The following is a 143,266-nucleotide window of genomic DNA, read 5'->3' on the forward strand; positions in this document are numbered from 1 at the left end:
CACTCACTCACTTACTCCACTCACTCACTCACTCCACTCACTCACTCCACTCACTTACTCCACTCACTCACTCACTCCACTCACTTACTCCACTCACTTACTCCACTCACTCACTCCACTCACTCACTCCACTCACTCACTCCACTCACTCCACTCACTCACTCACCTCACTTACTCCACTCACTTAATCCACTCACTCACTCCACTCACTTCACTCACTCACTCCACTCACTCACTTCACTCACTCACTCCACTTCACTCACTCCACTCACTCCACCCACTCACTCACTCCACTCACTTACTCCACTCACTTACTCCACTCACTTACTCCACTCACTTACTCCACTCACTCACTCCACTCACTCCACTCACTCCACCCACTCACTCACTCCACCCACTCACCCACTCACTCCACTCACTCCACCCACTCACTCACTCACTCCACTCACTCACTCCACTCACTTACTCCACTCACTCACTCCACCCACTCACTCACTCCACTCACTCACGCCATCTGTTAAGGCTTCAGGGGGGATCTGTGTTTGTGTGTGTGCAGCGTGGATCAGCATCGACAACGAAGAGCACGTCTCGACGTCCAAGAAGAAGAACCCCTCACCAGCCATGCCAGGGGACCCCACAGACCCCGCCGGGTGAGGGTTGCCTACACGCTCACCACGGCACGCTCACCACATCACTCTTGCTGCCACGCTCACCACATCACCCTCACCACGGCGCTCACCACCAGGCTCACCACATCACTCTTCCTGCCACGCTCACCACGGCACGCTCACCACAGCATGCTGACCACATCACCCTCACCACCGCGCTCACCACCGCGCTCACCATCGCGCTCACCACCACCACCTCACTACCACCTCACCACCACGCTACGAACCCGACAGAGACCCAAGTTCGATTCCCGCTCACTGCCACCAACGCCAGTGACGATGAATAACAATCTTGTACAGGTGATTACACACACACACACCTCGGCAGGTGATTACACGCACACCTGTACACTGAGATCCACCACTACGGAAAATGGGAACCTGATGCACTGTGCAGTCAGCATCGCGGGGAGACAAAGGCGGCCGGGCGTGGTGCTGGCCCCTGACCTCCTGATGGGCCGTGCCGGCCTTCAACGGCGCTCCTCGCTAACGACACTTTCCCCGACAACCTGTGAGGGCTATAGGGGGAAGCTTTGTCTTTGTTTGCACCAGCCCTTCTTGGGAACGGCCACCAGCGCCGGTGACGGTTAGCTGAACCGGTCCTTGGGCCTGCCCTAGGTCGACTCGGCCTCAAATGAGTACCCGGTGTCCGGCGTGTAATAAACTTCGCCAGTGGGGGAGACAAAGGCGGCCGGGCGTGGTTGCTTGCCCCAACAGTCTGTGGAGGCTACACGGGGGACCTTTGTCTTGCACCAGGCCCGCCGGGCGCAAGCCGGGGGTCCCTGCGGGTTTGGGGGGTCCCTCGTCCTACGTCTTCATGCCTGGGAAGCCGCCGGCCCCCCAGCAGGAGGGGGGTGGGGGGCCCCCGTCCCGGGAAGGGGGCGGCAGGAAGGCGGAGCCAGGCGAGGGCCCCGGGGAGAAGGCGGCGGGGGTGGGGGCGGGGGGGGCGGGGGTGGGGGCGGCACCGCCACCACCGCTGGTGTCTCGGTCCCCTCGGGGGTCCCCGCTGGCGAGGACCCCCACGGACGAAACGCGACTCTACGACGAGCCGGCGCAGAACCGGTAGGTGCAGCACTCGCACACATACACACAACAACAACAACCGCCATTCGCCACTAAGTGGCGGTGACGTCACCACGACGCTTGTGCCAGGCTATGTGCACCCTGAGGCCACGTGAAGTGTCGAACGCCCGCTGGCAGGAGGTCACGGGGCAGACCCAGGTGCCACGGGTCGACTGACTGAGATGACTGGCTGATGCACCACCTGTGCCCCCTACTGTGCCAACCTGCTGTGCTTTAGCCACCCGGCGCTCCGCTCGTTGTTCTGAGCGTCGCTCCTCCGCCCTCCGTTGTTGTTGGAGGGCGACTGCCTCCAACTGCCCAGTAGCATCCTTCACGAGCCTCCTCCACAGAGGCCGATCTTGACACCGCTGGTACCAGTCATCGGCAAGTCCACTCAGCTCCACGTCCTCCTGTACCACATCACTCCATCTCTTCTCTAGCCCGTGCCGCACCCGCTTAGCCCCCTCAATCCGGCCAAACAAAAGCTGTTTCGGCATGCGGTGGCTGGGCATGCGGGCTACATGACCCAGCCATCGCAGCCTTGCCTGCCGGAGGAGCTCACCGATGGGACCCTGCCCAGATGTGAGCTCCTCACACAATCCAGTCTGGTTAAACCCAGGATGGATCGTAGGCAGGCCAGCCTAAATGTTTCTAACCGGCGAAGATGTTCCATTAGGGGGGTCCACATTTCGCAAGCGTAGAGAAGGGAGGGAATGACCGTGGCCGAGAAGACCTGAAGCTTAGTGCGGAGCGACAGACCAGGTAGCTTCCACACAGCGTTACGCAACCGATGAAAAGATATTGCCGCTCGACTGATTCGGAGTGAGACCTCTGCTGTTAAACTGGAGCCAGTCATAAGCACACTGCCCAGGTATAGGAAACTCTCCACTCTCTCCACAACTGCCCCATCACCGATTGGGAGTTGTGGGGGTGGAGTGTCCGATGGTACAAAATACCCAGGCAGGTGCTTAGTTTTAGTGGGGCTGATGGTAAGGCCCCACCTCTTAGTGGCACCCTCCAGTCTCAGCAGCAGCGTCTCCAACTCCTCCTCTGACTGAGCAGCTATTACCAAATCATCAGCATACATAACGTGGTTGAGCAATAGGGAGCCATCCCTTGACCGCACCCGGGCATCGATTAGCCTCCCATTATATCTGTACCATATGGAGATTCCCCCGGTACAGCTATTGAAGGCTTCACGAACTACGTGGTCAAAATAGATGTTAAATAATGTGGGAGCCAGAGGACATCCCTGTCGCACCCCAAGGTGTACAGGGAATGGCTCTGACTCCCGGCCACGTAGTTTTACCCGGGCCCGCTCACCATCATGAAGGTCCTTAATGATCGTGAGCAGAGGGTCAGGTACTCCAAAAGCACGAAGAACGACCCAGAGCCCAGGCCTACTGATGGTATCATATGCCTTGACCAGGTCAATAAAGCAGAGATGTAGGTCTTGTTGGAATTCCCTACACCTCTGCTGTAGCAGACGGACAGAAAATATGGCATCTGTGCAGGACCGCCCTTTCCTGAAACCGCATTGGGGCTCCGCAAGCCTCTCCTCAGCGTGCCTGGCAAGGCGATGCTGAATAATCCTTGCCAGGACCTTTCCCGGCACACTGAGGAGTGAGATGCCCCTGTAGTTGTTACAGTCTGTGCGGTCCCCCTTCTTAAAAAGGGGGACCACCAGGGCATCCTTCCAATCCTGCGGAACCCGTCCAGTGGTCCAGACTGTTGTTATGATGTCATATAGGGCAGTCTGTGCACAAACGCCACCCTCCCTCAGCATTTCGCTTGGGAGATCATCTCTGCCCGCTGCCTATCCTGGTCTCAGACTCCGGATCGCCTTCAATACTTCCTCAGCAGATGGCACCTCAGCCAGCCACTCACAGGGGGTGACTTCATCCAATATTTGAGGCACCGCAGCCTCAGCAGGGTCATCCTCACTTTGTGCCACGATGTTTTCCTGGCTGAGGGATTTTCCCTCCCCCAGGACCTCACAGAAATGCTCAGCAAATATGCGAACCTGTTCCTGGGGGTCGGAAATTGGATCACCGTTTTTTCCCCTAATGATGGTAATAGGTGTGGCGCTGCAGGTTACTTTTTTGATGGAGTTAAATAGAGATTTGTGATCACGGGCCACTGAGGCAGACTCCATCTCCTCAGCAACCCGCGACCACCACCCATCCTTGCAGCGCCTCACGGCTCTCCGAACCTCCGAGCGAAGGCTGCGGTAAGCCTCCTCATTCTCTGACGTGGGATTCTGTAGCCGATGACAGTGGGCCTGTCGCTTTTTCTCAACCATCCTGAACAACTCCTCTGTCATCCAGGGTGTCTGGGGAGGTCTGGACCGCGTACCCAAAGCAGCCATTGCAGCTGCATGAGTCACAGTCCTAAACCTCGCCCATTTACCCTCGACATCAGGAGGAGTCGGGGACGATGTCAATCCCAGCCGCAAGCGATGATGAAATTCTCGCTTGCAACTTTCATCAGATAACTGAGACCAGGCCACTTTAGGTTGGAAAGGGGTCCTGGGTGTACATCCACCACCGGAGTGGAAGAATGGCAGGCGCATCTTACAGATGACTAGTCGATGGTCAGAGGGCAGATCAGCTCCACGGTAGGTCCTGGTGTCAAGGACATGGGCTCGCATTCGCTGGTCCGTCACTATGTAGTCCAGCAGATGTTCTTGCTTGGACCCGGCATGCATCCATGATGTTGTGTGGATGTGCCGATGCCGGAACAGCGTGTTGGTAATTACAAGCCCATGGGCTGCACAAAAATCTAGCAGCCTCCTACCGTTGTTATTGAGCTGATCTGGCCCATGCCCTCCAATCACTCCAGACCAGGTGCCAGTATCATGACCAACTCGGGCATTGAAGTCACCCAACATGATGACTCTATCTCGAGGGGCCACTTTAGCCAGCACCTGTGACAGGAGGTCATAGAAGGCATCTGACTCATCGGCTTTGCCTGCATCCCTCCACGGATGTTCATCTTCGGTGGGGGCATAAGTAACCACGACCACCATTCCTCGCCTCCGGTTGATGGGAAGGCGAGCCCAAAGTAGCCTGGGGCTTACAGCTTCCCACACCTCACCGCCACGCTCCCACGCCCCCTTCATTCTTTTGTTCAAAAGAAGACCCACACCCTGTTGTTTGGCAGTCTGCTGCCCCGAGTAGAGGACTGTCCACCCCTCATGGTGGCAGGAGCCAGAGCCGGTCCACCGGACCTCCTGAATGCCGCATAGATCCAGGCGGTACCGGTCCAGCTCCCGACAGAGGAGTGGCAGCCTCTCCTCTGCAATGAGCGTTCGAACATTCCACGTGGCCACCCGTAGTGGCTTTTCGTTGTTTCTGGAGTAGCCCCGAGGGTAGGTATTCAATCTCCTGGCTCCGCCAATTGGGGTTTGGCCAGGAGACGTCATAGACGCCTGGCCCCCCGGGGCCTCCGGCACAAGCTTAGTTGTTACATATTTCAGTTTAATTCGTGGTTTCGTGGTAATTAATTGAAGGTGGAGGGGTTACCAGCCCCTCGCACCCGTCCAGAGCCCCTGTTTAGCCCCTGTGGTGGACACATATGCCATGAGGGGAGGAGCCAATCAAAATTGGATCTCCCCCCACAGCGCTGTCCACGACAGAGTTGCCCGTCCGGCACCGCGAGGAGGTAGGGGGTTGTTTTGTACACACACAAGTGTGTGTGTGTGTACACGTGTGTGTGCGTGTACACACGTGTGTGTGTACACACGTGTGTGTGTGTACACGTGTGTGTGTGCGTGTACACGTGTGTGTGTACACGTGTGTGTGCGTGCGTGTGTCCACACCGCACCACCACGACTCGCTCACCGCCCCCACCATCCCCCACCCCCCCAGGTCGAAGGCGGAGGCCGAGTCGGCCCCGGCAAAGATCAGCATCGACAACCCCAACTACTTTATCCTCTTCCCCGGCTCGCCGGTGCCAAGCATCCCCACCGGCGCCCCGCCGGCGCCGCCGGCGCCGCCCGCCGCGGGCGACGTCGCCTACCAGGCCCCGGCCCCCGCCCCCGCGAGGGCCGACGCCTCGGCGGACGGCGCCGGCTCGGCCCGGCTGCCCACGCCGGCCCCGCGGACGCGGGGGGGCCCCCGGCACGGCGCCGGGGCCGCGGCGCCGGTCGCCGGGGAGAACGGCGGCGACGGCGAGGAGGAGAACGGCGACGGCTGCCCCTCGCCGAACCGGCCGCCGCCGGACTACCCCCCGCCCCCGCTACCGGGCGGCGAGGCCCGGGGAGCGGCCGCCCCCCTGCGTGGAGGCCCCGGCGGCGCCGCGCCGGCCGCGGCGCACGACCACGACCTCGGCTGGGACGCGGAGGCGACGGCGGAGGGCCTCTGCTACGAGATGGAGTCAATACGGGAGGACGAGGAGGAGGACGAAGACGAGGAGGAGGACGAAGAGGACGAGGAGGAGGGGGGGCGGCGGCGGCGGCAGAGGGGGGGGGGCGGCTGGCAGGGCGGCGGTCGCGCCGTGGACACGCGCAGCGTGCTGGGGCTCGTTGCCGACCAGCTGATGTTCGTTAGCCGGGCCCGCCCGGAGCGGCCCGGCGGTCCCCCGGGCCTCCCGGGCCCCCGGCCTCCGGCGGAGACGCGTCCCGCCGACGACCGCTCGTGGTTCGCCCTGCAGATGGCCAAGTCGCTGTACGAGGGCGACGCGGCGGGGACGGCCCCCCGCGGGCCCGCCGGGGAGGCCGCCCCGGCCCCCGACGGGGAGGAGGGCCGCCGGCGCACGGCCAGGGGGGGCCCCCGGGCCGTGGGCCACTGGCTCGGGGCGTTGGGGCTGGAGGCGTACGAGGCGGCGCTCGTGAGGAACGGCTGGGACGACGTCGACTACCTGGGGTGCGTGCGGGGACGCCGGCGGGGGACGCACCCTCGCACAAGCGCACACACACACTTGCGCACAGCGACACGCAGACACACACAACAACAACAACAACAACCGCCATTCGCCACTAAGTGGCGGTGACGTCACCACGACGCTTGTGCCAGGACATGTGCACCTTGAGGCCACGTGGAGTGTCGAACGCCCGCTGGCAGGAGGTCACGGGGCAGACCCAGCAGGTGCCACGGGTCGACTGAGATGACTGGCTGATGCACCACCTGTTGCCCCCTACTGTGCCAACCTGCTGTGCTTTAGCAACCCGGCGCTCCGCTCGTTGTTGTGAGCGTCGCTCCTCCGCCCTCCGTTGTTGTTGGAGGGCAACTGCCTCCAACTGCCCAGTAGCGTCCTTCACGAGCCTCCTCCACAGAGGCCGATCTTGACACCGCTGGTACCAGTCATCGGGAAGTCCACTCAGCTCCACGTCCTCCTGTACCATATCACTCCATCTCTTCTCTAGCCCGTGCCGCGCCCGCTTAGCCCCCTCGATCCGGCCAAACAAAAGCTGTTTAGGCATGCGGTGGCTGGGCATGCGGGCTACATGACCCAGCCAACGCAGCCTCGCCTGCCGGAGGAGCTCACCGATGGGACCCTGCCCAGATCTTTCAAGGATGTGAGCTCCTCACACAATCCAGCCTGGTTAAACCCAGGATGGATCGTAGGCAGGCTAGCCTAAATGTTTCTAACCGGCGAAGATGTTCCATTAGGGGGGGGTCTACGTTTCGCAAGCGTAGAGAAGGGAGGGAATGACCGTGGCCGAGAAGACCTGAAGCTTAGTGCGGAGCGACAGATCAGGTAGCTTCCACACAGCGTTACGCAACCGATGAAAAGATATTGCCGCTCGACTCATTCGGAGCGAGACCTTTGCTGTTAAACTGGAGCCAGTCATAAGCACACTGCCCAGGTATGGGAAACTCTCCACTCTCTCCACAATTGCGCCATCATCGATTGGGAGTTGTGGGGGTGGAGTGTCCGATGGAACAAAATACCCAGGCAGGTGCTTAGTTTTGGTGGGGCTGATGGTAAGGCCCCACCTCTTAGTGGCACGCTCCAGTATCAGCAGCAGCGTCTCCAACTCCTGCTCTGAATGAGCAGCTATTACCAAATCATCAGCATACATAACGTGGTTGAGCAATACACGCACAGCGACACGCACAGCGACACGCACAGCGACACACACAGCGTCACACACAGCGACACGCACAGCGACACGCACAGCGACACACACAGCGACACCCACAGCGACACGCACAGCGACACCCAGGCGTGCCGTCAGCTCCCGCCGCCGTGTCACCTGCAGGGATCTCACCGTGGACGACCTGGAGGAGGTGGGGGTCGCCGACCCCGAGCACCAGCGCCTCATCCTTCTCAACCTCCCGGCGCCGGCGAGCGACACGTGACTCTGCCACGCCGCCGCCGCCGCCGCCGCGGCGCTCGACAGCCGCGGCGCCCCCCACCCGCCCCCCCCCATGCGTTGAACCGGCACCGCCATGCTGCTCCTGCTGCTGCTGCTGCTGCACGGCTGCTTGGGTTCTATTTCCCGGCGAGGAGCGGTGCGGGTTCCTTCAAATCTCCCTCCCTGCCCGCCCGCCCGCCCGGCCCGCACCTCTATCCGCCGCACGAGCAGCAGCAGCAGCAGCAGCAGGAGCAGGATCAGGAGCAGCAGCAGGAGCAGCAGGAGCAGCAGGAGCAGCAGCAGCAGCAGGAGAAGCAGCAGCAGGAGCAGCAGCAGCAGCAGGAGCAGCAGCAGCAGGAGCAGCAGCAGGAGCAGCAGCAGCAGCAGGAGCAGCAGCAGCAGCAGCAGGAGCAGCAGGAGCAGCAGCAGCAGGAGAAGCAGCAGCAGCAGCAGCAGGAGAAGCAGCAGCAGCAGGAGAAGCAGCAACAGCAGCAGGAGCAGCAGCAGGAGCAACAGCAGCAGGAGCAGCAGCAGCAGGAGCAACAGCAGCAGGAGCAGCAGGAGCAGCAGCAGCAGCCCGGCAAAGCATGGTGCCCACGGGTTCTCTCCCGAGGCGTCTCCCGGCAGCTGGTGCAGGCCACTTCCGCCAGCGGTGGCAATTTGCAGGGCTGTGCCTTCACGGTTTTTTATTATTTTTATTTTCTCCCAACCCCCCCCCTCCACTACACGATGTTGACCTGCACTTATGGCTCTGGATAATCAACGTGGAGTGCCCACCACCACCACCACCACGGAGGGGAAGGAGGAGAGCCCCCCCCGACGCGGAGATCAAAACGCTAACGCCGCGAAGGCCGCCGGCTGAATGGCGTTTTAACTTTTGTTGACAGCGGTTACAGCAAACAGCGTTTGGAGATTCCCCTCTCTCGCGGGGGCGGGGAAGTGACGTCGCACGTGCGCAAAGCACTGTGGGTATTTGCCATGGTTTCGTCGGTTGCTGAGGCGCCAGCCCCCCCCCCCCCCCCCCCGAGGGCCAAAGACTTTGAACGGCCAGCGACAAACGGCACCCGTTTTGAAGTTGAGGGAGGCGTTTGAAGCGCGTCTCTGCTGCTGCTGCTGCTGCTGCGAGGAGAGTCGCCCGACCTTGAAGAAGGGACGGTGACCGGGAGTAAATACTCATGGGGCTGTCATTCTCATGGCGCGGGAGGGGGGAGGGGGGAGAGCGCCACTCCTCGCTCTGTGTGTCTGCCGGAGCCCTCTCGGCGTGGACACGGCGGCGGCGGCGGCGGCATCCACATTGGGCACCCGGCGTCTCAACATGGTTGCCAAACGCAGGAAGAAGGATACGAGACCCACGGAGATACGTAGAGACCCACAGAGATGCACACAGAGACACACAGAGACCCATAGACATGCACACAGAGACCCATAGACATGCACACAGAGACCCACAGAGACACACAGAGACCCACAGAGACGCACACAGAGATGCACACAGAGACCCACAGAGATGCACACAGAGACCCACAGAGACCCATAGACATGCACACAGAGACCCATAGACATGCACACAGAGACCCACAGAGACACACAGAGACCCACAGAGACGCACACAGAGATGCACACAGAGACCCACAGAGACCCATAGACATGCACACAGAGACCCACAGAGATGCACAGAGATGCACACAGAGACCCACAGACATGCACACAGAGACCCATAGAGATGCACACAGAGACCCACAGAGATGCATTCATGACAGCCACAGTTCTGCGTCTGTGGCCATGCATCACGCACTGCGGAGTGCACAGTAAACCCATAGATACAGAGACCCATAGAGACCCATAGAGACCCATATATAGATACATAGAGACCCATATATAGATACACAGAGACGCATAGACCCATATATAGAGACACAGAGACCCATAGAGACACCCCACAAAGACCGTCTGGCATGGCGTGGGCTTGTTGCGGCCTTATGCTCCACAGGAAGCGCACAGTAAACACAGAGATACATAGAGATGCATAGAGATACACAGATACAGAGATACACAGAGATGCAGAGATGCATTAGTGACCCCACTGTGGTCCGCGCTCCTTCAACGGCCGAGGCGCAGGAGGAGAGAGAGTGACACTCCACGCTCCCTCTCGGCTGGAGCTCCCTCTCGGCTGGAGCCCTCTCTCGGCTGGAGCTCTCTCTCGGCTGGAGCTCTCTCTCGGCTGGAGCTCTCTCTCGGCTGGGGCTCTCTCTCGGCTGCGGCTCTCTCTCGGCTGGAGCTCTCTCTCGGCTGGAGCTCTCTCTCGGCTGGAGCTCTCTCTAGGCTGGAGCTCTCTCTCGGCTGGGGCTCTCTCGGCTGGGGCTCTCTCTCGGCTGGAGCTCTCTCTCGGCTGGAGCTTTCTCTCGGCTGGGGCTCTCTCTCGGCTGGGGCTCTCTCTCGGCTGGAGCTCTCTCTCGGCTGGAGCTCTCTCTCGGCTGGAGCTCTCTCTCGGCGTGGACACGGCAGCGGCGCTGCTAAAACGCAACGACGACAGGAGGACTACGGCTCTCACTACGTACGGGAAGACGCTGCTGCGTTTCACGTGGAGCGTAAGTCTGGGGGGGGGGCGCGTGATCTTGCCAAAGCGAGTGATTTTGGGGAGCTATGTTACGCAATCAGAATCTTCATTTAGGCTGCAGGAGGAATCCAATGAGCGATGTGAAGCTCCTTTTTCACAGATGGACCGAGAGACGCCACAAACGCTACCCCTTGGGGTTCACGATTCCCCCTGGGAGCAACGTCAGTATTAACCCGGGGCGGGCGGCGGCGGCACGGCTGCCTCCGGCTCTTCGGCGTGGAATGCCGAAACAAATTCTGGCCGCAGTACCAGCGCCAGAGTGGGGGGCCACCACTATCCAGGCTCAAGGAGAGCCGCGGACCTGGGAGCACAGCAGCCAAATGGCGCCCATCCCGAGCACTATCCAGGCTCAACGCTGCTTAGCTTGCGAGGCGCCCGTTGTTGGAGCCCCGTGCCTCTCGCTTGCTCGCCTGCCCGCGGTTGACCGGGCCTCACCCCTTCAGACTCGCACACACATTCGCACGCCCATGCGTCCACTCGCGCCACTGTGATGCTCGGAGGAGCCGCAGCCCCTTGGCACACACAGCTGCTCTGTAATGCCTCGCCACCGGGCACCCCTATGACGCTGCCTCCCCCCCCCCTAATTTCCAGCGGTGCCACTCGCCGGTTGCGGCACCGCAGATGCTGAACACTGGCACGGAGGGGCGTGGTGCCAGGGCGTGTGAGGACGGTGTTGCCTGACCAGTGTTATACTCGTGATGAAGACTGTGACGTGCTAATGAAGATGGTTTGTGGGCGGGGATGACCGCTCGCTCGCGCAATGCCTCGTGACCACCGACTCACCCGCCAGCTCGCTTGCCCACTCATTCGCTGTCACCTGCCCTCGCGTACAATGCCTCGCCCACAATGCCTCGCCCACAAGCTCATGGATTCACCAACCCGCTCGACACTCGCTGGCACCGGCGAGGCCACGTGCCTTCACCAGCACCGCCGCCGTTGGCCCGTGGGAGAGCGCTGTGGGGTATTGTATGCCAGCGGTTCGTGCCGTCGGCGCGTCACGTTTGTGCAGCTGCCACTCTGCGTGTGCGAGCGACCCGCCTGTTACACACAAGCACCCTGTTCTCATTCGCGTTCCGTTTTGTTTGTAAATACGCGCGGCCTTAACTTTCACAGCTGCCTGTCGCGTGGACGGTGTGGACTCGTGCGCTGTACGTTCGTGCGATGTACCGCACCTGTCTCAGCCGCCCTGGAGCGACCTTCCTCCCACCGGGGGCCATGCGAACGCCACCGTGCCATCCTTGCACTAACACCACCCAACCTCCACTGAATCAATAAAGTACGGAACGGAACGCCTCCACTTGCTCCCAGAGCTTTCCTTTATTGGCACAAAGTTGGGCGCTTACAAAAAAAACAACTCGCAGGTCGTCGTTTACTGATCCACAGGCACAGCACCGATCCACAGGCACAGCACCGATCCACAGCCACAGCACCGACCCCCCAGCCCTGCGCTCACAAGGAGTGGGCGGTCAGCACAGCCCCACTTACCAACCCCCCCCGGCGGCCACCGTGAAAGTTCAATCCAATGCCCAGGCCGAGCAACTGTGGCCGATGCTGTCGAGCGACTGCGGCGGGCTCCTCGGGTTCTGATGGTGCGGGCCGAGCAGGGCCGGGCAGGGCCGGGCCGGGCAGGGCAGGGCCGGGCAGGGCCGGGCAGGGCCGGGCAGGGCCGGGCAGGGCCGGGCAGGGCCGGGCAGGGCCACCCCCCCCACACCGCCACCTCACATGGGGAATCCGGCGGGTCCCAGCGCCGCCTCGCAGTGCCCGGCGAGCTCCTGCAGCTTGATGCGCACGTGCTCCACGCGGTGCAGCGCCGTCAGCGCGTCCTTGCGGGCGCCGTAGCTGGAGCCCTCGTGCGGCTGCCCCGTCGCCACCTGCGGGCGCGCAAGGCCAACGGGTGCCGACGCCGTAGACTTTGACGCGCGCCGGGGCAGGCGACGTCAGCGGACTGGGCCCGCTGCGTCTCTTGGCGGAGGTGCGACCGGAAGTACCGGTCCCTCCGCCGCCTGCGTCTCTCTCCCCCCCCCCCCCCCCCCCCAAGTACCGCCGATGTTTACGCGCCGCGCCGGGCACTGATTAAAGGCCGAGTCGACCTAAACGGAGGCCCTGGACCGGTTCAAGTTATTCGTCGCCGACGTTGGGGCCGTGAACGGGAATGGAACCGCTGGGCTCGTCACGCGGTCCGCTGACGGACACGCAGCACGCTTCCCCCACGCTTCCCCCACGCTTCCCCCACGCTTCCCCCACGCTTCCCCCACGCTTCCCCCACGCTTCCCCCACGCTTCCCCCACGCTTCCCCCACCCCCCCCCCGGCTACCCGCGGTGCCCCCCCCCCACCTGTGCCAGGTAGCGGATGTGTCCCGTGAGCTCGCCCTCCACGCGCTGCAGACTCTGCTGGAACTGCGCGGTCAGCTTCTCCAGCTGCCGCTCGTTGGGTTTGTCCTTCGCGAGCTCCTGCAAGGCGCAGCCTGCACACAACCGTGGGGCGATGAGTCTCCGGCAACCCCGGGCAACTCGCCACAAGCAACATAGGAGCAACCCAAGGAAAATCCACACGACCACCGGGCAGAGAGAGAGAGAGAGACGCAGACTCCAAATATACAGCAGCAGGCGTCAGGGGTCAGCATCGAACCCATGACCTCCGGTGTACCAGGCGAGGTAGGTAACAGCTCACCACCGGCTTTAGTGAGCTCCTGTATGGCGCAACGTGCACACACACACACAGTGTTACAGTCACCACAGACAACTCACCACAACCTACACCCTCACACACACGAAGTGTTACAGTCACCACAGACAACTCACCACAACCTACACCCTCACACACACGCAGTGTTACAGTCACCACAGACAACTCACCACAACCTACACCCTCACACTCACGCAGTGTTACAGTCACCACAGACAACTCACCACAACCTACACCCTCACACACACACTCAGTGTTACAGTCACCACAGACAACTCACTACTCACTACAACCTACACACTCACACTCACTCAGTGTTACAGTCACCACAGACAACTCACTACTCACTACAACCTACACACTCACACACACACAGTGTTACAGTCACCACAGACAACTCACCACAACCTACACCCTCACACACGCAGTGTTACAGTCACCACAGACAACTCACCACAACCTACAACCTCACACAGTGTTAGTCACCACAGACAACTCACCACAACCTACACACTCACACACGCAGTGTTACAGTCACCACAGACAACTCACCACAACCTACACCCTCACACAGTGTTAGTCACCACAGACAACTCACCACAACCTACACCCTCACACACACGCAGTGTTACAGTCACCACAGACAACTCACCACAACCTACACACCCTCACACTCACAGTGTTACAGTCACCACAGACAACTCACTACAACCTACACCCTCACACACGCAGTGTTACAGTCACCACAGACAACTCACCACAACCTACACCCTCACACACACGCAGTGTTACAGTCACCAGACAACTCACCACAACCTACACCCTCACACGCAGTGTTACAGTCACCACAGACAACTCGCCACAACGTACACCCTCACTCACACGCAGTGTTACAGTCACCACAGACAACTCACCACAACCTACACCCTCACACACACACTGTTACAGTCACCACAGACAACTCACCACAACCTACACACACACACGCAGTGTTACAGTCACCACAGACAACTCACCACAACCTACACACCCTCACACACACAGTGTTACAGTCACCACAGACAACTCACCACAACCTACACACACACACGCAGTGTTACAGTCACCACAGACAACTCGCCACAACCTACACCCTCACACACACACGCAGTGTTACAGTCACCACAGACAACTCACTACAACCTACACCCTCACTCACACGCAGTGTTACAGTCACCAGACAACTCACCACAACCTACACCCTCACACACACAGTGTTACAGTCACCACAGACAACTCACCACAACCTACACACACACACGCAGTGTTACAGTCACCACAGACAACTCACCACAACCTACACACCCTCACACACACAGTGTTACAGTCACCACAGACAACTCACCACAACCTACACACACACACGCAGTGTTACAGTCACCACAGACAACTCGCCACAACCTACACCCTCACACACACACGCAGTGTTACAGTCACCACAGACAACTCACTACAACCTACACCCTCACTCACACGCAGTGTTACAGTCACCAGACAACTCACCACAACCTACACCCTCACACACACGACACAACACGACAACACAACACGGCACGACACCACGCGACACAACACAACACACCACGACACACAATAAGACACCACACGACACGACACCACACAACACGACACAACAAGACACACCACGACACAACACGACAACACGACACACACCACGACACACAACACGACACGGCACGACACCACACCACACAACACACCACGACACACAACACAACACGTGCGCCGCGCGAAACAACTTGAGGAGAAAGCGGGCGAGAGACGGTGGGGGTGGTGGTGGTGGCGAGAGACGGGGGTGGTGGTGGTGGGGGAGACAAAGGCGGCGGGGGGTACCTGCGTGCTGCAGCACGTTGGCGATCTCGCGCTCCACCTCCTCAAGGCTGCGGAGTCGCTCGTTCGCGCCTCCCAGAGTCGCCATCACCGCCGCCTCCTCCTCGCCGGGGACGCTTGCGGTGACGTCATCCCCCACCACGGCGGTGACGTCATCCCCCACCACGGCGGTGACGTCATCTTCCGCCTCGATGAAAAAAGCGGCGGACGCCATCCGCGAGATACAGCCGTGGTGACGTCGTGTCGGGTTTATATACAGCAATGACGTCTCACGCAGGCGTGGTGACGTCGGCAAGATATATACAACAATGACGTCATCGTGTCAGCCGTGGTGAGGTCGGGCCGGATATATACAGCAATGACGTTACCCTCACACACAGGGCCGTGGTGACGTCAAAAACAATTAATACAATAGTGACGTCATCGTGCACAGCAAGTTTCATTTAGATTTGAAGCTTTCGTGACTGCAAGAATTCATACTCTTTGGTTTTATTCGGTAAAGTCACGTAGGTAAAAAAAATTAAATAAAAGGAACAGAACTGTCGGGACGACAGCACTTCAATATTTTATTTTAATTTGTTTTTTTACCTACGTGACTTTACCGAATAAAACCAAAGAGTAAGTTTAATTTATTTTCAAGTTTTTGTTTGAGCCATGCGGCTCTTAAGTCGGGTGCAAACCGCAACAGGCAAAATGTGAACAGAGAAACGTCGCGGATAAAACCCAGCAAGACGACAAATCTCACAACAACAAAAAAACTCATTGAATTGTTGGACGGGCAAGGATGGATCATGACATTCGTACATTACTGTGAACGATTCAATGTTGACCGTGGGCCAAGTTAATTTACTTAACGTGAAAACTGACGATGTTAATTTGACCCTCAAACCTCCAGCTGCCACTTGCCTCTCAGCGCGTGAATTGCACGACAGGCCACCAAACTTGCACACATCAGCTTCCGATTGACATATCGCGCATTCCACCGACGAGCAACTGGAAAAAAAAAGTTGAGTTCGCTGTCATTCAGGACTCCGTCGTTGTTCTGGTTCCGATTATTCTGGCAATTCGTGTCGGGGCCTTGACGCAGGCTGGCTTGCAGTAGGGTGGAGCGGTGGGATGGCTTAGCACTGCACGCAGGTCTCAATCTACGTGTACTGGTTCATGATAGGCAGGATGGCCTCCGTGGTGCTGTGGTCCACCACGTCAGACTTGTTACCAACCAGTAATAAAAATTACAGCGCTAAAAATTACAGCACTAAAAATCACAGTAATAAAAATTACAGCACTAAAATTTACAGTACTAAAAATTACAGTACTAAAAATTACAGTAATACAAATTACAGAACTGAAAATGACAGTAATTTTGCTGGAATTTTGCTGGAGCAGCCACCTCATGACGGAGGCTTGTGATGCCTTCGAAACGTCGTGATGTAATTGAGTTGTTAAATGGTTTCTTATTTATTTAATTTATTTATTTACATACGTGACTTTACCGAAAGAACCAAACAGTATAAACAAAGACTCACACAACAACAACACAAATATAAAGCACGAAACGTACGTTAAATTTTGATTTAAAGCTTTCGTGACTGCAGTAATTCATATTCTTAGCTCGTTCGGTAAAGTCACGTTGAAGGGAAACAATAAAATAATAAAATATATATAAAACAATAAACATTCTCACGACGTTTCGACCATAACACGTTTGTGTCATGGTCAACGTGACTTTACCGAAAGAGCTAAATAGAAACGTACGTTGTCCGTGACCAGGTAAAGTCCACTTCCTCCACGTGCTGAGTTTTCCAGAATCGACCCGGCCACACGATGACAGCCCGGCAAAGTCGCTCGACGTCGTCGTCATCGTCAATGTGTACATGTTTATAGCAGCATACAAAGAATCTCGAGACTCTAAACGCGCGGTGATGTTGTTGATTCCCTAACGGAGGACCCGGAGAAGAAAAATCCAAGCGAGCACGGGGAGAGAGAGACGCAGACTCCGAATCTACAGCAGCAGCAGGCATCATCAGGGTTGGGATGGAACCCACGACCTCCTGTACACCAGGCGAGGTAGTTAACATCTCCTAGCCACCGTGATGGAGATGATGATGAGAGAGAGAGAGAGAGACGCAGACTCCGAATCTACAGCAGCAGCAGGCATCATCAGGGTTGGGATGGAACCCACGACCTCCTGTACACCAGGCGAGGTAGTTAACATCTCCTAGCCACCGTGATGATGATGATGAGAGAGAGACGCAGACTCCGAATCTACAGCAGCAGCAGCAGGCATCGTCAGGGTTGGGATGGAACCCACGACCTCCTGCATACCAGGCGAGGTAGTTAACATCTCCCAGCCACCGTGATGCCCAATTGTTCACATGACAAGCCTGACTCATTAGCTGTGCGGAGGTGGAGGTGGAGGGTCACGACACAGTTTCTCTAAATGCAGCAGCAGATCATCGATTATCCAGCGGTCCCGGGCCGATCCGACTGTAACCAGTCCGGCGATCGGTAGCACCATGCGCGTGACAAAAAAAAATCAGAGGTAGCTTCGCTGGATGTCGGTGTCAAATATATTACACTGCATTATACACTAAATGCAAACAGCTTAAGCAATGAAAGTACTGGACGTGGCATGCATTGTTTCACGACTGATAACGACAGGAGTGGAGAACAGAAAATAAACACGGGTGCGATCCGCGCTAGGTGGCGTGAATATGCATGGTGCTTCAAAAAAATGTGAACACTTCGGAGAATTTGCAACAATAACCACGAGAAATGTTCCTCCTCCGGCCTCTGGAGACCACCTGGAGAAGATTCCAGGCGTGTGCTGACAATGACGGCGAACAAGTGGAGATTCTTTGACTTTCTGAAGCTATTAATATTACATTGATGATCATGCTACAATGTATTATTAAACGATAAAATTCTCACGACGTTTCGACTGCAACACAAGCAGTCGAAACGTCGTGAGAATTTTATTGTTTTATATATGTTTTATTATTTTATTGTTTCCCTTCAACGTGACTTTACCGAAACAACTAAGAATATGAATCACTGCAGTCGCGAAAGCTTTAAATCAAAATTCAAGATGAAAACCTTTCGTTCATATCCGCATCTCCAGTTTTTTTCAACCTTCCTACTCGCAGCTCTGCTCACTTCCAAAGCCCCGGCATATTCTGTCGCAATGTCCCAGCTTGTGGAGCACTCCACTCTCCATGCCCAACACCCCCACCAACTCTTCAGATCTCCTACCTGGCTCCTTCACCCCCCCCGCCCCCCCGTGGAAAACGTTTTGTTGGTTTGGCCATGTTTGTTTTGTTGTAGTACGGAGTTAGACTGATGGCCTTAGTCTAAGTTGTCTTGTGGTTGTTGTTGTTGTTTGACTTGAATCCCACTGGGATGTTTTGCACACAGCGTTGGTGGTGTACGGTGCTTTATTTTTTCAGGAATATTTTGCTGTGTTTTTTGTCTTGGATTTTCTGTTTGCACAGTCACACAAAGTCACTTTAAGATGTTTTCCTTGTTCGTGTTTTAGTTTTTTTGTTTGTTGTGGTTGCACCCGATTCAAGAGCCGAATGGCTCACAGGGCTATACCAAAATAAATCAAACTGAAACTGAAAACTGAAAATCAACTGTCTCTTAACTATATAGCCCCTATATAATACTGGTAGGAACGAAGTTGTAAACTGAGTGTACCAGCCTGCAATAGATTAATGTGTCCGTCCGTCCGTCCCCTTTCAATACTTTAACGAAGTTAAATCTCGTGCTGTTGGGTGTAAAATCAGCAATAGACAGCGCAGAGACTTGATATGTCTTATAAAATTGCGCAAAATTCCAATGTTCCTACCAGCCCACCCTGCAGGGACCTGTTTGATTCTTTCAGTAAAGTCACGTTGAAGGGAAACAATAAAATAATACAAATATTAAACAATACAATTCTCACGACGTTTCGACTGCAACACAAGCAGTCATCACCGAAAGAACCAAGAATATGTGTTCATCTTGATTTTGAAGCTTTCGTGACTGCAAGGAATCCACACACTTTGGTTATTTCGGTAAAGTGACGTAGGTAGAAAAATAAAATTAAATCACGACGTTTCAGGCGCAACACAAGCGTCCGTCATCAGGTGGGAATAGCTTGGGTTGCGCCCGAAACGTCGTGATTCATCTTATATTATACCTACGTGACTTTACCGAAAGAACGAAAGAGTACAGTTAGGGTTTTACCTGGTTAATAACATCCTTCCAATGATTGCTCAATTTGTATCCATCTTCTCGGGTTGAAGTTACGGCTGTGTTTATGTATCTGGATGGCTTCATGAACAAACCTTTGACAGTAGCCCGGCGGTTTGCAGAGCACCTTGGTCTCGGAATAAAAAAAACAATATCGTGAGAGCCCACAGCGGTTATAGCAGTGGTCAGCCACGGCGGAGGAATTAGTTCTGCCGTGTTTCAGATCTGACTTGTGCTCGCCAACACGGTCCGAGTCACGCATCGTCACAATTGTTCGACCCCACCCCCTCCCCCCCTAGGTGCGTGACGTCATTTATGGACGGCCCCTTAACCCCCGATCGTGCTTGTTAATAAAGAAATGCCTCCAACTCTTAGTGTCTCCGACTTAGTCACTATGCCAGTAACGAATTGGCACGTTCTGTTCACGTGACAAACCTTACTAATTGGCTGTGTCGGGTGGTGGCGGGTTTAACGACACATATATATTTACACGCTCTAACCCGACAAACCTTATTGATTGAAGGCAGTTACTTTTTTTACAGCGGGATATGTATTTTTTCTGTCTGTTGACAATTTTATAGAGAAAACATTTTAAAACACGAAAACAACAACAACAAACTTCAAAACGTGTCATGCAAGAATGTGCAAAAAAATATTATTTTAAATATTAACGTGACTACCCGGAGTGTTTGAACATCTGTAGGTGGTGGTGATGACATTGGAGCCTCCATCTAGCAGTGGATAGACCCTAGCTCGTGGTGGTGGTGGTGGTGATGTTGGGGCCTCCATCCAGCGGTGTATATAGACCCTGGCTCGTGGTGGTGGTGATAATGTGGAGGCCTCCATCCAGCGGTGGATAGACCCTGGCTCGTGGTGGTGATGTGGAGGCCTCCATCCAGCGGTGGATAGACCCTGGCTCGTGGTGGTGGTGATAATGTGGAGGCCTCCATCCAGCGGTGGATAGACCCTGGCTCGTGGTGGTGATGTGGAGGCCTCCATCCAGCGGTGGATAGACCCTGGCTCGTGGTGGTGATAATGTGGAGGCCTCCATCCAGCGGTGGATAGACCCTGGCTCGTGGTGGTGGTGGTGGTGATGTTGGGGCTTCCATCCAGCGGTGGATAGACCCTGGCTCGTGGTGGTGATGCGGAGGCCTCCATCCAGCGGTGGATAGACCCTGGCTCGTGATGGTGATGCTGGGATCGCGTGTCCCAAGCCTCCTCTCCATGGAGACTCCACAGCAGGGACCGAGACTCCCACCACTGGGGGCTCCGAGACTCTCAACCTCCTCCTCATCCTCCTCATCCTCCTCACTCATTCCACTGTCCCATCCCTCCTCCGCTTTCCACTCGCCTCTCTCCCTCCATCTCTCCCTGTCTCTCTCCCCTACTCTCCCTGTCTCTCTCCCCTACTCTCCCTGTCTCTCTCCCTTACTCTCCCCCACACTCCCTGTCTCTCTCCCTTACTCTCCCCTACTCTCCCTGTCTCTCTCCCTTACTCACCCCTACTCTCCCTGTCTATCTCCCCTACTCACCCCTACTCTCCCTGTCTCTCTCCCCTACTCTCCCCTACTCTCCCTGTCTCTCTCCCCTACTCTCCCTGTCTCTCACCCCTACTCTCCCTGTATCTCACCCCTACTCTCCCTGTCTCTCTCCCCTACTCTCCCTGTATCTCACCCCTACTCTCCCTGTCTCTCTCCCTTACTCACCCCTACTCTCCCTGTCTATCTCCCCTACTCACCCCTACTCTCCCTGTCTCTCTCCCCTACTCTCCCCTACTCTCCCTGTCTCTCTCCCCTACTCTCCCTGTCTCTCACCCCTACTCTCCCTGTATCTCACCCCTACTCTCCCTGTCTCTCTCCCCTACTCTCCCTGTATCTCACCCCTACTCTCCCTGTCTCTCTCCCCTACTCTCCCCAACTCTCCCTGTCCCTCTCCCCTACTCTCCCTGTCTCCCTCCCCTACTCTCCCCAACTCTCCCTGTATCTCTCCCCTACTCTCCCTGTATCTCACCCCTACTCACCCTGTCTCTCTCCCCTACTCTCCCTGTCTCCCTCCCCTACTCTCCCCAACTCTCCCTGTATCTCACCCCTACTCTCCCTGACTCTCTCCCCTACTCTCCCTGACTCTCTCCCCTACTCTCCCTGTATCTCTCCCCTACTCTCCCTGTATCTCTCCCCAACTCTCCCTGTATCTCACCCCTACTCTGCCTGTCTCGCTCCCCTACTCTCCCTGTCTCTCACCCCTACTCTCCCTGATTCTCATCCCTACTCTCCCTGTATCTCTCCCCAACTCTCCCTGTATCTCACCCCTACTCTGTCTGTCTCTCTCCCCTACTCTCCCCTACTCTCCTTGTCTCTCTCCCCTACTTCCCCTGTCTCTTACCCCTACTCTCCCTGTATCTCACCCCTACTCTCCCTGTCTCTCACCCCTACTCTCCCCTACTCTGCCTGTCCCTCTCCCCTACTCTCCCTGACTCTCACCCCTACTCACCCCTACTCTCCCTGTATCTCACCCCTACTCACCCCTACTCTCCCTGTATCTCACCCCTACTCTCCCCTACTCTCCCTGTATCTCACCCCTACTCTCCCTGTCTCTCTCCCCTACTCTCCTCAACTCTCCCTGTATCTCACCCCTACTCTCCCTGTCTCTCTCCCCTACTCTCCCTGTCTCTCACCCCTACTCTCCTTGACTCTCTCCTCTACTCTCCCTGTCTCTCACCCCTACTCTCCCTGTATCTAATCCCTACTCTCCCCAACTCTCCCCTACTCTCCCACAGGCGTGGCTCTGCGATCTCTCTCTCTCTCACTCTCTCGCTACAATCCCTCTCTCTCTCTGCCGTCCCATCTCTCCACCGAGACTCCTCCAACTCTCTCGGCATCATCCACTCGCTTGCACTCTCTCCACATTCTCTCTCTCTGTCTCAATCTAAGCTGTCTCGCTCTCTACTCTCCGCGTCCTCTCCGCCGCTGCCTCGACTCCAACCGGTCACGTCGCTTGCTTCTGCTGCTCCTGCTGCTGCTGTACCTTACCCGTGGTGAGTTCCACGGAATCTCAGACGGGAGTATCTCTCTTGATCTCTCTCTTGATATCTTGATATCTCTCTTGATCTCTCTCTCTCTTGATCTCTCTCTTGATCTCTCTCTTGATCTCTCGATCTCTCTCTTGATCTCTCTGTTGATCTATCTCTTGATCTCGCTCTTGATCTCTCGATCTCTCTGTCTCGATCGCTCTGTCTCGATCTCTCTCTTGATCTCTCTCTTGATCTCGATCTCTCTGTCTCAATCTCTCTCTTGATCTCTCGATCTCTCTCTTGATGTCTCTCTTGATCTCTCTCTTGATCTCTCGATATATCTCTTGATCTCTCTCTTGATCTCTTGATCTCTCTCTTGATCTCTTGATCTCTCTCTTGATCTCTCTGTCTCGATCTCTCTCTTGATCTCTCGATCTCTCTCTTGATTTCTCTCTTGATCTCTGGATCTATCTCTTGATTTCTCTCTTGATCTCTTGATCTCTCTCTTGATCTCTCTGTCTCGATCTCTCTGTCTCGATTTCTCTCTTGATCTCTCTCTTGATCTCTCGATCTCTCTCTCTGTCTCGATCTCTCTCTTGAGCTCTCTCTTGATCTCTCTGTCTCGATCTCTCTCTTGATCTCTCTCTTGATCTCTCTCTCTTGATCTCTCGATCTCTCTCTTAATCTCTCTTTTGATCTCTCTGTCTCGATCTCTCTCTTGTTCTCTCGATCTCTCTCTTGATCTCTCTCTTGATCTCTCGATCTCTCTCTTGATCTCTCTCTTGATCTCTCTCTTGATCTCTCTCGCGATCTCTCTCTTGATCTCTCTGTCTCGTTCTCTCTGTCTCGATCGCTCTGTCTCGATCTCTCTCTCTTGATCTCTCGATCTCTCTCTTGATCTCTCTCTTGATTTCTATGTCTCGATCTCTCTCTCGATCTCTCGATCGCTCTCTTGATCTCTCTCTTGATCTCTCAAATCTCTCTCGATCTCTCTCTCTCGTTTGATGTTAACCATCGCTGCGTGCGATGCATTTATCCCTCGTTACTGGTAGAATTCACGTGACTGACGCTCAAGTCTAAACTATTTGTTTGATATGACCAGGTAAGGTCCACTGAGCTGTGGATCTCTTTTTCAGAAGCGACCTGGCCACCACAAGATGATAGCTCATCGAAGTGGCTCAGCATCACCGTCATCATCACGTGGAAATGTATAGCAGCCACGGTGATGTTGATTCTAAGTGTGGAGGGGGGAAACCGGAGGGCCTAGAGAATAATCCACGCGACCACGGGGAGAGACACGCATACTCCAAATATACAGGAGCAGGCGACAGGGTCGGGATTGAACCCACGACCTCCTGCATACCAGGCGAGGTAGTAAACATCTCCTAGCCACCGTGATATTGATGATGAGAGAGACACGCAAACTCCAAATATACAGCAGCAGGCGTCAGGGTCGGGATTGAACCCACGACCTCTGCATACTAAGCGAGGTAGTCAACATCTCCTAGCCACCGTGATAATGATGAGAGACACACAGACTCCAAATATACAGGAGCAGGCGTCAGGGTCGGGATTGAACCCACGACCTCCTGCACACCAGGCGAGGTAGTCAACATCTCCTAGCCACCGTGATGATGAGAGAGAGAGAAACGCAAACTCCAAATATACAGCAGCAGGCGTCAGGGTCGGGATTGAACCCATGACCTCCTGCATACCAGGCAAGGTAGTCAACATCTCCTAGCCACCGTGATGATGAGAGAGACACGCAGACTCCAAATATAGAGGAGCAGGCGTCAGGGTTGGGATTGGACCCACGACCTCTGCATACCAGGCGAGGTAATTAACATCTCTTAGCCACCGTGATGATGAGAGAGACTCGCAAACTCCAAATACACAGCAGGTTTCAGGGTTGGGATTGAACCCACGACATCTGCATTCCAGGCGAGGTAATTAACATCTCTTAGCCACCGTGGTACAGCCTAGGAGGAGGGGAGCGGTGGTGCAGTGGTTAGCGCGCTGTGCTACAAACCCTACCACCCGAGTTCAATTCCCGCTCACGGCCAACATCGGTAACGATTATCTGAACCGGTCCTGGGCCTCCCCTTAACCATACATCGGTACCTGGTGCGTTGTGTAAGCGTCAACATTGGGGAGACAAAGGCGGCCAGGCGTGGTGCTAGCCACCCACCCACTCGCGTGCGGTCCTAGGCTTCACATGTGCTACTCGCTAACGGCATTTGCCCCAACAGTCTGTTAAGGCTATACGGACGATCTTGGTCTTTGTAATCTCCTGCTCCCACGCTTTCCGTGCCACAGGGCGGTGCACTGCTCACTGTGAGATGTCCTAATGGAGGTGCTGCCACCTCTCCGTCTGTGTTCGTTTGACTCTGCGTGTCTGAATTCTGTTTAACACGTAGTAGGGGGCTTTCGCGACCAATATCATCAATAAGACAGTTTTTTTTTGGGTTAGATCGAGTAAATATATAAATGTGTTGTTAAACCCGCCACCACCCGACACAGCCAACTAGTGAGGGTTGTCACGTGAACAGAACGTGGCCAATTCGTCACTAGTGCAGCACAGCGGTGTGTTGGAGAGCCAAGCCACAACATTTACAATCTGAGTACGACGTTTCGCCAGTAGTTACAACCAGCTTCATCAGGCGACAGCCAGATTTGTGGAGAAATCCTCCTGTTTAGTTCTTTAAATAGAGGCGTAGATGTGATGACGTCACTTCTGAGCCCTTCACGTGCGAATGGCGGGGGGGAGGGATTAAAGAATGCAAATGAATGACAATGGGTCACCATTACTGGTTGGGTTATTCATCTGTCAATCAACGTACATTATGCATGCACATTGTTCCTGTACCTCCTGTCGTTTGTGTGCACGACAATAGCAGTACTTCTGATTGTCTGCTCACAGTAATCCCCATCGACGTGCGGTGTCGAAGGTCTCTTCCTCCTCAGCGAGGCTTGTGCGTGTGCGTGTGTGTGCGGGTGCCGTGCGGCGTCACATACTCAGCCGGAGACGAGTTAGTCGCAGGGGGCGCCGTTCTTCCTTCATTACGTTCTACGCCACCAACTCGGGCCCCCTCTCCCTCTCTCTCTGTCACGACCACGCTGCCGCACGACCCGGCCCAGACGCGACCCTGTCCGCGTTGCGCCGACGGCGTCGAACCGGGACAGCCAACCGCTGTCCGGCCCCGCGATGATCTGGCGAAGGCGGCGGCGATGAGGGCGGCGATGACAGCGACGACGACACGAGATCACTCCCAGAACCGGCAGCCCGGAGCTCTCGCTCTCCGCTGCTTTTGTTCCCCTCGGCGCGGCTTGGCTCCGCCCTAGCCGCGCCTCCTCCCTTCTCGAACCCTCCAGAGGGTTCCAGGGGCTTGCCCACGAGGTCTACCGTGACCCTTGCCCCAGTTCCTCCGCCCTGCCGGCACACACACACCGCGTGTATGCTCAGCGGCGTGTGCGCCAAGTGCCCACCTGCAGTTGCAGCTGCTGTACAGCAGTCGGCGCTGTGTCACTACAGACGTATGGTGACCTGTATAGACATACAATATTACTTTAATCTTGATTTGGTATGGTGACCTGTATAGACATACAGTATTACTTTAATCTTGATTTGGTATGGTGACCTGTATAGACATACAGTATTACTTTAATCTTGATTTGGTATGGTGACCTGTATAGACATACAGTATTACTTTAATCTTGATTTGGTATGGTGACCTGTATAGACATACAGTATTACTTTAATCTTGATTTGGTATGGTGACCTGTATAGACATACAGTATTACTTTAATCTTGATTTGGTATGGTGACCTGTATAGACATACAGTATTACTTTAATCTTGATTTGGTATGGTGACCTGTATAGACATACAGTATTACTTTAATCTTGATTTGGTATGGTGACCTGTATAGACATACAGTATTACTTTAATCTTGATTTGGTATGGTGACCTGTATAGACATACAGTATTACTTTAATCTTGATTTGAAGCTTTCGTGACTGCAGGAATTCATACTCTTTGGTTCTTTCGGTAAAGTCACGTCGTAGGTAGGAAAATAAATAATAGATCACGACATTTCGACCGCAACAACAAGCAATCGTCTTCAGGTGAGAGAGAGAGAGAAGCCGTTGTGACTAGGCATTACATAGATCGGAGAGGGGAGAGGGGAGGCCGTAACGGGCGAGAGGCTGGGGGTGAAATTCAAAGAGGGCTTTAGGTGAGAGAGAGAAAAAAGGAAGCACTAAGCCTGTAGTTACCCGGTCGGCTACAATTATTTTTACTTCTCTCAATTTCGATAGATTTTCGAATTAGTCTTGGCCAGTAGTAGCTAGTTTTGCACAGAACTTTCAACATTATCTAAATCAACTGAGTGTCCTTGTTGGCACGCGTGTTCTGAAACTGCCGACAGTTGTATTTGGGAATATATTTAATATTTCTTTAGTGTTTTTTGGCCCGTGCTGATCATTCGTCCTGTCTGACCAACATAGCATTTTCCACAAGGGCAATTAATCCAATGCACACCTTCTGTTTGATAGCTTCGCTAATACACCTTTTGTACCAGATATTAGTTTCTGTATTTTATGTACCGAGTCAAATCTGACTCAGATGTTTTGTTTTTCCAAAAATCTGCCTAGTTTATCAGTTACTCGAGCAATGTACGGTGTTTTAATCGTTTTAATTACTTGGTCAGCTTCAACGCCCGTGCTATTTGCTTTGGTTTTGGCATTCAGTGTCCTGTTGATTTGTGCATCCATTGTAATCGTTCACTTCTCAGACTATCACCATCTGACACTTTCTTAGCCCAATGTATGAGCGTCTTGATGAGAGAGGACTTCTGTGCAGGGTGATGGTGTGACTCTGCATTCAGATAGGCTTCAGTGTACGTATTCTTTTGATAAACGCTGTCTGTGTCATTTTAACTTTTTGGCCGCACCCGAGCAGAATATTCAGAAATGGGAGAGTTCTGTCAACTTCTACTTCCATGGCGAACTTGATGGATGGGTTTTGCGAGTTGAGATGATTTAGATGATCGTTAAGTGCATATTTGCCGTGTGGCCAGACCACCCATGTGTCATCCACATGTCTAAACCAAGCAAAGGGTTTTAGTGTGCTTGAAGCTAATGGTTTTGCTTCAAAATCTTCTACGTACAAATTCTCAATCACAGGAGACAAAGGAGAGCACATTGCTGCTCCTTTCTTTTGTTTACAGACAACTACTGGTTACGAATTGGCATGCTCTGTTTTACGTGACAAACCTCACTCATTGGCTGTTGGGTGGTGGTGGGTTTAATGACACATTGATATTTACGCGATCTAACCCAACAAACTTCTGTTATGGATGTCTGAATTCTGTTTGCACGTTCATCAAAATGTCACTATAGACTGATATTGCCCATATTCTCGCATTACCCATAGACTAACATTGCCCATAGACTAACATTACCCATAGACTTACATTACCCATAGACTAACATTACCCATAGACAACATTACCCATAGACTAACATTACCCATAGACTTACATTACCCATAGACTAACATTACCCATAGACAACATTACCCATAGACTACATTACCCATAGACTTACATTACCCATAGACTAACATTACCCATAGACTTACATTATCCATAGACAACATTACCCATACACTAACATTACCCATAGACAACATTACCCATAGACTAGCATTACCCATAGACTTACATTACCCATAGACTTACATTACCCATACACTAACATTACCCATAGACAACATTACCCATACACTAACATTACCCATAGACAACATTACCCATAGACTAGCATTACCCATAGACTTACATTACCCATAGACTAACATTACCCATAGACAACATTACCCATAGACTAACATTACCCATAGACAACATTACCCATAGACTAACACTGCCCATAGACTAACATTACCCATAGACTAACATTACCCATAGACTTACATTGTCCATATGCTTATATTGCCCATAGACTAACTTTGCCCATAGACTAACATTACCCATAGACTAACATTGCCCGTGAACGTGCATGGCACATAGACTTACATTGTCCATAGACTTACATTGTCCATAGACTAACATTGCCCATAGACTAACATTGTCCATAGACTCACTTTGCCCATAGACTAAGATTGCCCGTGGACGTACATCGGATATAGGCTATTATTACCCATATAACTTACATTGCACCTAGACTTGCATTGCCCATAGACTAACATTACCCGTAGAACTGACATTGACCATAGACTAACGTTACCCATAGACTAACGTTACCCATAGACTGACATTGACCATAGACTAACATTGACCATCGACTAACATTGCACCTAGAACTGACATTGACCATAGACTAGCATTGCACCTAGAACTGACATTGATCATAGACTAACATTGACCATGGACTAACATTGACCATAGACTAACATTGACCATAGACTAACATTGCACCTCGAACTGACATTGACCATAGACTAACATTGACCATAGACTAACATTGACCATAGACTAACATTGACCATAGACTTGCATTGACCATAGACTAACATTGACCATAGACTTACATTGACCATAGACTAACATTGCACCTAGAACTGACATTGACCATAGACTAACAGTGCACCTCGAACTGACATTGACCATAGACTAACATTGATCATAGACTAACATTGCACCTAGAACTAACATTGACCATAGACTAACATTGCACCTCGAACTGACATTGACCATAGACTTACATTGACCATAGACTAACATTGCCCAGTCCCTCTCCTGACTGGGACCAAACGCGCCACGGTGGCTATGAGATGTTAACTACCTCGCGTGGTGTACAGGAGATGGTGGGTTCAATCTCAACCCTGACGATGCCTGCTGCTGCTGCTGTATATTTGGAGTGTTGTGTTGTCTCTCCTCTCTCTCCCCGAGGTCGCGTGGATTTTTCTCCGGATCCTCCGGTTTTTAAATAGAAATACACGTGCGTTTAGAGTATATGGCGGCTGACATAAATGTCCACGTGATGATGATGATAAGCCACTTCTCATTGAGCTACCATTTGTGGCCAGGCCGCTTCTGAAAAAGAGCTGTATAGCTCAATGGGCCTTACCCGGTAAAACATAAACATAGTTAATTAGTTCTAGTATAGTTAGTCAACCCCAACCTGGTCAACGTGAAACTCACGTTGGACAACACGCAGAGATAGAGAGAGAGCGATTCTCTCACCCGTCATCCTCCAGCTTTAGCGCGGGTCGGCTACGTACGGTGCGAAAGAAGTCCTATATAAAAACGTCCATACGACAATACCTCCTTATTATGAAATATAATAATAATGAACCCTTCATTGGCAGAAGCTACGCTGCGGTGTTGTTGAGATGCTGCTGATGATGATGATGCTGCTGCCGAGTTAACAGTGACGGTGCACAAACTAAGCAATGTTTTATTTGACCAGCTAAGGCCCAGTGAGCTATGCAGCGATTTTCCAGACGCGGCCTGGCTGCCACCTTCTATAGCCCAAAGAGCTGTATGGCTCAGTGGGCCTTACCCGGTAAAACATGAACATAGTTAATTAGTTCTAGTATAGTTAGTCAACCCCAACCTGGTCAACGTGAAACTCACGTTGTGCAACACGCAGAGATAGAGAGAGAGAGTGCTCCGTTTACCAAGGCCGCACCTCCCAGAGAAAGAGACCAACGGGGAGATTATTATTCACGTAAGTTTGGATTTGAGGTCGCGTTAATGGAAATTGTGTCGTAACACCCCACATCCACCCGACACAGCCAATTCGTGAGGCTTGTCACGTGAACAATTGGGCGCCACGGTGGCTGGGAGATGTTAACTACCTCGCCTGGTATACAGGAGGTCGTGGGTTCGATCCCGACCCTGACGCCTGCTGCTGCTGTGTATTTGGAGTCTGCGTGTCTCTCTCTCATCATCATCACAGTGGCTAGGAGATGTTAACTACCTCGCCTGGAGTACAGGAAGTCGTGGGTTCGATCCCGACCCTGACGCCTGCTGCTGTATATTTGGAGTCTGCGTGTCTCTCATCATCATCACAGTGGCTAGGAGATGTTAACTACCTTGCCTGGTATACAGGAGGTCGTGGGTTCGATCCCGACCCTGACGCCTGCTGCTGCTGTGTATTTGGAGTCTGCGTGTATCTCATCATCATCATCATCACAGTGGCTAGGAGATGTTAACTACCTCGCCTGGTGTACAGGAGGTCGTGGGTTAGATCCCAACCCTAACGCCTGCTGCTGTATTTTTGGAGTCTGCGTGTCTCTCTCTCAACATCATCACAGTGGCTAGGAGATGTTAACTACCTCGCCTGGTATACAGGAGGTCGTGGGTTCGATCCCGACCCTGACGATGCCTGCTGCTGTATATTTGGAGTCTGCGTGTCTCTCATCATCATCACGGTGGCTAGGATATGTTGACAACCTCGCCTGGTGTACAGGAAGTCGTGGGTTAGATCCCAACCCTGACGATGCCTGCTGCTGTATATTTGGAGTTTGCGTGTCTCTCTCTCATCATCATCACAGTTGCTGGGAGATGTTAACTGCCTCGCCTGGTATACAGGAAGTCGTGGGTTCGATCCCAACCCTGACGATGCCTGCTGCTGCTGTATATTTGAACTTTGCATGCTCTCCCCGTTGTCGTGTGGATTTTTCTCCGAGTCCCTCCAGTTTTTCCACTCCACATTTAGAATCACCATCACCGCACGTTCACAGTAATTTGACTGCTGCTATAATATTTCCACACGACGACGATGATGATGAGCCGCCAACCGCGTAGAGCTATCATAAGGCTCAGTGGGGCCTTAGCTGGTAAACATAAAACAGAGTTTTTCGTTGTTTTGTTTTCATTGTAAATGTGGATGCGGAACCAGTGGGCAACCCCTTACCGATTGTCTGTGTCGGGTGGAGGTGGGGAGCTTACGACACAGTGTTACATTCACGCGATTCTCTCACCCGACATCCTCCGGCTTAGCACGGGTCGGCTACGTACGGTGCGAAAGAAGTTCAATATAAAAACGTCCATACGACAATACCTTCTTATTATGAAATATAATAATAATGAACCCTTCATTGGCAGAAGCTACGCTGCGGTGTTGTTGAGATGCTGCTGATGATGATGCTGATGATGCTGCTGCTGCCGAGTTAACAGTGACGGTGCACAAACTGAGCAATGTTTTATTTGACCAGCTAAGGCCCAGTGAGCTATGCAGCGATTTTCCAGACGCGGCCTGTCTGCCACCTTCTATAGCCCAATGAAGCGACTCATCACCATGACGTGTCCATTTATAGCAGCCAAATACTCTTAGCACGCATGATGGTGATTCTCAACGTGGAGCGGGAAACCGGAGGACAAGGAACAAAAAGAGAGACGCAGACTCTAAATATACAGCAGGGGTCAGGGTCGGGATCGAACCCACGACCTCCTGCACACTGGGCGAGGTAGTCAACATCTCATAGCCACCGTGATGATGATGCTGATGAGAGAGAGACGCAGACTCCAAATATACAGCAGCAGGGGTCAGGGTCGGGATCGAACCCACGACCTCCTGCACACCAAGCGAGGTAGTCAACATCTCCTAGCCACCGCGGTGTCCACGCACAGCCAACAACAACAACGAACCAACGCGTCCCGCGTCAACAGCGACACCACCACTCTGTGCCAGAGAGGCTAAGAGCGTAGCCAGCATCGTACCCTAAGCGTCTGGCAGCTCCAGCCAGACCGACGTGCCGTGAAGGAGGGTAATTGCTCGCAACGTCAGCCCGTCGTATATATTTATTTATTTTGTTTAAGGCCACAGCGTGGGTTCTGACGAGTGTAGGAGCGAGAGCGGCTTCAGGGTGAGAGGTTTCGTGAATAAAGGCATTGGCAGAGGTGCCCCACCCCCCTATATAGCCTTCAACAGCTGTTGGGGCAAGTGCAGTGAGCGAGTCACACCTATGGAGGCCGGCACTGTGGCACGCGAGCGGCGATGGGTGGCCAACAACGACGCCCGGCCGCCTTTGTCTCCCTCGTGGCGATGTTCACACATTGCGCCGGGGCAACTCATTTGAGGCTGAGTCGACCTAGGAGCAGCAGACCCGGGACCGGTTCAGAGATGTTCGTCACCGGTGTTTGGTGGCGGTGGTGGTGGCCGTGAGCTGAGATCGAACTCAAAGCCGCGTGGCCTCTGGGGGGTCCCCCCCCCCCCCCAGAGGCCACGCGTCGTGACCCCCACCCCCACCACCCCCCGCGGGCCTCCCAAGTGGAGACGGAGCCACAACACCGCGCGTGGTGTCCATGGCACCACGAGCCACGCGGGACACCAGACGAAGCCAATTCACAACACTGCAGAACCCCACCCCCCTCAACCCCTCCTCCACCACCCCCCTCCACCCCTCCTCCACCATCCCCCTCAACGCCTTCCCCTCCTCCACCCGCCCCCTGCACCCCCCTTCTCTTCCCCCCTCCTCCTCCCCCCCTCCTCCATCACCCCCCTCCACCCCTCCCCCTCCACCCCACCCCCTCCTCCACAACCCCCTCCGCCCCTCCCCCTCCCCCACCACCCCCCTCCACCCCACCCCCTCCTCCACCACCCCCTGCACCCCCCCCTCCGCCACCACCCCCCCCCCCTCCACGAGGGACCGATGTCTTTGTGTTCCGGCCTTAATAGGAGCTCGCTAACAGCACTTTACCCAACAGCCTGTTAAGGCTACACAGTGTTATTGTGTGCGTGGCTCAGTCCTTGTCAAACGAAAACCAAACGTCCAACCAACTTTTGGGTGGTATCTCCCTGACCCCCCCTCTCTCTCTCTCACTCTGTGGCTTCCCACGCGTGGCCCGGCATCTCGCCACGGTCCTGGCAAAGCCCCGGTTAGATCCCCCCCCCCCCACCACCACCACGGCTAACATCGGTGTCTGTACCGGGCGACTGCGCAGGGTTTGCCGACGAGCCATCCGAGAGCCAGAAACCACGATGGCCTCGCGGAGACCTCACGACCACCACAACAATCACCACGACCACCACGACCAGCACCAGCACCACCACCACCAACCGGTGGCCAAGCACATCGTGGTATTCCGCAACGGCGACTCGCACTACCCCGGCCGTCGGTTCATCGTGAATGCCAAGAAGACGGGCAGTTACGACAACTTCCTGGGGGAGCTCACGGACGGCCTGCAGGCACGCAATCTCGCTCTCTCTCTCGTCTCTCGTCTCTCTCTCGTCTCTCTCTCTCTGTGCCCCCTTGAGGCACGCAAGCTCGCTCTCTCGCGCACACCGTCTCCCCGCGCAGTCGCACCACACACAAATTGCAGACACCACGCCGAGGTTCTTCCCACACACACAGAAATCACACCGCACCGATACTCTGTACTAAAGTTTATTAACGGCACAAATACACACTACCTGGAGGGGGAATATTTTGCGAGAAGAACGCAGTCACTTAAACGTCCTACCACGAACCTCGTAGCTGTACTCACGGCATCGCACGGACGCTGTGAGAGGCGGAGGGAGAAGGACAAGTGAAAACCTCACCTATCTCTGCCTCGAAGCAGCACTCGATGGCATCAAACGGATGCTACGAGCGGCTCGAGGAGGCAGGATGGCAGGAAGTGGGTCTTGACGGCCCGGAGGTTGAAGACAACTGACCAAAATCGTCCCGGGCTACTCTTTTTAAATCCTTACTTCAAAGGCCCGGGGTGCCATTGTACCGCGCGGCCAATCATGCGCTTACCCGCACCGCCGTTCCTCTCCCTGTGACTGGCAGGCGGCGGCGGCCACCCATTGGCCCTTTGTCTTGCGCCCTTCTTGCTCAGGGTTCCGTCCTCCACTCTCCCCCGCGAGTTGTACCTCATTGCGGTTGGACCAGGGAACCTTTTCGTTCTGCGCCCATACAATTTTAAACCAATTATAGGGGCACCGCAATGTAACCTGCCCTGCGAGGGTCGGCCAATCTCCTGGCACCGGGAAACCATGGGACTTCCCTCTAGGGGCCCTTCAGATTAAAACCCGATGTGCCAGGCAATCCCCCGCCAGGACACTACGTGGCTGCGCTGCGTGCAGGTGTGTGTTTAGTGTGGGGGCCGGGAGGGAATCGCGGTGCTTGCGGAGTTGCTCCGTGGTCGTGCCACCACATAGCCCCCCGGGGTGCCCGTCCCAGTCCCGGGCTGACCGGAGCACCTCGCCTGGGTCGCTCCAACCAAGTAGCGCCGGGGAGTCCGTGGGACTCGCCCAGCCCTTGTGGCTGGTTTCGTGGGCGGTGGCTCGGCTGTCCCAGGCTTCTGCCGCGGTCTCCGCCTCCATTCCAGAAGCTCCTCCCGTTAAACCCCTCCAGCCAGCGTCCGCTGGCTGGAGGGGTTTAAGTGCCGCTGCGCCCGTTGCCTACTTGCCGGGCCAGGGTCCGCTGGGAACTGGGGCCCAGCGGGGCCCATGTACGGCATGAAGCAAGCGGGTATGGGGGGCATGGGGGGTGCGGGGATTCCAGGGTTTCGGGGCACCCGAAGGGTGGGTGCCTCCCCCGCCGGGGCCGCCCTCCATGGTTTTGGTCGGCGGACGTTGACCACCGTCTCTCGGCCCCTCTCCCCGCCCTGGATCAGCACCGTCCAGGGGGAGACCTGCCGCACCTCGGTCCAGGATCCATGCCGGTAGGTGGTCAGCTACCCCAGCTGTCCGGCCCCTACGCGCGGGGGTGCAGCCACACCTTAGAGCCCGCCAAGTAGAAGGGGGGCTCCGCACGGGGGCGGGCGCACGGCTCTTGCCGCTGATGGGCGGCCTCCTCCTGTTGGTAGGCCCGGCCACGGGCCCCCCGCAGGGTCCCCATCAGGTACTCCACGGGCTGGCTCCCTTCCTCCGGTTGTGGTGGGGGGGACGCCAAACAATAGATCTGGCGGTAGGCGAGACTCCCGACGGGGTCTGCCCAGTGGAGGTGTACACCGTGGCGGGGTAGGCAAAGAGAGCGTAGGGGAGGCGTTCATCCCAATTCTGCTGATTAGCGACCGCCATTTGGTTGAGCTTCCCTGCTAAGGTCTGGTTCATGCGCTCCACCATACCATTTGCCTGGGGGTGGTATGGCGTGGTTCGGTCCTTCTGGATTCCGAATTCCCGGCACAGCGCCTGAAATAGCTCTGCCTCAAATTCACTTCCCTGGTCAGTAATGACCCGTTGGGAGATCCTATGTTTAAGCACGTGATGCTCCACAAATGCCCAACTTATCGGGGATGGCCACTGGTACTGGATAGCGCGTGAAATACTCTACCGCTACGAGAATGTACCGGTTGCCTCAGTGAGATGGCGGGAATGGCCCCTGTAGGTCGACCTCAACTAACGGGTTCGCCCGGCTGATGCGGAACGGCCTCGATTTCCGCCCATGGCCAACACCAAATACCGGTGGCGACTTTCTGAACCGGTCCAGGGCCTCCTCCCCCCCCCCCCCCCCCCCACTAGGTCGACTCAGCCTGAAAAAATAGAGTAGCTGGTGCGGTGTCTAAACATCGCCGCTTGGGAGACAAAGGCGGCCGCGCGTGGTGTTGGTCACCCACCCCCTCCTGTGACGTGCCGGCCGTGATAGGTGCAAGGCTACACGTAGGAGCTGTGTGTGTGTGATGCTACACGTGGGAGCCGTGTGTGTGAGGCTACACGTGGGAGCTGTGTGTGTGTGAGGCTACACGTGGGAGCTGTGTGTGAGGCTACACATGGGAGCTGTGTGTGTGTGAGGCTACACGTGGGAGCTGTGTGTGAGGCTACACGTGGGAGCTGTGTGTGTGTGAGGCTACGCGTGGGAGCTGTGTGTGAGACTACACGTGGGAGCTGTGTGTGAGGCTACACGAGGGAGCTGTGTGTGTGAGGCTACACGAGGGAGCTGCGTGTGTGTGAGGCTACACGTGGGAGCTGTGTGTGTGTGAGGCTACACGTGGGAGCTGTGTGTGTGTTTTAGGCTACACGTGGGAGCTGTGTGTGTGAGGCTACACGTGGGAGCTGTGTGTGTGTGAGGCTACACCTGGGAGCTGTGTGTGTGTGAGGCTACACGTGGGAGCTGTGTGTGTGTGAGGCTACACGTGGGAGCTGTGTGTGTGTGAGGCTACACGTGGGAGCTGTGTGTGTGAGGCTACACGTGGGAGCTGTGTGTGTGTGAGGCTACACCTGGGAGCTGTGTGTGTGTGAGGCTACACGTGGGAGCTGTGTGTGTGTGTGAGGCTACACGTGGGAGCTGTGTGTGTGTGTGAGGCTACACGAGGGATCTGTGTGTGTGTGAGGCTACACGAAGGAGGTGTGTGTGTGTGTGAGGCTACACGTGGGACCTCTGTGTGTGTGCGTGAGACTACACGTGGGAGCTGTGTGTGTGTGAGACTACACGAGGGAGCTGTGTGTGTGAGGCTACACGTGGGAGCTGTGTGTGTGTGTGTGAGGCTACACGTGGGAGCTGTGTGTGTGTGAGACTACACGAGGGAGCTGTGTGTGTCGGTGAGGCTACACGTGGGAGCTGTGTGTGAGGCTACACGTGGGAGCTGTGTGTGTGTGTGAGGCTACACCTGGGAGCTGTGTGGGTGTGTGAGGCTACACGTGGGAGCTGTGTGTGTGTGAGGCTACACGAGGGAGCTGTGTGGGTGTGTGAGGCTACAGGTGGGAGCTGTGTGTGTGTGTGAGGCTACACGAGGGGGCTGTGTGTGTGTGAGGCTACACCTGGGAGCTGTGTCTGTGTGAGGCTACACGTGGGAGCTGTGTGTGTGAGGCTACACGAGGGAGCTGTGTTTGTGAGGCTACACGTGGGAGCTGTGTGTGTGTGAGGCTACACGTGGGAGCTGTGTGTGTGTGTGAGGCTACACGTGGGAGCTGTGTGTGTGTGTGAGGCTACACGTGGGAGGTGTGTGTTAGTGAGGCTACACGTGCGAGCTGTGTGTGTGTGAAGCTACACGTGGGAGCTGTGTGTGTGTGTGAGGCTACACGTGGGAGCTGTGTGTGTGAGGCTACACGTGGGAGCTGTGTGTGTGTGTGTGAGGCTACACGTGGGAGCTGTGTGTGTGTGTGTGAGGCTACAAGTGGGAGCTGTGTGTGTGTGAGGCTACAAGTGGGAGCTGTGTGTGTGTGAGGCTACACGTGCGAGCTGTGTGTGTGTGTGAGGCTACACGTGGGAGCTGTGTGTGTGTGTGAGGCTACACGTGGGAGCTGTGTGTGTGTGAGGCTACACGTGGGAGCTGTGTGTGTGTGTGAGGCTACACGTGGGAGCTGTGTGTGTGAGGCTACAAGTGGGAGCTGTGTGTGTGTGAGGCTACACGTGGGAGCTGTGTGTGTGTGTGAGGCTACACGTGGGAGCTGTGTGTGTGTGTGAGGCTACACGTGGGAGCTGTGTGTGTGTGTGTAGGCGCGGTTCGGCGCCGTCCGGAACGTGTTCACGCCGGGCCACGGGAGCCGCGTGGAGCATCTCGATGAGCTGCAAACCGGTGGCGTCTACGTGGCGGCAGGCAGAGAGCGCTTCAAGAAGATCGAGTGAGACCCCATCCCTTCCTGTCTCACCTACCTACCCCTCTCACCTACCTACCCCTCTCACCTACCCCCCTCTCTCACCTACCTACCCCTCTCACCTACCCCCCTCTCTCACCTATCTACCCCTCTCTCACCTACCTACCCCTCTCACCTACCCCCCTCTCTCACCTACCTACCCCTCTCACCTACCTACCCCTCTCACCTACCTACACCTCTCACCTACCTACCCCTCTCACCTACCCCCTCTCTCACCTACCTACCCCTCTCACCTACCTACACCTCTCACCTACCCCCCTCTCACCTACCTACCCCTCTCACCTACCTACTCCTCTCACCTACCCCCCTCTCACCTACCTACCCCTCTCACCTACCTACCCCTCTCACCTACCCCCCTCTCTCACCTACCTACCGCTCTCACCTACCCCTCTCACCTACCTACCCCTCTCACCTACCCCCCTCTCTCACCTACCTACCGCTCTCACCTACCCCTCTCACCTCTCCCCCTCTCTCACCTACCTCTCTCACCTACCTACCCCTCTCATCTACCCCCTCTCTCACCTACCTACCCCTCTCACCTACCCCCTCTCTCACCTACCTACCCCTCTCACCTACCTCTCTCACCTACCTACCCCTCTCACCTACCCCCCTCTCTCACCTACCTACCGCTCTCACCTACCCCTCTCACCTACCCCTCTCACCTACCTACCCCTCTCACCTACCCCCCGCTCTCACCTACTTACCCCTCTCACCTACCTACACCTCTCACCTACCCCTCTCACCTACCTACCCCTCTCACCTACCCCCCTCTCTCACCTACCTACCCCTCTCACCTACCCCCCTCTCTCACCTACCTACCCCTCTCACCTACCTACACCTCTCACCTACCCCTCTCACCTACCTACCCCTCTCACCTACCCCCTCTCTCACCTACCTACCCCCCTCACCTACCTACCCCTCTCACCTACCCCCCTCTCTGACCTACTTACCGCTCTCACCTACCCCTCTCACCTATCCCCCTCTCTCACCTACCTACCCCTCTCACCTACCTTTCTCACCTACCTACCCCTCTCATCTACCCCCCTCTCTCACCTACCTACCCCTCTCACCTACCTACCCCTCTCACCTACCCCCTCTCTCACCTACCTACCCCTTTCATTCTTCGTGAAGCGCCTTCGCCGAGGCACGATGTAAATTCCTTGAAGGTGAAGTTGAGGTCGACCAGCGGTCTTCACTCAGGGGGGTGTCAGTGCCACCGCTGCACATTTGTCACCATCGTGGGGGTTGGTGACAGCAGCACGATGATGATGATGATGACGATGATGATGACGATGATGACGATCATGATGACGATGATGACGACGATGATGACGACGATTATGACGACGATGATGATGACGATGATGATGATGTTGATGGGGAGTGTTGTCACCATTTGTGTATTGTAGGGGGGGTGGGGGGGGGCGCGTTAATGGCCACCAGGGGCCCGCCAATGGCCCACGGAGCCTTGATGACAAATGAAGGTTGGGAGCTGTAACGCCGGGCAGACCTGGTGACGAGGTGGTGGTGACGAGGTGGTGGTGACGGTGGTGGTGGTGGTGACGAGGTGGTGGTGACGAGGCGGTGGTGGCGAGGTGGTGGTGACGAGGTGGTGGTGGCGGTGGTGACGAGGCGGTGGTGGCGAGGTGGTGGTGACGAGGTGGTGGTGGCGGTGGTGACGAGGTGGTGGTGACGAGGTGGTGGCGGTGGTGGTGACGAGGTGGTGGTGACGAGGTGGTGGTGACGAGGCGGTGGTGATGAGGTGGTGGTGACGAGGTGGTGGCGGTGACGAGGCAGTGGTGACGAGGTTGTACGAGTGGTCGGTTGAGGGATGCGCGGAGGGGGCACGTGCCCTGACATCCCACCCACCCGTGGCACCCCCCACCCGTGCCATCCCCCCCGCCGCCCCGTGTGTGTGGTGAAGTTACGCGCAGATCGACGCCAAAGGCTCGAAGCCGAGAGGCAAGAACGGCTGCCTCGAGACCCTGCGGGCGAACGCGGTGAGTGAGAAACACCACCCGAGTAGCCCCAGCAGGCTGCTGGGCAGCTGGGGCACGTGCTGTTAGCGAGTGGCAGCGCCTGTGAAGGCCGGCACGGGTGACCAACTCCCAGCTGTGTGTGGTGAGCGTCGTGGTGAGCGTAGTGGTGAGCGTAGTGGTGAGCGTCGTGGTGAGTGTTGTGGTGAGCTGGTGATGGACGGGGTGGTGTGGTGAGTGTCGTGGTGAGTGTCGTGGTGAGTACCGTGGTGAGTGTCGTGGTGTCGTGGTGAGTGTCGTGGTGAGCTGGTGATGGACGGGATGGTGTGGTGGTGTATCCCCGCTGTGCGTGGTGAGTACCGTGGTGAGTGCCGTGGTGAGTGTCGTGGTGAGTGTCGTGGTGAGCTGGTGATGGTGTGGTGGCGTCTCCCCGCTGTGCGTGGTGAGTGTCGTGGTGAGTGTCGTGGTGAGTGTCGTGATGAGTACCGTGGTGAGTGTCGTGGTGAGTGTCGTGATGAGTACCGTGGTGAGTACCGTGGTGAGTGTCATGGTGAGTACCGTGGTGAGTGTCGTGGTGAGTGTCGTGGTGAGCTGGTGATGGTGTGGTGGTGTCTCCCCGCTGTGCGTGGTGAGTGTCGTGGTGAGTGTCGTGGTGAGTGTCGTGGTGAGTGTCGTGATGAGTACCGTGGTGAGTGTCGTGGTGAGTGTCGTGGTGAGTACCGTGGTGAGTGTCGTGGTGAGTGTCGTGGTGAGTGTCGTGGTGAGTACCGTGGTGAGTACCGTGGTGAGTGTCGTGGTGAGTGTCGTGGTGAGTGTCGTGTTGAGCTGGTGATGGTGTCGTGGTGTCTCCCCGCTGTGCGTGGTGACGCAGCTGCGGGGTTCCGAGGAGCGGCGGGTGACCGTCTCTCTGTCCCGCATCCGGCACCTGGTCCCAGAGCCTCTCATCATCTAGTAAGTGGCGGCCGTCGATTCGGCTGGGGGCCACCACGAGGAGGAGCGTGACAGAGACTCCTCCACAGCTGATCTGTGACGATTATCTGAACCGGTCCCGGGCCTCCCCTAGGTCGACTCAGCCTCAAATGAGTACCTTGTGTGGTGTGTCAACATCGCCACTAGGGAGACGAAGGCGGCCGGGCGTGGTGCTGGCCACCCACCCCATCGTGTGTCCTGCCGGCCTTCATAGGTGCTCGCTAACAGCACTTGCCCCTACAGTCTGTTACAGGCTATACAGGGGATCTTTGTCTTTGTTAAGGTGTCTGTGTGTGTGATGTGTCTGTGTGTGATGGTGTGTGTGTATGATAGTATCTGTGTGCGTGATGATGTATGTCTGTGTGTGATGATGTCTGTGTTGGTCAAAGCAAGAACATCTGCTAGACTACATAGTGACGGAACAGCGGATGCGGGCCCATGTCCTTGACACCAGGACCTACCGTGGAGCTGATCTACCCACTGACCATCGACTTGTCATCTGTAAGATGCGCCTGCCATTCTTCCACTCCGGTGGTGGGTGTACACCCAGGACCCCATTCAAACTCTTAGTGGCATGGTATCAGCTAGCTGATGAAAGTTGCAAGCGGGAATTTCATCATCGCTTGCGGCTGGGGTTGGAAACGTCCCCCACTCCGCCTGATGTCGAGGGGAAATGGGCGAGGTTTAGGACTGTGGCTCATGCAGCTGCAATGGCTGCTTTGGGTACACGGTCCAGACCTCCCCAGAGACCCTGGCTGAGAAAAAGCGACAGGCCCACTCTCATCGGCTACAGCATTCCACGTCGGAGAATGAGGAGGCTTACCGCACCCTTCGCTTGGGGGTTCGGAGAGCCGTGAGGCGCTGCAAGGATGGGTGGTGGTCGCGGGTTTCTGAGGTGATGGAGTTTGCCTCAATGGCCCGCTATCACAAATGGCTCCTTAATTCCATCAAAAAGTAACCTGCAGCGCCACACCTATTACCATTTTTAGGGGAAAGAACGATGATCCAATCTTCGACCCCCAGGAACAGGTTTGCAGATTTGTTGAGCATTTCTGTGAGGTCCTGGGGGAGGGAAAATCCCTCAGCCAGGAAAACATCATGGCACAAAGTGAGGATGACCCTGCTGAGGTTGCGGTGCCTCAAATATTGGAAGAAGTCACCCCCTGCGAGTGGCTGGCCGAGGTGCCATCTGTTGAGGATGTACTGAAGGTGATCCAGAGTCTGAGACCAGGAAAGGCACTGGGCGGAGATGATATCCCAAGCGAAATGCTGAGGGAGGGTCGCGTTTGTGCACAGACTGCCCTCTATGACATCATAACAGTCTGGACCACTGGACGGGTTCTGCAGGATTGGAAGGATGCCCTGGTGGTCCCCCTTTTAAGAAGGGAGACCGTACAGACTGTAACAACTACAGGGGCATCTCACTCCTCAGTGTGCCGGGAAAGGTCCTGGCAAGGATTATTCAACATCGCCTTGCCAGGCACGCTGAGGAGAGGCTTGCGGAGCCCCAATGCGGTTTCAGGAAAGGGCGGTTCTGCACAGATGCCATATTTTCTGTCCGTCTGCTACAGCAGAGGTGTAGGGAATTCCATCAAGACCTACATCTCTGCTTTATTGACCTAGGCTCTGGTTGTTCTTCGTGCTTTTGGAGTCCCTGACCCTCTGCTCACGATCAATAAGGACCTTCATGATGGTGAGCAGGCCCGGGTAAAATTACATGGCCGGGAGTCAGAGCCATCCCCTGTACACCTTGGGGTGCGACAGGGATGTCCTCTGGCTCCCACATTATTCGACATCTATTTCGACCGCGTAGTTCGTGAAGCCTTTGATTGCTGTACTGGAGGAGTTTCCATCTGGAACAGATACAATGGGAGGCTGATCGATGCCCGGGTGCAGTCAAGGGATGGCTCCCTATTGCTCAACAATGTTATGATCTGGTAATTGCTGCTCACTCAGAGGAGGAGTTGGAGGCGCTGCTGCTAAACCTGGTGCTTGCCACTAAGAGGTGGGGCCTTACCATCAGCCCCACGAAAACTAAGCACCTGCCTGGGTATTTTGTACCATCAGACACTCCACCCCCACAAGTCCCAATTGGTGATGGGGCAGTTGTGGAGAGAGTGGAGAGTTTCCCATACCTGGGCAGTGTGCTCATGACCGGCTCCAGTTTGACAGCAGAGGTCTCACTACGAATCAGTCGAGCGGCATTATCTTTTCATCGGTTGCATAACGCTATGTGGAAGCTACCTGGTCTGTCGATCCGCACTAAGCTTCAGGTCTTCTCGGCCACGGTCATTCCCTCCCTTCTCTACGCTTGCGAAACGTGGACCTCCCTAATGGAACATCTTTGCCCGTTAGAAACATTTAGGCTAGCCTGCCTACGTTCCAGGCTGGATTGTGTAAGGAGCTCATAAATCCTTGAAAGATCTGGACAAAATCCCATCGGTGAGCTCCTCTGGCAAGCAAGGCTGCATTGGCTGGGTCATGTAGCCCGCATGCCCAGCCACCGCATGCCGAAACAGCTTTTGTTTGGCCGTATCGAGGAGGGCTAAATGGGCGCGGCACGGGCTAGAGAAGAGATGGAGTGATGTGGTACAGGACGACGTGGAGCTGAGTGGACTTGCCGATGACTGGTACCAGCGGTGTCAAGATCGGCCTCTGTGGAGGAGGCTCGTGAAGGACGCTGCTGGGCAGTTGGAGGCAGTCGCCCTCCAACAACAACGGAGGGCGGAGAAGCTACGCTCACAACAACGAGCGGAGCGCCGGGTGGCTAAAGCACAGCAGGTTGGCACAGTAGGGGGCGCAGGTGGTGCATCAGCCAGTCATCTCAGTCAGTCGACCCGTGGCACCTGGGTCTGCCCCGTGACCTCCTGCCAGCGGGCGTTCGACACTTCACGTAGCCTCAACGTGCACATAGCCTGGCACAAGCGTCGTGGTGACGTCACCGCCACTTAGTGGCGAATGGCGGTTGTTGTTGTTGTGTGTAGTGGTGTCTGTGTGTGTGTGTGATAATGTATCCATATCCGAGTGCGCGCAGTGTGCATGTGTGCGCTGTGCACGGTGTGTGTGTGTGTGCACGGTGTGTGTGTGTGCACGGTGTGTGTGTGTGTGTACGGCGTGTGTGTGTGTGTGTGCACGGCGTGTGAGTGTGCACGGTGTGTGTGTGTGTGTACGGCGTGTGTGTGTGTGTGCACGGCGTGTGAGTGTGCACGGTGTGTGTGTGTGCACGGTGTGTGTGTGTGTGCACGGTGTGTGTGTGTGTGTACGGCGTGTGTGTGTGTGTGTGCACGGCGTGTGAGTGTGCACGGTGTGTGTGTGTGCACGGTGTGTGTGCACGGTGTGTGTGTGTGTGTGTGCACGGCGTGTGAGTGTGCACGGTGTGTGTGTGTGCACGGTGTGTGTGTGTGCACGGTGTGTGTGTGTGTGCACGGCGTGTGTGTGTGTGCACGGCGTGTGTGTGTGTGTGCACGGCGTGTGTGCGTGCAGCGTGTTTGTGAACGGAGAGTCTGGCCAGGCGCCCGTCAGGGTGATCGTTCCACGCCGCGTCCTTGCCAGCTGGGAGCGCGTCCTGGAGCTCGTCTCCCAGCGCGTCACCCTGCGGAGTGGCATCGTGCGCAGGTGGGGGGGCCCGCCGGGGTGGGGGGGCCCGCCGGGGTGGGGGGGGCCCGCCGGGGTGGGGGGGGCCCGCCGGGGTGGTGGGGCCTGCCGGGGTGGGGCCGGTAGCGGTGGGGCTACCGTGATGGGACGAGCGGTGGTGGGGCTAGCGGTGGGGTCTGTGGTGGTGCTGCAGGTGCTGATGATAGTTGTAATGGTGGTGGTGATGACGATGATTATGGTAATGTTGATAATGGTGATGATGATGTTGGTTATAATGATGATGATGGTGGTGATAATGGTGATGATGATGGTGGTAATGACAGTGGTAATAATAATGATGACGATGGTGACGATGGTGATGTTCGTGTTGATGGTGTTGATGACGACGGTGTCCCCACCGCCAGGCTGTACTCGCTGGAGGGGCTGCCGCTGGCTCACGGCTCGGAGCTGCAGAGCGGCCACGGCTACGTGGCCCTGGGCCGGGAGCCCTTCCAGACGCGCCGCTACGGCCCCCTCGCCAGCAGCACGCGGCAGCCGCACGGCCGGCGGTAGGTGGGCACCGTCACTACCATCACTACTACCATCACTACCATCACTACTACCATCACTGTCACTACCATCACTACTGTCACTACCATCACTACTACCATCACTACCATCACTGTCACTACTACCATCACTACCATCACTACTACCATCACTACTACCATTACCACCATCACTACTACCATCATTACTACTATTACTACTACCATTACCACCATCACTACTACCGTCACTACCATCACTGCTACCATCACTACTACCATCACTACTACCATTACCACCATCACTACTACCGTCACTACCATCACTACTACCACCGTCACTACTACCACCATCACTACCACCATCACTACCACCATCACTACTACCATCACTACTACCACTTCCATCACTACCACCATCACTACCATCACTACTACCACCATCATTGCCACCATCACTACTACCACCATCACTACCATCACTACTACTACTGTCACTACCATCACTACTACCACCGTCACTACTACCACCGTCACTACTACCACCGTCACTACTACCGTCACTACCATCACTACTACCACCGTCACTACTACCACCGTCACTACTACCGTCACTACCACCATCACTACTACCATTACCACCATCACCACTACCACCGTCACTACCATTACCACCATCACTACTACCACCATCACTACAATCACTACTACCACTTCCATCACTACCATCACTACCACCATCACTACCATCACTACTACCACCATCACTGCCACCATCACTACCACCATCACTACAATCACTACTACCACTTCCATCACTACCACCGTCACCACCATAACTACCATCACTACCATCACCCCCTCGTGTACCATTCCAGCCTTCATAGGTGCTCGCTAACAGCACTTGCCCTTACAGTCTGTTAAGGCTATATTGGGGATCTTTGTCTTTGGAGTTGATGGTGGTGGTGGTGGAGTTGAGGGTGATGGAGGTGATGGTGTTGGCGGTCGTGTTGGTTGTGGTGGTGATGGTGGTGGTGGCGGTCGTGTTGGTGGTGGTGGCAGTGATAATGGTGGTGGTGGTGATGATGGTGATGGTGTTGGTGGTGGCCGTCGTGTTGGTGGTGGTAGCGGTGATAATGGTGGTGGTGAGACCGTGAGAGCCGTGCACGGTGGTTGCGGGACCTGGCAGAAGGAAGGGAGCGATGGCTGCGTGCAGAGGTGACACCAGCGCTGACCGCGTCTGTGTTTGTGTGCGTGTCAGACACAGACTGCCTCCACTGCAAAAGCAACCGGCTGAGGTGAGCGCTCACCACCATCACCACCATCATAGTCATCACCATCACCACCATCACCACTACCATCACCATCATAGTCATCACCATCACCACCATCACCACCACCATCACCACCATCACCACCATCATTACCATCATCACCACCATCACCACCATCACCACCACCATAGTCATCACGATCACCACCATCACCACCATCACCACCATCACCATCATCACCACCATAGTCATCACGATCACCACCACCATCATCACCACCATCACCACCATCATCACCACCATAGTCATCACGATCACCACCATCACCACCACCATCATCATCACCACCATAGTCATCACCACCATCATCACCACCATAATCATCACGATCACCACCATCATCACCACCACCATCACTACCATCATCACCATCACCAACACCATCATCACCATCACCACCATAGTCATCACGATCACCACCATCATCAACACTATAGTCATCACGATCACCACCATCATCACCACCATCACCACCATCATCACCACCATAGTCATCACGATCACCACCATCACCACCATCACAACCATCACCACCACCATCACCATCATCATCACCACCATAGTCATCACCACCATCATCACCATCATCACCACCATAGTCATCACGATCACCACCATCATCACCACCACCATCACCACCATCACCACCATCATCACCATCACCACCACCATCATCACCACCATCACCACCATCACCACCATCATCACCACCATAGTCATCACGATCACCACCATCATCACCAGCACCATCACCACCTTCATCACCACCTTCATCACCACCATAGTTATCACGATCACCACCATCACCATCATCACCACCATCACCACCATCATCACCACCATAGTCATCACGATCACCACCATCACCATCATCACCATCACAACCATCGCTATGATCACCACCACCATCACCACCATCATCACCACCATAGTCATCACGATCACCACCATCATCACCACCACCATCACCACCATCATCACCACCATAGTCATCACGATCACCACCACCATCACCACCAGTCATCACGATCACCACCATCACCACCATCATCACCACCATAGTCATCACGATCACCACCATCACCATCATCGCCATCACAACCATCGCTATGATCACCACCACCATCACCACAATAGTCATCACGATCACCACCATCACCATCACAACCATCGCTATGATCATGACCACCATCACCACCATCACCACCATCATTACCACCATAGTCATCACGATCACCACCATCACCATCATCACCATCACAACCATCGCTATGATCACCACCACCATCACCACCATCATTACCACCATAGTCATCACGATCACCACCATCACCATCATCACTATCACAACCATCGCTATGATCACCACCACCATCATTACCACCACCAGCATTAACACACACACCATTATATTAACACACACATCATAGTATTAACACACACCGTAGTATTAACACACACACATTGTAGTATTAACACACACACCATGAATATTGACTTAAAGCTTTCGTGACTGCAGAAATTCATATTCTTGGGTCTTTCGGTAAAGTCACGTAGATAGGTTCAAAGAAAATAACAAAAAATAACCAAAAGCTACGACGTTTCGATCGCAGCACAAGCGGTCGTCTTCAGGAAAAGGGGGGTTCACTTCCAAAGTAAACTGTTTATAAGGGGTTTGAAATGGGCGTAGCCCAAATGTCAGCAGCCAATGATAATGTACTGTAAGTGGTGGGCAGCCAACCCGACGGTGGTTGGTTTTCCACCAATCAAAGGGCTGCTAGGTGAAAATTAGCATGTTAATGAGAGATTAGCATGTTAATGAGAGATTAGCATGTTAATGGAAGATCGCAGAGCCGCAACGCATGGGTTGGCATGCGAAGTGGCTGTGAAAGCGCAAGTTTGAAATGGGCGTAAAGCACAACTAACATCGGAAGGTGGTACGATGGGAACATCACAGCCAATATTGACTTAAACTGGTTGATAACGTCCTTCCAATGATTGCTCAGTTTGTACCCTTCTTCTGGGTTGAAATTGTGTCTGTGTCTATAAATATGGATGGCTTCATGAACGAATCTTTGTTGATTGCCAGTGGGCTTGCAAAATCCTTCGTCTTAGAGAAATCTATTTCGTGTGAGCCCTCCGCATTAAACGAATGATCAGCCACGGCCGAGGTATTGGTCCTACCGTGTTTCAGATCTGCCTTATGTTCACGAGCGCGGTCCAAGACATGTCGCTTAGTTTCCCCAACGTAACTACTGCCGCAGACACAGCATAGTTTGTAGACACCGGGGTATTGCATGTCAGGGATCACATCCTTCACAGATGGGATCAGATCACGAATTGTATGTACTGTGTTAAATCAAACCTGGATGTTGTGTTTGCTAATAATTTTGGAAATCTTTTTAGTGACCCCTGCTATGTATGGCAAGGTGATGGTTTTGATTGGGTCCTCAGATGGTTATTTCCCAACGGTTGGGGTGATAGCTTTACGGATTGTGTAGTCTGAATATCCATTCATCTTGAGCGCTTGGTGTATGTGTTCCAGTTCACTGGCGAGGTGGTGATGGTCGAAAATACATCAAGCTCTATGGTGTAGAGTGTTGATGAGGGAATTCTTCTGGGATGGATGGTGGTGGGAGTCAGGTTTTAGGTAGGGATCTGTATGGGTGGCTTTCCGGTAGACAGAGTGTCCATTGAGCCATCTGGTCTCTTTTCGATTAAAACATCCAAGAATGGTAACTTGCCATCCTTTTCCACCTCCATGGTGAATATGATGGCTGGGTGTATGGAATTTATGTGGTTGAGGAATTGGCTCAGAGCTGGTCGGCCATGTGGCCAGATGACAAACGTGTCATCTACGTACCTCTTCCACAAGGACGGACATAGAGTGGATGCCTGATTGGCATCTGTCTCAAATTTTTCCATGAAAACGTTGGCTACAACTGGAATAAAGGGAGAACCCATTGGGGTACCTTCAACTTGTTTGTAGAATGTTCTATTCCAGGTGAAGTAAGTGTTGGTGAGGCAGTGTCTAACCAGGGCCGATACATCAGCATTCAGTCCTCCTTGTTGGACCAAATCTTCAATTATTGCAATGGTATCAGGCACAGGAACTTTGGTAAACAAAGAGACTACATCTAAACTAACGAGCAAATCACCTGGAGATAGTGAGACGTCCTTAATTAACGATACCAAGTGAGCTGTGTACAGCTGAGGTGGTCTTACCAGTGAATGGTTGCAAGGTCTCAGACAGAAATCGGGCCAGTTTGTAGGTGGGTGAGTCAATGGTGGAGACTATAGGACGTTGGTAAGCCATACAATCTGGGTGGTCTAGCAGCAGAGGGTTTTAAGGAAAACCACTTGGTTGGTTTGATCAAAGATGTCGAATCAGTGATGATATTGTTGGTTTTCATAATGAGGCGGTTAGTGGGGTCTCTTTAAATTTTGGTATAGCTACCATCATTGAGTAGGTCCTGAATTTTGTTATTGTAAGTGATTTTGTCGATGATAACTGTGGCATTGCTCTTGTCGCCAGAGAGGATTACGATGTCATCTTTTTTAATTGAGAAAGCTCAAAGCGCTCATCTTTACTGATGTTGCTAATAGGTGTCTTAGCATTTTTTTGGATTGCAGCGATTTCCGATCCTGCCATGTCTGCAGTAATGTGTCCCAAACCCTTAAGGGCTACGTCGACCCGGGCAATAATATCGTCAACAGGGATGTGTAACTGGACATCAATTGGGGGGTCGTGTTCTCTCCCGTACATAACAAAGAAAGATGGCGAGTAGCCGGTGGATGCGTGAGGGGCCATTCTATAGGCAGCCAGTACCCCGGGAAAGTCAAGCTGGGACTCGCTGACCTGATGGCTCAATATGGAAGTCAGAGTCCTGTGCAACCGCTCCACCATTCCATCCGTCTGGGGGTGGTAGGGCGACGTACGTACTTTCTTTGTTCCCAACAAATCACACACCTCCCGTGGCGATTTAGAATATTTTTTTTTGTTACCCTGATCGGTCAGAAGGTGCTCAGGGGCACCCTTGTCCATCACATAGCCGTCGAGGAATGCCTTGGTGATGGCCACCGCCGACTGGTTGGGACGTGGCCAGGCCATCGGCCACCGCGAAGAATATTCGACGTCCACCAGTAAATTCTTATTCCCACGAGGGGTGGTAGGAAATGGACCGAGGACATCAAGAGCGACCAGCTCTTTTATGCGGGATACTCAAATCGATTGCAACGGTGGACAACAGGGTTTAGAAGGGGATTTCCTCCGAGCGTACTGCACACACCCCTTAATACAATAGCGACATCTTCTGCCATACCGGGCCAGAAGAAGTCGAGCTGAAGTGTGGCAAGCGTCTTATGCACACCCACGTGCAGCAGTCGCTTGTGCACCGCCCAGATGATTTAACTCCGCAGGACAGTGGGCACTGCGATGTTGTAACGGCGCAACCCTCTGTCCCAATGCATAAGCAACCCACCTCTGAGGATGACAGAGGCTAATTCGATCCCCACCCCCGTCCGCCCCCTTGATATGGCGTCGTAACTTTAACAGGGAAGCGTCCTCAACCTGGAGGCCGTCCCCACTCTGCATGGTCCAAGCCAATAACGGCACCATGCGCCTTAGGACCGTCAGCTTCTTTAGGGGTATCAACCTCAACCGACGCCGCAAGGAAAGGGGGCAAGACCTCAGCAGCCATCTTACAGCACCCCGAGCCCGAGAAGCACGCGCACCCGTCGCTCGTTGGCAATCGCGACAGGGCATCCGCGTTTGTGTGTCGGGTACCTTTGCAGGAGGAGACAGAAAAATAATAGTCCTGCAGGACTTCCAACCAATGTGAAAGTTGGCCAGACGGCTGTTCAATATGCAGCGCGTACTGTAGGGCTGCATGGTCAGAGCGCACCTAAAAGCGTCTGCCATAAAGATAGGGGCAATACAGCTGCACTAAAAAAACTATAGCCAAAAGTTCCCGGCGTGTGACACAGTAGCATTGTTCGGCTGGAGACAGCACTCTGCTGCCATATGCTACAACACTCTCCACGCCATCCACGACTTGAGACAGAATAGTGCCAATTCTGGTGTTGCTAGCGTTCGTATCAAGAATGATCGGAGGGGAGGGGCGTTCACCAAGCCATCCTGGAGCACAACAAATGCGGCCTCTTCCTCCCCACAATGGAACTTCTGACCCTTTGCCATCAGGGCGTGGAGAGGTTTGGCGATATTGGCGAACGCGGCGACAAAACGGTGGTAAATAGGATGTAAAACCAATCAAACTCCGCACCTCCCCCACCGACGTGGGGGTCGGCCAAGAACGCACATGCGCGGTTTTGTCCGGGTCTGTGGCTATGCCTGATTTACTGACTATGTGGCCAAGGTACCGAAATGATTTTTGGAGCAGGTGATACTTCTGCAGTTTAAATTAGAGGTCCGCCGCACGCATCTTAAGAAAGACCACACGTAACCATTCCAGATGTTCTTTAAAAGTACGGCTAAAAACGACAACATTGTCCAGATATATCAGGCATGAGCCTCACTGGAGGCCAGCCAGAACCAGTTTCCATCAATCGCTGGAACGTAGTCGGAGCGGATTGAAGACCCATCGGAAGCCAATTATATTCAAATAATCCTTGTGGTGTATGAAAGGCTGTCTTGGGCTTAGAAGACTCATCTAGGAGCAACTGTCAAAATCTCAATAGGAGGTCAAGAGTTGAAAAATAATGTGCTCCTGCCAGAGCATCCAGGAAATCGTCGATTCGAGAAAGAGATCTTATTAAGTTTACAGACGTCAACACAGAAGCACAAACTCCTGCTTTTTAACAAGAACAACCGGGGCTCCCCACGGACTGGTGGATGGCGAGATAATATCGGCGGCCAACATTTCATCCACCGCCAGCCATATGTGGTCTTTTTCTGTGGGGCTCAACCGGTAGGGGTTCTGCCAGATGTGAGCAGCTTCGCTCGTATCGATGTGGTGACTCAAAAGGGTAGTGCGGCTGATGTCAAATTTGCCTTTGCTAAGCACGTCAGAGAATTCACGCAAAAGTGCCCTCAACTCCCTCCTCTGAGACTCGGACAATTCAGAATTTTCAGAACAACGTGTATCCATCCACTTTTCATCGGAAACCTGTTGTGGCTCTATATTTGACGTGACCCCCACCCCGCCAATGATGTTTTCCTCACAAAGCGCTGGCGACGTGTGGGCTAGCACGGTGCCCTGCTGTATGACAGACGTGTCCAACCCTGCATTAAGGACCTGAACGAGCGGTTCCTGGTCATTGGAAAACCAGAGTCTGGGTCCCCACCAACGTCAACCCACGAATGGCTTTGTTTAAAGGTCCTAGAAGGATTCCTCCCGCAGTCACCTCCTGGTCAAGTGGCTTCTGCAATCGTAAAGCAACCAACATTTGCGTGCCGGGAGAAATATTTACGGTCCTACTCGCTAGAGCTTGTACAGTGGCGTTGGCTGTGCGCAATTGAGTGGGAGAAGGCAAAAAGGCCATGCGGTGGCCCGATGGCAATTCGAGACAACCTTGGTAAATTAAAATTTTCAGGGGCATCGTCCCCAGGAAGTCAGTCCCGAGCAAGCAAGGAACAGCAAGGAATGTTGACAGAAGAACTCGTCCCATCAATTTGATATCTCCAATACACACCTCTGCCGTTATCTGTCTAATGATGTCCAATGAGCTGTCGTTCGTGGCAAAGCACGGAACCCCGACTGGACATAGGGTACAACACTTATGGGGCCGAAAGAAAAAAATCTCGGAAATTATAGTCGCGGACGCACCGGTATCGACGAGCATTCTAATTTCAACCCCCTCTATCATTCCAATAACAGCGGATTAACCCACAGCCACGGCTGCCACTCTAAGGGCCAACTCTGATCACTGACCCGGTCGGAGAGGCCAGTCAGCCCGAGCAAAATCCGAACCCCCAAGCCCCGACACTCGACGGGAATGAAAACCATCCGAACACGATGAGTGAGGTGGATTCAGGGGCCGAGCGTGTGATGTGTCGCGATTCGCCTTGGGACATAGTGGAGCGGAGGACGGTCGGGCGAATGACGGCGGCGGTCCGGAGAGGCGTCATCGCACCACACGGTTATCCGACCAGACGTGTCCCGGCAGGCCGCAGTTGTCCCACACGACGAGCCCGCTCCCAGGACGAGGAGAGGTGTTCCGCCGTCGAAGTTGTTCATCCCGTCGCACCATGCCATCCCCCCGCCAGCCTCCGCTTTGGAGCCCGCCCAAGCGCAGGCTTGGACGGGCTCCACGTCTTCGAGTGTAGCACGCGTCTCACGAGGCGCGGTACACGCCGCCCAGCCCCTTATGTCGTTGCAAAAGCAGGTGCGCCTGGATGCATCTTGCAACTTTGAAAGAAGATAAATCGTTAGGTAAAGTCACGTAGGTAAATAAAATAAAAATAAAATAAAAGATAAATTTTTTAAAAAAATGTAAATCACGACGTTCGATCACAACACAAAGCGGTCGTCATCAGGCAAAAGGGGTCAGCCTCTAAAGGCAAACTGTTCATGAAGGTTTGGGGATGGGCGTAGCCCAAGTGTACCAACAACACCAGAAGCACGGGCGGTGCATGAGTGCCAATGCAGCAACAATGCCAAACGCTGGGGATGCGGGGGGAAATTAACTAGGAAAAAATAGACTAGTGCCCGGCAGATATGATGGAACAACCATAAACAGTTAAGGTTTTACCTGGTTAATAACATCCCTCCAATGATCATCAGGTGTGAAAATCACAGCAAAAATGTTGTACTAAAGTGGGAGATGCCGAGGCTAAGGAGTTTATATAAGTGTGGACGTCAGGGACTGGGATGTGAGACTGTGCGGGGGGTGGGGGTAAGTGGGCGGGGCTAAAAGCGAGAGTTGAGGGAGAGAAGCGCGGGGGAGGGGGGGCGAAGCAGCGGCGACTGCAGCTACAGCCGATGTTGGCGCCTAAACTATAAATAGCAGCACTGTTAAACGCTGGGGATGCAATTGACTCGGTAAAATAGACTTGTACCTGTTTAAATAAGATGGGACAACTATGCGCAGTTAAATCTTTTTTTACCTGGTTAATAACAGCTTTCCAATGATTGCTCAATTTGAACTCATCTTCACGGTTGAAGTTATGTCCATGTTTGTATATCTGGATTCATGAACAAATCTTTGATGGTAGCCAGACGGCTTATAGTCTCTGTGGCGTGGCCTACTCTGCCCTTGGCCACGTCCACCTTCCAGAATCCTCGGGAAGGATCTGGGTCCCAATCACGTGACCCCCCCTAGCTCCCTCTTGGGGCCCCTCTGTCAACTTAACCGGTCACGTGTCTTCCCGGGTCAACCAGAGTGCCATGGCCTCACACAACCCCATCCTTCGGTCGGCACCCACGCACCCTGTCCTTTAGGGTCGGCACTGCACTTAAAGCGTGGTGCCATCCAGCGCTATTATTCAGCGCACACCGTGCCCCTCTAGGGCCGGTACTACACCCACAGCATTGTGGTAACCGGCGATGTCGCTGCACCGCACGCCTTGCCCCTCTAGGGCCGGTAATGCACCCACAGCATGGTGACATCCAGCGATGTCACTACATCAGTATTAACACACACACACACACACCGTAGTATTAACACACACACATTGTAGTATTAACACACACACATTGTAGTATTAACATACACACCGTAGTATTAACACGCGCGCCATAGTATTAACACACACACACCATAGTATCTCTCCCCCGTGTCTCTCCCCCATGTCTCCCCCGTGTGTTGTCGTCATTGTGCAGAAGCCCAAACGAGCTCTGGGCAACCACGACTCTGAGGCCCAGGTGGGGACCACGTGCGGCTTCGGTGGGCCGTGCAGGCCATGCGGGCCGTGCGGGCCATTAAGTTCACAACGGCCGTGTCGGAATCGCCGAGCCGGCACCACAGAGGGATAGATCCTGACGAGTCGACGGTCCAGTGTCCGGGTCAGCAAGCATTGCCTTCCATTGCTTGACCCAGGTCGCCCCCTCGTGAATGCGAATCCTGTCCTGAGTCTCTTTCAGAGTTCTCATCGCATGGCAGCACAACATCAACTTGACGCTAGGGAATTACACATTTCCTTTCATCATATTACTTCGGTGTGTCTTGATAGGTCTCCGTGTGTCTCTCTGTCCCTCTTCTGTGTGTCTCGATAGGTCTCCGTGTGTCTCTCTGTACCTCTTCTGTGTCTTGATAGGTCTCCGTGTGTCTCTCTGTCCCTCTTCTGTGTCTTGATAGGTCTCCGTGTGTCTCTCTGTACATCTTCTGTGTCTTGATGGGTCTCCGTGCGTCTCTTTGTACCTCTTCTGTGTGTCTTGATAGGTCTCCGTGTGTCTCTCTGTACCTCTTCTGTGTCTTGATAGGTCTCCGTGTGTCTCTCTGTACATCTTCTGTGTGTCTTGATAGGTCTCCGTGTGTCTCTCTGTACATCTTGTGTGTCTTGATAGGTCTCCGTGTGTCTCTCTGTACCCCTTCTGTGTGTCTTGATAGGTCTCCGTGTGTCTCTCTGTACCTCTTCTGTGTCTTGATAGGTCTCCGTGTGTCTCTCTGTACCTCTTCTGTGTGTCTTGATAGGTCTCCGTGTGTCTCTCTGTACATCTTCTGTGTCTTGATAGGTCTCCGTGTGTCTCTCTGTACATCTTCTGTGTGTCTTGATAGGTCTCCGTGTATCTCCCAGTATCTCAGCCATCAATCCCCACGTCGTTCTGCTTACCAAGCTCCCTCCTTACAAATGAGACTCTGAACTCAACTATTAAAACTTCTGTATTATTTGATCAGGTAAGGCCCCACTGAGCTGCTAAGTGACTCATCATCATCGTCGTGTGGAAATTCATACCAAGGAGCCAAATGACTCTCAACGCATGGTGGCATCGATTCTCAATGTGCAGGGTGGGGAAAATAACCCCAGAGGGACCCTGATAAAAATCCACGCGACCACGGAGAGAGAGAGAGAAAGAGAGACACCGCAGACTCCTTGAACCGTTAAGAGCCGCTGATCCGAGGCGAATGTGAAGCGATAAAAGCCAGGGCAGACCTGAGTTTGACTCCTTGACCCACCGTTGTGGTGGAAATTTTCCCGCATTCCCACAGCGGGTGACGAGTCGACACCAGGGGATGAAGCTTCCCCACAAATTGGTGCCTAATCTATTGACCACCATGCCGAGCGGACGGACGGGCCGGATTGATGGGCGGGATTTGAACTTGTCCCCGAACAGGTGCAGGCCATGAACAGCGTCCGTGAGCGTCTCAGGATGGCCGTCAGGCAGAGCAGCAGCCTCGCTCGGCTGTCGCGGGGCAACACCCTGTCCAGTCTCGTGTCCCTCACGGTAACGGCAGTGCCCCGAGCAATGGGCAAGAGAGAATCTCTGAGTCACCTGCTTTGCCCTGGCAAGAGAGAATCTCTGAGTCACCTGCTTTGCCCTGTCAAGAGACAGTCGCTGAGTCACCTGCTTTGCCCTGCCAAGAGATAATCTCTGAGTCACCTGCTTTGCCCTGGCAAGAGACGGTCGCTGAGTCACCTGCTTTGCCTTGGCAAGAGAGAATCTCTGAGTCACGTGCTTTGCCCTGGCAAGAGAGAGTAGCTGAGTCACCTGCTTTGCCCTGGCAAGAGACAGTCGCTGAGTCACGTGCTTTGCCCTGCCAAGAGACAATCTCTGAGTCACCTGCTTTGCCCTGGCAAGAGACGGTCGCTGAGTCACCTGCTTTGCCTTGGCAAGAGAGAATCTCTGAGTCACCTGCTTTGCCCTGGCAAGAGAGAGTCGCTGAGTCACCTGCTTTTCCCTGGCAAGAGATAATCTCTGAGTCACGTGCTTTGCCCTGGCAAGAGACAGTCGCTGAGTCACCTGCTTTGCCCTGGCAAGATAGAATCTCTGAGTCACCTGCTTTGCCCTGGCAAGAGATAATCTCTGAGTCACCTGCTTTGCCCTGGCAAGAGAGAGTGGCTGAGTCACCTGCTTTCCCCTGGAAAGGGATAATTGCTGAGTCACCTGCTTTGCCTTGGCAGAGAGAATCTCTGAGTCACCTGCTTTGCACTGCCAAGAGAGAGTCGCTGAGTCACGTGCTTTGCCCTGGCAAGAGAGAGTAGCTGAGTCACCTGCTTTGCCTTGGCAAGAGAGAATCTCTGAGTCAACTGCTTTGCACTGCCAAGAGAGAGTCGCTGAGTCACGTGCTTTGCCCTGGCAAGAGAGAGTAGCTGAGTCACCTGCTTTGCCTTGGCAAGAGAGAATCTCTGAGTCACCTGATTTGCCCTGCTAAGAGAGAGTCGCTGAGTTACCTGCTTTGCCCTGGCAAGAGATCATCTCTGAGTCACCTGCTTTGCCCTGGCAGGAGAGCGTCGCTGAGTCACCTGCTTTGCCCTGTCAAGAGAGAGTCGCTGAGTCACCTGCTTTGCCCTGGCAAGAGAGAGTCGCTGAGTCACCTGCTTTGCCTTGGCAAGAGAGAATCTCTGAGTCACCTGCTTTACCCTGCCAAGAGATAATTGCTGAGTCACCTGCTTTACCCTGTCAAGAGAGTCGCTGAGTCACCTGCTTTGCCCTGGCAAGAGAGAGTCGCTGAGTCACCTGCTTTGCCTTGGCAAGATATACTCTCTGAGTCACCTGCTTTACCCTGTCAAGAGAGAGTGGCTGAGTCACCTGCTTTACCCTGTCAAGAGAGAGTCGCTGAGTCACCTGCTTTGCCCTGTCAAGAGAGAGTTGCTGAGTCACCTGCTTTGCCTTGGCAAGAGAGAATCTCTGAGTCACCTGCTTTGCCCTGGCAAGAGAGAGTCGCTGAGTCACCTGCTTTACCCTGTCAAGAGAGAGTGGCTGAGTCACCTGCTTTACCCTGTCAAGAGAGAGTCGCTGAGTCATCTGCTTTGCCCTGGCAAGAGAGAGTAGCTGAGTCACCTGCTTTGCCCTGGCAAGAGAGAGTCGCTAAGTCACCTGCTTTGCCTTGGCAAGAGAGAGTAGCAGTCACCTGCTTTGCCCTGCTAAGAGAGAGTAGCTGAGTCACCTGATTTGCCCTGCCAAGAGAGAATCTCTGAGTCACCTGCTTTGCCCTGCTAAGAGAGAGTCGCTGAGTCACCTGCTTTGCCTTGGCAAGATATACTCTCTGAGTCACCTGCTTTACCCTGTCAAGAGAGAGTGGCTGAGTCACCTGCTTTACCCTGTCAAGAGAGAGTCGCTGAGTCACCTGCTTTGCCCTGCCAAGAGAGTCGCTGAGTCACCTGCTTTGCCCTGGCAAGGGTTAATTGCTGAGTCACCTGCTTTGCCTTGGCAAGAGAGAATCTCTGAGTCACCTGCCTTGCCCTGGCAAGAGAGAGTCACTGAGTCACGTGCTTTGCCCTGTCAAGAGAGAGTCGCTGAGTCACCTGCTTTGCCTTGGCAAGACAGAGATGATGAGATCTGGTGGTGGTGGTGATGATATCTGGTGGTGGTAGTGATGATATCTGGTAGTGGTAGTGGTGATGAGATCTGGTGGTGGTGATGACATCTGGTGGTGGTGATGAGATCTGCTGGTGGTGGTGGTGATATCTGTTGGTGGTGATGTGATCTGGTGTTAGTCGTGATGAGATCTGGTGGTGGTGGTGATGATATCTGGTGGTGGTGATGTGATCTGGTGGTGGTGATGATATCTGGTAGTGGTAGTGGTGGTGATGAGATCTGGTGGTGCTGGTGATGACTGTGATCTGGTGGTGATGAGATCTGGTGTTGACGATGAGATCTGGTGGTGATGATGAGATGTGGTGGTGATGATATCTGCTGGCGATTATGAGATGTGGTGGTGGTGATGATATCTGGTAGTGGTGATGATGATGATGAGATCTGGTGGTGATGTTGAGTTGAGGCCAGACCGAACGAGGCCGTACAGAGGAGCAGAGCGCTCGGTTCGCTACTCCGGTGGTGATGTTGAGATCTGGTAGTGGTGGTGATGAGATCTGGTGGTGCTGGTAATGACTGTGATCTTGTGGTGGTGATGATGATGAGATCTGGTAGTGGTGGTGATGAGATCTGGTGGTGCTGGTAATGACTGTGATCTGGTGGTGGTGATGATGAGATCTGGTAGTGGTGGTGATGAGATCTGGTAGTGGTGGTGATGAGATCTGGTGGTGCTGGTAATGACTGTGATCTGGTGGTGGTGGTGATGATGATGAGATCTGGAGGTGATGTTGAGTTGAGGCCAGACTGAACGAGGCCGTACAGAGGAGCAGAGCGCTCGTTTCGCTCCTCTGGAGGAGACAGCGGAGGGAGGCCATCGATCCGCAGCGTTTTCGCGCTGCTGCTGATGTTGTTGTTTCTGCTGCTGTTGTTGCGGCTGCTGCTGATGTTGTCTCACAGATGGACAATATGCCCAAGTCGACCGACAGAAGTGAGGTTGGGAGTCCCGAGCTGAGCAGCCCGGGAGATCCCCTGGTAAGCGGCGCTCCTTGCTTCGTGTGGAAGTCAGCGCCGCGATCATCCATCGTCATTATCGTCGCGATCATCCGGTGCGGGCGGTGTGAACGGGCGGACAGGAAAATGCGTGCCCGGTGATCGGAGTGGAGGAAGCCGACCGGTTTCTATCCATGGTCCGCCATTGCCACCATCACCATCGTCATCATCATCACTGTCACCATCACCGTCATCATCATCACTGGCCCATGGCTTCCAATTACTTCAGACCAGGTGCCAGCATCATGACCAACTTGGGAATTAAAGTCACCCAACAAGATGACTCTATCCCAAGGGGCTAGTTTAGCTAGCACCTGTGACAGGAGGTCATAGAAGGCATCTGACTCATCGGCCCTGCTTGTATCCCCCACTGATATTCATCTTCGGTGGTGGCATAAATAACCATGACCACCACTTCTCACTTCCAGTTGATGGGAAGGCGAGCCCAAAGTGGCTTGGGTCTTACACCTTCCCACACCTCACCGCCACCACGATCACCACCACCACCACCATCACCACCACCACTGTCACCACCATCACCACCACGATCACAACCATCACCATGATAACCACCATGATCACTACCACCATCACCACCACCATCATGATCACCACCATAATCACCACCACCACCATCACCACCATCACCACCACCATCACCACCATGATCACCACCACTGTGCTCGTTCACCCAGGAAGAGGACTCGCCGAGTTTTCTCACGACACACGCGCCGCACCGTGCCGGATTGTGCCAGACCGCGCCAGACCGTGCCGGCCCGTTCCAGACCACGTGCGTGCGCGCGAGTGCGGAGCGCGTGCGTCGGGTTCACATGGGGTTCACATGGGGTTCACATGGGGTTCACATGGGGTTCACATGGGGTTCACATGGGGTTCACATGGGGTTCACATGGGGTTCACCGGCAGGCGGTGTGCGAGGCCCACTCCGTGTCTCCTCTCCCAGGCGGGCGACGCCGCTCACGGCGGTGACGACGACGCTGGGGAGGAGCGGCCGTCTCCTGCGGGCAGCCGCGGTGAGCGCGGCACCCCTGGGTGGCAATGCGCCGCAACGTGGCCCCTCCGCAACTCACCGCGTCGCTCCCCACACTTTGAGATGCGCTTCTGCGGCTGATATTAGGAAGCCACTGGAGCTATGCACTTGTAAACCATCTCTTGAAGAACTGCTTTTTGTGTGTTAATTTGTTGTCCTTCCCCCGCAACTCCGATTAGCCATGCTTGCCTATGTACGGCGCGAAAGTTCAACATACGCACATACAACACCACTATACCACCAACACCACACCACCACTACTACCACTACCACCACCACCGCTACACCACCATCACCCCCACCACTATACCACCACGTCCACTAGTCCCGCGCCTACAATTATCTCGGGTGGCTACGTATGGTGTGAAAGAAGTTCACCATACACACAGACATACATAGACACTCTCCCTCTCCGTGCGTCCCCAGAGCGCGATGAGAGCACGGGGGCTGAAGCGCCGAGCGAGAGAGCGAGCGCAGCCCCAGAGGAGCTGGGAGACCACGAGGAGGAGGACGAGGAAGACGAGAAGGTGGTGGGAGAGAAGGAGGAGGTAGAGGAGGTGAAGGAGGAGGAGGCGGGGGAAGAGAAGGAGGCGGGGGAAGAGGAGCCTCCATCCGTCGAGGTGAGGCCACCGGGGATGCTCGATTTGGATAGGATCAGGATCAGATCGGGATCAGGTTCGGGACGGGATACGCGCGTGATCTTTGCGACGGAATAACCATGAGGTTGAGAGGCCGCGTGGGTGGCCCAGAGGTCAGGGCCACTGTGGAGCCTGGGTTCCAATCCAGGTCTGAGCCGCCCAACTTCAGAGATTCCACCGCGGTCCCAGGAGTAGCGAGCCGATGGTCTCAGCCCTGTAACCAACGAATGGACAAAAACACCGTTCATCGCACTCAGCGTTTCTCTGCACATAATTTGGCCGAATTGCAGCAGTCACGTGTGTGGGAAGGTGCCCCCCCCCCTCCAGCGTGGCTATGATTTAAGAAAGGGGGGCCCTGGAAGGGTCATTGGGAGGAAGCATCAAACTCGCGAGGGCCGTCCCTGCCGCGGCCCGGAATGAATCGACGATTAAAACCAGGGAGAACAACCACGTGCACGCATGGATTCTGTACCGCTCTCAAAGCACGGACGAACGGACTGACGCACGCACTGATGGATGCATTGACGCACGCACTTACGGACGCATGCACTGACGGATGCACGCATGGAAGCACGCGCTGATTCACGCACACACAGACACACTAACGCACGCATGCATGGACACACTGATGCACGCACGCACGCACGGACAGCCGCAAGCGCTGGATTAACGCCCTCGGCCCGTACCAGACGGTGTTAACGTGAGACGAGAGAAAGAAACAATGAGTTGTGTTCCTCAGCTGCCAGTGGCGGATGAAGAGGAGAAGGAAGAGCAAGAGGAGGAGAAGGAAGAGGAGGAGGGGGAGGAAGAGGAGGAGACCACGGGAGAACGGAACTCAGACTCCGAGCCGCCTGAGACCACCGTGGAGCCACCTACTCCACAGCCCGACGCAGACAAGGAGGAAGAAACGGTGACGGAGGAGGTCGAGAAGATGTAGGAGGTGGTGGAGGAAGAGGAGAATATGTAGGAGGTGGAGATGAAGGAGGTGGAGATGGAGGAGGTGGAAGAGGTGGAGGAGGTGGAGGAGGTGGAAGAGGTGTAGGAGGTGGAGGAGGTGAAGGAAGATATGAAGGAGGTGAAGGAAGATATGAAGAAGGTGGAGTTGGAGGAGGTGGAGGAGGTGGAAGAGGTGAAGGAGGTGGAGGAGGTGAAATAGGTGAAGGAGGTGGAGGAGGTGAAATAGGTGAAGGAGGTGGAGGAGGTGAAATAGGTGGAAGAGGTTGGAGGAGGACGTGGAGGAGCAGGACTTGTGGCGTTTGAATCAATGGGAGTCGCCTTTTTGCTAGTCCTGCAACCCGTCATGGTCATCACACGCCAGCGTCACATGCGGGCAAACGTAGCGGACGGTAACGCCCAGTTATGCAGTGACGTCAAAAGTAACGTGTTACCGATTACTCGATGGTAATGTAAAGTAATCCGTTGCCGATTGATGGAGGGATTCTAAAGTAACCTGCTGCTGATTACTGGATTCTAAAGTAATCCATCACCGATTACTTGAGATATTATTTAGTGATGTTACTGATGACTGGAATCTAAAGTAATCCGTGACCGATTACTCGAGGGATTCGAAAGTAATCCGTCACTGATGACTGGATTCTAAAGTAATCCGTGACCAATTACTCGAGGGATTCTAATGGACGCTCGTTGACGTTGCGATTCCCGTACCGGGTTGGGTGACCCCCACTGCTCGACTTCCGGCCACGGCTAACATCAGTGGCGATGCGAGGCCTGAACCTCGACACCAACCCCCCCCCCCCCCCGCACGCTCCAGCATGGGGAGAGGCCTTCATCTAGCAGTGCATCGACGAGACCGTGGGAAAGGGGCACGTGAATATCTGTGTCTCCGTGTCTCCGTGTCTCCACGTCCCCGTGTCCCCATGTCTCACATCGCATCGGTACTTTTGCTCCGCGAGTCGCTGCTTGTAAACCTTCAGCTGGACGCTGTCCGCACCTCACTATCTGCGACGATGATGGCATCGACGCGGGAACATCGACCCGACGTCACATGCAGACGTCGAGGTCTGAAGTCGCACAGACGTGCAACTCGCCACGATATTCACCCTCTACCTGGTGCACCGCGTGCGTGCGTGCGTATGTGTGTGTATGTGTGTGTGTATGTGTGTTTGTGTACTTTGTGCAATAATAATAATAAATGGTATTCAGTCTCAACGGGTCTCAAGAATTCTTCTCTGAGGCCGATCATTCTGCCAAGCGGTACCTCCTCCGGCCACGGGGGGGGGGGGGGGGGAGGGTAACCACACCAAGCGCCGTGCTGCACACGAAGGGGCGCCGTGGCACTCGAAGCCACGCACGGATGCATTCACGAATCCGTCGCCGCACCGAACATCGTCTTGGCCGGGACGCAGCCCGGGGACTACGACGCCGCATTGTCTCCCACGCATCTTTTAGCACCGCGGTGGCTATGAGATGTTAACTACCTCGCCTGGCATGCAGGAGGTCGTGGGTTCGACCCAGACCCTGACACCTGCTCTCTCCCCGTGGCCACGTGGATTTTTATCGGGGTCCTCTGGTTTATTCCCCGAATTTAGAATCAACATCAGGCGTTCAGAGTATTTGGCTGCTATACATTTCCACGTGATAAGTCACTTGGTTGAGCTACCATTTGTGATGGCCAGGTCGCTTCTGAAAAAGAGCTACGTAGCTCAGTAGAGCATTACCTGGTAAACATAAAAAAATGTTTTTTTTTTTAAATCTCTTATAGCGTGTGCCACGGATCACCAGACCATGGCATGGACCGGCTCCCTCCTGCCACCCGAACGTTCCGGGAACGTTCCACTAGCCACGGCCACTTCTTTATGACCCTTGGGCTACACCCATTTAAAACCTTTTAAAACAGTCTGCCTCAGCAGCAGACCATGCTTTCCCACCTGATGACGGACGCTTGTGTTGCGCCCAAAACGTGATTTATTTTATTTTATACCTACGTGACTTTACCAAAAGAACCAAAGAGTATGTTATGATGTCATTTAGTGCAGTCTGTGCACAGATGCCCTCCCTCAGCATTTCACTTGGGAGATCATCTCTGCACGGCACTTCTGGTCTCAGACTCTGGATCGCCTTCCATACAACAGATAGCGCTTCAGCCAGCCACCCACAGGGGGTGACTACCTCTTCCAATATTTTATGCACCACAGCCTCAGCAGGGTCATTCCCACTGTCACAGGCCGAGGGATTTCCCCTCCCCCAACATCTCACAGAAATGCTTAGCAAATCTGAAAACTTGTTCCTGGGGGTCAGAGATCAGATCCTATAATGATGGTGATAGGTGTGGTACTGAAAGTTACTTTTGTGATGACCACCCATTCTTGCAGCGCGGCTCTCCGAACCTCCGAGCGAAGGCTGCGTTAAGCCTCATTCTCCAATGTGGGATGGTGTAGACAGTGGGAGTGGGCCGGTTGCTTTTTCTCAGCCAGCCGGAACACCTCCTCCGTCAGCCAGTCTCTGGGGAGGTCTGGAACGTGTACCCAAAGCAGCCATTGCAGCTGCGTAAGCCACAGTCCTAAACCTCGCCCATTTCCCCTTGGCATCAGGAGGGGGGTCAAGCTGAGACCAGGCACTATAGGTTTGAATGGGGTCCTAGATGTACACCAACCAGCGGAGTGCAAGAATGGCAGGTGCATCTTACAGATGACAAACCGATGGCCAGTGGGCAGATCAGCTCCATGGTAGGGTCGTAATACGAAAGACATGGGCCCGCATTCGCTATTCCATAACTATATAGTCCAGCAGATGTTCTTGCTTGGACCCAGCTTGCATCCATGATGTTGTGTGGATGCGCCGATGCCGGAACAGCGTGTTGGTAATTACAAGTCCATGGGCTGCACAGAAGTCTAGCAGCCTCCTACCATTGTTATTAAGCTGATCTGGCCCATGCCTTTCAATCACTCTAGCCCAGGTGCCAGCATCATGACCCACTCAGGCAGTCACCCACAGGATTACTCGATTCCGAGGGGCCACTTTAGCTATCACCTGTGACAGGTCATAGAAGGCATCGGACTTGCCTGCATCCTTTTATTGATGTTCATCTTCGGTGGGGGCATTAGTAATCACCACCACCACTCCTAGCCTATGGTTGATGGGAAGGCGAGCCACAGTATCCTGGGGCTTACAACTTCCCACACCTCACTCCCTGTTGTTTGGCAGTCTCCTCCCCCGAGTCGAGGACTGTCCACCCCTCATGGTGACTGGAGCCAGAGCTGGTCCACCGGACCTCCTGAATACCGCAGAGACCCAAGCGGTACCGGTCCAGCTCCCAAACAGAGGGGCAGCCTCTCCTCCGCAGTGAGCGTGTGAACATTCCTCGTGGCCACTCAGTGCCTGTTTGCTGTTTCTGGAAGAACCCCGAGGGTGCGGGTTCAGTCTCCTGGTTCTGCCAAATGGGATTTGGCCAGGAAACGTCATGAATGCATGTCAACCTGGGGCCTCCGGCACAAGCTTCGTTAAGATTTTTTTTCATGTAGTTTAGTGGTACATAGATTGAAGATGAAGGAGTTACCAGCCCCTTGCACCCATCCAGAGCCCTCTTTGGCTATGGTGTTGGCTATAAACGCCATGAGGAGAATGGCCACTTGAAATTGGTCCTCCCCCCGTGGCACTGCTCACCACAGCGTCACCGTCCTGCATCACCGGAGACTCTCACTCGCACACCCACCCACTCGCACACACACAAAAAGTTGTTCACTTCTTACTTACTCACTCGCCACATTCACAGTCACTCATCCGCTCACTCACCCACCCACTCGCACACACACAAAAAGTTATTAACTTACTCATCTTACTTACTCACTCGCCACATTCACAGTCACTCATCCGCTCACACACCCACCCACTCGCACACCCACAGTTGTTCACTTACTCATCTTACTTACTCACTCGCCACATTCACAGTCACTCATCCGCTCACTCACCCACCCACTCGCACACCCACAAACAGTTGTTCACTTACTCATCTTACTCACTCACCACATTCAGTCACTAATCCGCTCACTTATCCACTCACTCACACACAAACTGTTGTTCACTTACTCATCTTACTTACTCACCCGCCACATTCACAGTCACTCATCCGCTAACTCACACGCCCAATCGCACAACGATCACCTGTATAGCCTTAGCAGACTGTTGGGGTAAGTTACTGTTCGCGAGCACCTATGAAGGCCGGCATGGCACAAGAGGGGGTTGGGTGGCCAGCACCACGTCCGGCCCCCTTTGTCTCCCTCGTAACGATGTTCCCATAATGCACGAGGTATGCATTGAGGCCGAGTCGACCTTGGGGAGGGGCTGAGGACCGGTTCAGATATTTGTCACCGGTGTCGGTGGCTGTGTAGGGGGAATCAAACTCGGGTCGCCAGGTTTGGGAGGGCAGCGAACTAACTGCTGCACCACTGGCTCCCCACGGAGTGAGATCTCCAACACCCACTCACGCAAACGTGTTCCTGTCATCACGTTTATTAAACTCACAACATCTACATCAACAGTGTGCATCCGTAACGTCTCCCCGTGCTTTCCTGTGCGCCTACCCACGTCGCCGCGGCTTTCCCCGTGTGTCCCCGCGTCTCCGTGCGTCTCCCCGTGTCTCCCTGTGGCTTCCCGTATCACCTCGCCTCCCGTGTTCGCCTGAATCCAACCTCCGTGGGGGTTGTCTCCGTGTCTCTGTGTCGCAGTGCCTCAGCGCGAGTGTCTCTGCGACTCCGAGTCCCCGTGTGCGCGCGTCTCCGTCTCCGCGTCCCTCCGTTTCTCCGCGTCCCTGTGCCCCCGCGTCTCCGCGTCCCTCCGTTTCTCCGCGTCCCCGTGCCCCCGAGTCTCCGCGTCCCCGTGTCCCCGCGTCTCCGCGTCCCCGCGTCTCCGCGATTTGTTGTCCCCGCGTCTCCGCGCCTCCGCGTCCCCGCGTCTCCTCGTCTCCACGTCCCCGTGTCTCGCATCGCGGCCGTACTTTCGCTCCATGAATCGCTTCTGGTAGATCATCTGCGGGAAGTTGTCTGTGAGCACGCGCACACCACACACACCACGGTCCATCGTCAGCGGCCCGCCATGCTCCGTCCACTGCTGCAAACATGCCGCACAGTTGCTGTGCTGTCACACATATGCCATCTCACTCTAGCATGCGAGCTCGCTTCCCTCGCTCGCTCACTCGTCTCAGCGGTCGATACGAAGTCTACACCTCGTGTTCTCCGATCTGCGCCCACTCCTCTTTCTCACATGTGCATGTATGTATGTATGTGCGCGTGTACGCTGAACTTCTTTCGCACCGCCATTCGTAGCACGACCGTGTTAAATTGAAGGCGTGGGGGAAGGACAACCCACTAAACACAAAAAGTGGTTCTGAAGAAATAGAGTGTTCAATTTAGATGATTTACAAGTAAATAGCTTCAGTGGCTTCCTAATACTGCATTGGGAGAATGTTCCAGACAGCTGGAGAAGCGAATCTGAAAGGGAAACTGTGCGTATGAGTGTAAGTTCAGGCCTTCATCGGTGCTACTCACTAAACAGCACTTGCCTTAACAGGCTATACGGGGGACCTTTGTCTTTGTGTGTATGTACATTGAACTTATTTCGCACCACTGTACGTAGCCAACCATGGTTAATCGGAAGTGTAGGATGACAACAATCTAAACACAAAACGCAGTTCTAAATAAATCAGTTTGTCAATCTAGACGATGATTTTAAAGTGCATAGCTCCAGTGGCTGCCTAATATCTGAAGGAGCGTTCAAGAAGGCAGCAGAATTGCATCTGAAAGCGCTTTCCGCGTCTCTGTGTCAACCCCTGTAGTCTGCACCTCTCCACGCTTCTCGACGTCCATGTGTATGCTACGTGTAAGTGTATACACTGTGTGTGTGCGCACGCTGTGTGTCCTGCATGTGTGTGCTATGTATGTATAGGCTGTGTTTACACTGTGTGCTGTGTGTTCGTATATGCTGTGTGTCCTGTGTGTGTACATGCTGTTATTGTCCTGTGTGTGCTGTTTGCACGTATACGCTACGTGTGTCCTGTGTGTGCTATGTGTGCTATGTTTGTGTATATGCTGTGCATCCGTGCATACTGTGTGTGTGCATATAGATGCTGTGTGCGTTATGTGTGTGTATATGCTAGGTGTGTATATGTATATGCTATGTGTGTGTGTGCGTGCTGTGTATATGTGCTGTGTGTGTTGTGTCCTGTGTGTGTGTGTGTGCTTGCGTACTGTGTGTCCTGTGTGTGTGCTTGCGTATTGTGTATCATGTATCTGTGTGCATGCTGTGCATGCTATGCGTGTGCGTGCTATGCGTGTGTATGCTCGGTGTGTATATGCTGTGTGTGTATATGCTGTGTGTGCTGTGTATATGCTGTGTGTGCATGCTGTGCGTATGCTGTGTGTGTATGCTCTGTGTGTATGCTCTGTGTGTGTATGCTGTTTATGGCTGTATATGCTGTGTCGGTGTATATGCTGTCTGTGTAAATACTGTGTGTGTGTACGATGTGTGTGTGCTGTGTATGTGCCGTGTGTGTGTATGCTGTGTGTATATGCTGCGTGTGCTGTGTGTGCATGCTATGCGTGTTTGCGTGTGTATGTGTGTGCGCTGTGTGTGTGCTGTGTGTGTATGCTGTGTGTGTATGCTATGTGTGTGTATGCTATGCATGTATGCTGTGTGTGTGCATGCTGTGTGTATGCTATGTGTGTGTATGCTATGTGTGTATGCTGTGTGTGTATGCTGTGTGTGTACGCTGTGAGTGTGAATGCTGTGTGTGCTACGTGTGTGTATGCTATGCATGTTTGCTGTGTGTGGGTGTACGCTGTGTGTGTATGCTGTGTGTATGTATGCTGTGTGTGTATGTGTATGCTATGTGTGTATGCTGTGTGTCTGTGAATGCTGTGTTTCTGTATGCTGCGTGTGTATGCTATGTGCGTGTATGCTGTCTGTGTGTGTGCTGTGTGTATATGCTATGTGTGTGTATGCCATGTGTGTATGCTATGTGTGTATGCTATGTATGTATGTATGCTGTGTGTGTACGCTGTGAGTGTGAATGCTGTGTGTGCTACGTGTGTGTATGCTATGCATGTTTGCTGTGTGTGGGTGTACGCTGTGTGTATGCTATGTGTGTATGCTGTGTGTCTGTGAATGCTGTGTTTCTGTATGCTGCGTGTGTATGCTATGTGCGTGTATGCTGTCTGTGTGTGTGCTGTGTGTATATGCTATGTGCGTGTATGCCATGTGTGTATGCTGTGTGTGTATGCTATGTATGTATGTATGCTGTGTGTATGCTGTGTGTGTGTATGCTGTGTGTGTGTTTGCTGTGTGTGTGTTTGCTGTGTGTGTGTGTGTTTGCTGTGTGTATATGCTGTGTGTATATGTGCTGTGTATATGTGATCTGTGTACGCTATGTGTGTACACTGTGTGTGTACGCTATGTGTGTGTGTGTGTACGCTGTGTGTGTGTGTGCCGTGCGTGTGCTGCTTTGGTGCATTATTAAGCCTCACGTTTTTCAAGAGCATCTTGAGCGGCCTTCATCTCAGCTCTTTGAATACTGCATACGCACACACAGGAACACACACAGGTACACACACAGGTACACACACAGGTACACACACAGGAACACACACAAGTACATACATAGGAACGCACACAGGTACACACACAGGTACACACACAGGTACACACGCAGGAACACACACAGGTACATACATAGGAACGCACATAGGTACATACACAGGTACACACACAGGTACGCACACTGGTACACACACAGGTAATCGTCACCGGTGGTGGCTGTCGCTGTGAGCCACCACAAGTGACGATTATCTCAACTGCACCAGGGCCTCCCCCCTAGGTCGACTCAGCCTCAAGTGAGTACCTCGTGCGGTGTGCAGTAAACATCGCCACTCGGGAGACAAAGGCGGCCGGGGCGTGGTGCTGGTCACCCACCCCCTCGTGCGCCGTGCCGGCCTTCACAGGTGCTGCTACTCGCTAACAGCGCTTGCCCCTACAGCCTGTGAAGGCTGCACGGGAGTGGGTGGGGTCTTTGTCTCGGTACGGCGTCTCACCTCTGCCCTGTGCCACAGCCGAGTCTCTCTCCCTTGAAGTAGACGGCCACCGTGTAGGTGCGTGCGTGCGAGGGGCCCAGAGTCTGGAGAATCCTGTGGGGGGAGAGCACATCATGTGAACACACACGGTCCCTATGTGTACCTGTGTGTGTCTCTGTGTCTCCATGTGTGCCTGTGTGTGCGTCTCTGTGTCTCCCTGCGTGTATCTGCGTGTTTGTATCGCTGTACATCTGCGTGGGTCTATACATGTGTAGCGTAATAATAACGCGGGCTGCTGACGGGGAAGTGCTACTGGCAGCAGGGGCCAGTACACACGTCAGCAGAGGGAGATCGAAGGGGAAGCCCAGGAAGGGAACAATCTGGAAGCCCGAGAACCTGCGAGTAGGTTCGGGAAAGGGGGCGTGGCAAGGGCGGAGCGAGGCCACGCCAGGAGGATAAGAGGGGGCATGGGACAGGAGCTCGGGGCTGTCGCTGGAAGTGGATCCCCCTCGCTGTGATACTGTTCGTCACCTTCATCTCGACCGCCATTAGACGCCACTAGCTAGACAGCCTGTCAACTGTACTAGCTAGGTAGTGCCATCAAAAGAGAGGGATGTGTGACTAGCGTGTCATCACGTAGGGCGTCTGTAGTTCCCTGACGTGTAGAATAAAAGAAAGCGCCTGAAGAATCCTGTCTCCGACTGAGTCACTACACATGTGTGTTTGTCTATGTGTGTGTGGTGCAACGGTTAGCGTGCTGTGCTACGAACCCGGCGACCCGAGTTCGATTCCCGCTCACGGCCAACACCGGTGACGATTATCTGAACCGGTCCTGGGCCTCCCCTAGGTCGACTCAGACTCACATGAGTACCTGGTGCACTGTGTAAACATCGCTACTGGGGAGACAAAGGCAGCCGGGCGTGGTGCTGGCCACGTACCCCCTCGTGTGCTGTGCTGGCCTTGATAGGTGCTCGCTAACAGCACTTGCCCCAACTTCCTGCTAAAGGCTAAAATGGGACCTTTATGTGTATGTGTGTCTTGAGTGTCTGTGTGCATCCACACGCTCTCACGCGCACGCATGCACTCGCACGCATGCACGCACTCACACACGCACTCACACACGCACTCACACACACACACACGCACGCACAGCGGTCATCACTTGAGGCTATACAGGGGATCTCTGTCTTCGTCTGTGTGTTTGTCTTTGTGTCTCGGTGCATGTCTCACTTGTATACAGGGATATCTGGCTCTCGTCCCTCTGTTCTCAGCGTGAGACAGCACTGCTGCAGCTGGGACTTGGGGTCATTCCAGTCCTGGTTCAGTATGAACTCCTGCGATGACAACCACACACCAGGCACACAAACACTTAACCACACATACAATCACACACCCAACCATTCACCCAATAACAAAACCGCTCAGTCACACACCCAACCACACAATCAACACTCAACCATTCACTCAACCACACAACCGCTCAGCCACACACCCAACCACGCACCGAATCAACACTGAACCACAGACTCAATTATACAACTGTTCAAACACAGTCGACCACTCAACCACAAGCATGCTCACTCAACCTGGCGGCGTTGCATGTGGTGAGCGTAGTGGTGAGTGCGCGTGGTGAGTTAATGCGCGTGGCGAGCTGGCACTCGCCTTGAGCCGAGGAAAGAAGCACACGTCCATGAAGCAGCGCACGTACTGAAGGTCCTTGTCTATGTAAAGGGCGGAGAGGAAGGCTGTGGACAGAAACACACAGACACTCAGACACACAACAACAACAACCGCCATTCGCCACTAAATGGCGGTGACATCACCACGACGCTTGTGCCAGGCTATATGCACGTTGAGGCCACGTGAAATGTCGAACGCCCGCTGGCAGGTCACGGGGCAGACCCAAGTGCTACGGGTCGTCTGACTGAGATTACTGGCTGATGCACCACCTGTGCCCCCTACTGTGCCAACTTTCTGTGCTTTAGCCACCCGGCGCTCCGCTCGTTTTTGTGAGCGTCGCTCTTCCGCCCTCTGTCGTTGTTGGAGGGTGACTGCCTCCAACTGCCCAGTAGCGTCCTTCACGAGCCTCCTCCACAGAGGCCGATCTTGACACCACTGGTACCAGTCATCGGCAAGTCCACTCAGCTCCACATCCTCCTATACCACATCCCTCCATCTCTTCTCGAGCCCGTGCTGCACCCGTTTAGCTCCCTCTATCCAGCCGAACAAGCTGTTTAGGCATGCAGTGAATGGGCATGTGGGCTACATGACCCAGCCAATGCAGCCTTGCCTGTCGGAGGAGTTGTTTGGCAGTCTCCTGCCCTGAGTAGAGGACTGTCCACCCCTCATGGTGGCAGGAGCCAGCGCCAGTCCAACGGTCCTCCTGAATACCACAGAGATCCGGGTGGTACTGTCCAACTCCCGACAGAGGAGTGGCAGCCTCTCCTCTGCAGTGAGCGTTCGAACATTTCACGTGATCCGAAGTGGCTTTTTGTTGTTTCTGGAGGAGCCCCGAGGGTAAAGATTCAGTCTCCTGGCTCCGCCAAATGGGGTTTGGCCAGGAGACGTCATAGACGCCTGTCCCCCCGAGGCCTCTGGCAGAAGCTCAATACGTTTTTTACATCGGAGTTTAGTGGCAGTTAATTGAAGGTGGAGGGGTTAACAGCCCCTCGTACCCGTCCAGAGCCCCCATTTGGCTGCTGTGGTGGTTACAAATGCCATGAAGGGAAAGGGCCAATCTAAATTGGCCCTTCCCCTACGGCACTGCCCACCATAGCGTTGCCGTCCAGCACCACGAGGAAGTAGGGGGTTGTTTTTGCCACACAGACAGTCAGACACACATAGAGACAAAGACACACATAGAGACAGAGCCACTCAGACACACACAGAGACACGCAGACACTCAGACACACACTGCACCAGGTACTTATTTGAGGTTGAGTCTTCCTCGGAGAGGTCCAGTTCAGATAATGGTACATTTGTGCGAGTGTGTGTATGTGTATGCGAGTGTGTGTGCGCGAGTGTGTGTGTGTACGAGTGTATGTGCGAGTGTGTGTGCTTGTGTGAGTGTGTGTGCTTGTGTGTGTACATGTGTGCGCGTGTGTGTACGTGTGTGCGAGCGCGAGTGTGTGTGCGCGAGTGTGTGTGTGTACGAGTGTATGCGCGTGTGCGTGCTTGTATGCGAGTGTGTGTGCGCGAGTGTGTGTGCGCGAGTGTGTGAGTGTGTGTGCGCGAGCAAGCGGGCGAGCGGTGAGTGAGTGTGTGAGTGAGTGAGCGAGCGCGTGGGTGAGTAAGCGTGTGAGCGAATGAGTGAATGAGCGAGTGAGCAAATGAGTGAGTGAGAGTGCGAATGAGCGGATGAGCGGTAAGTGAGTGGGTTAGCGGATGAGTGAGTGTGTCTGTGAGTGAGTGTGTCGGTGAGTGAGAGTGTGAGTGGGTGAGTGAGCGAGTGAGCGTGCGAGAGGGTGAGTGAGCGAGCGTGCAAGCGAGTGACTGAGAAGGACCATTCGTATGTGTGTGCATGCGTGCTGGTGAGCGGGCATGCATGCGGGTGAGCAGGGGGGCGAGCGGTGAGCGGGCGGGTGGGTCAGCACTAGCGCATGCACTCACACTCGAGCAGGTCGGCCAGAACCTTGGTGCGCATGAACGAGCGCTGCGTCTTGTCGTTATTAATGGCGAAGTTGGGCAGCCCGAGGTCCAGCGCCACCTTGGCCTGCGTGCGGTTGTTCACCAGCGAGCTCCGCAGCAGCTGCGCCACACCGCAACCACACCGCAACCACACCACACCGCAACCACACCACACCGCAACCACACCACACCACACCGCAACCGCACCACACCACAACCACCACACCGCAACCACAACCACACCACCACACCGCAACCACACCACCACACCACAACCGCACAGCACCACAACCACACCGCAACCACACCACACCACCGCACCACACCCGCACCACAACCACACCGCAACCACACCGCACCGCACGGGATATCGTACGTCACAACCACCGCACCACGACCACCATAAACTATAACTTAAACTATTTTAATTTTACCAGGTAAGGCCCCACTGAGCTTTGTAGCTCTTTGTCAGAAGCGACCTGGCTGTCACAAATGATAGCTCAACCAAGTCGCTTATCATCGTGCGGACATTTATAGACGCCATATACTCAAAACGTGTGATGTTGATTCTAAATGTGGAGTGAAAAACCGGAAGATCCAGAGAGAAAAACCCACACGACCCCGGGAGAGAAACATTCCAAATTCAAATATGAAGACGTCATGCTCGGGATCGAACCAACAACCTCTTTAATACCTTCGACTAGCACAGAGACCCGTAGACTCACACAGAGACCTGTAGTCACACAGAAACCCATAAACTCACACAGAGACCCGTAGAGTCACACAGAGACCAACAGACTCACACAGAGACCCATAGACTCACAGAGAGACCCGTAGACTCACACAGAGACCCATAGAGTCACACAGAGACCCATAGAGTCACACAGAGACCCATAGACTCACACAGAGACCCGTAGAGTCACACATATATAAATAGACTAACACAGAGACCCATAGACTCACAGAGACCCGTAGACTCACAGAGACCCGTAGACTCACAGAGACCCGTAGACTCACACAGAGACCCAAAAACTCACATAAGAGACCCAAAAACTCATAGAGAGACCCGTCGACTCACGCAGAGACCCGTAGACTTACAGAGAGACTCATAGAATCAAACAGAGACCCGTAGATTAACACAGAGACCCAAAGACTCACAGATAGACCCGTAGACTCACACAGAGACCCGTAGACTCACACAGAGACCCATAGAGTCACACAGAGACCAATAGACTAACACAGATACCCATAGACTCACAGAGAGACCCGTAAACTCACACAGAGACCCGTAGACTCACAGAGACCCGTAGACTCACACAGAGACCCGTAGACTAACAGAGAAACCCGTAGAATCAAAGAGAGACCCATAGATTCACAGAGATCCAAAGACTCAGAGAGACCCACTCCAGCGCTGTCCTCCAGACAGTCTCGTCCCTTCACCTGATGAAGGCCGCTTGTGTTGTGGCCGAAACGTCGTGATTTTTTGTTATTTTATTTTCACCTACGTGACTTTACCCAATAGAACCAAAGAGTATGGATCCTAGCAGTCACGAAAGCTTTAAATCTAGAACTCACAGAGAGACCTGTAGACTCACACAGAGACGGCCAGAATCACACAGAGACCCGTAGACTCACACAGAGACCTGTAGACTCACACAGAGACCTGTAGACTCACACAGAGACCCAAAGACTCATATAAGAGACCCAAAGACTCACAGAGAGGGCCGTAGACTCACAGAGAGTGCCGTAGACTCACACAGAGACCCGTAGACTCACACAAAGAGACCCATAGACTCACAGTGAGCCGTAAACTCATACAGGGATGAGTCAGGTGAATAACGGTAAGCGTATGGTGAGAGCATCACCGTGAGTGGCACAGTGAGTCACGGTGAGTGCGGTGAGTGAGTCACGGTGAGTCACAGTGAGTGGGATGAGTGCAGGGAGTGAGTCTAGGTGAGTGCGTTGAGTGCGTTGAGTGAGTTGCGCTGAGTTATGGCGAGTGAGTCATGGTGAGTGCGGTGCATCACGGTGAGTGGGGTGAATCACGGTGAGTCACGGTGAGTGTAGTGAGTAAGTCACGGTGAGTGCGGTGAGTCACGGTGAGTGCGGTGAGTGTGGTCAGTGAGTCACGGTAAGTCACAGTTAGTCACGGTGAGTTCGGTGAGTGGGGTGAGACGGGTGAGTGGGTGAGTGGGTCACAGTGAGTGGGTCACGGTGAGTGGGGTGAGTGTGGTGAGTGTGGTGAGTGGGTCACGGTGAGTGTGGTGAGTGGGTCACGGTGAGTGTGGTGAGTGTGGTGAGTGTGGTGAGTGGGTCACGGTGAGTGTGGTGAGTGAGTCACCGTGAGGTGGCCCTCGTGGTGCTCTGGGAAGTGACGGTAGAGGTATTCCGTTGTCACCATCTGCATTATGGAGTCACCCAGGAATTCCATGCGCTGATTGTGACCCCTGGGGGAGAGGTCAAGAGGGGTCAAGTGGGGTCAAGACAGGGGTCAAGTGGGGTGTGGGGAGCCAGGTGGGAGCTCCGGAGACCAGGATAGGAGTCCCGATCGCAAGCGCAACACAAATAATAAAGTGCAGCAAGGAAGCACAGAGCAATCGGCACAAAAGAAATCACATCACATGAAAAAGTTACACTTTAGTGAGTGATGAGTGGTGAGCGAGTGGTGACTGAGCGGTGAGCAAGTGGCGAGCGAGCGGTGAGCAAGCGGTGAGCAAGCGGTGAGCTCACAGCGTGAGGTGGTTGAATCCCACGCTGCGCAGTGTGAAGGCCCGTGCCAGCAGGCTGACGTGAGAGAAGTCCACCCCTGGTGAGTGAGTGGTGACTGAGTGGTGAGTGAGTAGTGAATGAGTGGTGAGCGGTGAGCGAGTGGTGAGCCCACAAGGTGAGGTGGTTGAATCCCACGGTGCGCAGGGTGAAGGCCCGTGCCAGCAGGCGGATGTGAGAGAAGTCCACCCCTGGTGAGTGAGTGGTGAGTGGTGAGCGGTGAGCGAGTGGTGAGTCCACAAGGTGAGGTGGTTGAATCCCACAGTGCGCAGCGTGAAGGCTCATTCCAGCAGGCGGATGTGAGAGAAGTCGACCCCTGGTGAGTGAGTGGTGAGTGGTAAGTGAGCGGTGAGCGAGTGGTGAGCCCACAAGGTGAGGTGGTTGAATCCCATGGTGCGCAGGGTGAAGGCCCGTGCCAGCAGGCTGACGTGAGAGAAGTCCACCCCTCGTGAGTGAGTGGTGAGTGGTGAGCGGTGAGCGAGTGGTGAGCTCACAGCGTGAGGTGGTTGAATCCCACAGTGCGCAGTGTGAAGGCCCGTGCCAGCAGGCTGACGTGAGAGCAGTCCACCCCTGGTGAGTGAGTGGTGACTGAGTGGTGAGTGAGTAGTGAATGAGTGGTGAGCGGTGAGCGAGTGGTGAGCCCACAAGGTGAGGTGGTTGAATCCCATGGTGCGCAGGGTGAAGGCCCGTGCCAGCAGGCGGATGTGAGAGAAGTCCACCCCTGGTGAGTGAGTGGTGAGTGGTGAGCGGTGAGCGAGTGGTGAGCTCACAGGGTGAGGTGGTTGAATCCCACAGTGCGCAGGGTGAAGGCCCGTGCCAGCAGGCGGATGTGAGAGAAGTCCACCCCTGGTGAGTGAGTGGTGAGTGGTGAGCGGTGAGCGAGTGGTGAGCTCACAGGGTGAGGTGGTTGAATCCCACAGTGCGCAGGGTGAAGGCCCGTGCCAGCAGGCGGATGTGAGAGAAGTCGACGCCGATGGAGACCTCCAGCTCGGTGAGCGAGCGCAGGACGGGAGACGCCGCCACCAGGTGCCGGTCCGTGCCGGGCTCCTGGGACTAACCGTGACAACCAGCACAACCACCACAACCAGTATCACCACCACAAACACGACCACCACAACCTCTATCACTGCCACAAACTCAACCATCACAATTACTACCACAACCAGTATCACCACCACAAACACGACCACCACAACCACTGCCACAAACTCAACCATCACAATTACTACCACAACCAGTATCACCACCACAAACACGACCACCACAACCACTATCACTGCCACAAACTCAACCATCACAATTACTACCACAACCAGTATCACCACCACAAACACGACCACCATAACCTCTATCACTGCCACAAACTCAACCATCACAATTACTACCACAACCAGTATCACCACCACAAACACGACCACCACAACCACTATCACTGTCACAAACTCAACCATCACAATTACTACCACAACCAGTATCACCACCACAAACACGACCACCACAACCACTGCCACAAACTCAACCATCACAATTACTACCACAACCAGTATCACCACCACAAACACGACCACCACAACCACTATCACTGCCACAAACTCAACCATCACAATTACTACCACAACCAGTATCACCACCACAAACACGACCACCATAACCTCTATCACTGCCACAAACTCAACCATCACAATTACTACCACAACCAGTATCACCACCACAAACACGACCACCACAACCACTATCACTGTCACAAACTCAACCATCACAATTACTACCACAACCAGTATCACCACCACAAACACGACCACCACAACCACTATCACTGCCACAAACTCAACCATCACAATTACTACCACAACCAGTATCACCACCACAAACACAACCACCACAACCACTATCACTGCCACAAACTCAACCATCACAATTACTACCACAACCAGTATCACCACCACAAACACGACCACCACAACCTCTATCACTGCCACAAACTCAACCATCACAATTACTACCACAACCAGTATCACCACCACAAACACAACCACCACAACCTCTATCACTGCCACAAACTCAACCATCACAATTACTACCACAACCAGTATCACCACCACAAACACGACCACCACAACCACTATCACTGCCACAAACTCAACCATCACAATTACTACCACAACCAGTATCACCACCACAAACACGACCACCACAACCACTATCACTGCCACAAACTCAACCATCACAATTACTACCACAACCAGTATCACCACCACAAACACGACCACCACAACCACTATCACTGCCACAAACTCAACCATCACAATTACTACCACAACCAGTATCACCACCACAAACACGACCACCACAACCACTATCACTGCCACAAATTCAACCATCACAATTACTACCACAACCAGTATCACCACCACAAACACGACCACCACAACCACTATCACTGCCACAAACTCAACCATCACAATTACTACCACAACCAGCATCACCACCACAAACACAACCACTATTACTGCCACAAACTCAACCATAACAATTACTACCACAACCAGTATCACCACCACAAACACGACCACCACAACCACTATCACTGCCACAAACTCAACCATCACAATTACTACCACAACCAGTATCACCACCACAAACACGACCACCACAACCACTATCACTGTCACAAACTCAACCATCACAATTACTACCACAACCAGTATCACCACCACAAACACGACCACCAGAACCTCTATCACTGACACAAACTCAACCATCACAATTACTACCACAACCAGTATCACCACCACAAACACGACCACCACAACCACTATCACTGCCACAAACTCAACCATCACAATTACTACCACAACCAGTATCACCACCACAAACACGACCACCACAACCACTATCACTGCCACAAACTCAACCATCACAATTACTACCACAACCAGTATCACCACCACAAACACGACCACCACAACCACTATCACTGCCACAAACTCAACCATCACAATTACTACCACAACCAGTATCACCACCACAAACACGACCACCACAACCACTATCACTGCCACAAACTCAACCATCACAATTACTACCACAACCAGTATCACCACCACAAACACGACCACCACAACCACTATCACTGCCACAAACTCAACCATCACAATTACTACCACAACCAGTATCACCACCACAAACACGACCACCACAACCACTATCACTGCCACAAACTCAACCATCACAATTACTACCACAACCAGTATCACCACCACAAACACGACCACCACAACCACTATCACTGCCACAAACTCAACCATCACAATTACTACCACAACCAGTATCACCACCACAAACACGACCACCACAACCACTATCACTGCCACAAACTCAACCATCACAATTACTACCACAACCAGTATCACCACCACAAACACGACCACCACAACCACTATCACTGCCACAAACTCAACCATCACAATTACTACCACAACCAGTATCACCACCACAAACACGACCACCACAACCACTATCACTGCCACAAATTCAACCATCACAATTACTACCACAACCAGTATCACCACCACAAACACGACCACCACAACCACTATCACTGCCACAAACTCAACCATCACAATTACTACCACAACCAGCATCACCACCACAAACACAACCACTATTACTGCCACAAACTCAACCATAACAATTACTACCACAACCAGTATCACCATCACAAACACGACCACCACAACTACTATCACTGCCACAAACTTAACCATCACAATTACTACCACAACCAGTATCACCACCACAAACACGACCACCACAACCACTATCACTGCCACAAACTCAACCATCACAATTACTACCACAACCAGTATCACCACCACAAACACGACCACCACAACCACTATCACTGCCACAAACTCAACCATCACAATTACTACCACAACCAGAATCACCACCACAAACACGACCACCACAACCACTATCACTGCCACAAACTCAACCATCACAATTACTACCACAACCAGTATCACCACCACAAACACGACCATCACAACCACTATCACTGCCACAAACTCAACCATCACAATTACTACCACAACCAGTATCACCACCACAAACACGACCACCACAACCACTATCACTGCCACAAACTCAACCATCACAATTACTACCACAACCAGTATCACCACCACAAACACGACCACCACAACCACTATCACTGCCACAAACTCAACCATCACAATTACTACCACAACCAGTATCACCACCACAAACACGACCACCACAACCACTATCACTGCCACAAACTCAACCATCACAATTACTACCACAACCAGTATCACCACCACAAACACGACCACCAGAACCTCCATCACTGCCACAAACTCAACCATCACAATTACTACCACAACCAGTATCACCACCACAAACACGACCACCACAACCACTATCACTGTCACAAACTCAACCATCATAATTATTACCACAACCAGTATCACCACCACAAACACGACCACCACAACCACTATCACTGCCACAAACTCAACCATCACAATTACTACGACAACCAGTATCACCACCACAAACACGACCACCACAACCACTATCACTGCCACAAACTCAACCATCACAATTACTACGACAACCAGTATCACCACCACAAACACGACCACCAGAACCTCTATCACTGCCACAAACTCAACCATCACAATTACTACCACAACCAGTATCACCACCACAAACACGACCACCACAACCACTATCACTGCCACAAACTCAACCATCATAATTACTACCACAACCAGTATCACCACCACAAACAGGACTACCACAACCACTATCACTGCCACAAACTCAACCATCACAATTACTACCACAACCAGTATCACCACCACAAACACGACCACCACAACCACTATCACTGCCACAAACTCAACCATCACAATTACTACCACAACCAGTATCACCACCACAAACACGACCACCACAACCACTATCACTGCCACAAACTCAACCATCACAATTACTACGACAACCAGTATCACCACCACAAACACGACCACCACAACCTCTATCACTGCCACAAACTCAACCATCACAATTACTACCACAACCAGTATCACCACCACAAACACGACTACCACAACCACTATCACTGTCACAAACTCAACCATCATAATTACTACCACAACCAGTATCACCACCACAAACAAAAACCACCACAACCACTATCACTGTCACAAACTCAACCATCACAATTACTACCACAACCAGTATCACCACTACAAACACGACCACCACAACCACTATCACTGTCACAAACTCAACCATCACAATTACTACCACAACCAGTATCACCACCACAAACACGACCACCACAACCACTATCACTGCCACAAACTCAACCATCACAATTACTACCACAACCACCACCACCACAATCACTATCACCACAGCCACTATAACCACTGTCACTACCACCTCAACCACCGCCACCAGTCACTATTAACACAACCACTATCACTACCACAACTAATATCACCACTATCACCACCACAACCACCATAAACACTACCACCAAGACCACAACAACCATAACCATAATCACTACCACCACCACAACCATCACAACCACAATCAGGAGGGGATTATGGGTTTAGGAAAGTGAACAGGTGAACAGTGAGGGGATCAGGGGAGGGATCAGGGGAGGGATCAGGGGGGATCAGGGGGGGAGGGGCACCTGCAGTGGGTGCTGGGGGTAGTTGAGCCAAACTTCCCTGAGATTCTGAAACAACAACAACAACAACAGCTACAACAACAACAACTGAGAGAGAGAGAGGGTATGGTGCTGCATGTGTCTGTGTGTATACAATTAACTTCTTTCGCACCACGGTACGTAGCTAATAGGAGGTGCTGGTGGACGGACAACACTAAACACACGAAGCAAGGTCTATAGAATCTATAAGTGCAGCATAGCTCTGAGTGGCTTCCTAATATCGGAAAGGAAGGAGCGTTCCAGATGGCCGCAGAAGCCAATATGTGTTTCTGTGCTGTTAGTTGTTGTGTTTCTGTACTGTTAGTTATCGTTGTTGTTGTGTTTCTGTGCTGTTCTTAGTTGTGGTTATTGTGTTTCTGTGCTGTTCTTAGCTGTGGTTATTGTGTTTCTGTGCTGTTTATAGCTGTGGTTATTGTGTTACTGTGCTGTTAGTTGTTGTGGTGTTACTGTGCTGTTAGTTGTTGTGGTGTTACTGCGCTGTTAGTTGTTGTGGTGTTACTGTGCTGTCAGTTGTTGTGGTCATGATGTTACTGTGCTGTCAGTTGTGGTCATGATGTTACTGTGCTGTTAGTTGTTGTGGTGTTACAGTGCTGTTAGTTGTTGTGGTGTTACTGTGCTGTTAGTTGTTGTGGTCGTGATGTTACTATCCTGTTAGTTGTTGTGGTGTTACTGTGCTGTTAGTTGTTGTGGTGTTACTGTCCTGTTAGTTGTTGTGGTGTTACTGTGCTGTTAGTAGTTGTGGTCTCACCTCTTCGTCAAACAACAACCGCCCGAACAGCTGGCGAGCAACGTCCATACCTCCCTCATCATAGAGCGCACCTACAGCATACACACACAAGGCATACATAGCACATATAACATATACAGTAAAACCTTGGATTGCGAGTAACTTGGTCTGCGTGTGTTTTGCAAGACGAGCAAAATTTCTAAAACAATATTAATTAGATAAACGAGCGAGGTCTTGCAATACGAGTAGTACGTATACTCTTTGCCTGCCGAGCGTCACGTGATCACAACTGATATACGAGTGCTTTGATATACGAGTGCTTTGGATTACAAACACGTTTCCCGAACAAATTATGCTCGCAATCCAAGGTTTTATATAGGATACACACGCATAGCAGACACGCACATAGCATATACATACACAGCATATACTTAGTGCCCAGACAACATACAAAACCCATGGCGTCTCAAGAGACAGCGACACCCAGAGACAGCAACCCCCCACAGAGACAGCGCCCCCACAGAGACAGCACCCCTACAGAGACAGCGACCCACCAGAAACAGCGATCCCCACAGAGACAGCGACCCTCCACAAAGACAGCGACCTCCACAGAGATGGCGATACTCCAGAGATAGCGACCTCCAAAGAGACAGCATCCCTACAAAGAGACAGCGACCCCCCACAGAGACAGTGCCCCTCCAAAGACAGCGACCCCCAGAGACAGCGTCCCTCCACAGAGATAGTGACCCCCACAGAGACAGCGCCCCCACAGAAACAGCGACCCCCCGACAGAGACAGCGACCCCCCGACAGAGACAGCGACCCCCCAGAGTTAGCGATACCCAGAGACAGCGTGCCTCCACAAAGACAGCGACTCCCCCCAGAGACAGCGACCCCCACAGAGACAGGGAACACCCAGAGACAGAGTCCCTGCACAAAGACAGCGATCCCCCACAGAGACAGCGTCCCTCCAGAGACAGCTACCCCTACAGAGACAGCATCCCCCCTGAGACAGCGACCCTCCCACAGAGACAGCGTCCCTCCAGAGACAGCGACCCCCCACAGAGTCAGCAACCTCCACAGAGACAGCTGTCCCCCACAAAGACAGCGCCCTCCACAGAGACAGCGACCCCCACAGAGACAGCGTTTCTCCACAGAAACAGCGACCCCCCACAGAAACAGCAACCACCAGAGAGACAGTGACCCCCACAGAGAGCGACCCCCTGAGACAGCGTCCCTCCAGAGACAGCGACCCCCCACAGAGACAGCGTCCCTCCAGAGACAGCGACCCCCCACAGAGACAGCGTCCCTCCAGAGACAGCGACCCCCCACAGAGAGACAGTGACCCCCACAGAGACAGCGACCACCCGAAACAGCGAACCCCCAGAGACAGCGACCCCGCAGAGACAGCGGCCCCCCAGAGACAGCGTCTCTCCAGAGACAGCGACCCCCCAGAGACAGCGACCCCCCAGAGACAGCGACCCCAACAGAGACAGCGACCCCCCAGAGACAGCATCTCTCCAGAGACAGCGACCCCCACAGAGACAGCGACCCCCCAGAGACAGCAACCCCCACAGAGACAGCGAACACCCACAGAGATGGCGTCCCCGCACAGAGACAGCGCCCCCTCCAGAGACAGCAACACCCACAGAGACAGCGCCCCCTCCAGAGACCTCCATAGAGACAACGACCTCCACAGAGACAGCAACACCCACAGAGACAGCGCCCCCTCCAGAGACAGCGCCCCCTCCAGAGACAGCAACACCCACAGAGACAGCGACCCCCAAAAAGACAGCGTCCCTCCAGAGACAGCGACCCCCACAGAGACAGCGTCCCTCCAGAGACAGCGACCCCCCACAGATTCAGCCCCCTCCAGAGACAACAACACCCACAGAGACAGCGACCCCTCCAGAGACAGCAACACCCACAGAGACAGCGACCCCCCATAGAGATGGCGTCCCCGCACAGAGACAGCGACCCCTCCAGAGACAGCAACACCCACAGAGACAGCGACCCCCCATAGAGATGGCGTCCCCGCACAGAGACAGCGACCCCTCCAGAGACAGCAACACCCACAGAGACAGCGACCCCCCATAGAGATGGCGTCCCCGCACAGAGACAGCGACCCCTCCAGAGACAGCGCCCCCCCACAGAGACAGTGACCCCCACAGAGACAGCGACCCTTCACAGAGACAGTGACCCACACAGAGACAGCGACCCCTCAAGAGACAGCATCCTCCCTCTGGGTACCTATGAGAGCCTCGAAGCAGTTGGCCATAGCGTGACGCAGATCGGACTCCCGGCAGAGATCAGGGCCGTGGGCGTACAGCATGAACGCGTCCAGCTGTAGCTTCTAGCAACAGCATCACAACGGCGTCACAACAGTGTGACTACAGCACGATTGTGCCGTGCTTGTGGCGTGCTTGTGGTGTGCTTGTGGCGTGCTTGTGGCGTGGTTGTGACGGGACCTTGGCGAGGATTTCGTGATGCTGTACGTGTGGTTGTGGTGTTGTTGTGGTGTTGTTGTGGCGTAGTTTTTGGCGTGGTTGTGACAGGACCTTGGCGAGGATTTCGTGATGCTGTACGTGTGGTTGTGGTGTTGTTGTGGCGTAGTTCTTGGCGTGGTTGTGACAGGACCTTGGCGAGGATTTCGTGATGCTGTACGTGTGGTTGTGGTGTTGTTGTGGTGTTGTTGTGGCGTAGTTTTTGGCGTGGTTGTGACAGGACCTTGGCGAGGATTTCGTGATGCTGTATGTGTGGTTGTGGTGTTGTTGTGGCGTAGTTCTTGGCGTGGTTGTGACGGGACCTTGGCGAGGATGTTGTGATGCTGCACGTGTGGTTGTGGTGTTGTTGTGGCGTAGTTCTTGGCGTGGTTGTGACGGGATCTTGGCGAGGATGTCGTGATGCTGTACGTGTGGTTGTGGTGTTGTTGTGGCGTAGTTTTTGGCGTAGTTTTTGGCGTGGTTGTGACGGGACCTTGGCGAGGATTTCGTGATGCTGTACATGTGGTTGTGGTGTTGTTGTGGCGTAGTTCTTGGCGTGGTTGTGACGGAACCTTGGCGAGGATGGCCAGGTGCTGGTTCTGGACGATGGCCGTCCGGTACGTCGCTAGGCCGCCCTCCTCCAGACTCGGAAAAAGGAAGTAGAGGTGAACGCTGCAACCACAACCACAACCACAACACCAATGGTGACTGAGTGCGATTGCGTGAGTGGTTATAAGTGGGTGTGAGTGGTTGTGAGTGGCTGTTAATGAGTGGCTGTTAGGGCTGCAGTGCCTCAAATATTGACAGAATTTTGATTTAAAGCTTTCGTGACTGCATGGATTCATCTTCTTCGTTCTTTCGGTAAAGTCACGTACAAGGGAAATAATAAAAAAATAAAACAATATTTTATTATGTTTTATTAAAATAATAAAAATAAAACATAATATTTTATTATGTTTTATTTTTAATATTTTATTATTTCCCTTCTACGTGACTTTACCGAAAGAACCAAGCAGATATTGGCAGAAGTAGCCACCTCTTCTGAATGGTTGGCTGAGGTGCCATCTGTGGAGGACGTGCGAGGGGCGATCCGGAGTCTGAGACCAGAATAAGTAATATTTAAAAAAAACTTATTTTTAAACACGCTTTTATGAAATGGACTAGTAACGGCTGAACTCCATGCGTAACGCTGTGTGGAAGCTACCTGGTCTGTCGCTCCGCACGAAGCTTCAGGTCGTCTTTGTGGACACAGTCATTCCCTCCCTTCTCTATGCTTGCGAAACGCGGACCCCCCCCTAATGGAACATCTTCACCGGTTAGAAACATTTAGGCTGGCCTGCCTACGATCCATCCTGGGTTTAAAACAGGCTGGATTGTGTGAGGAGCTCACACATCCTTGAAAGATCTGGGCAAGGTCCCATCGGTGAGCTCCTCCGGCAGACAAGGCTGCATTGGCTGGGCCATGTAGCCCACATGCCCAGTCACCGCATGAGATTGTGGAGCTGAGTGGACATGCCGATAACTGGTACCAGCGGTGTCAAGATCGGCCTCTGTGGAGGAGGCTCGTGAAGGACGCTACTGGGCAGTTGGAGGCAGTCGCCCTCCAACAACAACGAAGGGCGGAGGAACAACGCTCACAACAACGAGCGGATCACCGGGTGGCTAAAGCACAGCAAGTTGGCACAGTAGGGGGCACAGGTGGTGTATCAGCCAGTCGTCTCAGTCAGTCAACCTGTGGCATTTGGGTCTGCCCCGTGACCTCCTGCCAGCGGGCGTTCAACACTTCACGTGGCCTCAAGGTGCACATAGCCTGACACAAGCATCGTGGTGACGTCACTGCCACTTAGTGGCGAATGTCGGTCGTTGCTCTGAGTGATTGAGTAGTTGTGTGTGTGTGGTTGAGTGGTTGTGTTTGGTTGTGTTTGTGGTTGTGTGTATGTGGTTGAGTGGTTGTGTGTGTGTGGTTGAGTGGTTGTGTTTGCCTGTGTTTGTGGTTGTGTGTGTGTATGTGGTTGAGGTTGAGTGGTTGTGTGGTGGAGTGGTTGTGTTTGGTTGTGTTTGTGGTTGTGTGTATGTGGTTGAGTGGTTGTGTGTGTGTGTGGTTGAGTGGTTGTGTTTGGTTGTGTTTGTGGTTGTGTGTGTATGTGGTTGAGGTTGAGTGGTTGTGTGTGGTTGTGTGGTGGAGTGGTTGTGTGTGGTTGTTCTCACCTGGAGAGGAATTCTACGACAGCGTCGCCCAGAAACTCGAGTCGTTCATTGTGAGAAATCCTATAGCAACAACAACCACAATTCAGCCACAAATCACCCACAACTCCAACCACAACTTAACCAAAACCACAAAAAACTACTCAATCACAACTACAACCACTCAACCACAATCACTCTCTCCCCATGTCTCGATGTCCCAGTGTTGCCAAGTCCCCATCTCTGTGTCCCTGTCTCCGTGTCCTCATGCATCCCTATGGCCCCATGTCCCCCGTTTCTCTCTGTGTCTCCCCACCCCTCAGCGTCTCCCCCCGCGCGTCTCCCCCCATGTCTCTCCGCGTCTCCCCCCCGTGTCTCCCGCCTCTGTCTCCCCCCGCGTCTCCCCCCGCGCGTCTCCCGCCATGTCTCTCCGCGTCTCCCCCCCGTGTCTCCCGCCTCTGTCTCCCCCCCGCGTCTCCCCCTCCTCCCACGTCTCTCCCCCCCCCCGCCCCGCAACTCTCCCTCGCATCTCACCGTGAAGGAGTGGGCTCCTGGTGGCCCAGGCGAGACATGATGTTAATCAGGGTGTTGATTCCTGTGGAGGTGCAAGGGGGGGATCAGTGAGGGGTGATATCAGTAGGGAGGGCAGCAGTGCTCAGTGCGTGAGAGGGATCAGTCGGGGCACGACGCTGACACCGCGTGTGGCGTGACGCCGAGTGTGCTACGTGACCGCGTGTGGTACTCGTACGTGGTGTGACGTCATGCGTGGTTTGACACTGGTTGTGCTACGATGCCGCACGTGGTACAAAGTGCACGTGGTGTGATGATGCCGCGCGTGGCACTACGCCGTCAACAGGTGTGGCATGACGATGCAGACACACACGGTACGACACCACGGTGTGTGATATAACGTCGTGTGTGGCGTGACACCGCTCCGGTATGATGTCGTATGTGGTGCGACGCTGTCGCCGGTACCCTTCTTCCTCTGGTGCAGGTGCTGCGCACGCCGGTCCCCGTACGTCGGCTGGCGCACGCCGCAGTTGGAGAGCGCGTTCCTCGCGTGGTCCGGGTTCATCCCGAAGTTCAGGTGGTGGCTCGGGTGGGTCATCGCCAGCTGGGGTCATCGGGGAGGTCGCCACAGTTGTCAGGTTGAAATTGTGGTTGTGGTGGTTGTGGTGGTAGTCGTGGCGGTGGTTGTAGTTGAAGGTGGTGGCTCGGGAGGTTCATCGCCAGCTGGGGTCATCGACGGGTCAACGGATGACGTCACCACAGTTATCAGGTTGCGATTGTGACTCTGGCTGGGGGTGTAAGTAATGGTGGCGGTTTTAAGTGGTGGTGGTGGTGGTGGTTATGAGTGGACTCGCTGATGACTGGTACCAGCGGTGTCAAGATCAGCCTCTAAGGAGGAGGCTCGTGAAGGACACCAATGGGCCGTTGGAGGCAGTTGCCCTCCAGCAACAACGGAGGACAGAGAAGCGACGCTCACAACAACGAGAAGAGAGCCGGGTGGCTAAAATGCAGCGAGTTGGCAGTGTGGGGCACAGGTGGTGCATCTGCCAGTCGTCTCAGCCAGTCAACCCGTGGCACCTGGGTCTATTCCCGTGACCTTCTGTCAGCAGCGAGCCTTCGACACTTCACGTGATAGCTTCGAAGTGCACCTGGCCTGGCACAGGCACCGTGGTGACGTCACCGTCACTTAGCGGCGAATGAGGGATATTGGTGTATTGGTGGTTATGGTGGCAATTGTGGTGGTTGTAGTTGTGGCTATGGTGATTATGATGGTGGTTGTGGTGATAGTCGTGGTGGTGGTTGTAAGTTGAAGGTGGTGGCTCGGGTGGGTCATGGTCACCAATGGGCCAACGAGGGAGTCACCACAGTCACCAAGTTGCGATTGTGGCTCTAGCTAGGGGTGGTTGTGGTTGCTGTGCGAGTAATAGTGGTGGTTGCAGTGGTGATGGTGGCTATGATAGCCATTGTAGTGGTTGTATTTGAAGTTATGGTGGTTGTGGTGGTAGTTGTGGTGGTGGTTGTAGTTGAGGTTATGGTGGTTGTGGTGGTTGTGGTTTTAGTTGAGGTTATGGTGGTGGTGGTGGTGGTTGAGATTATGGTGGATGTGGTGGTGGTTGTTGTTGTGGTGGTTGTGGTTGTAGTTGAGGTTATGGTGGTTGTGGTGGTTGTGGTTTTAGTTGAGGTTATGCTGGTGGTTGAGATTATGGTGGATGTGGTGGTGGTTGTTGTTGTGGTGGTTGTAGTTGAAGTTATGGTGGTTGTGGTGGTTATCGGTTTTAGTTGAGGTTATGGTGGTGGTGGTTGAGATTATGGTGGATGTGGTGGTGGTTGTTGTTGTGGTGGTTGTAGTTGAGGTTATGGTGGTTGTGGTGGTTGTGGTTTTAGTTGAGGTTATGGTGGTGGTGGTGGTTGAGATTATGGTGGATGTGGTGGTGGTTGTTGTTGTGGTGGTTGTGGATGTAGTTGAGGTTATGGTGGTTGTGGTGGTTGTGGTTTTATTTGAGGTTATGGTGGTGGTTGAGATTATGGTGGATGTGGTGGTGGTTGTTGTTGTTGTGGTGGTTGTGGTTGTAGTTGAAGTTATGGTGGTTGTGGTTTTAGTTGAGGTTATGGTGGTGGTGGTTGAGATTATGGTGGATGTGGTGGTGGTTGTTGATGTGGTGGTTGTGGTTGTAGGTGAGGTTATGGTGGTTGTGGTGGTTGTGGTTTTAGTTGAGGTTATGGTTTTGGTTGAGATTATGGTGGATGTGGTGGTGGTTGTTGTTGTGGTGGTTGTGGTTGTAGTTGAGGTTATGGTGGTTGTGGTTTTAGTTGAGGTTATGGTGGTGGTTGAGATTATGGTGGATGTGGTGGTGGTTGTTGTTGTGGTTGTGGTTTTAGTTGAGGTTATGGTGGTTGTGGTGGTGGTTGAGATTATGGTGGATGTGGTGGTGGTTGTTGTTGTGGTTGTTGTTATGGTGGTGGTTGTTGTTGTTGTGGTGGTTGTGGTTGTTGTTGTTGTGGTGGTGGTTGCACCTGTAGGAGCTCCCGGTTGTTGAACCGGTATCCCAGCAGAGTCTCCAGGTGCTGCAGGCACTGGTGGTAGCGGATGTGGTGAGTAAGCACAGGCAGCATCATCGCGTGCTGCAACAACAACAACCACAACAACCACAACCACCACTACAATCACGAAAGATAAAGATCACCCGGATAGACCGAACAGACCGTTGGGGCAAGCGCTGTTTAGTGAGCAGCACCTATGAAGGCCGGCACAGCACACAAGGGGGTGGGTGGCCAGCACAACGTCCGGCCGCCTTTGTCTCCCCAGTGGCGATGTTTACACACTGCACCAGGTACTCATTTGAGGCTGAGTCGACCTAGGGGAGGAGGCCTGGGCACCGGTTCAGATAATCTCCATTGGTGTTGGCCGTGAGCGGGAATCGAACCCGTGTCGCCGGTTCGTAGCGCCACTCGCCAACCGCTACACACATTGAAATGAGGATCGCATTAAGTCATTGCCGGAGTGAGGGTCAGGACAGGTGAGGTCAGGGTCAGGACAGGTGAGGTCAGGGTCAGGGCAGGTGAGGTCAGGGTCAGGCTCAGGTGAGGTCAGCATTGTGACATGTGAGGTCAAGGTGGGGTCAGGTGAGGTCAGGGTCAGGACAGGTAGGGTCAGGACAGGTGAGGTCAGGGTCAGGACAGGTGAGGTCAGGGTCAGGCTCAGCTGAGGTCAGCATTGTGACAGGTGAGGTCAAGGTGGGGTCAGGTGAGGTCAGGGTCAGGGCAGGTGAGGTCAGGGTCAGGACAGGTGAGGTCAGGGTCAGGCTCAGCTGAGGTCAGCATTGTGACAGGTGAGGTCAAGGTGGGGTCAGGTGAGGTCAGGGTCAGGACAGGTGAGGTCAGGGTCAGGACAGGTGAAGTCAGGGTCGAAACAGGTGAGGTCAGCATTGTGACAGGTGAGGTCAAGGTGGGGTCAGGTGAGGTCAGGGTCAGGACAGGTGAGGTCAGGGTCGAAACAGGTGAGATCAGCATTGTGACAGGCGAGGTCAAGGTGGGGTCAGGTGAGGTCAGGGTCAGGACAGGTGAGGTCAGGGTCGAAACAGGTGAGGTCAGCATTGTGACAGGTGAGGTCAAGGTGAGGTCAGGTGAGGTCAGGGTCAGGACAGGTGAGGTCAAGGTGGGGTCAGGTGAGGTCAGGGTCAGGACAGGTGAGGTCAGGGTCGAAACAGGTGAGGTCAGCATTGTGACAGGCGATGTTGGGGTCACCTGACAGACGTCCGACCGCAGCCCCGTCCGGTAGAACCCGCGGCTGCTGAGCTCCACGGTGACCTCACGGCGCATCGAGTTCTTCTGCCTGATCCTCTGCAGTGCTTCCTACAAAAAGACAAAGATCCCCCATATAGCCTTGAGCGGACTGTTGGGGCAAGTGCCGGTTTATTTATACGGATACATAGTGAGTTGCGCACCACGAAAGCCAACACGGCGCACGAGACGGTGGGTGTCCGCCTTCATCTCCCCCGGCGGGGATGTTTCACTACACGCCACGCTGGGTACACGTTTAGGGGTGGAGGCCGCAGGACGTGGTTCAGATATAATCGCCACGGTGATTGGTCGCGAGCGGCAATCGTACCCGGGTCGCCGGGTTCGTAGGGGGGTGCACGTACCGCTGTGCTACACACACACACTCTCACCTCTCTCTGCATGAGCCTCTGCTTGTAGGAGGCTTTCCCTTTGGGGCTGTTTGCCAGCAAATGTCTCAACTTCAGATAACTCCTCCACAGCTTCTGGTACCTGGCGATGACGCGGGGAGACAAGGGGAGACGAGGGGAGACGAGGGGAGAGGAGGGAAGACACGGGAAGCAGAAGGGAGATAGCAGTAGGAGCAAGGAGTCACAGGGGGTGAGAAGGGAGAGAAGTATTGGTGAGTACTGTTGATAAGTGGTGAGCATTGTGGATAAGTTCTGAGCGATTGGTGAGCGAGCGGTGAGTGGGTGGCGAGTGATTGGTGAGCAGGTGGCGAGCGGGTGGCGAGTGGGTGGTGAGTGAGTGGTGAATGGGTGGCGAGTGGGTGGCGAGTGAGTGGTGAGTGGGTGGCGAGTGGGTGGTGAGTGAGTGGGTGGCGAGTGAGTGGTGAGCGGGTGGTGAGTGGGTGGTGAGCGAGTGGTGAGTGAGTGGTGAGTGGGTGGTGAGTGGGTGGCGAGTGAGTAGTGAGCGGGTGGTGAGCGAGTGGTGAGTGAGTGGTGAGTGAGTAGTGAGTGGGTGGCAAGTGAGTGGTGAGTGGGTGGTGAGTGGGTAACGAGTGAGTGGTGAGCGGGTGGTGAGTGGGTGGTGAGCGAGTGGTGAGTGGGTGGCGAGTGGGTGGCGAGTGGGTGGCGAGTGGGTGGCGAGTGAGTGGTGAGTGGGTGGTGAGTGAGTGGTGAGAGGGTGGTGAGTGGGTGGTGAGTGGGTGGTGAGTGAGTGGTAAGTGGGTGGTGAGTGAGTGGTGAGTGGGTGGTGAGTGAGTGGTGAGTGGGTGGTGAGTGGGTGGCGAGTGAGTGGTGAGTGGGTGGTGAGTGGGTGGCGAGTGAGTAGTGAGAGGGTGGCGAGTGGGTGGTGAGTGGGTGGTGAGTGAGTGTATGAGTGAGTGTATGAGTGAGTGAGTGGGTGGTGAGTGAGTGGTGAGTGAGTGGTGAGCGGGTGGTGAGTGAGTGTATGAGTGAGTGAGTGGGTGGTGAGTGAGTGTATGAGTGAGTGAGTGGTGAGTGAGTGGTGAGTGGGTGGTGAGTGAGTGTATGAGTGAGTGAGTGAGTGTATGAGTGAGTGTATGAGTGAGTGTATGAGTGAGTGAGTGGTGAACGAGTGGTGAGTGGTGAGTGAGTGGTGAGTGAGTGGTACTCACTGCGGGTCCCCCGCGTAGCTCAGCTGTGCTGGGCGAATGCCGAAATGCACAATGATGGGACTGGAGTCGTCCAGCGACCCCTGCGACCCCTGCGACCCCTGCGAGGGGTCACGGTCCAACTGATCGATTCTCACCGAGGTGGGTTTCTACCGGAGACACAGGGACAATGTAGAGAGAGTGTTGTATTGTAGTGCAGAGGATATCACACCGTATAGTCTTATATAGTACTGTATTGTATAATCACGGAGACAGACACACGGGCACGGTGGGGAGAGACACTGGAAGATGGAGACAGGGAGTCATGGGGAGACATGGGGAGAAACGGGAACATGGGGAGACACGGGGACACACGGGGAGACATGGGGAGACATGTAAACGCGGGGAGAGACGGGGACACGGGGACATGGGGAGACACGGTGACACATGGGGAGACATGGGGACACAGGGAGATCCAGGGACATGGTGAGACACGGGGACACACGGGGACACACGGGGAGACACGGGGAGATATGGGGACATGGAGAGACAGGGGGACATGGAGGGGAAACAATGCAGTATGCGTTGTTTCGCATATATGTTTCTGGCTAATTAGGGAACTAATTTCGTTCCAAGTGTAATTTTTGCCTTTGCATTATATTTTTAAATTGCACAAATGCAATTCTTCTTAAATTTTAAACCAAGAACACACGTATCACTATAGTATACCACATTGTATAGTGATGCTACAGTATACCACATTGTATAGTGAAGCTATAGTATACCACATTGTATGGTATTACCACAGCATATCACATTGTTGCAGTATCACTGTAGGATATCACATTGTGTAGTACTACCACAGCATACCCACATCGCACGCACACACGCACGTACGATGTGTGCGCGGTATTCCTGCGGAATTACCGCAGCCTATACGTCGTCACTGCTGCTACTGCTACCACGTCACCGCAAAGACGTCACCACGACTACGCGACCGCGGCGGTGTCGCCGGCGCTCTCACCGTCACGGGGTTGGTAACGATCATGCCCTTGCACTCCTCGGCGAAGCGCTGCCAGCGCGCGTCGGCCCACGAGCGCAGTTCGGCCTCCTGGTGGGCCGACACGAGGGGATCGGCACAGCGCAGCAGAAACAGCAGCACCTGGTGCAGCGACAGCACCTCCTTGCCGTTGTCTGCCAGCGACAAAACACACGGGCAAAGGTACCCCCCCCGCCAGGGTAGCCTCAACAGGCTGCGGGGCGGGAGTGGGGGAGGCGTTTGGGGTGGAGGCAGGCTTGGGGTGGGCGGCAGGGATGGTCGTGTTTGTGGTGGCGGTCGTGTTTGTGGTGGCGGTTGTGTTCGTGGTGGTTTCGTGGTAAAAATGTTGAAGGTGGAGGGGTTACCAGCCCCCGTTTAGCCACGGTGGTGGTCACAGACGCCATGAGAGGAGGGGCCAATTGAAATTGGCCCTCCCCCCACAGCACTGTCCACGACAGAGTTTCCCGTCCGGCACCGCGAGGAGGTAGGGGGTTGTTTGGCCTGGCACAAGCGTCGTGGTAACGTCACTGCCACTTAGTGGCGAATGGTGGTTGTTGTTGTTGTTTGTGGTGGTTGTGTTTGTGGTGGTGGTTATGGCGGTTGTGTTTGTGGTGCTTGTGTTTGTGGTGGTGGTTGTGTTAGTGGTGGTTGTATTTGCGATGGTGGTGGTTGTGTTTGTGGTGGTTGTATTTGTGATGGTGGTGGTTGTGTTTGTGGTGCTTGTGTTTGTGATGGTGGTGGTTGTGTTTGTGGTGGTTGTATTTGTGATGGTGGTGGTTGTGTTTGAGGTGATTGTATTTGTGATGGTGGTGGTTGTGTTTGTGGTGCTTGTGTTTGTGGTGGTGGTTGTGTTTGTGGTGGTTGTATTTGTGATGGTGGTGGTTGTGTTTGTGGTGGTTGCATTTGTGATGGTGGTGGTTGTGTTTGTGGTGGTTGTGGTGGTGGTGGTTGTGGTGGTGTTTGTGTTTGTGGTGGTTGTGGTGGTTGTATTTGTGATGGTGGTTGTGGTGGTGGTTGTGGTGGTGTTTGTGTTTGTGGTGTTTGTGGTGGTTGTGTTTGTGGTGGTGGTGTTTGTGGTGGTGTTTGTGATCGTGGTGGTTGTGTTTGTGGTGGTGGTGTTTGTGGTGGTTGTGGTGGTGTTTGTGGTGGTGGTTGTGGTGGTGGTGGTTGTGGTGGTTGTGGTGGTGTTTGTGGTGGTGGTTGTGGTGGTGGTGGTTGTGTTTGTGGTGGTTGTATTTGTGGTGTTTATGGTGGTGGTTGTGGTGGTTGTGGTGGTGGTGGTTACCGGGTAGCGAGCGCACAAATCTTGGGAAGAAGTGGAACCGCGGGCACGAGGAGCGGCCATCGGGGAACTGAGGCCCTGACAACAACAACAACCACCGTCAACAACTAAACCACCACACCCAACCACTCAACAACAACAACCACAACAGCAAGAAGAACCGCAGCTGCCCGGCGCCCTCACCAGAGAGGTCCCAGTCGTGGAGCTCCAACAGGTCCGAGAAAATGAACGACGATAGCAGCTCCAGACCCCGCACCGTGAAGTTCTAACCACAACAACCACAATAACCACCACAACCACCACCACCACAACAGCCAGAGCAACCACCACAGCAACCGCATTAACCACAACAACCAGATTAATCACAACCACCGCAGCAACAACCACAACAACCACAACCACCATAACCACAACCACCATAACCCAAGCAACCACAACAGCTACCAGATAAACCAACCACCACAACAACCACAACCACCACTACAGCAACCGCATTAACCACAACAGATTAACCACAACAACCACATTCGTGGCAACACCCACAACCACATTAACAAACAACCACAACCACCACATGAACCAACAACCACGACGATAAACACCATAACTATATTAACTACAGCCACATTAATCATACCAACAAACACAATAACCACAACCACATAAACCACTGCAACCACAACCATGCTAACCGCAACCACCACATTAATCACAACAACCACCACAATAACCATAACAACCACAATCATCACAACATCCACAACTACATTCCTCACAACATTCACAACCACCACATTCCTCACAACAACCACAGCAATAACAACAACCACAAGAGCCACAGCAACCATAACAGCCACCACATTTATCACAACAACCACAACTGCATTAACCACAACAAACGTACAAGCACACAAGCATCTGAGCTAGTAAATGTGTGTATTAGTGAATGAGTGAGCGAGCTAGTAAGCTAGTGAGTGAAATGGAAAGCTAATGAGCTAGCGAGTTAGTAAGCTAGTTAACGAGAGAAATAATCAACTGGTAAGCAGGCAGGTTAGTAAGTAGACTGGTTAGTGAGTGAGCCAGTGAGCTGGTAAGCTAGTAAGCAGGTGAGCAAGAGAACGAGTGAGCAAACCAGTAAGCCAGTGAGTAGACTAGTTGGTGAGTGAGCTAGTGAGTGTGTAAGATAGTGAGCTGATGAGCTAGAGAATGAGTGAGAAAACTAGTAAGCTAGTGAGTACACTGGTTAATGAGTGAGCTAGTGAGCTGCTGAGCTAGGGAACAAGTGAGCAAACCATTAAGCCAGTGAGCAGACTAGTTGGTGGGTGAGCTAGCAAGTGTGTAAGCTAGTGAGCTGGTGAGCTAGAGAATGAGAAGAATAAACTAGTAAATGAGCGAACTAGTCAGTAAACTAGTGAGCATACTTGTTAGTCAGTGAGCTAGTGGTTTGATAATTAACTAAGCGAGTAATCTTTTGAGCTGGCCAGTTGTCAATCAAGTGAGCGAGTGAGTAAGCTAGTGAACATGTGAGCTGGAGAGTTAGTGAGCGAGTGAGCAAGTGAGGTGGTGAGCGAGTGGGCGAGTGAGTTCGTAAGGTGGTGAGCGGGCGAGTGGGTAGTGGGCAACTGAGCGAGTGAGTTAGCATGGTGGTGAGCGAGCGAGTGGGGGAGTGAGTCAGTAGGTGGTGAGCAGGTGAGTGTGCGAGTGAGTTAGTAAGGTGGTGAGTGGGAAAATGAACGAGTGAGTTCGCATGGTGGTGAGCGAGCGAGTGGGTGAGTGAGTTAGTAACGTGGTGAGCGAGCACGTAGATGGGTGGGCGAGTGAGTCAGTAAGGTGGTGGGCGAGCGAGTGAGCGGGCGAAGTGGAGCAGTACCTGTGGCAGCGTCTCCTCCAAGAAGATGATGCTGTAATCGATGTTGAAGCGGACGACTTTACACAGTGTCACCTACATCCACCATACAGTGCGGGGTGAGCGAGCACGGGTGAGCGGTGGTGAGCGGGGATGGCAAAAGGTGAGCGAGGGTGAGCGAGGGTAAGCGAGGGTAAACGAACGAGGGTGAGAGGGGATAAGTGGTGGTGAGCAAGGGTGACGAAGCGAGGGTGAGCGGTGGGAGCGAGGGCGAGCAGTGGAGAGCAAGGTTGAGCGAGCGATGGCGAGCGATGGCGAGCGAGGGCGAGCGAGGGGGAGCGGAGGCGAGCGAGGGCGAGCGAGGGCGAGCGGGGACGAGCGGGGACGAGCGAGGGCGAGCGAGGACGAGCGAGGGCGAGCGGGGGCGAGCGGGGGCGAGTGATGGCGAGCGATGGCGAGCGGGGACGAGCGGGGACAAGCGAGGGCGAGCGGGGACGAGCGAGGGCGAGCGGGGGCGAGCGGGGGCGAGCGATGGTGAGCGGGGACGAGCGAGGGCGAGCAGGGGCGAGGGCGAGCAGTGAAGAGCAAGGGTGAGCGGGCGTGGGCGAGCAACGGCGAGCGGGGGCGAGCGGGGGCGAGCGGGGGCGAGCGAGGACGAACGAACGAGGGTGAGTGGCGATGAGCGAGTGCGAGTTCGTGCGGATGAGCGCCAGCGGTGAACGGTGTACGCACGTCCTTGAGGGGCGAGTGCGACAGGAGGGAGAAGCCTTCGAAGATGTACTCGTGGTCGTCGTAGTCAATCACCGTGGGGCGGTCCGTCTGCACCCAAACGCAGCACACGAGGACGTTGGGGAAAGTGCCGCTGGCCGAGCAGCGCCCGGGCAGGCCGGCACGGCGCACGAAGGGGGCGGGGTGGTCAGGACCACGCCCGGCCACCCTTTGCCTCCCCTCAGCGGTGACGTTCGCGTGCGGAGCCGGTAACTGATTTTTAATGCCGATTCGACCTAGGGGAGGCCCGGCCCCCCGTAGTTCAGCTCCACTACACATCAGCGCTTGTGCCCGGCTAGGTACACGTTTGCGGCCATGTAAGTGTGGAAGGCCCGCCGACAAGTCGCACGTAATACAAAGACAAAATTCCCCATGCAGCCTTCACAGACTGTTGAGGCAAGTGATGTGCAAGTGCTGTTAGCGAGTAGCACCTATGAAGGCCGGAACGGCACACGATGGGGGTGGGTGGCCAGCACCACGCCCAGTCGCCTTTGCCTCCCCAGTGGCGATGATTAAACATCACACCAACTACTCATTTTGAGGCTGAGACGACCTAGGGGAGGCCCAGGACCAGTTCAGATAATGAGTAGCGCGGCATAGCGCTAACCGGTACACTACCACGCACACACACGCACAGATGCACACACATGAACACACACTCATACTCACTCATACACACACGCTCTCACACTCGCACACAAACTCACTGACTCACTCTCACACGTGCACACGCGCACACAGACACAAGCACGTACCAGGAAGTTGGTTGCCGGGGAGACGGTGACGCGGTAGTGGAACAGGCGCCCAGCGTTGTTCCCCGTCGGGCGGCACGCTTCAATCGGCTGCTCGCAACCACGGCAACCACAACCATCCAGTCAACCACAACTGCCATCGTAACCATGTGGTGTTGGATGTGGTGTGGGTGTTGTGTGGGTGCGGCATTGGTGTGGCGTTGGTGCTTTGTTGGTGCTGCGGTGGAGCGGTGTGTAGCTGCGGCATTGCTCCGGCGTTGGTGCGGCGTTGGTACGGCGTTGGTGCAGCAATGGTGGGGCGTTGGTGCGGCGTTGGTGCGGCGTTGGTGCGGCGTTGGTGCGGCGACCTCTCACCTCCTCGCCAGGGTAGATGGCGTGTCTGATCCCCGTGCTCCTGGCTCGTGCGCTGCACTTACACAGTGGCCCGTCGTTCATCTGCACCACCACCACCACCACAACCACAGCCAAACAAACTACAACAACCACAACAACTACACACTCACCACACAGCGGCCGGTAGTTAATCTACACAACCACATTCACCACAATCACAGCTGCATTAACCAGGTAACCACGTCATAGTAGTTGTGTATAGGTTAGCGCAACTGCGCTAGGAAATTGCTGACCCGAGTTCGATTTCCACTCTTGACCAAAAACTGCGGTAAATATTTTAACCAGTCCTGGGCATCCCCTAGGTTAACTGAGCCCTAAATGAGTACCTGGTGCTGTAATAATCAGCACAGCGTGGGGACTGGGAACCCACCCCCTCGTTTTCCGTGCCAGCCTTCACAGGCGCTACTCGCTAACAGCACTTGCCCCAATAGTCTGTTAAGGCTATACTGGGGATCTTTGTCTTTGTCGTACCTGTCCCGTGTCGTACCTGTCCAGTATCGTACCTGCCCTGGATCATTGAACCACAGCTCCGTGTGGAGTCTGTCTGGGTGACTCTTCCTGCGTCTGATCTCCTCCACCACGTCCAACGCACCCAGACCGCCCCCCGCGGCCCCTCCCCCCTCCCCCTCACTCCCGCACTCCGACTCCGACTCTGACTCCGAGTCCGAGCTGCTGCTGCTGTCCGAGACGCCACACGAGTGGCCTGCGAGATGCGGGGAGAGACGCGGGGGGGGCGCGGGGATACGGGGAGATGAGGGGGACGAGGGGAGACACAGGGGCATGGGGAAGGGGGACGTGGGGAGAGACACAGGGGGAGATGAAGGGAGACGCGGGGAGATACAGTGAGACACGGGAACAAGGGGAAGACACAGGGACATAGGGAGACAGAGTGGTGAGCTCGGTGTGTAATGGGGAATGTGGTGTTGGAGTGAGTGGTAGTGAGTAGTGGTAAGCACGCTCACCCTGGCTGGGGGGCGGCTCCCAGTGGGGGCGTGACGCCCGAGCGTCCCTCCTCCTTCTCCCCAAGCGCTGCTCAAACTCCTCGCAGAGCGTGGTGAGCAGAGACGTCCCCACCGCGGTGCTCTCACCCTGCTCACCACACACTCACCACGCTCACCACGTGCTCACCACGCAGCCTACATGCTCATCCTGCCCACCACGGTGCTTTAAACCTGCTCACCACGTGCTCACCACACACTCACCACGTGCTCACCACACACTCACCACATGCTCACCACGCAGCCTACACACTCACCCTGCTCACCAGTGTGCAGTATTTAGTGTAAAGGGTGTGGTGTAGAGTGGAGTATGGACAGTGCCTAGTGCGATGTAGCATCTATAGCAAAGTGTAAAGTTTATAGTACAGTGTAGTATAGAATAGTATATAGTGTAGTGTATAGCGTAGTGTGTAGTGTATAGCGTAGTGTGTAGTGTATAGTGTACATTGTAGGTTGTAGTGTATAGTGCAGTGTGTCGTATATAGCATATAGCGTACTGTGTAGTATGTAGTGTACAGTGTACTGTGTAGTGTATAGCATAGTGTAGTGTATAGCATAGTGTAGTGCATAGCGTAGTGTAGTGTATAGCATAGTGTAGAGTATAGTATAGTGTAGTGTATAGCATAGTGTAGTGTATAGCGTAGTGTAGTGTATAGCATAGTGTAGTGTATAGCACAGTGTAGTGTATAGCGTAGTGTAGTGTATAGTGTAGTGTATAGCATAGTGTAGTGTATAGCGTAGTGTAGTGTATAGCGTAGTGTAGTGTAGAGCGTAGTGTAGAGCGTAGTGTAGTGCATAGCATAGTGTAGTGTATAGCGTAATGTAGTGTATAGCATAGTGTAGTGTATAGCGTAGTGTAGTGTAGTGTATAGCGTAGTGTGGTGTATAGCGTAGTGTAGTGTATAGCGTAGTGTATAGCGTAGTGTATAGCGTAGTGTAGTGTATAGCGTAGTGTAGTGTATAGCGTAATGTAGTGTATAGCATAGTGTAGTGTATAGCGTAGTGTAGTGTATAGCGTAGTGTAGTGTATAGCGTAGTGTAGTGTGTAGCGTAGTGTATAGCGTAGTGTACTGTATAGCGTAGTGTAGTGTATAGCGTAGTGTAGTGTATAGCGTAGTGTAGTGTATAGCGTAGTGTAGTGTAGTGTATAGCGTAGTGTACTGTATAGCGTAGTGTAGTGTATAGCGTAGTGTATAGCGTAGTGTAGTGTATAGCGTAGTGTACTGTATAGCGTAGTGTAGTGTATAGCGTAGTGTAGTGTATAGCGTGGTGGACATCGTAGGGTGTAGGTGCTCTGCGGGTGGCCCACCACTTGGTCGAGGGGGTCCAGGGAGAAGTAGCTCTCGCTTGTGGAGCAGCGCACCCACACGGGGCGCTCCGGGTTGAAGTCCTCGTGCCGGGGGGGCAGCGTGGCAGTTGGGGCTGGGGAAGAGGAGGGGGGGTCGGCCCCCTCCCCCCGGCACCGCCCAGCGTGGGGGCGAGGAGAGGGGCGGCGGGGGGAGGGGTCGTCGTGGCGACGGCCCTCGCGACCCCGCGATCCGCTGGGGGTCGCACGTGGGAAGGGGCGAGATGTTAGAGAGAGAGCAACGAGTTGTAACTTCCCGTCTCCTCGCAAGTCCACGTACCCAAGTCCCCGTGTCCCTCTCTTCCCACGCCCCTCTCTCCGTGTGTCACCGTGTCTCCACGTCCCTCTCTCACCATGTCTCCGTGTCCCTCTCTCCCCGTGTCACCGTGTCTCCACGTCCCTCTCTCCGTGTGTCTCTGTGTCCCTCTCTCCCCGTGTCCCCGTGTCTCCACGTCCCTCTCTCACCATGTCTCCGTGTCCCGCTATCTCTGTGTCCCCGTCCCCATGTCTGCATGTCCATCTCTCCCCATGTCTCCAAGTCCATCTCTCCCCGTGTCTCCATGTCTCCAAGTCCATCTCTCCCCGTGTCTCCATGTCCATCTCTCCACATGTCTCCATGTCCATCTCTCCCCATGTCTCCATGTCCATCTCTCCCCGTGTCCCCATGTCCATCTCTCCCCATGTCTCCATGTCCATCTCTCCCCGTGTCTCCATGTCCCTCTCTCCCAATGTCTCCGTGTCCCTGTCTCCACCTGCGTCGTCTCCTTGAGGATTCGCGGTCTCCACTCCGCCGACTTGAGCGGTGGCGCCGCTCCCTACAACCGAAACCGCCGCACCCAGTGATTGTTGATTAAGTTGTTTTTATTGTCATGTTGTTTTCATGTTGTGTCGATGTTCATGTTGCTGTTATGTTGTTAAGTTGTTCTTATTATGGTGTTATGTTGATGTTGCTGTTTTTATTGTCATGTTGCTGTTATGTTGCTTTTTCTTATTGTTAAGATGCTATGTTGATGCTATGTTGTTGTCCTTATTGTTATGTTGTTGCTGCGTTGTTGTTGTGATCTCACCTGCTCTCACTCCGTGACCTCTTCCTGCTCAACGAGGGGCGTGAGGGGGGAGGGGATGGAGGGGAGGGGCCCCTCCTCCCCCCCACAGAGCCCCTCCCCTCCCTCCATCCCCCTTCCGGGGCCACATCCACGTTCCGGGGCACCAAAGAGCCCCGCCCCTCTCTCCGTGCCGCTTCCGAGGGGACATCCAAATTCCGGGGTCCCACAGGTGGATTCCAATTCTCATTCCGGGGCCCCACTGGTTTTTTCCAATTCTCATTTTGGGGCCCCACAGTGGAATTCCAATTCTCATTCCTGGCCCCCGAGGCCGAACTCCAATTCTCATTCCGGGGCCCAGATGCTCCGGTCCAATTCTCCTTCCGGGGCCCAGATGTCCCAGTCCAATTCTCATTCCGGGGACCAGATGCACCAGTCCAATTCTCATTCCGGGGCCCAGATGTCCCGGTCCAATTCTCTTTCCGGGGCGTGGATGTTCCAGTCCAATTCTCATTCTGGGGCGTGGATGCTGAGGTCCAATTCTCATTCCGGGGCCCAGATGTCCCAGTCCAATTCTCATTCCGGGGCCCAGAGGCCGGATTCCAATTCTCATTCCGGGGCCCAGATGTTGCAGTCCAATTCTCATTCCGGGGCCCCGAGGCCGAAATCCAATTTTCATTCCGGGGCCCAGAGGCCGGATTCCAATTCTCATTCCGGGGCCCGGATGTCCCAGTCCAATTCTCATTCCGAGGCCCCGAGGCCGAACTCCAATTCTCATTCCGGGGCCCGGATGCCGAGGTCCAATTCTCATTCCGGGGCCCGGATGCCGAGGTCCAATTCTCATTGCGGGGTGCCGAAGCACGAATCCAATTCTCGTTGCGGGGCCCTCCGGCCGGTGGCGGGAGGCCGGGCCTGCCCCCTCCGTGGGAGGGAGGGGGGGTACCGAACGGAGGGGGGCCCGGCGCGAAGGGAAAGCCGCCGCAGTGAGGGGGAGCCATCGGCGGCGGAGGGAAGGGGGGTGCCGGAGGGGGTGCCGCACCCCCCCTCGTAATGGGAGGAGGAAGGGTGTATGAAGAATGTGGGGGGCCCATTGCCCGACCCGCGGGAGGGGGGTAGCTCTGTGGGGGGCCAAAAACCCTCCCCGTGTGAGGAGGAGGTGGAGGATGATATCCCTGTGGGGGGGCCATTACTCTACCTGCAGGAGGGTAATTCTGTGGGGGGCCCGTGACCCTGACTGGCGGGGGGACCGGCTGTGGGGGCCCACGTGGGGGGCCTACGAAGCTGGGGGGCCCTTGAGGGAAGGGGGGAGGCGGGGGGCCCAGGTAGGGGGCGCGCCCCCACGGTGGGAAGGACATGGGGAAATGCGACGAAGGTGGAGGTGGCGACGGAGACTCTGCATAACGACACACCACAACAACAACCAAAACAACCACGTTACCACCAAGTTACACACAACCACCACTTTCCCACCAAGCTACACACAACCACGTCAACTACGTTCCCACCAAGTTACACACAACCACGTTATCACCAAGTTACATACAACCACCACTTTCCCACCAAGTTACACACAACCACGACAACCACGTTACCGCCAAGTACACACCACAACCACCACGTTACCGCCACGTTACACACAACCACAACAACCACGGTACTACCAAATTACACACAATCAACAAGTTACCACCAAGTTACACATAACCACTATGTTACCGCCACGATGGCTAGGAGATGTTAACTACCTCGCCTCGTATGAAGGAGGTAGTGGGTTCGATCCCGACCCTGACACCTGTGTATTTGTAGTTTTCATGTTTCTCTCTCTTCCAGTGTTCGCGTGGATTACTCTCCGGGTCCTCCACATGTAGAATCAACGTCACACGTTTAGAGTATTTGGCTGCGATAAATGTTCACTAGGATGATGATGATGAAAAGCCACTTTGCTGAGCCATCATTTGTGATCGCCAGGTGACTTCTGAAAAAAAGCTACATTGCTCAGCGGGGCCTTATCTGGTAAGGGGCCGTCCATAAATGACGTCACGCGATTTTGGACGATTTTGACCCGCCCCCCCTCGTCACACGGCGTCACAAAAAGTCAGACCCCCCTCAAATATGACGTCACAAAGCTGTGCACCCCCCCAAAAGCATATTTACATTTTGAAAATAAAACATGCTTCAAATCGCTTTAAACTATTGTCATTGTAGTGCGTATTTAATGTGGCGCTGCACTCTGACGTTGTAGAAAACATTCATTAGAAAGTCTATCTAATTAAGTAGAACGCGTTGTCTATATTTATTTTAAGTTGCGCATATTGATGTGACGTCATATTTCTCAAACCCCCCCCCCCCTCGTCACACATCGTCACAAATGTCTGACCCCACCCCCTCCCCCCTAGGTGCGTGAAGTCATTTATGGACGGCCCCTAACCCCTTATCAGTGTCTTACTTATCACAGACCACTTCACACCTTATTGGTCACCCGTGCCCTTATAAATCTCAACGTGCATCCTAGTGTTACCCCAGGACTGGTAATGGCGTTCGTTGTCCCAGGGCCAGAGTCATTCAGCTCGATCCACTGCTGGTCGGCGTGGGGCAAGAGCTGTTAGCCAGCAGCACCTGTGAAGGCCAGAACGGTAAACGAGGGGGTGGGTGACCAGCACCACCCCCGGCCGCCTTTGTCTCCCTAGTGTAGATGCTTACTACGCATCGCACCAGGTACTCATTTGAGGCTCAGTCGACCTAAGGGAGGCAACAGGTGCCGGTGCAGATAATCGTAACTGGTGTTGTCGGCCGTGATCCGGAATCGAACTCGTGTCGCCGGGTTCCTCACGCAACGCGCTCTCACCGCTCCACCCACCACTTCCCCCTACAAAGACAAAGATCCCCCGTATAGCCTGGACAGATTGTTGGGGCAAGTGCTGTTAGCGAGCACCTATGAAGGCCAACACGGCACACGATGGGGTGGGTTGGCCAGCACAACGCCCGGACGCCTTTGTCTCCCTCGTGACGGTGTTTAGGGAATGCCCAGGACCGGTTCAAAATAATTAATAATCACTGGTGTTGTTGGTGGCCGTGAACGCGAATTGAACTCGGCTCGCCGGGTTCGAAGCTAACCGCTACACTACCGCTCCCCCATAGGCTCCATCATCCTCAGCAGCAGCCATGGTCAATCCACTGCTGGATGAAGGTCAATGTGATGATGGCATTTGCCTGCGTGGACACCGCGGTGGCTAGGAGAACTATCTCGCCTGGTGTACAGGAGGTCGTGGGCTCCATCCCAACCCAGATGATGCCTGCTGCTGCTGCTGTAGATTCGGAGTCTGCGTCTCTCATCATCATCATCACGGCGGCTATGAGATGTTAACTACCTCGCCTGGTGTACAGGAGGTCGTGGGTTCGACCCCGACCCTGACGCCTGCTGCTGCTACTGCTGTGTATTTGGAGTTTGTGTGTCTCTCTCTCCCCGGGTCTTCCGGTTTTTGTTTTAATCCGTCCACATTTAGAATGAACATCACCACGCGTTTAGAGTTATTTGGCTGCTGCTCGAAATGTCCCCACGAGGATGATGATGAGGGCAGGATTCCCTTCCCTACACAGCAGCCTTGTGGAATACAAATTTAAAACAAATCGTTCATAGTTTTAGCCGGCTACGTTACCCGCGTTACCTCAGCCTCGCTTCGTCTTCGTTACCTTTCGTTACCCGCGTTACCTCAGCCTCGGCGTTACCTTTCGTTACCCTGCGTTACCTCGCCTCATCTTCGTTATCTTTCGTTACCGCGTTACCTCAGCCTCATCGTTACCTTTCGTTATCCGCGTTACCTCAGCCTCGTCTCGTCGTTACCTTTCGTTACCCGCGTTACCTCAGCCTCGTCGTCGTTACCCGCGTTACCTCAGCCTCGTCGTCGTCGTTACCTTTCGTTATCCCGCGCCGCCGTCATTCACTCAGCGCCACTGTAAAGCGCGCGCGTGCGCTGATGACGTAGCCACGTGGGGAGCTCGCGGATGACGTCATCGCGTTCGGCTGCGTTGCGCTTGGGTACGCAATGACGCCATCGCGTTGGCGGTGTTGCGATGGGAACGCGATGATGTAATGGCGTCGAAACGTTGCATCCGAGATTCGATGACGTCATCGCGCCGACAGTGTTTCTTTGGATATGCGATGACGCCATCGCGTCGAAACGTGACTTCGGCGACGCGATGCCCTTATTCCGTTGGTAGTGTTGCTTCGGAGACGCGTTGACGTCATCGCATCGGCAGTGTTCTTTGAATACGCGACGTCATCTCGTCGGAACGCTACTTCGGAGACGCAATGACGTCACCCCGTTTGAAAGTGTTGCTCGACGCGATGACATCATCGCGTTCAAATTCTGGCTGGCTATTTACCGAGCGCCCCCTCACAACTCCCTCTTGATTCCGAGGGCGATAAAACGAGAACCACTTTTGAGTGGGAATATGAGCGCTCGTTTGTAACAAAATAAAATGGCTCAACGCGAGCCTGGCACTGCTGATGCGAGACCCTCACAGATATGTTGTGTAGGGAAGTTGAGTTTTCAGGATTCATACACTTTGGGGTTGTTTCGGTGTTGCGCCCGAAACGTGATTTAATTCGGTTTCCATTTATTTATTTATTTTTTCCCTACGTGACTTTACTACTCCGTCTTGTTGTGTAGGGAAGTTGTGTGTTCAATCCCATGCGGCCTACAGCCGTTTCAATGAGTGCTAAAGTAACTTTTATTGTTATATTTTTTTTATTATTTTATTGTTTCCCTTCAACGTGACTTTACCGAAAGCGCTAAGAATATGCTAAAGCAGGGGTGTCCAAAGTTTTTTTTTAGTGAGGGCCAAATACAGAAAAATAAACAAAAGGCCTGTATTTCTAACTCACCTATAATGTGAATAACATTGCACTCAGTGGGAGCAGTGATGCTGTCCTTTGGATCGAAGGATGGCTGACATGTCAGGAGAAAGTTTGGTGGTTGAGACACGAAGGACTTCACAGAGATGGCTATCAAGTCATTCTGGTTCTCAGTCTGCTTTTGTTCTGATTTAACAGAGAAAATGTTTGTTCACATATGTATGTTGAGCCGAACAGGCTCATCATTCTTTTTGCGTGGCGTCTCATCAGAGGAAACTTGGCATTATCCAAACTCTGCTAGAAGTCAGGGAGGGAGAGAAGCTGATGTTGACTCTTAAGAGAATCATCACATTGCATTTCAATCAGTTCTAACTGCAGACTCTCTTCCACTTCTTCTGCATCCACCAGAGAGATACAATCACAGACACATATTTATCCTTTTTGGCAGAAAGGTCGACCCTTTGGAAAAGCAGACTTGATTTCAGACAGCGCAGGGAAGTGTGCAGCATTAAAGCTTCGTAGTTGTGTCTCAAACAGGCGGAGCTTTACACAGAAGGCTTTCATGCGCGCATACAGGTGTGGCATCAGCTGTTCTTTGCCTTGTAGGTTCTTGTTCAGTGTATTCAGATGATGAGTAAGATCAACTAAAAATGCCAGGTCTGCCAGCCACAGAGGGTCACTGAGTTCACGAAGAGGTCGGCCCTATCTCTTTCAAAAACTGGTCGATTTCCGATCTCAGCGAATAAAACCGCTGCAGAACAGAGCCGCGGCTTAGCCAGCGCACACCAGAGTGGTAGAGACACATCCCCGTATTCAGCATCCACATCACATGGGAAAGCTTGAAATTGTCTGTGGTACAGTCCTCGAGCTCGAAATATGTTGACAGTTTTTTACAACAGTGTTCAGTCTTGGCACACAGTGCTTCTTGGAGGATTACGCAGTGCATCCTAACAGCCTCACCCCCGCTCTCTTTTACCTTGGCGCACACCATCGATGCCATTCCTTTGCGCTCGCCCGTCACGGCCGGAGCTCCATCCGTTGTTACTCCATAGAGCTTGTCACATTTAAGCCCCCATCTTTTCAGCTGCCTCTGACACAGCTTTAAAAAATATCTCTACCCGTCGTTGTGCCTTTTAGGCTCATCATATCAAGCAGTTCCTCCGTACAGCAAAAGTTATCATCTACTCCCCGCAAAAAGAATTAACAGCTGCGCGGTGTCTGTGGCATCTGTGCTCTCGTCACATGCTATCGAGTAAAAATCAAAAGCACAAGCTTTGTCTCTCAGCTGAAGTTTCAAGTTAGCTGACAAGTCCTCGATTCTCCGCACCACTGTATTTCTGGATAAGCTCACGCCGTTGAAATCCTGCACTTTTTCCGGGCACATTATTTCTGTGACTTTGATGAGGCACTGCTTTATGAAATCACCGTCTGAGAACGGTCTGCCGTGCTGGGCAATACGTTTAGTGACTTCATAGCTTGCTGTTGTGGCGTTTTCCTGCATTTTGTTAGCACGAACAAAAATTTGTTGTTGAGCTTGCAAGCTAGCCGCCATTTGCTTGACTTTCTGTGTTCGTTCGGCACCGGTGTACGATGTGTAGCTCTGATGTTTGGTCTCATAGTGCCGACGGACATTATACTATATATTCTTAGCTCTTTCGGTAAAGTCACGTTGAAGGGAAACAATAAAATAATAAAATATATATAACAATAACAAAAATTCACGACGTTTCGACCATAACACAAACGGTCGTCATCAGGTGTGTCGGTTTGCAAACCGGTTTGGCGCACACCGGTTTGCAAACCGACACACCTGATGACGACCGTTTGTGTTATGGTCGAAACGTCGTGAATTTTTTTATTGTTTTATATATATTTGATTATTTTATTGTTTCCCTTCAACGTGACTTTACCGAAAGAGCTAAGGAAATGAATTACTGCAGTCACGAAAGCTTTAAATCAAAAGGACATTATACTCTTTCATCACAGCAACATCTTCATTGCAAATCAAACAGACACACTTTCCGTTGATTTCTTTGAAAAAATATTCATTTTCCCACCGTGTTTGAAATCTTCTACACTCACTCGCTATTTTGCGTTTCTTCGGTGTCGCCATTTCTGGTGACTCGCGGTAAAAGTTTTTCTTTGCTTAATTTTGTTTAGTGGAGAAGCGCGGTTTTCCGTGGCTGGCTCCATCTGCGGACCAATAAAAACTGGACCGCGGGCCGCAGGTTGGCCCGCGGGCCGTAGTTTGGACACCCCTGTGCTAAAGTAATGTTTGTAGGATGCACGTTTAGATTTATAAGGCCACGGGTGACCAATAAGGTGTGAAGTGGTCTGTAATAAGTAAGACACTGATAAGGGGTTAGGGGCCGTCCATAAATGACGTCACGCACCTATGGGGGGGAGGGGATCAGACATTTGTGACGATGTGTGACGAGGGGGGGGGGGTTTGAGAAATGTGACGTCACATCAAAATGGGCAGCTTTAAACAAATATTAATTAAATAGAATTGTTATAACAACACTAATTTTGATTAATTTTCATTATTAACTATTTCATTATTTAAATTTACTCCATGAAGGGGCGTTTTGCTTCTCATGGGAGAATGGAGAAGCATAAATTTTGTACATTTTTTTGAATGATTGTTATTCAACATTTTTATTCTGATGATTCTACCAGGGCTTTTCATTCTGTGGAATGAATATATGATTGTTATAATTGTACTCTCCATTTTGCTTCGTTCTACTACAAAGTTTCAAGTAATGTTTTATAATTACTCTTAATTTCAATATAATATTCTGAACATCTGCAGTTTTAGTTAAACGTTGAATATTTTCAAGGAAATTTTATGCTAAATTTCAGCTTTCCAACGCCTCCTTTTTAATAAATGTTTTCTCCTACAACATCAGAGTGCAGCGCCACATTAAATACGCACTACAATGACAAAAGTTTAAAGTGATTTGAAGCATCTTTCATTTTCAAAATGGAAATATGGTTTTGGGGGGGGGGGGCAGAGCTTCGTGACGTCATATTTGAGGGGGGGGTCTGACTTTTTGTGACGCCGTGTGACGAGGGGGGGAAGGGTAGAAAAAATCGGCTAAAATCGCGTGACGTCATTTATGGACAGTCCCCTGACAGCTCTGGACCCTGATTGTCTAAACCGGAGGAGGCATGAACTCTGCACTTATCATCAGAATGTGAATATTTTATTCAGACTGCAGGAGGAATCCGATGAGCTGTGAAACTCTTTGTCACAGGTGTCCGACAACAAACGGTACAAAAACCTATAAGGAGTGCAATGTATAGGAAATGTAGGGAAGTCACTACAAATAAATATTGTACATAAGTTCAAATAGCAGACTAAACATCAACACTGCACTCCCAAAAAATCATCGGCAGTAGAATCATAATAAGCAGCAGAAGGATCCGCAGCAGTAGCAGTATCAGCAGAAGCATCAGCTGTAGCAGCAGTAGAAGTGTCAGTAGTAGTAACAGCAGCAGAAACATCAACAGAAGCAGCAGCAGAAGTAGCAGCAAAAGTATTAGTAGTAGTAACAGCAGAATAAACATCAGCAGCAGAAGCATCAGCAGCAATAGCATCAGCAGAAGTAGCAGCAGCAGCAGAAGTAGCAGCAGCAGCAGAAGCATCAGATGTAGCAGCAGTAGAAGTGTCAGTAGTAGTAACAGCAGCAGAAACATCAACAGCAGCAGCAGAAGTAGCAGCAAAAGTATTAGTAGTAACAGAAGCATAAACATCAGCAGCAGAAGCATCAGCAGCAGAAGCATCAGCAGAAGTAGCAGCAGCAGAAGCATCAGCAGAAGTAGCAGTAGAAGTGTCAGTAGTAGTAACAGCAGCAGAAACATCAACAGAAGCAGCAGCAGAAGTAGCAGCAGCAGAAGCATCAGCAGCAGCAGATGCATCGGCAGCAGCAGCATCGGCAGCAGAAGCAGCAGCAGAAAAATTATCACTAGTGTAGTGACATAGCGTCGACTGCTGTCCATCAGCGGCAACTGCGGTGGACAGCGTACACGCCGTCGAGCGTACACATGGTGTCTGTGCGGAGGAGCTGGGGCAAGGGTCACGGAAGACCTCGTCGGGAAGCCCCCGGAACCCGCTAGTGGGTTCGAGAAGGGAGGCGCGGCCAGGGCGGAGACAGGCCGCGGCGAGGAGGATAAAAGCAGCGGAGAGCGGGAGCTCCGGGCTGCCGGTTCTGGGAGTGGACTCGTCTCGTCTTCACTGTCGTCTTCGCCGCCTTCGTCTCTGGCGCCTTCCCTCAATAATTGCACGGCTGGATTGTTGTTGGCTGTCTCGGTATGCATGTGTCTGTATAATGGACGATCGTTGCCACTCTGCAGTGGAGTTGGTGCGGATGCTGCTGCACCCGGTGTTTAATGCTCCACTCACTCACCCACCTTTACTCACCCACTCACTCACCCACTCACCCGCCGACTCGCTCAGCCAGTCAATCGCCCAGTCACTCATCCACACACTCACTCACCCATACACTCACTAACCCAGTCACTTACTCACCCGGCCACTCACACACCCACTCACTAACCGACACACTCACCCACTGACTCGCCCACACTCTCACCCACCCATTCACCCACACACTCAAGCACACTACAGCTCACCTCACGTTTCTCTCTGCTTCTTCCCTTGCACTGCCCCACTAGCGAACTCCCTCCTCCCATCATCGTCTCTTTTCCCAAGGTCCTACGATCCATCCTGCCTGGGTCTAACCCGGCTGGACTGTGTGAGGAGCTCACAGACCCTTGAAAGATCTGGACACAGTCCCATCATCAGTCAGTTCCTCCGGCAGGTGACGACGCTGCGTTGGCTGGGTCATGGAGCCCGCATACCCAGCCAACCGCATGCCTAAGCAGCTTCTGCATAGAAGGGGCTAAACGGGCGCGGCACAGGCTAGAGAAGAGATGGAGTGATGTGGTGCAAGACGATGTGGAGCTGAGCTGACTTGCCGATGACTGGTATCAGCGGTGTCAAGATCGACCTCTGTGGAGGAGGCTCGCGAAGGATGCTATTGGGTAGTTGGAGGCAGTCGCCCTCCAGCAACGGAGGGCAGAGGAGCGACGCTCACAACAACGAGCGGAGCACCTGGCGGTTAAAACGCAACAAGTTGGCACAGGTGGTAGGTCAACCCATGACACCTGGGTCTGTCCCGTGACCTCCTCCTGCACCTAGCCTGGCACAGCATTCAACCCACGGCACCTGTGTATATCAATGGCACCTGGGTCAACCCATGGCACTTGACCTCTTGTCAGCGGGCCTTCGACACTTCACGCGGCCTCAAAGTGCACCGAGCCTGGCACAAGCGCCGTGGTGATGTAACCCCACTTGGGGGAGAATGGCGGCCGTTGTTGATGTGACAAGTTTAGTTTTAACTCAATTTTAAAGCGTGCACAAGTCTATTGTAACTCTATTGTAAAGCGTGCACAAGTCTATTGTAACTCTATTGTAAAGCGTGCACAAGTCTATGGTTACTCTATTGTAAAGCGTGCACAAGTTTGGGGTGCGTCTTAGGGGCCGCCCATAAATGACGTCACGCGATTTTGGGCGATTTTTGACCCCCCCCCCCATCGTCACACGGCGTCACAAAAAGTCAGACCCCCCCTAAAATATGACGTCACAAAGCTCTGCCCACCCCCCCCCAAAAAAATAAAACATGCTTCGAATCGGTTTAAACTATTGTCATTGTAGTGCGTGTTTAATGCGGCGCTGCACTCTGATGTTGTAGGAGAAAACATTTATTAAAAAGTCTATTTCATTCAGTAGAACGTGTTGTCTATTAATTAAAGTTGCGCATTTTGATGTGACGTCACATTTCTCAACCCCCCCCCCCCTCTCGTCACACATCATCACAAATGTCTGACCCCCCCCTCTCCCTAGGTGCGTGACGTCATTTATGGACGAGAATAGAGGAAAAACCTCGCATCTGTCAAGGCGTCTAGAGGGGGGGGAGGGGCGGGGGCTGCACATGGGCAGGCGGCTCCAGGGAATTACTGCACAGCCACAACATCACCAGCCGTGGTCTATCCACTGCTGGATGAAGGCCTCCCATCAGCGGTAGCAGCCATGGCCGCAGCTGTAGCACACGACGGAGCTGTTCCCTGGACAATAGGACCAACACCTCGGCCGTGGCAGATCACTGTTATAATTCAGTAGGCTCACATGACATTGACTTCTCCAAGACAGAGGTTCTTTGTAAGCCATCTGGCTACCATGAGAGATTCGTTCACGAGGCTATCCACATATACAAACACAGAAACAATATCAACCGAGAAGATGGATTCTGGCTTAGCAATTATTGGAAGCATTTGATAAACCATTTCAGGTCTTAATTGATTGTTCACGCTTACGGTGGCTTTCAGACAGCATACATTCATTTTTCGTCTCCCCCCTCCTCTGTTCAGAACATAGATGGACTAGTCCTTCTAAATAAACTGCCAAACCGCTGCGCGTGGCGCTAACGTTTTTTTATAAATAAATAAATACACCGTTTAAAAATAAATAAATGCGAACCGACACTTCTTTCAAATGCTTCTTGCCGTTGGTTTTTTCACACCTGATGACGACCGTTTGTGTTATGGTCGAAACGTCGTGAGAATTTTTTATTGCTTTATATATATTTTATTATTTTATTGTTTCCCTTCAACGTGACTTCACCGAAAGAGCTAAGATTATGAGATGTCTTCCGCCGTCGCTGGTCGTCCGCCTGCCGCCGCACCATGCCGTCCCCTCGCCTGCCTCCACCCTGGGTCGACGCGCAAGCTCTGATTGGCTCCACATCTGCAGGTGTATCCGGCCCCTCGTGGGACGCGGAACACGCCACCAACCCGTTATGCCGGTTCAGGAGCTGGTAAGCTTGTATGCATCTCGCAACCCTAATGGACGAAAGATCGTCGTCGTCCACTGCCGGCAAAATTATGTTAAGGTCCTTCGCCAAAGCCAGCAGTCTCTCAAGTACCAACGAGTCGACTCCGTCGTGGTCCGTTCTTGGAAAGGCAGCCTTCGCTAGCGCCAGAAGTGCGCTACGGAAGGCAAGGGGCATCTCGGTTTCCCCTATCTTTCGCGGAGCGAACTTGTGGCGCACGCTGGACGGTGGCTCGTAAGTGGCTGCCATTTGGTCGAAGGCTTGAGTCAACGTGGCCCTTTCCGACGGCGGGATGATAAGGAACGCCGCTAGGGCATCGTCATCAAGGGCGGCAGGCAGCGCTCTCAGCGTCTCCGCCTCCGCCTCTGTCCACCCCGTCAAGTAGGCGTTCGTCAGGAACCGCCGCTTGAAGGCCACCCAGTCGCCCCCGGCGCCCATGAATTCTTTAACAAAAGGAAGTCGTCACCGGAGAGATGGGACGTCGACCGGCGAATTTGATAAGACGTCAGATTTTGCGGGTCCCGTGCTCCGTTCTGCGGAGAAGATGGCGGCAGCCAGCGTGGGCTGCGCCGCGGAGGTGTCTGCTTGGCGGGAAATGGCAGCGGGAACCTCGTCGCCACGCGGCCCTGCCGCTCCCGCTTCCACCGCTGGTTCAACGACGTGGAGCTCTGCGAGGATGGACGCCGCTGTGTGGAGGAGCTCTGCAAGGCGGCCGTGTGCAGCTTGGAGCAGCTTCCCCATCGGCGTGGAGCGGTCGCGTGGCCGGTCGGTGCTCTGCCCCGCCGGCAACGCGTCACCTCCCTCCTCCGGAGCTGTTTGCAGGATGAGATCTTCGTCTTCATCTTCTGACGTCCTGGTGTGTCATCTGCGGCGCGTAGACGGAGATCTTCGTCTTCATCTTCCGACTTGCTGGTGCATAGTCTGCGACGCGTAGACATAGTCTAACGGCTAGCTAAGTAAGAAAAAATAGCATTTGGCCACTTCCGACACCAGTTGTAGTGAATTAAAATGATTCTCAGACTTTCTCTTTGGAGGCAACACATTTATTCTCACCAACACAACACAAAAGGGTCACTGCCCTTTCACCAGATAACCTATGGTGGTGGACCACCAGGCTAACTACGCTAACACATGAGGAGTTTAGCTATGACGGAGACCCTGGCGTGGGTCCTCGCCACATGTTGGTGACTTCTTCTTGGACATAGAACGTAGATCGTAGATGTTCAGATGACAGTAGCAACGCTGAACCCCGGTCCCTCCGGGGACCCCGCTTATATGCTCCCGGGCAGTGGCCGGCCCCGCCCTTGGCCACGCCCACCTTCAAGAGAGCTCTGGCTTTCTCTCAACCTTTCTTGTCGGATCTTACCCAGTCACGTGACCATCCCCTAGCCTCCACTTGGGGCCCCTGTGTAGATCTTAATGGTCACGTGACTTCCAGGGTCAACCAGAGTGCCATGGCCCAGGGTAACCTCTTCCCATGGCTGACACTCTCACACTCCTCCTGTAGGAGTCAGCATTGCACGCCACGCGTGGTGCCACTGAGCGCTATCCCAGCGCTCACCTCTAGGGCTGGTACTACACCCACCTACGGGGTGTCAGCGATGACGATGCATCGCACGCCGTGCCTGGCTAGAGCCGGCATTACTGAGTGACATTCACGATGTCACTACACACGTGATGTCCACGATGTGAGCACATCGCACGCCGTGCCTCGCGAGAGCCGGCATTACTGAGTGACATTCACGATGTCGCTACATCCGTGATGTCTACGATGTGACTACATCGCACGCCGTGCCTCGCTAGAGCCGGCATTACTAAGTGACATCCACGATGTTGCCACAGACGTGATGTCTGCGTTGTGAGTACATCGCACGCTGTGCCTGGCTAGAGCCGGCATTACTGAGTGACATTCGCGATGTTGCCACAAACGTGATGTCTGCGTTGTGAGTACATCGCACGCCTTGCCCTTCCAGGGCCAGCACCATACAATGACATCTGCGATGTCACTACGCACCAAATAGAGACATCTTGCAGGGAATCAAATTACTGCATTAACCACACATGGTATCTGTTTTATTCAACGGTTTTACTTGATACCTCTGTTTGTCGTGGTCAAATCTTGTAATTAAAATTTCGCCCACTTCCCGTTGTCCAATCAATTCCACATTTTGCACACGTACTCAGATCCGGTGACAATGCATGCCTGTATCAAAATCAATTCATCAATTAATTCGCTACTTTAAAGCAATTTACATTTTGTATATATTAATGTGTAGGTCAAAAACGCCGCGGTCCCTAAACTGTGGAATCGGCTCGCACAAAACGCAGGCGCCGCGTGGCTCAGGCGCCATTGACGCGCTTCTCGACCCTGAGTTAAACGAATGTGTTAATAAAACCGTTGTTTAAAGGAGTTTATTATTGCCAGAAAGGATCAAATATACTCTTATTTTTCATACAGCTACTTTGTTTAATCGAAGGAAAATTTATTTATTAACGTTAAACTTTTTTAACGATTGAGAATCAAAAGGGGTGCAAGTTTGCAGTGACCACACTGCACTGACGATAAGAACCCAACAGAGGTGGTAAAAACAACAGCACGCGAAAGCTTTAAATAAAAACACAAAAAAACTCTGGTCTGGCAAAACTTACGGTGATTGGGCGTGACTTCTACGCTCCTCCCCCAGCAGCAGGGGTGGGCGGGACTAACTCTCCGCCGGAAGTGATATCGCCACGTGATTGGTCGGGTCGCTCGTGACTCCCCCCCACCCTTACCGCCTCTCCCCCCCAGTAGTCCCGCCCACATCCAGTGGAATGGGCGTGGCTATGTCCCCGCCGGAAGCGATGTCTCCACTTGATTGGTCGGCTCGGCTCGCTCGTTCACGCCCCACCCCCCACCCACCACAAGTTGCAGCCGGCCGCTAACGGGGAAGGAAATACCGGGCAGGTTAATTTGGCCTTGATCGGCACTAACCAATCAACAACGGCCGATTAAAATTGATATTGATTACAGGATAATCGAAAGGGGAGAGGCTGTGGGTGACTCGGTTTCTTATCACACGGGGACGGTCGGGATCACTGAAAGGGCTCGGCACGGCACGTGACGGCACGGATCTTCATTCAAAGTGGAAGGAGCCGCGCTGCAACGAGCCGGGCCCCCTGAGGAGGGCAGTGAGGGCAGGGAGGAGGGCAGGGAGGTTCTAGGCGAGTGGCAATTTCGCCAACGCGGTGATTAATTATTGTCCGGGGCAAGGTTTAATTGGCCAGGGGCAGGGGCCGCGACCCCAACTCGGGCGGACCTGCGGCAGCTGGAGAAGGGGGGACAGTAGCTGGAGAAGGGGGGGCAGTAGCTGGAGAAGGGGGTGATGCGAGGGGGTCCCGGGGAGAGGGGTTTAAAGGGGAGAGGGCTTTAAAGGGAAGAGGGCTTTAAAGGGGAGAGGGGTTTAAAGGGGAGAGGGCTTTAAAGGGGAGAGGGCTTTAAAGGGGAGAGGGGTTTAAAGGGGAGAGGGGTTTAAAGGGGAGAGGGCTTTAAAGGGGAGAGGGGTTTAAAGGGGGGAGGGGTTTAAAGGGGAGAGGGCTTTAAAGGGGAGAGGGGTTTATAGAGGAAAGGGGTTTAAAGAGGAAAGGGGTTTAAAGGGGAGAGGGCAGCAGAGCGACGGGGAGTGGTGGCGGCACTCTCGGCCATGGACACGACGCACAAGTTGGAGAGACCCAACCCGCTGCATCGCGCGAGCCTCGTCTCGAGGTTGTGCTTCTGGTGAGAACTGCACCCCCCCCCCCCCCAGGTCCACTCAGCCCTAAATGAGTACTGAACCCCGTGTGTGTGTTGAACATCAGCGCTGGTGAGACAAAGGCGGCCGGGCAGGGGCGCGTGGTGCTGCTGGGCACGCGACGCCACCACCACGGCGCTGTTATAGAAGTGCTAGAGATCTGAGTGATGTGAATTCTAGTGATGTTATAGAAGGGCTAGAGAGCTGAGTGATGTGAATTCTAGTGATGTTATAGAAGAGAGAGAGAGCTGAGTGATGTGAATTCTAGTGATGTTATAGAAGAGATAGAGAGCTGAGTGATGTGAATTCTAGTGATGTTGTAGAAGTGCAAGAGAACTGAGTGATGTGAATTCTAGTGATGTTATAAAAGGACTAGAGAGCTGAGTGATGTGAATTCTAGTGATGTTATAGAAGGGCTAGAGAGCTGAGTGATGTGAATTCTAGTGATGTTATAGAAGAGATAGAGAGCTGAGTGATGTGAATTCTAGTGATGTTATAGAAGAGATAGAGAGCTGAGTGATGTGAATTCTAGTGATGTTGTAGAAGTGCAAGAGAACTGAGTGGTGTGAATTCTAGTGATGTTATAAAAGGACTAGAGAGCTGAGTGATGTGAATTCTAGTGATGTTATAGAAGGGCTAGAGAGCTGAGTGATGTGAATTCTAGTGATGTTATAGAAGGGCTAGAGAGCTGAGTGATGTGAATTCTAGTGATGTTTATTAAGGGCAAGAGAGCTGAGTGTTGTGGATTCTAGTAATGTTATAGAAGTGCAAGAGAACTGAGTGATGTGAATTCTAGTGATGTTGTAGAAGGGCTAGAGAGCTGAGTGAAGTGAATTCTAGTGATGTTATAGACGGGCTAGAGAGCTGAGAGATGTGAATTCTAGTGATGTTTATGAAGGGCAAGAGAGTTGAGTGATGTGAATTCTAGAGATGTTATAGAAGGGCTAGAGAGCTGAGTGATGTGAATTCTAGTGATGTTATAGACGGGCTAGAGAGCTGAGTGATGTGAATTCTAGTGATGTTATAGACGGGCTAGAGAGCTGAGTGATGTGAATTCTAGTGATGTTATAGAAGGGCGAGAGAGCTGAGTGAAGTTAATTCTAGTGATGTTATAGACGGGCTAGAGAGCTGAGAGATGTGAATTCTAGTGATGTTTATGAAGGGCAAGAGAGTTGAGTGATGTGAATTCTAGTGATGTTATTTAAGGGCTAGAGAGCTGAGTGATGTGAATTCTAGTGATGTTATGGAATGGCTAGAGAGCAGAGTGATGTGAATTCTAGTGATGTTATAGAAGGGCTAGAGATCTGAGTGATGTGAATTCTAGTGATGTTATAGAAGGGCTAGAGAGCTGAGTGAAGTTAATTCTACTGATGTTATAGACGGGCTAGAGAGCTGAGAGATGTGAATTCTAGTGATGTTTATGAAGGGCAAGAGAGTTGAGTGATGTGAATTCTAGTGATGTTATTTAAGGGCTAGAGAGCTGAGTGATGTGAATTCTAGTGATGTTATAGAAGGGCTAGAGAGATGAGTGATGTGAATTCTAGTGATGTTATAGAAGGGCTAGAGAGCTGAGTGATGTGAATTCTAGTGATGGTTTAGAAGTGCAAGAGAGCTGAGTGATGTGAATTCTAGTGATGTTATAGAAGGGCTAGAGAGCTGAGTTATGTGAATTTTAGTGATGTTATAGAAGGGCTAGAGATCTGAGTGATGTGAATTCTAGTGATGTTATAGAAGGGCTCGAGAGCTCAGTGATGTGAATTCTAGTGATGTTATAGAAGTGCAAGAGAGCTGAGTGATGTGAATTCTAGTGATGTTATAGAAGGGCAAGAGAGCTGAGTGATGTGAATTCTAGTGATGTTATAGAAGGGCTAGAGAGCTGAGTTATGTGAATTCTAGTGATGTTATAGAAGTGCAAGAGAGCTGAGTGATGTGAATTCTAGTGATGTTATAGAAGGGTTAGAGAGCTGAGTGATGTGAATTCTAGTGATGTTATAGAAGGGCTAGAGAGCTGAAAGATGTGAATTCTTGTTATGTTACAGAAGGGCTAGAGAGCTGAGTGATGTGAATTCTAGTGATGTTATAGAAGTGCAAGAGAGCTGAGTGATGTGAATTCTAGTGATGTTATAGAAGGACTAGAGAGCTGAGTGATGTGAATTCTTGTGATGTTATTGAAGGGCTAGCGAGCTGAGTGATGTGAATTCTAGTGATGTTATTGAAGGGCTAGAGAGCTGAGTGATGTGAATTCTAGTGATGTTATAGAAGGGTTCGAGAGCTGAGTGATGTGAATTCTAGTGATGTTATAGAAGGGCTAGAGAGCTGAATGATGTGAATTCTAGTGATGTTATAGAAGGGCAAGAGAGCTGAGTGATGTGAATTCTAGTGATGTTGTAGAAGGGCTAGATAACTGAGTGATGTGAATTCTAGTGATGTTATAGAAGGTGCTAGAGAGCTGAAAGATGTGAATTCTAGTGATGTTATAGAAGGGCTATAGAGCTGAGTGATGTAAATTCTAGTGATGTTATGGAAGGGCTAGAGAGCTGAGTGATGTGATTTCTAGTGATGTTATGGAAGGGCTAGAGAGCTGAGTGATGTGAATTCTAGTGATGTTATAGAAGGGCAAGAGAACTGAATGATGTGACTTCTAGTGATGTTATAGAAGTGCAAGAGAGCTGAGTGATGTAAATTCTTGTGATGTCATAGAAGGGCTAGAGTGCTGAGTGATGTGACTTATAGTGATGTTATAGAAGTGCAATAGAGCTGAGTGATGTGGATTCTAGTGATGTTGTAGAAGGGCTAGAGAGCTGAGTGATGTGAATTCTGGTAGTGTTATGGAAGGGCAAGAGAGCTGAGTGATGTGAATTCTAGTGATGTTATAGAAGGGCTAGAGAGCTGAGTGATGTGAATTCTAGTGATGTTATGGAAGGGCTAGAGAGCTGAGTGATGTGAATTTTAGTCATGTTATAAAAGGACTGGAGAGCTGATTGATGTGAATTATAGTGATGTTTATGAAGGGCAAGAGATCTGAGTGGTGTGAATTGTAGTGATGTTATAAAAGGACTAGAGAGCTGAGTGATGTGAATTCTAGTGATGTTATGGAGGGGGTAGAGACCTGAGTAATGTGAATTCTAGTGATGTTATAGAAGGACTAGAGAGCTGAGTGATGTGACTTATAGTGATGTTATAGAAGTGCATGAGAACTGAGTGATGTGAATTCTAGTGATGTTATGAAAGGGGTAGAGACCTGAGTGATGTGAATTCTAGTGATGTTTATGAAGGGGTTGGAGAGCTGAGTGATGTGAATTCTAGTGATGTTATGGAGGTGCTAGAGAGCTGAGTGATTTGAATTCTAGTGATGTTATAGAAGGGCTAGAGAGCTGAGTGATGTGAATTCTAGTGATGTTATGGAAGTGCTAGAGAGCTGAGTGATGTGAATTCTAGTGATGTTATAGAAGTGCAAGAGAACTGAGTGATGTGAATTCTAGTGATGTTATGGAAGGGGTAGAGACCTGAGTGATGTGAATTCTAGTGATGTTATAGAAGGGCAAGAGAGCTGAGTGATGTGAATTCTAGTGATGTTATAAAAGGGCTAGAGAGCTGAGTGATGTGAATTCTAGTGATGTCATAGAAGGGCTAGAGAGCTGAGTGATGTGAATTCTATTGATGTTTATTAAGGGTAAGAGAGCTGAGTGATGTGAATTCTAGTGATGTTATGGAAGGGCTAGAGAGCTGAGTGATGTGAATTCTAGTGATGTTATAGAAGGGCTAGAGATCTGAGTGATGTGAATTCTAGTGATGTTATAGAAGTGCAAGAGAGCTGAGTGATGTGAATTCTTGTGATGTCATAGAAGGGCTAGAGTGCTGAGTGATGTGACTTATAGTGATGTTATAGACGTGCAATAGAGCTGAGTGATGTGAATTCTAGTGATGTTATTGAAGGGCTAGAGAGATGAGTGATGTGAATTCTAGTGATGTTATTGAAGGGCTAGAGAGCTGAGTGATGTGATTTCTAGTGATGTTATGGAAGGGCTAGAGAGCTGAGTGATGTGAATTCTAGTGATGTTAAGGAAGGGCTAGAGAGCTGAGTGATGTGAATTCTAGTGATGTTATAGAAATGCAAGAGAGCTGAGTGATGTGAATTCTATTGATGTTATTGTGGGGTTCGAGAGCTGAGTGATGTGAATTCTAGTGATGTTATGGAAGGGCTAGAGAGCTGAGTGATGTGAATTCTAGTGATGTTTATGAAGGGCAAGGGATCTGAGTGATGTGAATTCTAGTGATGTTATAAAAGGACTAGAGAGCTGAGTGATATGAATTCTAGTGATGTTTGTGAAGGGCAAGAGAGCTGAGTGATGTGAATTCTAGTGATGTTATGGAAGGGCTAGAGAGCTGAGTGATGTGAATTCTAGTGATGTTATATAAGGGCAAGAGAGCTGAGTGATGTGAATTCTATTGATGTTTATTAAGGGCAAGAGAGCTGAGTGATGTGAATTTTAGTGATGTTATGGAGGTGCTAGAGAGCTGAGTGATGTGAATTCTAGTGATGTTTTAGAAGGGCTAGAGAGCTGAGTGATGTGAATTCTTGTGATGTCATAGAAGGGCTAGAGTGCTGAGTGATGTGAATTTTAGTGATGTTATGGAGATGCTAGAGAGCTGAGTGATGTGAATTCTAGTGATGTTATGGAAGGGCTAGAGAGCTGAGTGATGTGAATTTTAGTCATGTTATAAAAGGACTAGAGAGCTGATTGATGTGAATTATAGTGATGTTTATGAAGGGCAAGAGATCTGAGTGATGTGAATTGTAGTGATGTTATAAAAGGACTAGAGAGCTGAGTGATGTGAATTGTAGTGATGTTTGTGAAGGGCAAGAGAGCTGAGTGATGTGAATTCTAGTGATGTTATGGAAGGGCTAGAGAGCTGAGTGGTGTGAATTCTAGTGATGTTATAGAAGTGCAAGAGAACTGAGTGATGTGAATTCTAGTGATGTTATGGAGGGGGTAGAGACCTGAGTAATGTGAATTCTAGTGATGTTATAGAAGGACTAGAGAGCTGAGTGATGTGACTTATAGTGATGTTATAGAAGTGCATGAGAACTGAGTGATGTGAATTCTAGTGATGTTATGAAAGGGGTAGAGACCTGAGTGATGTGAATTCTAGTGATGTTTATGAAGGGCTAGAGAGCTGAGTGATGTGAATTCTAGTGATGTTGTGGAGGTGCTAGAGAGCTGAGTGATTTGAATTCTAGTGATGTTATAGAAGGGCTAGAGAGCTGAGTGATGCGAATTCTAGTGATGTTATGGAAGGGCTAGAGAGCTGAGTGATGTGAATTCTAGTGATGTTATAGAAGTGCAAGAGAACTGAGTGATGTGAATTCTAGTGATGTTATGGAAGGGCTAGAGAGCTGAGTGATGTGAATTCTAGTGATGTTTATGAACGGCAAGAGATCTGAGTGATGTGAATTCTAGTCATGTTATAAAAGGAGTAGAGAGCTGATTGATGTGAATTCTAGTGATGTTTATGAAGGGCAAGGGATCTGAGTGATGTGAATTCTAGTGATGTTATAAAAGGACTAGAGAGCTGAGTGATGTGAATTCTAGTGATGTTTGTGAAGGGCAAGAGAGCTGAGTGATGTGAATTCTAGTGATGTTATGGAAGGGCTAGAGAGCTGAGTGATGTGAATTCTAGTGATGTTATAGAAGTGCAAGAGAACTGAGTGATGTAAATTCTAGTGATGTTGTGGAAGGGGTAGAGACCTGAGTGATGTGAATTCTAGTGATGTTATAGAAGGGCAAGAGAGCTGAGTGATGTGAATTCTATTGATGTTCTTAAGGGCAAGAGAGCTGAGTGATGTGAATTCTAGTGATGTTATGGAAGTGCAAGAGAGCTGAGTGATGTGAATTCTAGTTATGTCATAGAAGGGCAAGAGAGCTGAGTGATGTGAATTCTTGTGATGTTATGGAAGGGCTAGAGAGCTGAGTGATGTGAATTCTAGTGATGTTATAGAAGGGCTAGAGAGCTGAATGATCTGAATTCTAGTGATGTTATGGAACGGCTAGAGAGCTGAGTGATGTGAATTCTAGTGATGTTATTGAAGGGCTAGAGAGCTGAGTGATGTGATTTCTAGTGATGTTATGGAAGGGCCAGAGAGCTGAGTGATGTGAATTCTAGTGATGTTATAGAAGCGCAAGAGAACTGAATGATGTGACTTCTAGTGATGTTATAGAAGTGCAAGAGAACTGAGTGATGTAAATTCTAGTGATGTTGTGGAAGGGGTAGAGACCTGAGTGATGTGAATTCTAGTGATGTTATAGAAGGGCAAGAGAGCTGAGTGATGTGAATTCTATTGATGTTCTTAAGGGCAAGAGAGCTGAGTGATGTGAATTCTAGTGATGTTATGGAAGTGCAAGAGAGCTGAGTGATGTGAATTCTAGTGATGTCATAGAAGGGCAAGAGAGCTGAGTGATGTGAATTCTTGTGATGTTATGGAAGGGCTAGAGAGCTGAGTGATGTGAATTCTAGTGATGTTATAGAAGGGCTAGAGAGCTGAGTGATCTGAATTCTAGTGATGTTATGGAACGGCTAGAGAGCTGAGTGATGTGAATTCTAGTGATGTTATTGAAGGGCTAGAGAGCTGAGTGATGTGATTTCTAGTGATGTTATGGAAGGGCCAGAGAGCTGAGTGATGTGAATTCTAGTGATGTTATAGAAGCGCAAGAGAACTGAATGATGTGACTTCTAGTGATGTTATAGAAGTGCAATAGAGCTGAGTGATGTGAATTCTAGTGATGTTGTAGAAGGGCTAGAGAGCTGAGTGATGTGAATTCTGGTAGTGTTATGGAAGGGCAAGAGAGCTGAGTGATGTGAATTCTAGTGATGTTATAGAAGGGCTAGAGAGCTGAGTGATGTGAATTCTAGTGATGTTATGGAAGGGCTAGAGAGCTGAGTGATGTGAATTTTAGTCATGTTATAAAAGGACTAGAGAGCTGATTGATGTGAATTATAGTGATGTTTATGAAGGGCAAGAGATCTGAGTGATGTGAATTGTAGTGATGTTATAAAAGGACTAGAGAGCTGAGTGATGTGAATTCTAGTGATGTTTGTGAAGGGCAAGAGAGCTGAGTGATGTGAATTCTAGTGATGTTATTGAAGGGCTAGAGAGATGAGTGATGTGAATTCTAGTGATGTTATAGAAGGGCTAGAGAGCTGAGTGATGTGAATTCTAGTGATGTTATGGAAGGGCTAGAGAGCTGAGTGATGTGAATTCTAGTGATGTTATAGAAGGGCTAGAGAGCTGACTGATGTGATTTCTAGTGATGTTTTGGAAGGGCTAGAGAGCTGAGTGATGTGAATTCTAGTGATGTTATAGAAGGGCAAGAGAACTAAGTGATGTGACTTCTAGTGATGTTATAGAAGTGCAAGAGAGCTGAGTGATGTGAATTCTTGTGATGTCATAGAAGGGCTAGAGTGCTGAGTGATGTGACTTATAGTGATGTTATAGAAGTGCAATAGAGCTGAGTGATGTGAATTCTAGTGATGTTATAGAAGGGCTAGAGAGCTGAGTGATGTGAATTCTAGTGATGTTATAGAAGGGCTAGAGAGCTGAGTTATGTGAATTCTAGTGATGTTATAGAAGTGCAAGAGAGCTGAGTGATGTGAATTCTAGTGATGTTATGGAAGGGTTAGAGAGCTGAGTGATGTGAATTCTAGTGATGTTATAGAAGGGCTAGAGAGCTGAAAGATGTGAATTCTTGTTATGTTACAGAAGGGCTAGAGAGCTGAGTGATGTGAATTCTAGTGATGTTATAGAAGTGCAAGAGAGCTGAGTGATGTGAATTCTAGTGATGTTATAGAAGGACTAGAGAGCTGAGTGATGTGAATTCTTGTGATGTTATTGAAGGGCTAGCGAGCTGAGTGATGTGAATTCTAGTGATGTTATTGAAGGGCTAGAGAGCTGAGTGATGTGAATTCTAGTGATGTTATAGAAGGGTTCGAGAGCTGAGTGATGTGAATTCTAGTGATGTTATAGAAGGGCTAGAGAGCTGAATGATGTGAATTCTAGTGATGTTATAGAAGGGCAAGAGAGCTGAGTGATGTGAATTCTAGTGATGTTGTAGAAGGGCTAGATAACTGAGTGATGTGAATTCTAGTGATGTTATAGAAGGTGCTAGAGAGCTGAAAGATGTGAATTCTAGTGATGTTATAGAAGGGCTATAGAGCTGAGTGATGTAAATTCTAGTGATGTTATGGAAGGGCTAGAGAGCTGAGTGATGTGATTTCTAGTGATGTTATGGAAGGGCTAGAGAGCTGAGTGATGTGAATTCTAGTGATGTTATAGAAGGGCAAGAGAACTGAATGATGTGACTTCTAGTGATGTTATAGAAGTGCAAGAGAGCTGAGTGATGTAAATTCTTGTGATGTCATAGAAGGGCTAGAGTGCTGAGTGATGTGACTTATAGTGATGTTATAGAAGTGCAATAGAGCTGAGTGATGTGGATTCTAGTGATGTTGTAGAAGGGCTAGAGAGCTGAGTGATGTGAATTCTGGTAGTGTTATGGAAGGGCAAGAGAGCTGAGTGATGTGAATTCTAGTGATGTTATAGAAGGGCTAGAGAGCTGAGTGATGTGAATTCTAGTGATGTTATGGAAGGGCTAGAGAGCTGAGTGATGTGAATTTTAGTCATGTTATAAAAGGACTGGAGAGCTGATTGATGTGAATTATAGTGATGTTTATGAAGGGCAAGAGATCTGAGTGGTGTGAATTGTAGTGATGTTATAAAAGGACTAGAGAGCTGAGTGATGTGAATTCTAGTGATGTTATGGAGGGGGTAGAGACCTGAGTAATGTGAATTCTAGTGATGTTATAGAAGGACTAGAGAGCTGAGTGATGTGACTTATAGTGATGTTATAGAAGTGCATGAGAACTGAGTGATGTGAATTCTAGTGATGTTATGAAAGGGGTAGAGACCTGAGTGATGTGAATTCTAGTGATGTTTATGAAGGGGTTGGAGAGCTGAGTGATGTGAATTCTAGTGATGTTATGGAGGTGCTAGAGAGCTGAGTGATTTGAATTCTAGTGATGTTATAGAAGGGCTAGAGAGCTGAGTGATGTGAATTCTAGTGATGTTATGGAAGTGCTAGAGAGCTGAGTGATGTGAATTCTAGTGATGTTATAGAAGTGCAAGAGAACTGAGTGATGTGAATTCTAGTGATGTTATGGAAGGGGTAGAGACCTGAGTGATGTGAATTCTAGTGATGTTATAGAAGGGCAAGAGAGCTGAGTGATGTGAATTCTAGTGATGTTATAAAAGGGCTAGAGAGCTGAGTGATGTGAATTCTAGTGATGTCATAGAAGGGCTAGAGAGCTGAGTGATGTGAATTCTATTGATGTTTATTAAGGGTAAGAGAGCTGAGTGATGTGAATTCTAGTGATGTTATGGAAGGGCTAGAGAGCTGAGTGATGTGAATTCTAGTGATGTTATAGAAGGGCTAGAGATCTGAGTGATGTGAATTCTAGTGATGTTATAGAAGTGCAAGAGAGCTGAGTGATGTGAATTCTTGTGATGTCATAGAAGGGCTAGAGTGCTGAGTGATGTGACTTATAGTGATGTTATAGACGTGCAATAGAGCTGAGTGATGTGAATTCTAGTGATGTTATTGAAGGGCTAGAGAGATGAGTGATGTGAATTCTAGTGATGTTATTGAAGGGCTAGAGAGCTGAGTGATGTGATTTCTAGTGATGTTATGGAAGGGCTAGAGAGCTGAGTGATGTGAATTCTAGTGATGTTAAGGAAGGGCTAGAGAGCTGAGTGATGTGAATTCTAGTGATGTTATAGAAATGCAAGAGAGCTGAGTGATGTGAATTCTATTGATGTTATTGTGGGGTTCGAGAGCTGAGTGATGTGAATTCTAGTGATGTTATGGAAGGGCTAGAGAGCTGAGTGATGTGAATTCTAGTGATGTTTATGAAGGGCAAGGGATCTGAGTGATGTGAATTCTAGTGATGTTATAAAAGGACTAGAGAGCTGAGTGATATGAATTCTAGTGATGTTTGTGAAGGGCAAGAGAGCTGAGTGATGTGAATTCTAGTGATGTTATGGAAGGGCTAGAGAGCTGAGTGATGTGAATTCTAGTGATGTTATATAAGGGCAAGAGAGCTGAGTGATGTGAATTCTATTGATGTTTATTAAGGGCAAGAGAGCTGAGTGATGTGAATTTTAGTGATGTTATGGAGGTGCTAGAGAGCTGAGTGATGTGAATTCTAGTGATGTTTTAGAAGGGCTAGAGAGCTGAGTGATGTGAATTCTTGTGATGTCATAGAAGGGCTAGAGTGCTGAGTGATGTGAATTTTAGTGATGTTATGGAGATGCTAGAGAGCTGAGTGATGTGAATTCTAGTGATGTTATGGAAGGGCTAGAGAGCTGAGTGATGTGAATTTTAGTCATGTTATAAAAGGACTAGAGAGCTGATTGATGTGAATTATAGTGATGTTTATGAAGGGCAAGAGATCTGAGTGATGTGAATTGTAGTGATGTTATAAAAGGACTAGAGAGCTGAGTGATGTGAATTGTAGTGATGTTTGTGAAGGGCAAGAGAGCTGAGTGATGTGAATTCTAGTGATGTTATGGAAGGGCTAGAGAGCTGAGTGGTGTGAATTCTAGTGATGTTATAGAAGTGCAAGAGAACTGAGTGATGTGAATTCTAGTGATGTTATGGAGGGGGTAGAGACCTGAGTAATGTGAATTCTAGTGATGTTATAGAAGGACTAGAGAGCTGAGTGATGTGACTTATAGTGATGTTATAGAAGTGCATGAGAACTGAGTGATGTGAATTCTAGTGATGTTATGAAAGGGGTAGAGACCTGAGTGATGTGAATTCTAGTGATGTTTATGAAGGGCTAGAGAGCTGAGTGATGTGAATTCTAGTGATGTTGTGGAGGTGCTAGAGAGCTGAGTGATTTGAATTCTAGTGATGTTATAGAAGGGCTAGAGAGCTGAGTGATGCGAATTCTAGTGATGTTATGGAAGGGCTAGAGAGCTGAGTGATGTGAATTCTAGTGATGTTATAGAAGTGCAAGAGAACTGAGTGATGTGAATTCTAGTGATGTTATGGAAGGGCTAGAGAGCTGAGTGATGTGAATTCTAGTGATGTTTATGAACGGCAAGAGATCTGAGTGATGTGAATTCTAGTCATGTTATAAAAGGAGTAGAGAGCTGATTGATGTGAATTCTAGTGATGTTTATGAAGGGCAAGGGATCTGAGTGATGTGAATTCTAGTGATGTTATAAAAGGACTAGAGAGCTGAGTGATGTGAATTCTAGTGATGTTTGTGAAGGGCAAGAGAGCTGAGTGATGTGAATTCTAGTGATGTTATGGAAGGGCTAGAGAGCTGAGTGATGTGAATTCTAGTGATGTTATAGAAGTGCAAGAGAACTGAGTGATGTAAATTCTAGTGATGTTGTGGAAGGGGTAGAGACCTGAGTGATGTGAATTCTAGTGATGTTATAGAAGGGCAAGAGAGCTGAGTGATGTGAATTCTATTGATGTTCTTAAGGGCAAGAGAGCTGAGTGATGTGAATTCTAGTGATGTTATGGAAGTGCAAGAGAGCTGAGTGATGTGAATTCTAGTTATGTCATAGAAGGGCAAGAGAGCTGAGTGATGTGAATTCTTGTGATGTTATGGAAGGGCTAGAGAGCTGAGTGATGTGAATTCTAGTGATGTTATAGAAGGGCTAGAGAGCTGAATGATCTGAATTCTAGTGATGTTATGGAACGGCTAGAGAGCTGAGTGATGTGAATTCTAGTGATGTTATTGAAGGGCTAGAGAGCTGAGTGATGTGATTTCTAGTGATGTTATGGAAGGGCCAGAGAGCTGAGTGATGTGAATTCTAGTGATGTTATAGAAGCGCAAGAGAACTGAATGATGTGACTTCTAGTGATGTTATAGAAGTGCAAGAGAACTGAGTGATGTAAATTCTAGTGATGTTGTGGAAGGGGTAGAGACCTGAGTGATGTGAATTCTAGTGATGTTATAGAAGGGCAAGAGAGCTGAGTGATGTGAATTCTATTGATGTTCTTAAGGGCAAGAGAGCTGAGTGATGTGAATTCTAGTGATGTTATGGAAGTGCAAGAGAGCTGAGTGATGTGAATTCTAGTGATGTCATAGAAGGGCAAGAGAGCTGAGTGATGTGAATTCTTGTGATGTTATGGAAGGGCTAGAGAGCTGAGTGATGTGAATTCCAGTGATGTTATAGAAGGGCTAGAGAGCTGAGTGATCTGAATTCTAGTGATGTTATGGAACGGCTAGAGAGCTGAGTGATGTGAATTCTAGTGATGTTATTGAAGGGCTAGAGAGCTGAGTGATGTGATTTCTAGTGATGTTATGGAAGGGCCAGAGAGCTGAGTGATGTGAATTCTAGTGATGTTATAGAAGCGCAAGAGAACTGAATGATGTGACTTCTAGTGATGTTATAGAAGTGCAATAGAGCTGAGTGATGTGAATTCTAGTGATGTTGTAGAAGGGCTAGAGAGCTGAGTGATGTGAATTCTGGTAGTGTTATGGAAGGGCAAGAGAGCTGAGTGATGTGAATTCTAGTGATGTTATAGAAGGGCTAGAGAGCTGAGTGATGTGAATTCTAGTGATGTTATGGAAGGGCTAGAGAGCTGAGTGATGTGAATTTTAGTCATGTTATAAAAGGACTAGAGAGCTGATTGATGTGAATTATAGTGATGTTTATGAAGGGCAAGAGATCTGAGTGATGTGAATTGTAGTGATGTTATAAAAGGACTAGAGAGCTGAGTGATGTGAATTCTAGTGATGTTTGTGAAGGGCAAGAGAGCTGAGTGATGTGAATTCTAGTGATGTTATTGAAGGGCTAGAGAGATGAGTGATGTGAATTCTAGTGATGTTATAGAAGGGCTAGAGAGCTGAGTGATGTGAATTCTAGTGATGTTATGGAAGGGCTAGAGAGCTGAGTGATGTGAATTCTAGTGATGTTATAGAAGGGCTAGAGAGCTGACTGATGTGATTTCTAGTGATGTTTTGGAAGGGCTAGAGAGCTGAGTGATGTGAATTCTAGTGATGTTATAGAAGGGCAAGAGAACTAAGTGATGTGACTTCTAGTGATGTTATAGAAGTGCAAGAGAGCTGAGTGATGTGAATTCTTGTGATGTCATAGAAGGGCTAGAGTGCTGAGTGATGTGACTTATAGTGATGTTATAGAAGTGCAATAGAGCTGAGTGATGTGAATTCTAGTGATGTTATAGAAGGGCTAGAGAGCTGAGTGATGTGAATTCTGGTAGTGTTATGGAAGGGCAAGAGAGCTGAGTGATGTGAATTCTAGTGATGTTATAGAAGGGCTAGAGAGCTGAGTGATGTGAATTCTAGTGATGTTATGGAAGGGCTAGAGAGCTGAGTGATGTGAATTTTAGTCATGTTATAAAAGAACTAGAGAGCTGATTGATGTGAATTATAGTGATGTTTATGAAGGGCAAGAGATCTGAGTGATTTGAATTGTAGTGATGTTATAAAAGGACTAGAGAGCTGAGTGATGTGAATTCTAGTGATGTTTGTGAAGGGCAAGAGAGCTGAGTGATGTGAATTCTAGTGATGTTATGGAAGGGCTAGAGAGCTGAGTGATGTTAATTCTAGTGATGTTTATGAAGGGCAAGGGATCTGAGTGATGTGAATTCTAGTGATGTTATAAAAGGACTAGAGAGCTGAGTGATGTGAATTCTAGTGATGTTTGTGAAGGGCAAGAGAGCTGAGTGATGTGAATTCTAGTGATGTTATGGAAGGGCTAGAGAGCTGAGTGATGTGAATTCTAGTGATGTTATAGAAGGGCAAGAGAGCTGAGTGATGTGAATTCTATTGATGTTTATTAAGGGCAAGAGAGCTGAGTGATGTGAATTTTAGTGATGTTATGGAGGTGCTAGAGAGCTGAGTGATGTGAATTCTAGTGATGTTTTAGAAGGGCTAGAGAGCTGAGTGATGTGAATTCTTGTGATGTCATAGAAGGGCTAGAGTGCTGAGTGATGTGAATTTTAGTGATGTTATGGAGGTGCTAGAGAGCTGAGTGATGTGAATTCTAGTGATGTTATGGAAGGGCTAGAGAGCTGAGTGATGTGAATTTTAGTCATGTTATAAAAGGACTAGAGAGCTGATTGATGTGAATTATAGTGATGTTTATGAAGGGCAAGAGATCTGAGTGATGTGAATTGTAGTGATGTTATAAAAGGACTAGAGAGCTGAGTGATGTGAATTGTAGTGATGTTTGTGAAGGGCAAGAGAGCTGAGTGATGTGAATTCTAGTGATGTTATGGAAGGGCTAGAGAGCTGAGTGGTGTGAATTCTAGTGATGTTTATGAAGGGCTAGAGAGCTGAGTGATGTGAATTCTAGTGATGTTATGGAGGTGCTAGAGAGCTGAGTGATGTGAATTCTAGTGATGTTATAGAAGGGCTAGAGAGCTGAGTGATGTGAATTCTAGTGATGTTATGGAAGGGCTAGAGAGCTGAGTGATGTGAATTCTAGTGATGTTATAGAAGTGCAAGAGAACTGAGTGATGTGAATTCTAGTGATGTTATGGAAGGGCAAGAGAGCTGAGTGATGTGAATTCTAGTGATGTAATAAAAAGGGCTAGAGAGCTGAGTGATGTGAATTCTAGTGATGTTATGGAGGTGCTAGAGAGCTGAGTGATGTGAATTCTAGTGATGTTATAGAAGGGCTAGAGAGCTGAGTCATGTGAATTCTAGTGATGTTATGGAAGGGCTAGAGAGCTGAGTGATGTGAATTCTAGTGATGTTATAGAAGTGCAAGAGAACTGAGTGATGTGAATTCTAGTGATGTTATGGAAGGGCAAGAGAGCTGAGTGATGTGAATTCTAGTGATGTTATAAAAGGGCTAGAGAGCTGAGTGATGTGAATTCTAGTGATGTCATAGAAGGGCTAGAGAGCTGAGTGATGTGAATTCTATTGATGTTTATTAAGGGTAAGAGAGCTGAGTGATGTGAATTTTAGTGATGTTATGGAGGTGCTAGAGAGCTGAGTGATGTGAATTCTAGTGATGTTATAGAAGGGCTAGAGAGCTGAGTGATGTGAATTCTAGTGATGTTATAGAAGTGCAAGAGAGCTGAGTGATGTGAATTCTAGTGATGCTATAGAAGGGCAAGAGAGCTGAGTGATGTGAATTCTGGTGATGTTATGGAAGGACTAGAGAGCTGAGTGATGTGAATTCTAGTGATGTTATTGAAGGGCTAGAGAGATGAGTGATTTGAATTCTAGTGATGTTATTGAAGGGCTAGAGAGCTGAGTGATGTGAATTCTTGTGATGTCATAGAAGTGCTAGAGTGCTGAGTGATGTGACTTATAGTGATGTTATAGAAGTGCAATAGAGCTGAGTGATGTGAATTCTAGTGATGTTCTAGAAGGGCTAGAGAGCTGAGTGATGTGAATTCTAGTAATGTTATGGAACGGCTAGAGAGCTGAGTGATGTGAATTCTAGTAATGTTATGGAAGGGCTAGAGAGCTGAGTGATGTGAATTCTAGTGATGTTATAGTAGGGCTAGAGAGCTGAGTGATGTGATTTCTAGTGATGTTATGGAAGGGCTAGAGAGCTGAGTGATGTGAATTCTAGTGATGTTATAGAAGGGCAAGATAACTAAGTGATGTGACTTCTAGTGATGTTATAGAAGTGCAAGAGAGCTGAGTAATGTGAATTCTTGTGATGTCATAGAAGGGCTAGAGAGCTGAGTGATGTGAATTCTGGTAGTGTTTTGGAAGGGCAAGAGAGCTGAGTGATGTGAATTCTAGTGATGTTATAGAAGGGCTAGAGAGCTGAGTTATGTGAATTCTAGTGATGTTATGGAAGGGCTAGAGTGCTGAGTGATGTGAATTTTAGTGATGTTATGGAGGTGCTAGAGAGCTGAGTGATGTGAATTCTAGTGATGTTATGGAAGGGCTAGAGAGCTGAGTGATGTGAATTTTAGTCATGTTATAAAAGGACTAGAGAGCTGATTGATGTGAATTATAGTGATGTTTATGAAGGGCAAGAGATCTGAGTGATGTGAATTGTAGTGATGTTATAAAAGGACTGGAGAGCTGAGTGATGTGAATTGTAGTGATGTTTGTGAAGGGCAAGAGAGCTGAGTGATGTGAATTCTAGTGATGTTATGGAAGGGCTAGAGAGCTGAGTGGTGTGAATTCTAGTGATGTTTATGAAGGGCTAGAGAGCTGAGTGATGTGAATTCTAGTGATGTTATGGAGGTGCTAGAGAGCTGAGTGATGTGAATTCTAGTGATGTTATAGAAGGGCTAGAGAGCTGAGTGATGTGAATTCTAGTGATGTTATGGAAGGGCTAGAGAGCTGAGTGAAGTGAATTCTAGTGATGTTATAGAAGTGCAAGAGAACTGAGTGATGTGAATTCTAGTGATGTTATGGAAGGGCAAGAGAGCTGAGTGATGTGAATTCTAGTGATGTAATAAAAGGGCTAGAGAGCTGAGTGATGTGAATTCTAGTGATGTTATGGAGGTGCTAGAGAGCTGAGTGATGTGAATTCTAGTGATGTTATAGAAGGGCTAGAGAGCTGAGTGATGTGAATTCTAGTGATGTTATGGAAGGGCTAGAGAGCTGAGTGATGTGAATTCTAGTGATGTTATAGAAGTGCAAGAGAACTGAGTGATGTGAATTCTAGTGATGTTATGGAAGGGCAAGAGAGCTGAGTGATGTGAATTCTAGTGATGTTATAAAAGGGCTAGAGAGCTGAGTGATGTGAATTCTAGTGATGTTATAGAAGGGCTAGAGAGCTGAGTGATGTGAATTCTAGTGATGTTATGGAAGGGCTAGAGAGCTGAGTGATGTGAATTCTAGTGATGTTATAGAAGTGCAAGAGAACTGAGTGATGTGAATTCTAGTGATGTTATGGAAGGGCAAGAGAGCTGAGTGATGTGAATTCTAGTGATGTAATAAAAAGGGCTAGAGAGCTGAGTGATGTGAATTCTAGTGATGTTATGGAGGTGCTAGAGAGCTGAGTGATGTGAATTCTAGTGATGTTATAGAAGGGCTAGAGAGCTGAGTGATGTGAATTCTAGTGATGTTATGGAAGGGCTAGAGAGCTGAGTGATGTGAATTCTAGTGATGTTATAGAAGTGCAAGAGAACTGAGTGATGTGAATTCTAGTGATGTTATGGAAGGGCAAGAGAGCTGAGTGATGTGAATTCTAGTGATGTTATAAAAGGGCTAGAGAGCTGAGTGATGTGAATTCTAGTGATGTCATAGAAGGGCTAGAGAGCTGAGTGATGTGAATTCTAGTGATGTTTATTAAGGGTAAGAGAGCTGAGTGATGTGAATTTTAGTGATGTTATGGAGGTGCTAGAGAGCTGAGTGATGTGAATTCTAGTGATGTTATAGAAGGGCTAGAGAGCTGAGTGGTGTGAATTCTAGTGATGTTATAGAAGTGCAAGAGAGCTGAGTGATGTGAATTCTAGTGATGCTATAGAAGGGCAAGAGAGCTGAGTGATGTGAATTCTGGTGATGTTATGGAAGGACTAGAGAGCTGAGTGATGTGAATTCTAGTGATGTTATTGAAGGGCTAGAGAGATGAGTGATTTGAATTCTAGTGATGTTATTGAAGGGCTAGAGAGCTGAGTGATGTGAATTCTAGTGATGTTATAGAAGGGCAAGAGAACTAAGTGATGTGACTTCTAGTGATGTTATAGAAGTGCAAGAGAGCTGAGTGATGTGAATTCTTGTGATGTCATAGAAGTGCTAGAGTGCTGAGTGATGTGACTTATAGTGATGTTATAGAAGTGCAATAGAGCTGAGTGATGTGAATTCTAGTGATGTTCTAGAAGGGCTAGAGAGCTGAGTGATGTGAATTCTAGTAATGTTATGGAACGGCTAGAGAGCTGAGTGATGTGAATTCTAGTAATGTTATGGAAGGGCTAGAGAGCTGAGTGATGTGAATTCTAGTGATGTTATAGTAGGGCTAGAGAGCTGAGTGATGTGATTTCTAGTGATGTTATGGAAGGGCTAGAGAGCTGAGTGATGTGAATTCTAGTGATGTTATAGAAGGGCAAGATAACTAAGTGATGTGACTTCTAGTGATGTTATAGAAGTGCAAGAGAGCTGAGTGATGTGAATTCTTGTGATGTCATAGAAGGGCTAGAGAGCTGAGTGATGTGAATTCTGGTAGTGTTATGGAAGGGCAAGAGAGCTGAGTGATGTGAATTCTAGTGATGTTATAGAAGGGCTAGAGAGCTGAGTTATGTGAATTCTAGTGATGTTATGGAAGGGCTAGAGAGCTGAGTGATGTGAATTCTAGTGATGTTATAGAAGTGCAAGAGAACTGAGTGATGTGAATTCTAGTGATGTTTATGAACGGCAAGAGATCTGAGTGATGTGAATTCTAGTGATGTTATAGAAGGGCAAGAGAGCTGAGTGATGTGAATCCTAGTGATATTATGGAAGGGCTAGAGAGCTGAGTGATGTGAATTCTAGTGATGTTTATGAACGGCAAGAGATCTGAGTGATGTGAATTCTAGTCATGTTATAAAAGGAGTAGAGAGCTGATTGATGTGAATTCTAGTGATGTTTATGAAGGGCAAGGGATCTGAGTGATGTGAATTCTAGTGATGTTATAAAAGGACTAGAGAGCTGAGTGATGTGAATTCTAGTGATGTTTGTGAAGGGCAAGAGAGCTGAGTGATGTGAATTCTAGTGATGTTATGGAAGGGCTAGAGAGCTGAGTGATGTGAATTCTAGTGATGTTATAGAAGTGCAAGAGAATTGAGTGATGTAAATTCTAGTGATGTTGTGGAAGGGGTAGAGACCTGAGTGATGTGAATTCTAGTGATGTTATAGAAGGGCAAGAGAGCTGAGTGATGTGAATTCTATTGATGTTTATTAAGGGCAAGAGAGCTGAGTGATGTGAATTTTAGTGATGTTATGGAGGTGCTAGAGAGCTGAGTGATGTGAATTCTAGTGATGTTTTAGAAGGGCTAGAGATCTGAGTGATGTGAATTCTAGTGATGTTATGGAAGTGCAAGAGAGCTGAGTGATGTGAATTCTAGTGATGTCATAGAAGGGCAAGAGAGCTGAGTGATGTGAATTCTAGTGATGTTATAGAAGTGCAAGAGAGCTGAGTGATGTGACTTATAGTGATGTTATAGAAGTGCAATAGAGCTGAGTGATGTGAATTCTAGTGATGTTGTAGAAGGGCTAGAGAGCTGAGTGATGTGAATTCTGGTAGTGTTATGGAAGGGCAAGAGAGCTGAGTGATGTGAATTCTAGTGATGTTATAGAAGGGCTAGAGAGCTGAGTGATGTGAATTCTAGTGATGTTATGGAAGGGCTAGAGAGCTGAGTGATGTGAATTTTAGTCATGTTATAAAAGGACTAGAGAGCTGATTGATGTGAATTATAGTGATGTTTCTGAAGGGCAAGAGATCTGAGTGATGTGAATTGTAGTGATGTTATAAAAGGACTAGAGAGCTGAGTGATGTGAATTCTAGTGATGTTTGTGAAGGGCAAGAGAGCTGAGTGATGTGAATTCTAGTGATGCTATAGAAGGGCAAGAGAGCTGAGTGATGTGAATTCTGGTGATGTTATGGAAGGGCTAGAGAGCTGAGTGATGTGAATTCTAGTGATGTTATTGAAGGGCTAGAGAGATGAGTGATGTGAATTCTAGTGATGTTATTGAAGGGCTAGAGAGCTGAGTGATGTGATTTCTAGTGATGTTATGGAAGGGCTAGAGAGCTGAGTGATGTGAATTCTAGTGATGTTATAGAAGGGCAAGAGAACTAAGTGATATGACTTCTAGTGATGTTATAGAAGTGCAAGAGAGCTGAGTGATGTGAATTCTTGTGATGTCATAGAGGGGCTAGAGTGCTGAGTGATGTGACTTATAGTGATGTTATAGAAGTGCAATAGAGCTGAGTGATGTGAATTCTAGTGATGTTATAGAAGGGCTAGAGAGCTGAGTGATGTGAATTCTAGTGATGTTATGGAAGGGCTAGAGAGCTGAGTAATGTGAATTCTAGTGATGTTATAGAAGGGCTAGAGAGCTGACTGATGTGATTTCTAGTGATGTTTTGGAAGGGCTAGAGAGCTGAGTGATGTGAATTCTAGTGATGTTGTAGAAGGGCAAGAGAACTAAGTGATGTGACTTCTAGTGATGTTATAGAAGTGCAAGAGCTGAGTGATGTGAATTCTTGTGATGTCATAGAAGGGCTAGAGTGCTGAGTGATGTGACTTATAGTGATGTTATAGAAGTGCAATAGAGCTGAGTGATGTGAATTCTAGTGATGTTATAGAAGGGCTAGAGAGCTGAGTGATGTGAATTCTGGTAGTGTTATGGAAGGGCAAGAGAGCTGAGTGATGTGAATTCTAGTGATGTTATAGTAGGGCTAGAGAGCTGAGTGATGTGAATTCTAGTGATGTTATGGAAGGGCTAGAGAGCTGAGTGATGTGAATTTTAGTCATGTTATAAAAGAACTAGAGAGCTGATTGATGTGAATTATAGTGATGTTTATGAAGGGCAAGAGATCTGAGTGATTTGAATTGTAGTGATGTTATAAAAGGACTAGAGAGCTGAGTGATGTGAATTCTAGTGATGTTTGTGAAGGGCAAGAGAGCTGAGTGATGTGAATTCTAGTGATGTTATGGAAGGGCTAGAGAGCTGAGCGATGTGAATTCTAGTGATGTTATAGAAGGGCATGAAAACTGACTGATGTGAATTCTAGTGATGTTATGGAAGGGGTAGAGACCTGATTGATGTGAATTCTAGTGATGTTTATGAAGGGCTAGAGAGCTGAGTGATGTGAATTCTAGTGATGTTATGGAGGTGCTAGAGAGCTGAATGATGTGAATTCTAGTGATGTTATAGAAGGGCTAGAGAGCTGAGTGATGTGAATTCTAGTGATGTTATGGAAGGGCTAGAGAGCTGAGTGATGTGAATTCTAGTGATGTTATAGAAGTGCAAGAGAACTGAGTGATGTGAATTCTAGTGATGTTATGGAAGGGCAAGAGAGCTGAGTGATGTGAATTCTAGTGATGTTATAAAAGGGCTAGAGAGCTGAGTGATGTGAATTCTAGTGATGTCATAGAAGGGCTAGAGAGCTGAGTGATGTGAATTCTATTGATGTTTATTAAGGGTAAGAGAGCTGAGTGATGTGAATTTTAGTGATGTTATGGAGGTGCTAGAGAGCTGAGTGATGTGAATTCTAGTGATGTTATAGAAGGGCGAGAGAGCTGAGTGATGTGAATTCTAGTGAAGTTATAGAAGTGCAAGAGAGCTGAGTGATGTGAATTCTAGTGATGCTATAGAAGGGCAAGAGAGCTGAGTGATGTGAATTCTGGTGATGTTATGGAAGGACTAGAGAGCTGAGTGATGTGAATTCTAGTGATGTTATTGAAGGGCTAGAGAGATCAGTGATTTGAATTCTAGTGATGTTATTGAAGGGCTAGAGAGCTGAGTGATGTGATTTCTAGTGATGTTATGGAAGGGCTAGAGAGCTGAGTGATGTGAATTCTAGTGATGTTATAGAAGGGCAAGAGAACTAAGTGATGTGACTTCTAGTGATGTTATAGAAGTGCAAGAGAGCTGAGTGATGGGAATTCTTGTGATGTCATAGAAGTGCTAGAGTGCTGAGTGATGTGACTTATAGTGATGTTATAGAAGTGCAATAGAGCTGAGTGATGTGAATTCTAGTGATGTTATAGAAGGGCTAGAGAGCTGAGTGATGTGAATTCTAGTGATGTTATGGAAGGGCTAGAGAGCTGAGTGATGTGAATTCTAGTGATGTTATAGTAGGGCTAGAGAGCTGAGTGATGTGATTTCTAGTGATGTTATGGAAGGGCTAGAGAGCTGAGTGATGTGAATTCTGGTAGTGTTATGGAAGGGCAAGAGAGCTGAGTGATGTGAATTCTAGTGATGTTATAGAAGGGCTAGAGAGCTGAGTGATGTGAATTCTAGTGATGTTATGGAAGGGCTAGAGAGCTGAGTGATGTGAATTTTAGTCATGTTATAAAAGAACTAGAGAGCTGATTGATGTGAATTATAGTGATGTTTATGAAGGGCAAGAGATCTGAGTGATGTGAATTGTAGTGATGTTATAAAAGGACTAGAGAGCTGAGTGATGTGAATTGTAGTGATGTTTGTGAAGGGCAAGAGAGCTGAGTGATGTGAATTCTAGTGATGTTATGGAAGGGCTAGAGAGCTGAGTGGTGTGAATTCTAGTGATGTTATAGAAAGACTAGAGAGCTGAGTGATGTGAATTCTAGTGATGTTATGGAGGTGCTAGAGAGCTGAGTGATGTGAATTCTAGTGATGTTATGAAAGGGGTAGAGACCTGAGTGATGTGAATTCTAGTGATGTTTATGAAGGGCTAGAGAGCTGAGTGATGTGAATTCTCGTGATGTTATAGAAGTGCAAGAGAACTGAGTGATGTGAATTCTAGTGATGTTATGGAAGGGCAAGAGAGCTGAGTGATGTGAATTCTAGTGATGTTGTAGAAGGGCAAGAGATCTGAGTGATGTGAATTGTAGTGATGTTATAAAAGGACTAGAGAGCTGAGTCATGTGAATTCTAGTGATGTTTGTGAAGGGCAAGAGAGCTGAGTGATGTGAATTCTAGTGATGTTATGGATGGGCTAGAGAGCTGAGTGATGTAAATTCTAGTGATGTTATAGAAGGTCATGAGAACTGAGTGATGTGAATTCTAGTGATGTTATGAAAGGGGTAGAGACCTGAGTGATGTGAATTCTAGTGATGTTTATGAAGGGCTAGAGAGCTGAGTGATGTGAATTCTAGTGATGTTATGGAGGTGCTAGAGAGCTGAGTGATGTGAATTCTAGTGATGTTATAGAAGGGCTAGAGTGCTGAGTGATGTGAATTCTAGTGATGTTATAGAAGTGCAAGAGAACTGAGTGATGTGAATTCTAGTGATGTTATGGAAGGGGTAGAGACCTGAGTGATGTGAATTCTAGTGATGTTATAGAAGGGCAAGAGAGCTGAGTGATGTGAATTCTAGTGATGTTATAAAAGGGCTAGAGAGCTGAGTGATGTGAATTCTAGTGATGTCATAGAAGGGCTAGAGAGCTGAGTGATGTGAATTCTATTGATGTTTATTAAGGGTAAGAGAGCTGAGTGATGTGAATTTTAGTGATGTTATGGAGGTGCTAGAGAGCTGAGTGATGTGAATTCTAGTGATGTTATAGAAGGGCTAGAGATCTGAGTGATGTGAATTCTAGTGATGTTATAGAAGTGCAAGAGAGCTGAGTGATGTGAATTCTAGTGATGCTATAGAATGGGCAAGAGAGCTGAGTGATGTGAATTCTGGTGATGTTATGGAAGGGCTAGAGAGCTGAGTGATGTGAATTCTAGTGATGTTATTGAAGTGCTAGAGAGATGAGTGATGTGAATTCTAGTGATGTTATTGAAGGGCTAGAGAGCTGAGTGATGTGATTTCTAGTGATGTTATGGATGGGCTAGAGAGCTGAGTGAAGTGAATTCTAGTGATGTTATAGAAGGGCAAGTGAACTAAGTGATGTGACTTCTAGTGATGTTATAGAAGTGCAAGAGAGCTGAGTGATGTGAATTCTTGTGATGTCATAGAAGGGCTAGAGTGCTGAGTGATGTGAATTCTGGTAGTGTTATGGAAGGGCAAGAGAGCAGAGTGATGTGAATTCTAGTGATGTTATAGAAGGGCTAGAGAGCTGAGTGATGTGAATTCTAGTGATGTTATGGAAGGGCTAGAGAGCTGAGTGATGTGAATTTTAGTCATGTTCTAAAAGGACTAGAGAGCTGATTGATGTGAATTATAGTGATGTTTATGAAGGGCAAGAGATCTGAGTGATGTGAATTGTAGTGATGTTATAAAAGGACTGGAGAGCTGAGTGATGTGAATTCTCGTGATGTTTGTGAAGGGCAAGAGAGCTGAGTGATGTGAATTCTAGTGATGTTATGGAAGGGCTAGAGAGCTGAGTGATGTGAATTCTAGTGATGTTATAGAAGTGCATGAGAACTGAGTGATGTGAATTCTAGTGATGTTATGAAAGGGGTAGAGACCTGAGTGATGTGAATTCTGGTGATATTTATGAAGGGCTAGAGAGCTGAGTGATGTGAATTCTAGTGATGTTATGGAGGTGCTAGAGAGCTGAGTGATGTGCATTCTAGTGATGTTATAGAAGGGCTAGAGAGCTGAGTGATGTGAATTCTAGTGATGTTATGGAGGTGCTAGAGAGCTGAGTGATGTGAATTCTAGTGATGTTATAGAAGGGCTAGAGAGCTGAGTGATGTGAATTCTAGTGATGTTATAGAAGTGCAAGAGAGCTGAGTGATGTGAATTCTAGTGATGTCATAGAAGGGC

General features: G+C 51.5%; 6 protein-coding genes across 7 annotated transcripts in view; 4 read left to right on the forward strand and 2 right to left on the reverse strand.

The window, feature by feature from the left end:
* LOC116957855 (phosphatidylinositol 3,4,5-trisphosphate 5-phosphatase 2) overlaps positions 1-8,123 on the forward strand; it is a 99,070-nt gene extending 90,947 nt beyond the window's left edge. Inside the window, exons 24-27 of the mRNA XM_076054135.1 lie at positions 557-650; positions 1,425-1,730; positions 5,600-6,595; positions 7,936-8,123. Coding sequence (XP_075910250.1) covers positions 557-650; positions 1,425-1,730; positions 5,600-6,595; positions 7,936-8,035 — 1,496 coding nt within the window. The 3' untranslated portion in view covers positions 8,036-8,123. The remainder of the gene's footprint in view (positions 1-556; positions 651-1,424; positions 1,731-5,599; positions 6,596-7,935) is intronic.
* Positions 8,124-11,941: 3,818 nt separating this feature from the next.
* MED11 (mediator complex subunit 11) lies at positions 11,942-15,494 on the reverse strand. Its single transcript, XM_032980277.2, has 3 exons — positions 15,228-15,494; positions 12,983-13,113; positions 11,942-12,519 (listed from the first exon to the last, which is right to left on the reverse strand). The coding sequence occupies exons 1-3, from the start codon at positions 15,436-15,438 to the stop codon at positions 12,367-12,369; spliced, it is 495 nt and encodes a 164-aa protein (XP_032836168.1). The 5' UTR covers positions 15,439-15,494; the 3' UTR covers positions 11,942-12,366.
* A 4,357-nt stretch (positions 15,495-19,851) lies between these two features.
* LOC142906370 (uncharacterized) lies at positions 19,852-33,664 on the forward strand. The gene is made up of 3 exons (XM_076054028.1): positions 19,852-19,857; positions 20,630-22,491; positions 33,422-33,664. Exons 1-2 carry the CDS (start codon positions 19,852-19,854, stop codon positions 21,578-21,580), a joined length of 957 nt encoding a protein of 318 aa, XP_075910143.1. The 3' UTR covers positions 21,581-22,491; positions 33,422-33,664.
* A 1,458-nt stretch (positions 33,665-35,122) lies between these two features.
* LOC142906371 (uncharacterized) lies at positions 35,123-62,529 on the forward strand. The gene is made up of 13 exons (XM_076054029.1): positions 35,123-35,128; positions 37,843-37,967; positions 39,925-40,000; positions 40,848-40,927; positions 44,429-44,560; positions 44,944-45,087; positions 46,334-46,364; positions 55,181-55,222; positions 56,633-56,743; positions 59,732-59,806; positions 60,786-60,855; positions 61,299-61,492; positions 62,250-62,529. Exons 1-13 carry the CDS (start codon positions 35,123-35,125, stop codon positions 62,445-62,447), a joined length of 1,284 nt encoding a protein of 427 aa, XP_075910144.1. The 3' UTR covers positions 62,448-62,529.
* Positions 62,530-66,963: 4,434 nt separating this feature from the next.
* Positions 66,964-107,447, reverse strand: DROSHA (drosha ribonuclease III). 2 transcript variants are annotated; one of them, XM_032980264.2, is made up of 32 exons: positions 107,310-107,447; positions 103,422-104,790; positions 103,107-103,169; positions 102,319-102,550; positions 100,974-101,100; positions 100,515-100,714; positions 99,973-100,053; positions 99,622-99,708; positions 98,831-98,917; positions 98,123-98,194; positions 96,436-96,517; positions 96,256-96,330; positions 94,956-95,125; positions 93,956-94,101; positions 92,769-92,868; positions 92,344-92,451; positions 91,114-91,221; positions 89,065-89,203; positions 88,624-88,684; positions 88,114-88,173; positions 86,478-86,577; positions 85,673-85,775; positions 83,445-83,515; positions 82,661-82,705; positions 77,819-77,976; positions 76,499-76,604; positions 74,140-74,278; positions 72,193-72,275; positions 71,761-71,864; positions 70,552-70,644; positions 69,988-70,034; positions 66,964-67,509 (listed from the first exon to the last, which is right to left on the reverse strand). In XM_032980264.2, exons 2-32 carry the CDS (start codon positions 104,750-104,752, stop codon positions 67,199-67,201), a joined length of 4,689 nt encoding a protein of 1,562 aa, XP_032836155.1. In that variant the 5' UTR covers positions 104,753-104,790; positions 107,310-107,447; the 3' UTR covers positions 66,964-67,198. The 2 variants fall into 2 exon arrangements, with proteins under 2 accessions (XP_032836155.1, XP_075910251.1); XM_076054136.1 differs by lacking the exon at positions 107,310-107,447 and adding an exon at positions 107,198-107,203.
* Positions 107,448-118,720: 11,273 nt separating this feature from the next.
* The window catches only part of ABCC4 (ATP binding cassette subfamily C member 4 (PEL blood group)), a 270,766-nt gene continuing 246,220 nt past the window's right edge, over positions 118,721-143,266 (forward strand). Inside the window, exon 1 of the mRNA XM_076054137.1 lies at positions 118,721-118,899. Coding sequence (XP_075910252.1) covers positions 118,826-118,899 — 74 coding nt within the window. The 5' untranslated portion in view covers positions 118,721-118,825. The remainder of the gene's footprint in view (positions 118,900-143,266) is intronic.

Source organism: Petromyzon marinus, chromosome 64 (genome assembly GCF_048934315.1).
Source record: "Petromyzon marinus isolate PM22_M1 ecotype Great Lakes invasive population chromosome 64, UKy_Petmar_22M1.pri1.0, whole genome shotgun sequence".
In the NCBI taxonomy this organism is placed as follows: Eukaryota; Metazoa; Chordata; class Hyperoartia; order Petromyzontiformes; family Petromyzontidae; genus Petromyzon; species Petromyzon marinus.

Excerpts from the sequence above, each read along its gene's own strand:
- LOC142906371 (XM_076054029.1), top strand. Across the intron at positions 40,001-40,847 it reads AGACCCTGCGGGCGAACGCG|CTGCGGGGTTCCGAGGAGCG; the intron begins GTGAGTGAGAAA and ends GTGGTGACGCAG. Across the intron at positions 61,493-62,249 it reads AGGAGCCTCCATCCGTCGAG|CTGCCAGTGGCGGATGAAGA; the intron begins GTGAGGCCACCG and ends TGTGTTCCTCAG.
- DROSHA (XM_032980264.2), bottom strand. The coding sequence starts at position 104,752 with ATGTCCTTCCCACCGTGGGGGCGCGCCCCCTACCTGGGCCCCCCGCCT. Across the intron at positions 96,518-98,122 it reads TGGAGGAGACGCTGCCACAG|AACTTCACGGTGCGGGGTCT; the intron begins GTACTGCTCCAC and ends TGTTGTGGTTAG. Across the intron at positions 77,977-82,660 it reads ACCCCCAGCACCCACTGCAG|TCCCAGGAGCCCGGCACGGA; the intron begins GTGCCCCTCCCC and ends TGTCACGGTTAG.
- MED11 (XM_032980277.2), bottom strand. The coding sequence starts at position 15,438 with ATGGCGTCCGCCGCTTTTTTCATCGAGGCGGAAGATGACGTCACCGCC. Across the intron at positions 13,114-15,227 it reads CAACGTGCTGCAGCACGCAG|GCTGCGCCTTGCAGGAGCTC; the intron begins GTACCCCCCGCC and ends GGTTGTGTGCAG. Across the intron at positions 12,520-12,982 it reads ACATCCGCTACCTGGCACAG|GTGGCGACGGGGCAGCCGCA; the intron begins GTGGGGGGGGGG and ends GCGCGCCCGCAG.